The following is a 117,682-nucleotide window of genomic DNA, read 5'->3' on the forward strand; positions in this document are numbered from 1 at the left end:
AGGATGTGACTCTACAGGGCGCTAGCTTGCCAGGCAGCAATGTCTCATGTGGCCACCGCCCCAGTGCATGATAAAGTTCTGAGAGTGCTTTGACTTAGGCTGTGTCTATACTACAGAGTCACTGCCAGAAGGGGGAGTCCTGCCAGTCTAGGAACACCAACTCCTCACATGACATTAGCACTCAGCTGTTTGTAGCTGTGTCTACACTAAGGGTTCTGCTGGCATAGCTCCGGCACTAGGGGTGTGGTTTTTCACACCTTGAGAGACATAGCCAGGCTGCTATACATTTGAAGTACAGACCAAGCCTTCCTGCACTTTACAAGTAGTAGTAGCTAAAGCGACCTCTGGGACTTTTGCTGCACTGTAGCAGTATCTACATGGGACGTTGCCACATGGCAATTTAGTGGGCTGTAGATTTATACCCTGGCCAGCTGCACAGTAATGTCTCATGCAGATAAGCCCTTAATCACGCTAGTGAGGCACTTCCAGCTGTTGGATGGGCCAGAAATATCCTGAGGCTATGGCCCCTCTCCCATACTATTCCAGTGCTCCCTATTCTGATCAGGAACGACAGTGCTGCAGGAAAATAAACACTAATGGAAAACACAGTTAACCAAGCTTTTTCCCAGCCCCAGCCTCTTAATTTGAGTTGCAGTGCAAGGTTCATATTTTATCTAGGCTGGTTTGCTCAATCTCTGTCCTAGATTTATAGCTGTGAGGTTGTCCAGCTTGTGCAAGGGTGAAAAACTTTGACTTGAAACAGGACCAAGATCAAACAACTCACTCTCTAATTTCAGATCCACTCGGTGTAGTTGATTACGTAGCTCCCACCTGGCGCAATGGAAGGAATATGTGCTTTTTCTCACATGCCCGTCTCGCCTGGAGCACAGGGCCCTTGTATATCTCTAAGTGGCCTTCTCTGCTCCCACAGGTAGGCATTGTAGATCCCCAATGCCTCTGGGCCTGCCCCATGGAGCAGGTGATGGGTTGTCTCTGCAACATCTCTTGCTCCCATGAATACTTGGAGGCCCTGCAGCCATCTCCCAGCAGCTCCCTGCCTTGCCTTCCAGACTGGTAGACCCAGGAGTCTTCCTTTGCTCTTGACACCATCCGCTAAAGGTGTGTGCCAGTGTGCTCTATAAATCCATACCTGTGTGTCTATGGAATCAAATCTCTTAGCCTGGAATATTGTTAGGACGAGTCAGCACAGCAGCTACGATATTTGCTCGTGTGTACGGAGCATATCCATTGCAAATAGAGGTGGATATAATCTCTTTGCAATGGGGCTAGTGTATGATTCTGCACATGCATGTCATGGGAGAGCATGTCGGGTCCCTGAGTGTGGGATCTTTGCATCTCCAACTGGCCTAGCTCCTGGGACAGTGAGTACCTCGCTGTTGCTCGGCGGAGTCCTGCAGTAGAATAGGGACGGACTCTGAGTAGCTGCTCAGTAAAGACCAGGACTGTGCAGGGATCTCCAGAACATGAAAGGAGGATCCACAACAGGCTCTAGCTGCCCACAAATGGATGAGGCAGGCCAAGAGGGTGACCTGATGGGCTCCTTTGTCTTGCAGGGCTGCCTGTCTGGCTGCCCTCCCTATGGCACTTGTGAGCTGTCTGCATCTATCCCAGCCCTGTGCTCAGTAACTGAGCTGGCTGGCAGTAGGGTCAGCCAATTGGCATCTCCCTACTGCCCCCTGAAGGTGGGTGGCACCATCCTACCCCCTCCAAGGAATTAGGGGCACATCAGGCCTCAGCCAGCCTGCAACGAGCCTCTCTGAGGGGGAGTGACCATCCACACCACAAAAGGCCAACACGAAGGGAGGGGGCCCACTTGACCTTTGCTGAGGGGGCAGAGAGGAGTGTTCTCTGCCCGCCCCCCGGCAAATGGGCCAGTGTGGTTGAGTTGGTGAAGCTGATCTAGCAGAGCTCACAAAAGCCCAGTTCATAGGGACTATCTGAGGGCAGCAGGGGCCTCAGCCTGGCTGGGAAGGGATCGTTTCCCATCTGTCATCTGCCATAGAGGCCATGAGCAGGGGGCAGTGGGTGCTGGGACTCTGGCAGTCATGCAGAGAAAGGGCCTCTGACACACATCCACTTGGGCTCACCACGAGGTGGCACCATGCGTATGCTCCCCGAAGGCCTGGTGTGCTGGCCCCACCCTGGGGTGTCACCTTGCTTCCCACACAGCCACCTGTTTAAAGCAGTGCTGGCCCCTGGCCAGGCCAGGTTGATGCGGCCACACCTGTGCACTCTCCCAGGGCAACGCCCGGGCGCTGCCCCACCCCATGTGTGTTGTTCTGAAGATGAACCACAAGGGAGCGGCTGAGTCAGCATGTGGGGAGAGCCAGCTCTCAGTCAGGCCAGCTCCAGCCACAGCTCCCGTCCCTCTCCCTCTTGCCTCAAAGGCCTCTCCAAGTAGCAGTCGCCTGCTGGCTTCAGAAGGGCCAGAGACCCAGCCAGGGGCCTAACTACCGAGAGTGGTTTCTCTGAACGAGCTAGTGAGCAGCAGAGGAATCCAGGGCAGTAAGAGTGATGGCGGATGTTAGCATGGTCAGAACTCAGCCCCCATGTGCCTTCTGCTGGGGTCAGGCTGCACAGCACCAGGTCCTGGCTCCGGGGACGTCATCCATCCATCCAGCAGCAGCTTTCTGCTTGCTACAGGGGCTGTGCAGGTTAGAGCAGAGGTGGGTTGCAGAAGCCATCAGCTGGATCAGGACTATGCTGCATGCTTGGGAATCCCTTAGCCCTGCAGAAAGCTGTGCACATGGAAAGGGAACAGGGCCCCAGACCTGGTAATCACAGAGGCATTGTAGAACGTTTTGCTTGTGAGTGACTGATCACTGGGATGATGCTGGGAGCTGCCTCTTGCTAGGCCTTCATGTGGTGGGTAGTACAGTCTCCTCAGCCAGCTGTAGATAGAAAGAGGCATTTTTGGCACTCACTGCTCTCTGGGAGTCTAGGTGGGGAGATAAGGCTAGCAGGACCACAAATTGTGCCCCAGCAAGACCGCCAGGATCAGGTACTTTCTGCTGAGGGGATGGCTCTGGCAGTTCTTCAGAGTGCCAACCAGTGGTGCTGCTTTTTGTCATGGGTTGAGCCTGAGTCAGCTGTGACCACACGTTCCAGATATTCCAAAGAGCTTGGCAATCAGCATACACCCAACATGCACTCAATGCACACCCAACATACACCCAACACACACCTAATGCACACCCAATACAATCCAACATACACTCAATGTACACCCAACATGCACCCAGCATACACACAATGTGCACACAACTTGCCAAACACAGGGGAAAAATCTGCCCATATATTTTGGTGCCTAAACGGGCACTGAGTTTTTTTGAAAATCAAGCCTTGATTTGGCAAAGCCTTTAAACGTGCTTACTTTTAAGCATATGACTAATCCCATCTGTCGCAGGGTGACTGGCCCTTTAAGAGGGAGAAGGGACCTGTGCACCTCTGACTGGTCAGCTGCCACTCAGGTTTAAGAGAAGGCACCTGGGTTCTGTAGAAAGGGAGATTGCTAGGAAGGGGCAGGTGATAACTGCCAGAAAACAGAGGGAGAAATGGCAGCTGGGGGAAAGAAGCTGAAGGAGCAACGTACCTGTGAGTTACCAGTGATGAATGATGAGGACTGGCTAGTGCTGGGCTGAGTTGCAGGAGGGCTTGTGTAAAGGAAGGTGGGGATGAACCAGCTTGGTCACTGCAAGCAGAGCTGGAAGCAAGGGGCTGACTCTGCAGGGTAACTCTCAGGAGGGGGTGGGGTAGGGCTCACCAAGGAGACCTGGGGAGTGGGCTGCTGTGGGAAGCCCCCCTTGCAGCAGGCCTGACCCAGGAAGAAGGTGCTGGCAGGACAAAAGTTCCCCTGAGCAGGGATAGGACTTTCAGGCAAGGAGGAATCTTGGATCTCTCAGGCAGAAGGTCTAGTGAGTGGAGACTGGGAACAGGGGCTGACTGGTTAGTGACTCTCTGGAGAGTCAGCAGGGGATGGTTCCCTTTGAAAGGGATTGAAGAGCTGTTGTGTTGTCCTTGTTTTGTTTTGATGTTCCTTCATCTGGCTGGATGAAAGGGAAATGGGGTGGGTTCCCCATAACACCCTCACAGGTCAATGAAGCACATGCTTATGTTTTGTTTGGTTGTACCACAGCCTGACTGTGAAGTTGTACGGTTGGGTTCTATCAGCGTAGCTGTAGCCTTATAGCCCAGAGCACCCTTATGAACTCCTGTAGCCTCCCCAGATGTAAACCAAGAGGCAACAGGAATGAACCCTTCAGGACTGGCAGGCAAACAGTTGTATAGCAATCCTGGGTAGTGGTCATGAAAGCCATGCAGTGCAAAACCAGAGTGAGATAGCTACAGCAGGGCTAGAGCATGCCAAAGTGAGCCAGAATGTGCCCCTTCCACTGCACTAGGTCTAACCACAAGGACTTATGGGTGGGAATTGCTATTTTTGTATTTATTTCTGGGTGTGATCAGGACAAAGTGCTTCATTTCCACCAGGGGATGTGGCTTCCCGTGGCACAACAACGTGATGATCCGGTGACTGGGGCACAGATGGGGAAATTGGTGGCCCTGCATTCTACTCCTGGAATGGCCAGTGACTGACTTCTGTGACCTCACATGAGCCGTTTCCTCTCTCCCTGTGCTTGCTTCCCCATCTGTTGAGCAGGGATAATAGTACTACTTCCCCTCCTTTGCAAAGAAAGCACTTGGGTCCAGATCCTCAAAGGTATTTAGACTCCCAACTCCCATTGATTCCATTGGCAGTTAGGTGCTTAAATGTCTCTGAGGTCTGCAGTTCAGGGCAAGGCCCCTAGCCAGTGTTATCTCCACTGGTAACTTAATTGTGGACAGATGGGGGCATGTGCACATATGTATGCCAATCTTGTCTGTATAACCAAGACTTGGTGGGATGATTCCTAAGGCCTTGTACTGCAGCAGCTTCCTCCAGGCAGGCTCCCTATGAGTTTAGGGTGGGAGTGAAGGGTGTGCGTATGTGAGTGGGAAGTGTCCCAACCCATCATGTAACTCATCGGAGACCGTCTGCCCTGTGTGTCCCCTGGAATAGGGCTACACTGGGGGAAGTGGTGGTATTGTCCAGATCCACTTCCTCTTTCCCAGCCTAACCCATCTAGAGCTAGTGAGAGACATGCCCACCTTGCTGCTTGCCTCAAGGAGGCTTACGAGAGAGCTGCTCAGGACACGGGTTTTCCCATGGAAAACTTTGACTTTTTTTTCTTTTCCCAATAAACTGAAAAGCAAAAAACTAGTGGCTGAAATGGCTGCAAACCCAAATGTTTTTCAACTGAAACACCCCAAAATGGGGGCAGGGGGGCGGCATTCAACTTCTTATTTTGGAAGAAAACAGACACTGTGTGGAAAACATTCATTTTATCGAAAACCCAACTTTCTGCTGGGGAGTCAAAAAACATTTCAAGGGGAAAATGTCTGACCAGCCATTGCTCGCAACCACCGCTCCTTGGCTGCTCTATTCTCAGCAGTGCTGGGACTGTCTCTTGCCATGTGTTTGGCAAGGGGGCTGCATCCTGGTCCAGACCTTGCTGCAGTGAGATGGACCTTTACAGCAATCCTCCTCCCAGCAGACAATGCATTTGAATGGTCTCCGAGCAGAAAGCTGCAGCTTGTTTGCTTAGCAGAGTCACCTGCAAGCCACATAATGCCTGGTCTTCTTAACTGCATTGGCTTCTATTTGGTTCTGAGAGCAATTCCTTGGATTTGAATTAGGAGAGGGAACAGATTAGGGCCCAGATCCTCAAAGGTGTTTAAACACCTAACTCCCATTGTAATCAATGGGAATTAGGCAGCTAAATACTACCTAAGGATCTGGGCCTTGTAGCAGGGCATTCTGAGTTGAAAGTCCTGTTTCTGGAACTTGCTTCCTTTCTGTGCATGACTGAGAAACTTGAAGGCCAGAAGGGACCATTGTGATCATCTAGTCTGACCTCCTGCACATTGCAGGCCACAGAACCTCACCCACCCGCTCCTGCAACAGATCTATAACCTCTGGCTGTTAGTGAAATCCTCAAATCTTGTTGTTTGTTTTTAAAGACTTTGGGTTACAGAGAATCCACCCTTGGCTCTAGTTTAAACTAGAAAATGACCCATGCCCCTTACTGCAGCAGAAAGCAACTCCCCTCCCCACAATTTTTTGCCAATCTGACCTGGGTAAAATTCTTTCCTGACTCCAAATATGGCAATTGGCTGAACCCTGAGCGTGACCCATGAGCTAGCTACTTTGGGTAATGAGCGTGGTGAAGCTGCACAGAGTGTACAAACCCCTAATCCTTGGTAATTACTCAGGCAACTGAATTCCACGTTGCCATGGCTTCGCTGCTACTGGTACCTGGGCTAGCTAGATCAAAGCTAGTTCGGGATGTCCACATGCTACAATCACCCCTCCCCCCCCATTGCAATGCAGACATCTCCAGCCTCCCCTTGGGGGTCAGAGCTGGGGATTGAACCCCAGTACCATAATCACCAGCCCAGCCTATGCTTCACACACAAGACCATCCTATGCAGCTGGTTTGGTTATAGTGTAGGATACATCTGTTTGCTCAGGCTTCTGCTAAATGCAGGTTGTATGTTCTCTTTAGGTCTACTTAAGACAGGATTTCTTCCCCCCCCCCCCCCCCCCACAACCAATTTGGCCTGTAAATTGCTGGTGACTGTAGCCAGTACACAGGTATCAATTGCAGTGGAATTAGTAAGTGTGACTGTGATAGATGGACATCTGGATTCAAGCAATACAATCAGTAATGCTCTGGGGAGCCATTGGTGGGCAGGACTGGCCTTACCAGGAGGCAAACTGAGGCAGCCGCCTCAGGTGCCAGACTGTGGGGGGGCGCCACTAGGACCCAGAGTGTAGAAAATTGTGTCTGCTGCTAGTGTATATGTATTCTCTCTGCTCTAGATGCACAGAGATGGTGGAGTGCTGTGCTGGAGGAAGGAGGGCACAAGAGACAGAACAGGCAGGCAGGAGAAAAGGGGAGAGGGAATAACAGAAAGCAGCAGGAACTGCAGGGAGAGAGAGGAGGAGAAGCCTCTTATGTACCTCTCCAGCACCCCCAGGAGCCTGGACTGATTCACACCAGCTTCTCAGGGAGCTTCCTGTTCCTGCTGCTTCCTGGAACCCACTTGAGGGAAAACGGGCAGTCAACTGAAGTAGTAGGAGCCAGTTAGGCCCTTAAGACGCTGATATCTTCCCTCACTCAGGCCCTGCTACTAGCCTGCTTATTGGTTCCCTTCAACTGACTGTTGAGAGCCACTGTAGCTGGCACAGAACAGCAGTCATGAGTGAAAGAAGAAAACTCCCCTCTGGGGCAGCATTCAGAAAAGGAAAGAAAGCAAAGGAAGCTTTTCTGTCTAAGCAGGAAGGAGCTCTCCTGAGATACAGAGACACACATGTTCACACTGAGCCTTCTGGTCCCAGTGAGGATGTGAGTGGTGAGGAGGTTCCTGATCTTCCAGTTAGTCAGAGTGCAGGGGACCTGGCAGCTACTGCAGCATCCATATCTCCATCTCAAATGGATGGAACCATGCACATTCCTGAAGAAAAGTGTAGATCAGAGAAGAGTGTGGTGGAGGCACAAGAAACAGCTGCTGTGGAGTTCAGTTCCTTAAGTCTAGATGATCCAGGAGTGTGGACCCACTTGAGCAGTAGCCTGAGGGACTTCCTTGTACTGCATGGGCCATAGTAAGTGAAAAACTTCATGTTCCCCAAAGATAATGAAAATAGAAGTTTCCATCCAACACATTACTAGCATGAAATCCCCAATGGTGACTAAGTGGAGAGGCCATGGCTTATGTACTCAAAAACCCAGAATGCTGCATGCTGTTTTTGTTGCAAACTCTTCCACTCTAATGTTCCAGCCACATTGGGTTCTACAGGAACAAAGGACTGGAAAAATATGGCTAAAAATCTGGCATGCCATGAGAAGGCAGCAAATCACCAGAGACCATTCTATAGGTGGAAAGACCTTGAGATGAGACTAAGGTTAAAGGCCACCATCGATTGCATCAGCGTCTCTTTACTGGCAAAATGTTCTGAAAATGCTCATTGCCATTGTGAGAAGGCTTGTTATCCAAAACCTATCACTGCGTGGCACTTCAGATCAGCTGTATATGCTAAACAATGAAAACTTCCTTAAAATTGTGGAGCTGATGGCTGAGTTTGATGCTGTACTTCAGGAGCATCTAAGAAGCATCCAACAAATGTACACACACCATTACCTTGGAAAAACAATTCAAAATGAGATTATAGAATATCAGGGTTGGAAGGAACCTCAGGAGGTCATCTAGTCCAATCCCCTGCTCAAAAGCAGGACCAATTCCCATCTAAATCATCCCAGCCAGGGTTTTATCAAGCCTGACCTTAAAAACCTCTAAGGAAGGAGATTCCATCATCTCCCTAGGTAACCCATTCCAGTGCTTCACCACTCTGAGTGAAAATTTTTTTCCTAATATCCAACCTAAAGCTACTCCACTGCAACTTGAGACCATTACTCCTTGTTCTGTCATCAGGCACCACTGAGAACAGTCTATCCTTCTTGGAAACCCCTTTCAGGTAGTTGAAAGCAGCTATCAAATCCCCCTTCACTCTTCTCTTCTGCAAACTAAACAATCCCAGTTCCCTCAGCCTCTCCTCAAAGTCATGTGCTCCAGCCCCCTAATCATTTTTGTTGCCCTCCACTGGACTCTTTCCAATTTTGTCCTTTTCTGCACAACTGCTTTCTAGCCATTCGGTCCCTAGTCTGTAACAGTGAATGGGATTCTTCCATCCCAAGTGCAGGACTCTGCACTTGTCCTTGTTAAATCTCATCAGGTTTCTTTTGGGCCAGTCCTCTAATTTGTCTAGGTCCCTCTGTATCCTATCTCTATCATCCAGATTAGCTACCACTCCTCCCAGTTTAGTGTCATCTGCAAACTTGCTGAGAGTGCAGTCCACGCCATCCTCCAGATCATTAATGAAGTTATTGAACAAAACCGGCCTCAGGACCAACTCCACTTGAAACCAGCTGCCAACTAGCCATGGAGCCGTTGATCACTACCTGTTGAGCCCAACGATCTAGCCAGCTTTCTATCCACCTTATAGTCCAATCATCCAGCCCATACTACTTTAACTTGCTGGCAAGAATACTGTGGGAGACCATATCAAAAGCTTTGCTAAAATCAAGGAATAACATGTCCACTGCTTTCCCCTCATCCACAAACCCAGTTATCTCATCATAGAAGGCAGCTAGGTTATTCAAGCATGACTTGCCCTTGGTGAATCCATGTTGACTGTTCCTGATCACTTTCCTCTCCTCTAAGTGCTTCAGAATTGATTCCTTGAGGACCTGCTCCATGATTTTTCCAGGGACTGAGGTGAGGCTGACTGGCCTGTAGTTCCCCGGATCCTCCTTCCCTTTTTTTAAAGATGGGCACTACAGTAGCCTTTTTCCAGTCAACTGGGACCTCCCCTGAGCACCATGAGTTTTCAAAGATAATGGCCAATGGCTCTGCAATCACATCCGCCAACTCCTTTAGCACCCTTGGATGCAGCGCATATGGTCCCATGGACTTGTGCTCGTCCAGTTTGTCTAAATAGTCCCAAACCACTTCTTTCTCCACAGAGGGCTGGTCACCTTCTCCCCATGCTGTGCTGCCCAGTGCAGCAGTGTGGGAGCTTGTTTGTGAAGACAGAGGCAAAAAAATCATTGAGTAGATTAGCTTTTTCCACATCCTCTGTCACTAGGTTGCCTCCCTCATTCAGTAAGGGGCCCACACTTTCCTTGACTTTCTTCTTGTTGCTGACATACCCGAAGAAACCCTTCTTGTTACTCTTAACAACTCTTGCTAGCTGTAACTCATAGTGTGATTTGGCCTTCCTGATTTCACTCCTGCATGCCTGAGCAATATTGTTATACTCCTTTCTGGTCATTTGTCCAATCTTCCACTTCTTGTAAGCTTCTTTTTTGCGTTTAAGATCAGCAAGGATTTCACTGTTAAGCCAAGCTGGTCGCCTGCCAAATTTACTATTCTTCCTACACATTGGGATGGTTTTTTTCCCTGCAACCTCAATAAGGATTCTTTAAAATATAGCCAGCTCTCCTGGACTTCTTTCCCCCTCATGTTGTTTTCCCAAGGGATCCTGCCCATCAACTCCCTGAGGGAGTCAAAGTCTGCTTTTCTGAAGTCCAGGGTCTGTATTCTGCTGCTCTCCTTTCTTCCTTGTGTCAGGATCCTGAACTCGACCATCTCATGGTCAGTGCCTCCCAGGTTCCCATCCACTTTTGTTTCCCCTACTAACTCTTTGTTTGTTAGTAGCAGGTCAATAAAAGCTCTGCCTCTAGTTGGTTCCTCCAGCACTTGGAGCAGGAAATTGTCCTCTACACTTCCCAAAAACTTCCTGGATTGTCTGTGCATCATACAGTTACTGGCAACAAAAGTCAAACAGAAGATTGTGGCAAATCTGAAGTCAGCAAGATTTTACTCCCTCAGACTGAGACAAACACCTACACGATCTTTATCAAGCATTCTTAAAACTACAATACCCACCTGGGGAAATGAGGAAACAGATTGACAGAGTGAGATGGTTACTCAAAAATCACCTACTACAGGACAGGCCCAACAAGGAAAAATAACAGAACACCACTGGCCATCACATACAGCCCTCATCTAAAACCTCTCCAGCACATTATCAATGATCTACAACCTATCCTGGAAAACAATCCCTCACTCTCGCAGATCTTAGGAAGCAAGCCAGTCCTCACTTACAGACAGCCCCCCAACCTGAAGCAAATACTCACCAGCAACTACACATCGCACCACAGGAACACTAATCCAGGAACCAATCCCTGTAACAAGCCCCGTTGCCTGCTCTGTCAGCACATTTACTCTAGTGACACCATAATAGTACCCAACCACATCAGCCACAGCATCAAGGGCTCATTCAGCTGCATGTCTACTAATGTTATATATGCCATCATGTGCCAGAAATGCCCCTCTGTCATGTTAATTGGCCAAACCAGACAGTCCCTATGTAAAAGAACAAATGGACACAAATTGGACATCAGGAATGGTAACATACAAAACCCAGTAGGAGAACATCTGGACATTCTATAACAGATTTAGAAGCAGCTATATTTGAACAAAAAAACTTCAGAAACAGACTTCAAAGAGAAACAGCAGAACTAAAATTCATTTGGAAATTTAACACCATTAATTTGGGCTTGAATAGGAACTGGGAGTGGCTGGCTCATTACAAAAGCAGTTTTGCCTCTCCTGGAATTGACACCTCCTCATCTATTATTGGGAGTGGACTACATCCACCCCGATCAAATTGGCCCTGTCAATGCTGGTTCTCCATTTGTGAGGTAACTCCCTTCTCTTCATGTGTCAGTATATAATATCTGTATCTGTATCTGTAATTTTTACTCCATGCATCTGAAGAAGTGAGGTTTTTTTTTTTTTTACCCATGAAAGCTTTTGCCCAAATAAATCTGTTAGTTTTTAAGGTGCTATCGGACCCCTTGTTGTTTTTGAAGATATTACTCTTTCATTCTGGACTGCACACCTGACATCAGCCATATAGAACAAATGACTTTAATTATGCGTTTTGTAACAACAACAGAACCTAGTGAAAATGTCCCTGCAATGGTGACTATCAGAAAGCATTTTCTAGAATGTATTGACATTGATGATACTACAAGAGCTGGTATGACAAATGGGCTTCTTAAAAAGCTGGAAAATATTGGAATTGTGATAAGCTGACATGAGAGGTCAGGGCTACGATAATTGTGCCAACATGAGAGGAAAGAACAGAGGAGTGCAGACACTGATCCGGGAGTTAAACCCTCAAGCTTTTTTTGTCCCATGCAGTTCTTGTTAATTGAACTTGTTGGTCAGTGATGCAGCATCAGCTTCTAGTGAGGCTGCTGAATTTTTTTAATGTAATTCAAAGCAGCTGTGTATTTTTCTCTGCATCAACTCATTGATGGCAAATTTTGAAGCAACATCTGGGAACATCCTCTCTGACACTGAAACCAGTGAGGTGCCACATGATGGGAAAATCTAGTGGAGGCGATAAAGCCTATCCAACACCAAATTGGGAAGATAGATGATACCATAGTTGCCATTATGGAGGATAATGCCATGACAGGTACTGTTCGTGGGAGAACAGTGGCAGAGGGAAATGGAATCACCAGAAACATACATAACTTCAAATTTCTGTCTGGCTTATTGTTGTGGCATGAAATACTGTTTGAAATAAATGTTGTAAGCAAAAGACTCCAAGGTGTTGACCTTGATATATCTGGAGCAATGGAACAACAGGGCAAAGCAAAGTCAGACCTACAGTCTTACCCATCAGATGAGGGATTTCAAAACGTTCTGAAGAGTGCACAGAAGTTGGCAGAAGAACTTTACACTGAAGCTGTTTTCCAATCCATTCAAGAATACAAGAGTCACTGAGGAAGACATTTTGACCATGAGGCATGGAATAATCCCATAAAGACCCCAAACAACAATTCAAAGTTGAATTCTTTAACCAGGTGCTAGATTGTGCAATACAGTCAGTTGAAGAATGTTTCATGCAGCTCAAGGAACACAGCAGTATATTTGGGGTGTTTTATGATATTCCAAAACTCCTCACTATACCCGAAGATGATCTACACCAGCAATGCAGGTGTCATGGAGTGTGGGGGAGTCCGGCCCTGCACCCCTCTTCCTGGGACCCACAGTGACTCTCGGCCAGCCAGTAAAACAGAAGGTTTATTGGACAACAAGAACACAGGTTACAGCAGAGCTTGCAGGCACAGTCAGGACCCCTCCACCGAGTCCTTCTGGGCTTTCAGGGTGCTTGGATCCTAGCTAGGATACCCTGAATTCCGCCCACACAGCCCCAAGCCCAAACTCAAACTGCTTCCCTCCTGCCACTCCCTTCCTTTGTTCCCTTCCCAGGCAAAGGTGTTGACCTTTCCCCTCTCTTACCTAGCTCAGGTTACAGGCCCTGGCATCGTCCATCCCCTAAAGTCCTCCCCTGCTCTCCCACTCCCCACACAGACAGTCCCTACTGCATCACATCTCTCCCCCCTTCGAGACTGAACTGAGTGGGGTCACTCTGCCCAGTGACCTGGGGAAGTTCAGGGCCCCCTCTCCGGGACAACGCATCCGCTGTCAGGTTGGCACTTCCCTTCACATGGACCACGTCCATGTCATAGTCCTGCAGGAGCAGGCTCCACCTCAGGAGCTTGGCGTTGGCTCCTTTCATCTGGTGCAGCCAGGTCAGGGGAGAGTGGTCGGTGTACACGGTGAAGTGTCGCCCAAAGAGATATGGCTCTAGTTTCTTAAGGGCCCACACCATGGCCAGGCATTCCTTTTCGATGGCTGCGTAGCTTTGTTCCCGGGTAGCAGCTTCTTACTCAGGTACACAATGGGGTGTCTCTCCCCCTTTTCATCCTCCTGCATTAACACTGCCCCCAGTCCCGTGTCTGAGGCATCAGTGAACACCATAAAGGGTTTGTCAAAATCTGGGTTTGCCAGAACTGGGCCACTAACCAGAGCCTCCTTCAGCGCCCGGAAAGCCTCCTGGCACTGCTCAGTCCAGATCACCTTGTCTGGCTTCCCCTTTTTGCACAGTTCAGTGATGGGGACGGCTATGGCACTAAAGTGGGGCACGAACCTTCGATAGTACCCCGCCACCCCAATAAAGGCCTGGACCTGCTTTTTGGTTTGGGGAGCAGGCCAGTCTCTGATCACCTCCACCTTGGCTGGTTCCGGCTTCAAGCAGCCGCTCCCCACCCGATGGCCCAGGTAAGATACTTCAGCCATCCCCACCTTGCACTTCTCAGCCTTTACTGTTAACCCAGCCTTTCGGAGTCGGTCTAGGACTTGTTTAACCTGGGACAGGTGGTCCTCCCAGGTCTGGCTGAAGACGCAGATGTCGTCAATATACGCCACTGCAAAACTTTCCATCCCCCTCAGTAGCTGATCCACCAGGCGCTGGAAGGTGGCTGGCACTCCCTTGAGGCCGAAGGGCAGGGTCAGAAACTCATAGAGCCCCAGAGGGGTGATAAAGGCCGATTTCAGCCTGGCATCTGCGTCCAGCGGCACTTGCCAGTAGCCTTTGGTAAGATCCATAGTGGTGAGGTACCAAGCACCTCCCAGCTTGTCTAGGAGCTCGTCAGGCCTGGGCATAGGGTAGGCATCAGATACGGTGATGGCATTGAGCTTTCGATAGTCCACACAGAACCGGATGGACCCATCCTTCTTGGGGACTAGCACCACTGGCGAGGCCCAAGGGCTGGAAGACGGCTGGATCACCCCCAAAGCCAGCATGCCCCTGACCTCTCTTTCAAGATCCTGGGCAGTTTTACCAGTGACCCGAAAAGGGGAGCATCTTATAGGGGGATGTGACCCGGTCTCCACCCGGTGGACAGTCAAATTAGTGCGTCCAGGCTGGTTGGAAAACAGCTGTCGGTACAGATGCAGCACCCCTCTGATCTCAGCGTGCCGGGCCGGGGTCAGTTGCTCAGAGAGGGGAATCGCCTCCAGGGGGGAACCAGCTTTTGTCTCAGGGAATAGATCCACTAAGGGGTCATCTCCCTGCCCCTCCCAATGTCCACACACGGCCAACACCACATTCCCCCTGTCATAGTATGGTTTCATCATGTTCACATGGTATACCCGATGGTGATGTGCCCGGTTTGACAGTTCCACCACATAGTTTACCTCATTCAGTTGCTTGATAACCTTGAAGGGCCCTTCCCAGGCAGCCTGGAGTTTGTTTCTCCTCACGGGGATAAGAACCATCACCTGATCCCCGGTGGCGAAGGCACGGGCTCGTGCTGTGCGGTCATACCAGACCTTCTGCCTCCTCTGGGCTTGGGCCATTTTCTCCCTGGCCAGGCCCATGAGCTCGGCCAGTCTTTCCCGGAAGGTCAGGACGTACTCCACCACTGACTCTCCCTCGGGAGCGGCCTTCCCCTCCCATTCGTCCCTCATCAGGTCTAGGGGCCCCCTCACCCGCCTTCCATACAACAGTTCGAAAGGTGAAAACCCGGTAGATTCCTGGGGTACCTCCCTGTACGCAAACAGCAGGTGAGGTAAGTACTTGTCCCAATCTTGCGGATGCTGGTTTATAAATGTTTTTAGCATCATCTTCAGTGTCCCATTGAACCTTTCTACCAGCCCGTTGGACTGGGGGTGATACGCTGAGGCCCAGTTGTGCTGGACCCCACATTTCTGCCATAAGGACCGGAGCAGGGCCGACACGAAGTTGGACCCCTGGTCCGTTAAGACCTCCTTGGGGAACCCCACCTGGCTGAAAATTGTCAGCAGCGCATCTGCCACTGTGTCTGCTTCGATAGAGGACAAGGCCACCGCCTCGGGGTAGCGAGTGGCAAAATCCACCACCACCAGGATGTATTTCTTCCCTGACCGGGTCATCTTGCTGAGGGGTCCCACTATGTCCATGGCCACCTTCTGGAAAGGTTCTTCTATGATGGGTAAAGGCCTCAAAGCCGCTTTCCCCTTGTCCCGGGCCTTCCCCACCCTCTGGCAGGGGTCACAGGATTGGCAGTACTGTCGGACATGGGTAAAGACCCCAGGCCAGTAAAAGTTCTGTAGCAGCCTCTGCCTGGTGCGCCGGATTCCCTGGTGCCCTGCGAGAGGGATGTCATGGGCCAGGTACAACAGCTTGTGACGGAACTTCTGGGGAACCACCAGCTGCCTCCTGATCCCCCATGACTCTACTTCCCCTGGGGGAGCCCATTCTCGGTACAGGAACCCCTTCTCCCACAGGAACCTCTCCTTGCAACCTCTCCTCACGGTCTGTACCGCACTAAGGTCAGCCCCGTCCCTGTGCTTCCGCAAGGAGGGATCTTTCTGCAACTCGGCCTGGAACTCAGCAGCTGGGACAGGGATGGGGACCGGCTCTCTCTTGCGGGCTGGGTCTGAGGCTGCAGCCTCTCTGCACCGTGCCCCTGGGCGTTCCCCGCTCCCTGAGTTAGGGTCCTGCACCTCAGGTCGAGTACCTTCCCCGTTGTCGGGGAGCAGTGCCATTTGCCGACTCTGACTACGAGTCACGACCAGGGCACTCTGGGTGTTACTAGGCCAGTCCTCAAGGTCCCCTCCCATTAACACGTCAGTGGGCAAATATTGGTGTACCCCCACATCCTTGGGGCCCTCCTTGGCCCCCCATTTCAGGTGTACCCTTGCCACGGGTACCTTGAATGGGGTCCCGCCCACACCCATCAGGGTCAGGTAGGTGTCGGGCACCATCCGATCTGAGGCCACCACCTCGGGCCGGGCCAGCGTCACCTCTGCGCCCGTGTCCCAGTACCCAGTGACCTTCCTCCCATCCACTTCCAGGGAAACAATGCACTCTTTCCGGAGGGGCAGCCCCGCGCCCACCCGGTAAACCAAAAACCCGGAACCTGGAGCATCCACAGGTGGTATGTTGTCAACCCCCCTTTCCTGGGAATGTAGCCCCTCCTCCGATTGGGTTTTTACCCAGTCCACCCTCTGCGTGTTGGGTCTGCTTGGTCTGTCCCTGAGCTTGGGGCACTGGGCCCGTATGTGACCTCGTTGGCCACAGCGATAGCAGCCCATATCTCGTGGGTCCCCTTGAGTGGGTCGGAGGGACCTGCCACTGGATGTTCCCCTTTTGGGGGGGTTCTCCATAGGACCCCGCTGGGAGGTCCCATGATGACTCTCTCTCTGCGTTGAGGCAGGCCTGCTCCTTCGAGACTCCTCCTTGCCATCCCCTGCCCGACTGTCCACAAATTGGTCGGCCAGCTGGCCTGCATGCTGCGGGTTCTCCGGCTTCTGGTCCATCAACCACAGCCTCAGGTCGGACGGGCACTGCTCGTACAGGCGCTCCAGTATGAATAGGTCAAGCAGGTCCTCTTTAGTTTGGGCCCCAGCCGTCCACTTGCGGGCATACACCTGCGCCCGGTTGACCAGTTGTAGGTATGTGACCTCACGGGTTTTACGCTGGCTCCGAAACTTTCCGATACATCTCAGGAGTCAGCCCAAACTCGCGGAGCAGGGCCTGTTTGAACAGTTCGTAGTCCCCTGCCTCCGCCCCTTTCAGTCGGCTGTACACCTCCACGGCTGTGGAGTCCAGTAAGGGGGTGAGAACTGCGATCCTGTCTGCAGGGTCAACCGTGTGCAGCTCGCAGGCATTCTCAAAGGCCGTCAGGAAGGTATCTATGTCCTTCCCCTCCTTACGCCGGGGCAGCAATTGCTTATCAAAGCTCTTTGTAGGCTTGGGTCCCCCCTCACTCACTGCAGCCGGAGCCTCACTGCTCCTCAGCCGGGCCAGCTCCAGCTCATGTTTACGCTGTTTCTCCTTCTCCTCCCACTCACGCTGGCGCTGGTTCTCCTCATGTTTATGCTGGTTCTCCTCATGTTCACGCTGTTTCGCCTTCTCCTCCAGCTCTCACCTCTTTAACTCGAGCTCTTCCCGTCTCAGCTCCCTTTCATATTCCAGCCGCCTCCGCTCCACGGATGCCAAGCGTTGCCGGGAGGATCCCCTGCTGGGGGGTGTCATGGTGCCCTCGGTATACACTGGGCTCCTCCCCGCCCTTCCCCTACACCTAGGAAGGGGGGGTCTCGGGAAGCCCTCGTCTGCCGGCTGACCACTCCCAGCGGGGACAGACACTGGTGCCTGCGCTGCATCTGCACGGCTGCTTCCCTCAGAGACAGGGCTCCGTTCATTCCTGCGGTCTCCCTGCTCCAGCTGGGCAATCAGCTGGTCCTTGGTGCGTCTCCCCGGGCGCAACCCCCTCTGCTTGCACAGCTCCAGCAGGTCACACTTGCGCCGCTTGGCATACATCTTCCTGCTGGGCACTCACAGGCCGGGGTGCTCTCCGCTCCCCATGGTTTCCAGGGGGACCCCTAGTGCACCAGCCCTTCGTGAGGTCACCACCTCTCTGCCAGGGTCGAGCTGCAGACTCCTTCGCCCCTGGGACCGCTCGCTGCAATCCCCCGGGGGACCCTGTTACTGCAAAGTCCTTCTCACTGGGCACACACTCCCAGGGGTTAGTCACCCCTTCGTTTTACTGCTCCCCAGTCACTTACTGCAGGAAGCGCCGTCCACGGGGTGCAGTATATCCCACCGCTGCCACCAGTTGTCACGGAGTGTGGGGGAGTCCGGCCCTGCACCCCTCTTCCTGGGACCCACAGTGACTCTCGGCCAGCCAGTAAAACAGAAGGCTTATTGGACAACAGGAACACAGGTTACAGCAGAGCTTGCAGGCACAGTCAGGACCCCTCCACCGAGTCCTTCTGGGCTTTCAGGGTGCTTGGATCCTAGCTAGGATACCCTGAATTCTGCCCACACAGCTCCAAGCCCAAACTCAAACTGCTTCCCTCCTGCCCCTCCCTTCCTTTGTTCCCTCCCCAGGCAAAGGTGTTGACCTTTCCCCTCTCTTACCTAGCTCAGGTTACAGGCCCTGGCATCGTCCATCCCCTAAAGTCCTCCCCTGCTCTCCCACTCCCCACACAGACAGTCCCTACTGCATCACAGCAGGGTACTAGAAACAGTGTTGACACATGATGACGTGCGATATTGATGTGAGTGATTTAGGTGATGAACTGAAAGCCCTTTCAAGATACACTTCAGCGAAATCAACTCCAAAGGCTGTTCTGGAATATATGTGCATGAATAAGATGACTGCCCTCTTTCCAAATGCTTTTGTTGCTCTGTGCATACTTCTAACATTTCTTGCAACAGTTACCAGTGGAGAATGTAGCTTCTCCAAACTGAAGTTAATAAAAACACATCTATGCTCCACAATGACACAGGAGAGACTGGTTGGCCTTGCAACCATCTCAACAGAGCATGAGCTGGCCCAGACTGTGGACCTTCAGGAAGCAGCTCAAATCATTGCAACCAAGAAAGCATGGAAAGCACCACTCTGGTTATTCAAACAGATAAAAATGCCAGTGTTTACTATGCAGACAAGAAAAACTAACTTTCAAATGCCTGAACAGCAAATGTAACAGTTTTGAACAAGGCATTTTAAGTTGTTAGTTATCCTTTATTGGGGTAGGTAGCAGAGCAGGACCAGGAGAGGAGTAGAACAGGAAGAAGGCAGAATTGAGACCTTTCAAAGTTTGGCCCAAGCGAGGAGGCATGGGGGCGTCATTTGAGCTCCCTGTTTCAGGTGCCAAAATGTTGTGGGCTGACCCTGTTGGTGGTCACAACTCAGCATATACATCACACCAGGCTCTTGTCATTGTCACCCGGAGTATGGCAAGTCCAGTACCATCAGAGGCTGCTGCTAAAGCAGGCTGTGAGCAGCTGGGCTGAAAAGGAAAGGGCTCTAGCTGTAGTCTGTAAGCTGTATTTTATATGGAGAAGAGCTGGCTTCCAGCTGAGCTCTAGAGTCATGGCTTTTGCATGTGGTCTCATGCCCAGTGTTTGCATGCAGGTATCAGCTGCTAGCTGTGCTCTTCTCTTTGTTCAGTGCAGGAGTCAATGGGAGGTGCTGAGTGAGGTGCCAGGAATTATTGGCAGCCTGGAGTTTCACACCTATTGCTTGGGTCAGATCCAGAGCAGTGCCTAACTACGCACCCCTTTGGCCACTGGAAGGTGGCACTGCTAAACACACAGGGCCCGTGTAAACTAGGGCAGAGTCCCTGACCCTACTAGAGCTGTGACAGTTTAGGACCAGATCCTTGGCTTTGGAGAAACGCTGACCAGTTCTAGCTCCTGTTAGAACCCATGGGAGTAGCTGATGCTTGGCAGCCTCTCAAAATCGGGCCCTACCCAGAGCAGGTTGGGCATGTGTTTTGATGTGCTCAAATCCAGCTGGGTAGAAAGAACTGATCTGAGAAGAGGATTCAGCCAAGACACCCCCCTCATTGCTATCCTGGGGGAGAGGAGATCTGACTCCACTTCTCATTCAGGGGTGAAATTGATCCTTTATGGAGAGTAAACACAAGGCTCATAGAAGTGCACAGTCTCCTGTGCACGGGGAAGTGTCAGAGAGCATGGGGCAAAGGGCTCCTCCCTCCAGGTACCTAGACAAGAAGGGATTGCCCTAAGTCCCAAGGAAACAAGTGTGTGTCTCCACCCGCCCCCGCCCCACAACACTGACTCAGTGAATGGGGCCTGATATAACCCCACCAAAGCCAATGGTGTTTAGCCTGTGTCTGTAGATCAGGTAGTTGTAGGCAGTTTTATAGGCGTGTCAGTCCCCATAGGACAATTGGGACAAGGTGGGTGAGGTGATATCTCTTATTGGACCCTCACTCACCTTGTGTCTCTGTGCATCAGGGGTGTCCTTAGGAGAATGCAGTAAACAAAACGTGTGTGTGTGTGTGTGTGTGTGTGTGTGTGTGAGAGAGGAGGAGGAGGAGAAGAAGAAGAAGAAAAGGGGTTTGCTGGGCTCCTGGCCAAACCCTGAACTGATCCGGCATAGCACTAAGCTGGGCTTGGGTTTAGTCACTGCCCCTCCCCCAGGGCTGGATCGCTGATGACACAGATCCCCAGAGATTAGCATCTCCCTTTCATTAGGGCTCTCCTAGTCCCTTGTTGCTGAGGAAGGTGTGGCGCGAACTCAGGCACAGACTCCTCCAGAAGCCTGGGAATGTCTCTGTGGGGCCAGCCCTCTGCAAACGCCTCCAGGGCTTTGGGGTTTGTTATTATCGTTAGGTTCCTTTCTGAAATGCTGCCTTCCTCCTGGGAACGCTCCTTAACCCTACAAGTCCAGGCTCGCTGGCCGCTGATGCCCTGCAAATGAGAGTTCCCCAATCTCTCAACTACACAGAAATATCAGGTCCCCATGGTACCTACATGTGTGCGCACACATACAGCATGCACATGCCCATAATCAAACCAACCACACTCAAGGACAGGGATGTGCACTCTGTACACTCCCATACACACATGTACACTCCCATACACAGTTGTGCCTGGTGCAGCACCGGATCTGCCAGCCACCAGCTGTAATGGGCTCAAAGGGGCTGTAGTGCCAGGCTGGAGATAGGGCATGCTATCCAAGTCCCTACAGCTTGTGACAACCCCAGCTGATTTAGTAGCTCTTGTAGAATTAATAGGATCCCGCACTGGCCCCTCCTATAACCCCTCCATCCCTTCCCATAGGTGTGGTGCTAATTACCCTTCCCACAGGACCGAACAGCAATGCTGAGCTAAAACTTTGTTGGGCAGGTTTTATTGTGTGCTTGAAGAGGGGGATGACACACCAGGCCCAGGGAGGGGGAGGAAGGTGGTTGATTGAGGGTGCAGGGTGCTTTCCTTGGAACCCCACCCATGCCAATTTGCAGAGCAAATGCTTGTTGCGCATAACAATGTGCATCTGTGGTTGCTGCAAAAGTTCTGGCACCAGCTCAGAGGCCTTGGTGCATGTGAGGGCATTGTTTGGAGGGCACCAACCACCATCATCGGCATTTCGACCCACTGTTGCCCCGGCTGTAAGTGGTCTTGCTGAATGTGGGATGTACAAGCCAGGAACCAAACTCAGAATGTACAAGCAAAAGATGCATGTTGGCAAGGGTGGTGCTGTGTGAGAGGAGTGCGTATGCCGTGCAGACAAAAAATGAGAGGCTGTAACAATCCGTGGTCTTGAATCTTTCATGATGTGTTTCAACAGGATGGGTGGATTGAGCAACATGTAATGTGGCCTGGGCAGAGCACAGGGGAGGGGACTCTGCTTTTTTGTTTTTATACGTTTTCTGTTCATTTAGTTCTTTTCCTTCTTTCAGTTCCCAGCTCTGTGAATTGCAAACACACTGGGTCTGGTCACTTCAAAAAAAAAAAAAAAATCATTAGTTGGAATCCTGGCTCCACTCAAGTTGATCAATAAAACTCCCATCAAACTTAATAGCACCATGTTCCCCAGTAACTTTTAGGGCATGAAATTCACCCTCCCATGAGGCTTAGGCACCCTTTACATCTCAGTTTAGCCCTGTTTTGGGGTCTATTACAGTCAGAGGGACTTATCTACCTGCTTCAAGTTAAGCATGTGCTTAAGGGCTTTGCTGAATTGGGTCACTGGACCCAATCCAACTCCTGTTAAATTCAGTGAGGAGGCCTCTATGGCTACGTCTACTCTGCATTTGAGACTTGTTGCTGTGCCTGTTAAGAGCCCAGATCTACAGACTCAGGCTTGTGCTAAGAACTGCAGTGTAAACACTGCAGCTCAGGTTGGAGTGCAGGTTCCCAAATTCATGCCCTTTTCGGGGTTTCAGGGCCCAAGCTCCGACCTGAGCCCAAACGTCTGCACAGTTTGTCTGTTAACACTGTAGATTGAGCTTGGGTCTGTGGACTCCGGCTCTGAGACTTGCTGCTGTGGGTTTTAAATGCTGTGTAGACAGACCCCATTGGACCCATAATGTAGAATAATCTGGGCAAACATTCTGAGGACGGTTGCCAGGCATCCAGTTTTTGACTGAAATGCCTGGTTGAAAAGGGGCCCTGGAGGCTCCAGTCAGCACCACTGACCAGGACATCAAAAGTCCGGTCAGTGGCGCAATGGGGTCCCAGGGCTAAAGCAGGTTCTCTACCTGCCCTAGCTTTGTGTGGATCCTGGAAGCAGCTGCCAGGCTCCTGCAGCCCCAAGACACAGCGTGGCCAGTGAGGCTCCAGGCACTGTCCCGGTCTGAGGGCCGGCTCCGCAGCTCCCATTGGCCGGGAACCCCCATTGCAGGGTGGTGTCTGTAGGTGAGAGGGCAGTGCACAGAGCCTCCCTGGATGGCCATGCCTCCAGGGGCTGCAGGGACCTGGCGGCTGATTCCTGGGAGCCCGGGACCCCACATCTCAATCCCTTCCTGCACCCCAACCCTCTCATTCCTGTCCCCACCCCAGAGCCTGAGCCCACAACCCCAGCCAGAGCCCTTCCCCCTGCCCCAGCCCAGAACCTCTTCCTTCACCCCAAACCCCTCATTCCTGTCCCCACCCCAGAGCCCACACCCCCAGCCAGAGCCCTTCCCCCTGGACCTCAACCCCCGGCCCCATCCCATATCCCACACCTGCAGCCAGAACCCGCAGCCAACCCCCCCCCAACTCAGTGAAAGAGGGTGAAGGTGGGGGATAGAAGGAGGGAGGATGGAGCAAGTGGGGGTGGGGCCTCAGAAAAGGGGTGGGGTGGTTTTTGTGTGATTAGAAAGTTGGCAACCCTAGTTCTGAGTTATAATAAAACTAGAATTTACTACATTATGAGGGTTTTCTAATGCTCTGTCATCACTCCTGACTTCTTGTATGTAACAAACAACTTAACACAAAGCTATTGAACAGGGAAAGGGGAGACGCCATTGGCTGAGGTTCCCACATTCTCATCCTAACCCTATCATGTACTCAGTGTTAACTTGAGTAAGTCACTAAGGTGAGCATTTCCAAGAGTGACTTACAAATCGGGGTGTCTAAAGCCTGCCACCCAGAATTAGAGGCTGCTTTTGAATATGTTGCCTTAACCTTTCTGCTTCTGTCTCCTCCTGCCTGTAATAGGAATAAGTCTCTTGCCCAGGGTGCTGTGGCAATTAGCTAAGTGTGTCATGTTTGTGAAGTGCTTTTGACAATGAAAACTTCCACTGAATACATTAAATTACCCTCTGGGCTTGACAACGCAAGACCTAATAGGATTGGTAGATTCCCCGGTAGGCAATCATGGAATAAATTGCCCACAAGGGAAGTTTCTTCCTGACCCCAGGTAGTGAGTTGCTGGCTCATGCCCTGGAGCATGAGGATTTATATCCCATATAAATATGTATTTCTTCTCATACAAGTGTGGATGGCTTCATTATCCATGTTACAAAAAAAGTAACCCATGCTCACTCAGTGGAGTGCTCTATGCTTGTCTAGTGGCTGGGCCACACACAACTGACGAGAAAGCTGCTGCCTGGCTGACAGAAGTAGGCGTTCTAGTGCAAGCAGTAGAAGTTCATGGTGGGGAGCGGTTGATCCAGAGGTCTCCAGTTCAGTCCTAACTGCTGATGACCCAGCCTGGAGCACTGCGTGATGCTTTAATTTCTACTGAGCAATTAGGGTCTGATTCTGTCCTCTGCTGAGATCTGCTCTGACCCCTTCTCTCTTGCTCCACCAATATGTCACCTGGCATGAGCTGGTGCAGTCGGTACCTACAACTCCTTTTGGGGAAAATCCATCTTGCCCTTCGTGCCCATTGTGTCTTGTGGCCATGAGTTCCACAGGTGAAGTGTGCATTGTGTAAGAATATTTTTCTTACACAATATATTAAATCATCTGAAACTTCCCTTTTTCAAATTTATTGCCACTGTGCTAGCTTTTATCTCCTGAGGTGATCAAATGTAACTATATTGTGGTCACTGTTTAGTGGCTCAACTTCTTGATCCAGCTACTGTTTTGTCACTTACGCATGAGACCAGCATAGTCTGCCTCTCGTGTGCGCTAGACTAGCTAGCCTCCAAAAAACAGTCAAGGTGTCATGCAATTGCTTCTCTAACCCTTGTCCTGTTGGAATGTTTGACCGGCTTCATAGAAATATGGGACTGGAAGGGACCTCGAGGGATTGTCCAGTCCCTGTGCTGATGCAGAATTAAGCATTTACAGGGAGCTGATTTCCACCACTTGACAGAACTTTATCAGAGTTAGTCACCTCTGACTCACCTTATCCTTTTCCCAGGCTAGAGGCCGAGTAATGCAGCCCTACTTGAATATTTGTATTCCTAGCACTTGGGAATTGGTAACCACACAGACTGTACTGTGTGGTCCTTGACAACCAGAACTCATCTCACTAGGGATTCTTTTATTAGAGCTCCATTCCACCAACTGTATGACCTGAGCAGCTCTTCCAGATGGGCATCAGAGTACAGCAGGGGTTTTAGCCATTCCTCCATGTCTTCAGTGTTCACATTCCATGCCATGGACCCTTTTCCCACTGCTGCGAGCCTTGGACTCCAAAGCCAAGTGTCTGTGTAACAGGGTGTCTGGCCCCTTTAAGGGCTAGAGGTCGGGTCCAGCTCTCTTTGGTTACTAAGGAGGCACAGCAGAGCAGGGATCAGCTGATTTCCCTAGAAAGATCAGCAGAGGGTTGGGAGCTGCTCGGGGTGGAATACAGAGGATGGCGGGAGTGAGGAGGTGCCAGCAGAGACTTGGGAGTGAGGCTACAAGCAGGAAAGGCCTGGGAGTAAAGGGTAAATGGATGACTTTGAGAACTTTATTTTGAGCTGTTTTTGTTAATAAAACCAGACCCCTAGGTGGGGTAGTGTTGGGAAACCTGAGGCAGTGTGCTGCAGAGCGGCCCCTCTCCAGGAGGGGGTGCTCAGAAGGCAGCTTGAACTGTGACACTGGTGTAGCGAACAGGATTGGAGATCTCCTCCCAGCAAGGCAAGCAGTTTTGAGGGACAAGAGGGAGTCCTTGTGCTGCACCCATTGTAGTGGTGTCTGAGCGTCTCTTTTTTCCAGGGGCGAGACTGTCGGCTCCAGCTTTGGAAGCTTGTTTGCTCCTGTGGCTCTGGGGGATATCGCAGCTCCGAGTCTCCATCTCTTCTCCCAGTCAGGGGAGGAGGTGCTGAGAGCAGAGTCTGTGCCATTGCCTATGTGAGCAGGATCTTCTCATCACTGAGCAACGCTGCTCTCAGGCTGAAGAGAGAGCCACTGTCATCTTCAGAGCATAGTGGGGTGTCTCTTCGTTGTTGTGACCAGAACTGGTCCAATATGCAAAAAACAGATTTGCAAACACTGAGCTTCTCCTCCAAGTTCTTCCTTGTGATCTGCAGGTCCTAGCTCCCGAGCCTCCAGCTGGTGCTGAAAGCTGAGGTCTGCCCTCCACACATGTATAGAACAAAGAAATGGCCATGTTACTCCATTCCCAGGTAACCCCACTTGGGGCCAATTCATTTCAAGAGCCAATTCAAAATGACCCTGACTCCATTAACTTGCTCTTGGATCTTTCTCTCTAATCCTCTTCTCTAGCACCTGTCTGATCTCTGACCCTTCATGTGTTCACAACACTCTGCATGCAAGAGCCTTCCCCTCTATCTTCTGCCATCTGCAACAGCCCCCTGTCTCCTCATGCCTTGCCACCTATTTGTCCATTTTCTTATCGCTGCTAAAAGCCTCCCGTTTCTGCCTCACTCTTTCTTCTTCTTGTTGGTTTTTTTTTTTTTAAATCTGCCTCATGTGGAGCATAGCTGATGTGATGGATTCTATACAAAAAATCTGTGCTGTATTGCAGGCCAGGTTTTAAGGCATATCAGCAGAGCTGTGAAGGGATTTGTGTATATGTGCATGGCTAGTATAACAGCTGGGTGGCATTGTGGTGCATTGGAAGTGCTGGGCTGAGGGGGGCTCATGGCTGGAATAACAGCAGCTGCTTGTAGATTGGGACTGAGGTGTAATAGCAAATCTTGTTCAGTACCTGCCTACACTCCATATGGCTGTAATTAGTGCAATTCACTTGCAGTAAAAGTGTTCCTGAATTCACCCAAACATTGAAATGACAAAGGAACAGCTTAGTTAGTAAATCTTAACTATTGTTGTCTTTCTGTGGCTGCCACACAAAAGCCCCAAACATGAGCAACTAATTCCCCGTGGGAGGCACCCTGGCGTAGCACCAGTACAAATTACCAGCTGCTGCTGCCATTGCAATACGTGGAGACTAATCAAAACTTGCACTGAAGTACTTCCTCTTGGCAGAAAAAACTTTCAAGGAAAAACAAAGTGCAGAAAGAAAAGGCAGAGCTGGGTGGTGAGATTAAACCGGCATGAACTGAATGAAACTAATCGCTATGACCATAGTAACTTGAGGTCACAAGTGAGATCAGGGCTCCATTGTGCTAGGTGCTGTACAAACACCCAGACCAGACTTTTCAAGATGGCCCAGCTCCCACTCTGAAACCTGAATATGTGGCTAGATTTTCAGGAGAGCCCAGCAGATTGCATACTGACTGAGCTCTTGGAAATCTGGTTCTGAGCTTTCTTGAAAATTTGGCCTGTAATAAGGGACATCCCCCTGCCTCAAAAAACGTACACATTAGAGAGACCTCGCCAGAGAAAGTACAGTACTATTATCCCCATCTTACCAGTGTGGGGAAGTGGAAGCCTGGAGATGAGGGTCCAGTTTCTAAAATAACTCAGCATCACAATAGATGCCACGATGGGAGTTGAGCACTTCTGAAAACTTGAGGGCATCTACACTGCAAGTGAAGGCGCCTCTACAATGGGTAGCCTGCACTAGCTTTAATCAAGGTAGCATGAGTCACAGTGGTAGTGTAGAAATGGCAGCATGGACTGACAACCAGAGTACAGAGTAACTGGGGGGTCCGGGTAGGCACTTGAGTTGCTAGCCTCTGCTGAAGCCTGTGCTATCACATCTGTATTTCTATGGTTACCCATGCTAGCTAGATTAAAGCAGGCACAGCTGGGCCTACCTGTGCTACAAGTATCCCTTGATGTGGAGTGTAGCTGGACCCTGAGTGGCTTGTCCAAAGTTGCACAGTGAATGTGTGTCAGGGCTGAGGATTGATCCTGTTTCCCCAGGCCAGTGGCAAAACCTTGAGCCCATCCAGGTCAGAATGATTGGACAGCTGCAGGTGTGGGAATGGTACAGCTCTGGACACGGTACTGTGACTGAAGAATGCCCTTTGGCAAAGAGAAATCAAAGGATCAGCGCATGATATTGGGAGCAGGGCTGGATGAAAATATCCCTTTCCCATGAGGGGAGCCGACTGCTAGTTGTACTACTTCCAAGGAAAAGACAGGACTCTTTGTGCAGGTCTGTTAAATTCAGTACTTTTTTTCCTCCAGCACAGAATTCAGTCAAAAATAAATGAGTTTGGGACAATTCCATTCTGTGTGTGACTCTTTGTAAGTCAGTAACTCCAGCACTGAGGCTGGCCCTCCTTTTCAAAGTCCTGGAATAAGGTCTCCAGTTGGTGTGACCAGGCCTTCCTACGAAATTAGTTTTTAGCGGCATCTTCAAAGACCTGTTGCAGGCAGAGTGAATCATGTGGCTTCTCAGCTCTTAGTCATGTCCTTTTATGGGTAATTAATTAGCTTGTGTTTATAGAATGCTCTGAAGGTGCAAAGCACTGGAAGTGTGAAGGATCGTTCTACATGATATCCTGTGCTATAGGGAACTATGGGCCAGACTTGGTTTTGAGATGCTCTGTAAGCTAAGCAAAACCTTAATGTGCCCAATTATATTCATACTTACACCACTGGTCTACTGTAAATTCATTAAACCTGGTCCTCATTTACACTAAGAACCACTGTGGCAGAGTAAAGGGAACTTAAACTGAATGCACATGTGGTTTGGCATCACTGTGTCTTCCATTTACCCTGATGGAGCATGGTAAAGGGGCCTTAGCATAAATAAGAATCAAGGCCTTTTACTTTAATGCAGTGACTCTCTTGATTTACCCTGGAGTGAATCAGAGAACTAAGTCTTAGGGGTCAGATTCTCAGGTTCAACAGTGGAACATCAGTTGAGAATCTAGCAGCTCTAAGGTATGTGTGAAATTAAAAGTTATATATGACATGCTGTTTGCCATTGTAGGTGAGTGTCTGATGTGTCCAAAGCTTCTAAGAAAATAAACTAAAAATATCACTTTTAGTGAGACATTCATCAGACCGATGGTGAGCTCCAATGGACTGGCTATTTATCATGCATTTTTAGTGTGCCCATCACTGTGTATTGTACTTGTTAAAACTTCCTTATCTAGATCAGTTGCTCCATAGTTAGAAAACACTTGTGATCTTGCTCTGAGCCATTGCAACCTGCCTGAAGGCATTTAAGCTGCTGATCTGTAAGGTTACAGCTATTTCTAGTCAACAGTACTGAATTACAGGGAATATAAATTTGCTTAGCCATTCATTGTGAGAGGAAGTTGCTCATTGCTCATGCAACAACTGCCATCTTGGTTGCCACTGGGGATTGAACTGGGGGCTGCTGCTTCTAGATATAAAGTCTGAGCCTATGCAGGTTGAACCAAAAGACTTTTTTGGCATAGATTGCTTGCAGACATCCATTCCCTGTGGATGGGACTGACAGGAACACAACAGTGACCATGTGATGGTTGAGGTCAGGATCCTCATGAAAGGAAGAAAGGAGAGGAGCAAAATATGGACCCTGGACTTAAGAAAAGCAGACTTGGATCCCTTGGGAAGCTAATATGAGGGAGTAAGGAGTCCAGGAGAGCTGACTGTATTTTAAAAAAGCCTTACTGAGGGTGCAGGAACAAACCATCCCGATGTGCAGAAAGAATAGCAAATATGGCAGGCGACCAGCTTGGCTTAACAGTGAAATCTTCAGTGAGCTTAAACTCAAAAAGGAAACTTATAAGAAGTGGAAATTTGGACAGATGATTCAGGAGGAGTATAAAAATATTGCTAGAGCATGCTGGAGTGTACTCAGGAAGGCCAAGGCACAATTGGAGTTGTAGCTAGCAAGGGATGTGAAGGGTAACAAGGTTTCTACAGGTATGTTAGCAATAAGAAGGTCAGGGAAAGTGTGGTACCCTTACTGAATGAGGGAGGCAAGCTAGTGATAGATGATGTGGAAAAAGCTGAAGTACTCAATGCTTTCTTTGCCTCGGTCTTCAAAGACAAGGTCAGCTCCCAGATTGCTGCACTGCAGCTGGGGAGGTGGTGAGCAGCCCTCAATGGTGAAAGAACAGATTAAGGACTATTTAGAAAAGCTGGACATACACAAGTCCATGGGTCCAGATCTAATGCTTCCAAGGGTGCTGAGGGAATTGGCTGATGTGATTGCAGAGCCATTGGCCATTATCTTTGAAAATTCATGGCAATCAAGGGAGGTCCCAGATGATTGGAAAAAGGCAAATATAGAGCCCATATTTAAAAATGGGAAGAAAGAGAACCCGAGGAACTACAGACCAGTCAGCCTCACCTCAGTCCATGGAAAAATCATGGAGCAGGTCCTCAAGGAATCCATTTTAAGCACTTGGAGGAGAGGAAGGTGATCAGGAACAGTCAACATGGATTCACCAAGGGAAAGTCATGCCTGACCAACCTGATTGCCTTCTATGATGAGAAATGGCTCTGTGGATAGGGGAAAGCAGTGGATGTGATATAGCCTGACCTTTAGCAAAGCTTTTGATACAGTCTTCCACAGTATTCTTGCCAGCAAGTTAAAGTAGTATGGACTGGATGAATGGACACTAAGGTGGATAGAAAACTGGCTAGATTGTCTGACTCAGCGGTAGTGATCAATGGCTCCATGTCTAGTTGGCAGCTGGTATCAAGTGGAGTGCCCCAAGAGTCAGTCCTGGGGCCGGTTTTGTTCAACTTCTTTATTAATGATCTAGAGGATGGCGTGGATTGCACCCTCAGCAAGTTTGCAGATGACCCTAAACTGGGAGGAGTGGTAGATACGCTGGAGGGTAGGGATAGGGTCCAGAGTGACCTAGACACATTGGAGGATTGGGCCAAAAGAAATCTGATGAGGTTCAGCAAGGATAAGTGCAGGACTCTGCACTTAGGAAGGAAGAATCTCATGCACTGCTACAGGCTGGGGACGGACAGGCTAAGCAGCAGTTTTGCAGAAAAGGTCCTGGGGATTACACTGGACGAGAAGCTGGATATGAGTCAGCAGTGTGCCCTTGTTGACAAGAAGGCCAATGTCATATTGGGCTGTACTAGTAGGAGCATTGCCAGAAATCGAGGGACGTAACTATTCCCCTCTATTTGGCACTGGTGAGGCCACACCTGGAGTATTGTGTCCAGTTTTGGTACCCCTATTACAGAAAGGATGTGAACAAATTGTCGAGAGTCCTGGTGGGGGGCAATGAAAATGATTAGGGAACGGGGCACATGACTTGTGAGGAGCGTCTGAGGGAACTGGGGTTATTTAGTCTGCAGAACAGAAGAGTAAGTGGGGATTTAATTGCAGCCTTCAACTACCTAAAGGGGGTTTCCGAAGAGGATGGAACTAGACTGTTCTCAGTGGCGGCAGATGACAGAACAAGAAGCGATGGTCTCAAGTTGTAGTGGGGGAGGTCTAGGTTGGATATTAGGAAACATTATTTTACTAGGAGGGTGGTGAAGCACTGGAATGGGTTCCCTAGGAAGGTGGTGGAATCTCCATCCTTAGAGGTTTTTAAGGCCCAGCTTGACACAGTCCTGGCTGGGATGATTTAGTTGGGGATTGGTCCTGCTTTGAGCAGGTGGTTGGACTTCCAACCCTAATGTTCTATGATTCTAACACAGTGAACAATGGGTTATACTCACGATTTTATGTCTTCAGGGTGTGGTTCCCCTCACCCCCAACCATCTCCAAGTACAAATGGAAGAAATGTCTAACACCAGTTTTTCCCTCCAGTAGGAACTGGTTTCTTCTCTGCAGGGCTGGTGCAAGGATGTTTCATGCCCTAGGCAAAACTTCCACCTTGCGCCTCCCACGGCAGCTCCCCCTATCTGCCCTGAGGTGTCCCCTCCCCCCTGGCAGCTCTCCACCCTGAGGCACCCACCCTGCCCCAGCTCACCCCTGCTCCATGCACGAGCACCCCAAGCACTACCTCGCTGCTTCACTTGTCCTGCCTTCCAGGCTTGCGGCACCAATCAGCTTAGGCAACTCAAGCCTGGGAGGCGCGAGAAGTGAAGCAGCCACAGCGTGCTGGGGAGGAGGCGAAGCAAGAGGTGAGCTGAGGCAGGGCGTTCCCCTGGTGCCGCCACCACCCCCCTTACTTGCTGCAGTGGCCCTCCCCGTGCTCCCGTGCCCCAGTTCCCTCTGCCTAAATGCTGGCGGCAACAGGGGAGGCCGAAGATCCAGCAGCTGCGGTTGCTGCCAAAGAAAATGGCACCCCCCCCCCAAATCCCAGCGCCCTAGACGACCACCTAGTTAGCCTAAATGGTTGCACTGGCCCTGCCTCTCTGCCTCTTGTGCGCTTTAAATGTGATCACCTAGGGGACAGTTTCAACACTTAGGGCTGTCTGCTCTTCAGATTTTTAGGAGGATGCTCTGATCTGGAGCTTGTTTTCAATTGCGTGTGTGTGCGCGTGCTTGTGTGTATACACAGATGGTTCTGGAAGCCACTCACTTCAGAATCATGGTCCTATTGGCTTGAAGAGCCAACCCATCCTGTGTAGAGTGGTGGATCCAGCAGGATCCAGTGTTTCTCTCAGCCCTTGGAGGGGGCTGTATTATCCATGTACATACACCACAGAGCTGTTAACAGAATCAGCACTGGGTCAAAGATCATTCTTTCCTGGGCCTTCGTAGCAACTTGACGCCCCCATGATCAGTTCTGTCCTGGGGATGAGAAATCCCATGACATTAATCTCCATTGCTCACATGAGTTTCTGTGATCAGGGTCCTGTTTCCAGCCCATCCCCTCACCCATAGCTCAAGGCAACCCTAGTAACAGCCAGGCCTGGTCATCCTAGGGGCAAAATAAACCAGGTTATGAGCCCAGCTTGTGTAGTCTGCCTATCCACAATGCAGTGTTGTCAAGTCCTCCAAAAAACATAAGATTTTTTTTAAATGATAAATTGGGGGATCTTTTATTTGCCTGCTGGCTTCTGAGCCCTTAAACTTCACATATCAAGTTTCTCTCTGCAGCCAGAAAGGGTAGAAATGTACTTTATATTCAGAATCTTGGCTATTTTTCTAATCACATGACTCCAGGTGCTCACACTTTTAAAAAGAGAAACACCAAATACCACGGGACTTGCGATAAAAGTGCAAGAATTGGTAACACTGCTGTGTTACAGGACCATAAGATCTTCCTAAGCTGGCTTCATTCAGTTCTTTGGTCCCCAGCTTGTTTTGCTTGGATGTCAGGATTCCACAGAGCTGCGGGAAAAGGCCTCTCTTAGAATTCCATTGGTCTTTCCTCACATGTACAAGGGTGAGGTTATTAAAAGAAAATCAGGTCCCAGAGATGTCCCGCCACAGAAGTTTGTTCCTTGTGTGCATAATTGGAGGGATTGGTTTTATTAATATATATGCTTGGCACTTCAAAGACATGGGCTCAGATCCTCAAAGATTTAAGGCATCTCACTCCCATAGGAGTCCCTTGAGGCCCTACCCCAAAGAGCTTACACAATAAACTATCTAGGTATTCACATCATATTTATTTATTTTGCGGTAACGCCTATGGGCCCCAGCACCATTGCACTGTGTGCTGTATAAACATGTGACAAGTCTGTTCCTGGCAGTGGAGTACATGAGCACCTCACAAATGCTTAACCCTCCGGTGTGGTACAGTAAAACATTTACCCCCATTTTACGGACTAGCACATCAGGGGTCAGTTTGTTTGTTTTTTAAAGGTAGTTAGGTACTTAAAGATGCAAAGAGTTGCCTAGTGGGATTTTCAACTGTGTTTAATTCCCATGGCAGTTAGGGACCAGCTAGCTATATCTGCTGAAAAAGTGGTCATTTTGCTCAGGTGACAGTGGCAAATGAAAATCTAGGTCTAGTTTCGGCTTTGCAAATGCATGTAACTGACAACAGTTGTTACGCTTTTCAGGAGCACTTTAAATTGTATGATGGGTAAAAAGCTGTTTGTAGCAGGTGTGATCCAGAAACAGGCTGACTCCATTGGTGGCAGTAAAATCCCCTCTGGTCTCCTTTCAGTTTGGCAGCTCAGAGCCCTGTCCCTCACTTCTGTAGGATGAGGAGTGTATAAGAAACACAAAGTTCTCTGGGACCATCCTCTTTATAATCTTCTAGGACAAAATTTTAAGCCTATGGCCAAGATTTTCAAAAGCCAGTGTTGACTTTGGGGACTCAGCGTGAGTTGCTTTGAAAGAATCTGGTTCCCGGTGCGAGGGTGCTCAGCACTTTCTGACAAAGGGGTCCCTTTAAAGCTTCTCATATGGGGCACTGAAAGCATAAGGCCCCCAAAACAGCTACTCACTTGGCCCAGCAGCCTAAAAGTTAAGCACTTAAACCAATGGCCTGATTTTTCAGATATCTGAGCTCCCCCTGACGTCAGTGGGAGTTCTTGCTGTGATGCACTTTTATTTAGGTGCCGAAACGTGGTTTTTGGAGCTTAACTTTAGATAGCTGTGTTTGAAAATTGTGGCCTCTGACATCATGGGGTCAACTCTTCCAAGAACTCGGAGCCAGATTCCCAAATGCCCAGCACCAACGGTACGGCTCCCATTGTGACATGGTCATATTTTTGAATTTTCATGGTGGGGGCTGAGCTATTCTGAAAATCCAGTGTGCCTCTAAACAGGAGATGGGCTTTTTCTGAAAATCTGACCCTGTATGGGAAGTTTCACGCAGGGAGCTGATGGGATGAAAAGACAGGTCGCACCTCACCTTGTAACAGCCAGCCTGTTTACATCCAGCCCTGTGCTCTTCTGGGCAGGGCGTTTTCCTCCCTTTGGCTGAAGAACATGGAGTGCTAGTCTCAGCACCAAGCTGCACTGCCAGTTCCAACTCATTAGAAGCATAATAACCCAAATCAAAGCAACAAAACAAACGTCAGAAAGCTGAAACTTGCACTTACAAATAGCGTAGATTCACTTTGTGCTTTAGAGGGACTCTGCTGAGCTCCTGGAGATGGAACATGAAGGCTCTGGGACAAACCCATCCTTCTCAGCAGAGAAGCCTCTGGATTAGGGAAATTTTGCTGTGCTACCAGTGCAACTGGTTCTCAGCCAGGGATGCCACCATTTTCATTCTGAATGGTAGAAAAGAACTAAGGGCTTCAGAAAGGCTGAGTTTTATATGGGTGAAAATACTGGTGTTCCATGAATATCTATGAGCAGAGTCAATTGAATATTTGTGTGAGCAGGCAAATGGGACACTGAGCAGGGCATGGGATGGGAGCCTGTTGGTATCTTTCCAGATCAAATGCATTGATCAATACATCATATGCATTCAGCAACGGCTCATCTGCTGCTTCCGAACATGATCAATCAGACAGGGAATGATGATCAGTCCCTGGGCTTAATGTCTCGCCTAACATTGAGTGATGAATCCCCAACAGTGCAGCATTCTCCCGGTCCCACTGTTGCAGGGGGTATTGGCACATGTCTATCTTACACAGACTGGAATGCCCCTGTTTGAAGCCCTGGCACTCAAAAAGGCTGACCTATTGAAGGCAGTGAAAGGATTTCCATTCAGTTCTGTGGGCACCAGACCAGAATGGTAATTGCTTATTGTGCAATGGGATCTGTAAAAGTGCAGCATCCCAGTGAAGCCATAGATGGGGGCCCTAGACTGGGAGTCAGACTTTGGATGTCATTCCCAGCTTGCTGAATAATATTGTCCCCCCTCTCTGTGCCTCTTCTCTTCTCCCCCCCCCGACCCCATTAAACAAAGGTGGAAATGATCTCCCACGTGAGTAAAGTGCTGGGAGATTAGCAGATGAGAAGTGCTATTACTTTCCAGACGGCCTTTGCTCCTGGTAGCACAACCGACTTGTGTTGATTCCCGTTCTGCTGCCATGATGATGCGCTCAGCAGTAGGAGGGCCAGGGCTGCAAAGCATGAGGTGAGTGCTAGCTTAACACTGCAGTACTGTTGTACTTGGAGATGGTCGGAACTTTTCTGAATGGGAAAGGGCAATAGGGGGATGGATCACTTGTTGATTCCCTGTTCTGTTCATTCCCTCTGAAGAACCTGGCATTGGCCATTGTCCGAAGTCAGGATACTGGGCTAGATGGGCCATTAGTCTGATCCAGTATGGCCGTTCTTACATTCTGACAAAATACAGCAATCACGGAGGTGACACTGACACCAACGTCAAGATCACTGATCCCAGAGAGAAAATTTCCTCTTGAAAACACTATGTAGTGATGTTTCTGAAATGTAATGCTTTCAGAATTTCTGGTTCATGAGAGACTTACAATTCGGTTTCACTCTGAATCAGAATGAAGCCAAATTTTGAAATGCTGAAACTTCTCTCAAACTAGAAATCCTGAGTTTTTCAGCCAGCGCTAGGTGTGTCTAGGAATCTGATGGATAAATCCCCACTGTAACATTGGAGAATGTTTGTTTCTCCTTCCCACTGCTTCAAAACTCTGCCCGTACAAAGATCGTTACATTCCTGGGGTGCCACTGTTTAGCAGCGTTGTAGGAAACTGACTGTCCCTTAACCCCACCCCCATCATCCTATCAATTTCCATGCCAATGAAATCCATGTATTTGCCCAGCTACACATATGGTGGGCTTGTTGGCTCAGATCTTCAAGTGGTGTAAACTAGTGCAGCCTCACAGAAGTCTGTAGAGCTATGGTGATGTACAGCAGCTGAGAATCTGGCTGTGTGTGCATCCCTCCCTTTTTCTCATGAGCATGTTTGCCACCTGCTTAGGTAGGGGAAGGTGGGGTTCTGACTCACTTTGCATCCATGTCTCTGCTGTACAGCAGGCATCTGAGTGCTCTCTTGATTGATTTTTCCCATGATGGCTCACCCCAGCAGGAATGCTGGCATTCTATCTAAGAGCTTGTGCTGGATGAGTTTCAGGAACATGGCCACACCCATGCAGGTTTATCGCTCCATGCCATCACACATCATGGAGTCATCACTTTGAGTAAAAGAATAAATGGACACAAATCTGACCTCAGGAATCATAACATTCAAAAACCAGTAGGAGAGCACTTCAATCTCTGGTCACTCAATAACAGACCTCAAAGTGGCAATTCTTCAGCAAAAAAACTTCAAAAGCAGACTCCAACGTGAAGCTGCAAAATTGGAGTTAATTTGCAAACTAGATACCATCGGATTAGGCCTGAATAAAAACTGGAAGTGGTCAGGTCATTACAAAACCTAAACTTAATTTCCCCAATACTAACTTCTCCCTACTGTTACTCTCACCTTCTTGTCAACTGTCTATAATGGACCACTCTCTTACCACTTCAAAAGTCATTTTTCCTTGCTTGGTATCCTGCTGTTAATTGATTTATCTTGTTAGACTGACCTAACACTTGGTAAAGCAACCCCCATCCTTTCATGTATTTATACCTACTCCTGTATTTTTTACTTCATACATCTGATGAAGTGGGTTCTGGCCTATGAAAGCTTATGCCCAAATAAATTTGTTAGTCTCTAACGTGCCACAAGGACTCCTTGGTGAGTTTTTTTTTTTTTTTTTTTTTCTTTGCGGATACAGACTAACACAGCTACCACTGAAAGCTGTAAACAGCCTGGTCTGTTCATCCTGGCCTTGACTTTAACCCTCTGGTTGCTGGCCACCCCAGGCCTGCAGGAGGTTGCATCCACATCACTTTTGAGTTGAGGAATCATCGCTAGGAAAAGGCAAACTGGCCTGACCCTTCCCACAAAGCACGTCTCAAATGACCAGGTGCCACTTAGGAGGGGTTGGCTGGAGCACTGCTGTGGCCAGGACCAGCTCCAGAATTTTTGCTGCCCCAAGCGGCGGAAAAAAAAGCCACGAATTGATCAGCGGCACTTTGGCGGCAGGTCCTTCCCTCTGAGAGGGACCGAGGGACCCGCTGCCGAAGAGCTTGACATGCTGTGTCAAGCACCTGCTTGCTCAGCTGGTGCCTGGAGCCAGCCCTGGCTGTGGCACTCAGGAAACATGAGTCTTGGCTTTGCTGTTTTCCCCTGCTATGTGATACTGAGCAAGGGACTTCATTGCCCTGCTTCTTTCCCCTAATGTAAAGTGGGGACTATACTTTCCTCCTTTTGTAAAGCACGGCAAGGTCTGTGCATGAGAAGTGCTATATAGGAACGAGGTGGTATTGTGCAGTTTGAGACAACCTTTAAACTTTCAGGTAGCCCTTATGCTCTTTCCAGCCCTGCTGAAAGCTGGGCCTGGTTCTCCTGCTTGAAGCCCACAAGAATCACTCCTATCCCACAGCAGAAGTAATTGTATCCTGTGATGGAACAAGAGGGTTTTCGCAAAGAAAAAAGCAACAAGATGTGCAAACCAAATAGGCTAAGAATTTGTTCAGCTAATGTAACCCACATACCTCCTGAGTGTGGTGTTCTGTCACATCTAGTGGCACCGAGACATTTAGAGAGAGAGAGAGAGAGAGAGTAATGTGTTTGCCATGTGGCTTTTATCTCCTGCTGCAGAGGCTCATGCATTTAGCGCGGAAGGTCTCAGGTTCGATCCCACCCACCAACAACCAGGGTCTGTTGGTGTTGCACTAAACTCTGTGCAATGACACCATTGGCTGGTTTGGTTTTTTGTGGACCGAACCTCAGCCGTTGGATTAACAGCAGCAACCTCTACTGCCTGAGCAGAGGCCCCATGTCAATTAGCCCAGTGCTAGTGGCATATTTATAAAGCTTTGAGGTCATTCATAAAGAGATAGAGCTCCGCAGTGTCAGCGCAGTTACCTTTTGGAAAACTCCACATGGACCAAATCTGCAGTGGTTTTGGTTTTTCAAAAGCTTGGGTCTGACTCCTCCCCACCCATGGTGTCGTCATGCACACAAATGCAGAGTGGGTATAGCACACTGCCTTTCTGACCTGGTAGCATTATAACAAGCTTTACTCTCTGCTTGCACAAGTGTCAATGAATCCACAAGGTGTAAAGGCAGTAGAGAGCCAGGCCTCTTGTCTTTCCCTGCTGAGACTCCTTACTGGCATGCAATAGCAAAATAGACCTGTTGAACTGATTGACAACTGTGACTGTAGATGCCCTGCAGTAAACCTCTTATGCCTGTGGCTGGCAGAGGCTGCGGACTCTCAGGCCTGCTTTTTGTCTAATGCCTGCTACCACCGCGTTCTCTGCTTGTGAAGACCTCAGGCTGCTATCATGCCTGAACTAGTTCTGTTACATGCCTGTGCTGCTCTCATATTCCCAACACAATCTGCCAATGTAGAGGGACCTCTCCTTCCTTCCTTTGAGCTGCAATGTCACCAGCTAATGAGAGTGTGATATTTGGTGTCTGTCTTAAATCCCCAATTCCTGAAGTCCTGTGATTATATGAGAAGCTCAGCTTCCAGTTTAAAAAAAAAATTGCAAAGTTTGATCCAGATGCACCCTAAAGGCTCAATCCCAAATTCACTGGGTTTTTCAAAGAAAATCTCTTTTTAAAGCAGGTGTATCCTTTTTTCTTTTTTAGAACACGGAGGTATGGGAGCTGGGGGATGCTGATACTGCAGGGTTGTTATCAAAAACAGCTGTAGGAACATTTCCTCTTCCAGATTCATTTGTACAGGTTGGCTGCCCCTGGAGCACTGTAATCTCACAATATGGCTGAGTCAGGATTATAGGGGTTGTAACAATGTTTGATACTGAGGAAGGGAAGTCACGCTGTTTGGTATTAAGTGTGAGAGGGTGGCTGAGAATAGCAATTCCAGCTTCCGCAGCACTGTGTGTACTGTTTGTACAGGTTTGCTCTGCGAATTATTTCAGTCTAGATCCTCAGCTGATATAAATTGACTTCAGTGACGCAGCACCCAGTTGCACCGGCTGAGGATCTAGTGGTGTGCATGTACACACAGTATGTGGACGCATGCCTTTTGTGCACACCCTTTGTGTGAGCGTACATGGTTACTATATACTATGTGTTGGGGGTGTGTGCATATCTACCCAACATCTACCAAGAGTGGGGATAGAAACAGGTATGTGCTCACATTCTGTATGCACTAGGCATGCACATGGATTCTCTGTGTATACTGTGTTTATGCTTATGTGCATGTGCGTGCTCTGCATTCAGCCTCTAATGCGATGCTGCTTGGCTGCTCTGTGAAGAGCAGTCTTAGGAAACTCACTAAAGCTTAAGAACCATTTGTACAAACCCAAAGCTGATGTGTATCCTTTTTAATCTGCTCTTATTTGGTCTTGGAGTCATAAGAACAGAAGAATGGCCATACTGGGTCAAACCAAAGGTTGATACAGCCCAGTTTCCTGTTTACTGACAGTGGCCAGTGCCAGGTGCCCCAAAGGGAGTGACCCTAACAGGTAATGATCGAGTGATCTCTCTTGCCATCCATCTCCACTCTCTGACAAACGGAGGCTAGGGACATCATTCCTTACCTGTCCTGGCTAATAGTCATTAATGGATTTAACCTCCATGAATTTATCCAGTTCTCTTTTAAACCATGTTATAGTCCTAGCCTTCACAACTTCCTCAGGCAAGGAGTTCCACAAGTTGACTGTGTGCTGTGTGAAGAAGAACTTCCTTTTATTTGTTTTAAACCTGCTGCCCATTAATTTCATTTGGTGGCCCCTACTTGTTATATTATGGGAGCAAATAAATAACTTTTCCTTATTCACTTTCTCCACACCACTCATGATTTTATATACCTCTATCATATCCTCCATTAGTCTCCTTTTTTCCAAGATGAAAAGTCCTAGCCTCTTTAATCTCTCCTCATATGGGACCCATTCCAAACCTCTAATCATTTTAGTTGCCTTCTCTGAACCTTTTCTAATGCCAGTATATCTTTTCTGAGATGAGAAAACATCTGTACACAGTATTCAAGATGTGGGCGTACTGTGGATTTATAGAAGGGCAATAAGATACTCTGTCTTATTCTCTATCCTCTTTTTAATGATTCCTAACATCCTGTTTGCTTTTTTGACTGCCGCTACACATAATCAGATCAGTAACAGACACCCCAGAGGCTGTTTACCACTGATGAGGCTGTTAATCTCCATGTCTAATCCAGCTAGACGCCCCCAACCTTTCATTTCACCCAGCACCTACCTTTCCCCTCCCTGATTGCTTCACCCCCACCTTACACTGTAGCAGCTGAGCATGCTCATGGAGAATTTACTCCGCTCTGTGTTTAAATATGATTCTCCCCAGAAATATTGGTCCATGTCAGCCTGTAGGAATTTGATGACTCGCACCTAAGTTCTCCAAAAGGAAGCTGGCACATTTGCCAATGTGCTCATCAATGCAGATCTGCTGCCTTAATCTACTTGTCAACAAGTTGTTGTTTTTTTAAAATCGCAGTGTAGTCCCTGTTTGCATTACTATAGTAAAAAACTTACTTCCAAAGTCTTCCTGTCCTTTCTGTCCATCCATTTCTCCCTTCACATACACCACCCCCCCACCATCACCCCCCACCTCCCCACTGAAGGAAGCAACAGCCCTTTGCTTCCAGATACCTGGACAAAGAGTTTCCCTTTCTTTACTTCTGACTATTTGGTGAACTAGTCTTAAGCAAAATCCGTACCTTAGTAAGATATACAATCCTTTGTTATGCCTAAAATCTTTGGAAACATATTTTTAAAGTTGGTGAAATTTCATAAACGTGCATTGTTATGGAGATCACACACAGTAAATTAGCATCCACTTTTCTAAAAGCAATGACCATTGTTATAAACACATTAAACTTCTGTGACTGATTAATTTAAAATAATGTCTGTTTCGGTGAGTTAAATATGTAGTAAGCTGGACCGATTACTTTATGAAGGCGTGAGAGTACATTTAAAATATAAAATCAGCTTAGAAATACTGATTAAGAAAATGTAAACCAGAGAAGAGCTGCATCATGTATTCCATAATATTGAATGTTATATTCGGCGGGACGGCTGACTCACGCTTCCTATAAAGTTGCAAAGAGGACTCCGACCTGTCAGTGCTGTTCTTATGGGAAAATATTCAGTTTCCCCTAGCCTCTCTGTTTTTGGTTTTTGTTTGGTTTTTTGGTTTTTGTTGGGTTTTTTTTGTTTTTTTGTTTTTGAGACTCATCTGTTCTACTTGGCTGCAGGTGCTCTGATCTCAAAGGCAGCTATGGGTTTACAGCTCTAGCTGACCCAGGTGCCAGCACAGAATTTCTGGGGCCAAAGGGAAGTATGCAGCAGCTGGATTGAGTGAGAATATGCAGGACAACAGATATTTCTTTTTCTCCCTGAGTTCAGCAAATACTTCATTCCAGCAGAAGACCCTCTGCATCTCAGAGCACTGCGAATGTGATATAGAACGGAGGCATGAGCTTCCAGCTCACATAAAGCCAGGTCTGATAGGTGCTGATAGACTACAACCTGATAGCTGGGGAATGTCTTTCGTGGGGATGGCTTGCTGGGTCTCATTCCTCCCTGCTTTGTTTTGGAACAATGAATTTTATGGTGGGTTCTGCATGTTTGTTACTGTGACCCGTCAAAAGTGTGTCCACTTGGGTGTCTTCCTCAGGCTGAATGTCTTGGGAAAACTTAGCAGAAACAGTCCAGCTGTTTGTCCACCTGAAGCCAGGGCACAAGGAGGCTGTCTCATTTGTGTTAAAACAATTCTCAGCAGCATTTAGTTGGGAGGATCTAGTGACTCCACACTGTGGAGCAGGGCCTTGAAATTTGCCAATTGCTGTCTGGGATGAGGAGCTGGTGAGGCTGGACTGGGCACTGGCGTGAGCAACCTTTAATTCTGACAGCTCCTAATACTCTTTTTTTGGAGTGCTTGACTGAAATGTGACGCTTCTGTTAATATAGTTGAGAAGCTATGGCTGTTCTGCTGGCCCCTTCTGGCCTTAACCAGTCTGTACCATTTAACTCCATAAAAATCAGCTGGAATTCTTAACATGAAATTGTAGTGCTGTGGAGGCCAGGGCTGTACCTAGTCAGGGAGGACACTGCTATGTTGTTGGGTCATTAATGATCCTGCTGTCAGGTGGAAGAACTTGAGGGCAACGGCTTGGCTGAAATTTGGAGAAACCAGTTTCTTTTCAGGAGACAGTTGTCGTCCCATTCTCCATTTTCCAGACAGCAGAATGAAGAAACTGGTGGCAGGCCCTATAAACACACGAGACTTGTAGAGCAAGACACAGGAAGCTTTGGGCAGGAAAGAGGTCCTATTTAATTGCAGGAACAGCCAAGGGCAAGGGGCCTATTAGCAAGGGGTCCTATTTAATTGCAGGAACAGCCAAGGGCAAGGAACTGTTAGATGACCTGCAGCAGGAGAGACACTTCAGTGTCTGAAGCATCTTGGGGTATGTGTATTAAACGTTTGAAACAGCAACCTGCTCGCAAGGGGAAAGTGTTAGTGTCAGTGCAGTGTCTGGCTGACCAGCAAGGGAAGTCCTGGGTGCCTCTGGCCATTCATCGCTGTTTCCCCAATTTGTGAACAAGACAGCATTTCTGTGCAGGTGAGAGCAGGTGACAGCAAAGCTCTGCTGTGGGTTTACCCTGCTGGGGGCTGTAGCAAAGGAATTATTTCACTAGTGTACTACAGGGAGAACATCTGCAGTGAATGCTTGAGACACTACCAATGAACTAGCACTCCTGTGATCAATGTGCAGGTGAACTGCCCCACATCAGCCTTCCCCTATACTGAGAAGAACATCGAGGTAGAGGAGTGGTCGGGAATAGGTGCTTCCTTTACAAAGAATCTCACATATCTTGAGATGGTCTCCCACAGTTAGGGTGACCAGACAGGAAGTGTGAAAAATCGGGATGGGGTGGGAGATAATAGAAGCCTATATAAGAAAAAGACCCAAAAATCGGGACTGTCCCTGTAAAATCAGGACATGTGGTCACCCTACCCACAGTATTCTTGCCAGCAAGTTAAAGAAGTATGGGCTGGATGAATGGGCTATAAGGTGGATAGAAATCTGACTCAACGGGTAGTGATCAACAGCTCAATGTCTAGTTGGCAGCTGGTATCAAGCAGAGTGTCCCAGAAATCTGTTCTGGGGACGGTTTTGTTCAACATTTTAATTAATGATCTAGATGATGGGATGAATTGCAGCTTCAGCAAGTTGGTGGATGGCACTAAAGGTAGGGGGAGAGGCAGATGTGCTGAAGAGTAGGGATAGGGTCCATAGTGACCTAGACAAATTGGAGGATTGGGCCAAAAGAAATCTGATGAGAGTCATCAAAAACAAGTGCAGAGTCCTGCACTTAAGATGGAAGAATCCCGTGCACTGCTACAGGCTGGGGACTGACTGGCTAAGCAGTTCTGCAGAAAAGGACCTGGGGATTACAGTGAATGAGAAGCTGGATATGAGTCAGTAGTGTGCCCTTGTTGCCAAGAAGGCTAACGGCATATTGGGCTGCATTAGTAGGAGCATTGCCAGCAGATCGAGGGAAGTGATTATTTCCCTCTATTTGGCAGTGGTGAGGCCACATCTGGAGTAGTGTGTCCAGTTTTGGCACCCCCCCTCTACAGAAGGTATGTGGACAAATTGGAAGTGTAGTGGAGGGTAAAAAAAATTATTAGGGGACTGAGGCACATGATTTATGAGGCAAGTCTGAGGGAATTGGACTTGTTTAGTCTACAGAAGAGTGAGGGGGGATTTGGTAGCAGCCTTCAACTATCTGAAAGGGGTGGGGGGTTCCAAAGAGGATGGAGCTCGGCTGTTCTCAGTGATGGCAGATGACAGATCAAGGAGCAATGGTCTCAAGTTGCAGTGTGGGAGGTCTAGGTTGGATGTTAGGAAAAACTATTTCACTAGAAGGCTGGTGAAGCACTGGAATGTGTTATCTATGGAGGTTTTTAAGGCCTGGCTTGACAAAGCCCTGGCTGGAATGATTTAATTGGGGGTTGGTCCTGCTTTGAGCAGGGGGTTGGACTAGATGACCTCTGGAGGTCGATTCCAACCCTAATCTTCTAAGATTCTATGACTCCATAATCCTGAAGAGAAGCCATGAGCTGGAGGAGGCTTGTGCAGAGTGATGAGGAAAGGAAACGTATATGGGGTTTGCTATTTTCTATTGCTCTGTCTTTCTTGTATTATCTAAATAACTTCTTTATTGCGTGTGCAGAATTCTGTGTTTTGTGTGTCCCCCATCACGTGCAAGGGAGAGGGGAACTATAGACCCAGAACAGCCATGTTGCTGGAGTTCTGGGTGAGGAAGTGCTTAAACTGTGGAGGAGTCTGAATGGTCAGGGCTGGGCAATTGGATTGTAGGGTCTCAGCTCTGAGAAAGGGGTGCTAGACAAAGGATCTGCACCTCAAGGGCATGCCTAGAGACCCCAGAGAGGGCAGGACCTTGACTCTATTCAGACTCTGGGCTCCATGGGCATTGACCCAGTGAGATAGGCACCAAAGATAACAGTCTGAGAGTGCCCGGGGGGGGGGGGGGAGACACAGAGGCAGCGATGAGCCTACACCAGGGGTCAGCAACCTTTCAGAAGTGGTGTGCCGAGTCTTCATTTATTCACTCTGATGTAAGGTTTCGCAGGCCGGTAATACATTTTAATGTTTTTAGAAGGTCTCTTTCTATAAGTGTATAATATACAACAAAACAATTGCAGGTAAAGTAAATAAGGCTTTTAAAATATTTAAGAAACTTCACTTAAAATTAAATTAAAATGCAGATTTCCCCCCAGTCCCCCAGACTGGTGGCCAGGACCTAGACAGTGTGAGTGCCACTGAAAATTAGCTTGTGTGCCACCTTCGGCACCCCCGCCATAGGTTGCCTAAGCCATAGTATAGAGCAGGTGTGTTCCAATTGTAATGGTATCACTGAGTCTAGTGGCATTTCCTATATACAATGGGTACATTTTAAAACTTCCTTCTATCCTCATTTTATTTTGCTATCCTCCTCTACGTACATGGTAACTACTCGGTCACCTGAAGTACTTTCTGGCGTGTAATTACCCATGGAACAATCCCTCCAAGAAGAGCTTGGCTGGGCCTGACGCGGTAGTGCTGCATCATGATACATTTTTATGATGAATCACCAACCAGTCTTAGCGGTGTTGGAAAGTGCAGGGTAGAAGCAGGTATCTGGATGATAGCAGCGACATGATGATTCTTATCCCTTACGATGAGGCTTTAAAACCCAGTGGTGTCCTACACCCCCTACTGAAATAGACATCCAATGCTAAAGTGCCAAGTGTCACTGTGGCTTATAGAGAAGGTACGTGTATTTCCAAAGGGCAGCATCCCTCCCTCTCCCCACTCTTTGCCCTGCTCTTAGTGGTGTCCATGTGCTGTTATCCCCAAGCTTCAGGCCAGACAGCTTTTTTTTAAAACCCTGAGCCATTCATGCTAAGGAACACTTTTTTTTTTTTTTTTTTCCTCCTTCATGTTTTGTCACCGGCCTGCACCCTCCACACCAATGGCATTTTTGGTGCCATTCAGGGTAGCTTTATGGCCAATGGTGTGGTATAAAGCGGCTATAGGCTGGTACCAACCCTCAGAGCAAGGTAGGGAGCTGTCTGATGGCTGTTCCCATAGGTGAATTGCATGTGGGCTTAACTAAGTACATTTTATTAGCACAGGAGTGATCAGATGGCTGCTTGTTAACCATGCAGAGAACCCAAACCAAGGCTGGGGCAGACAGAGAGAAATGGGGGCTTTTCTACCCAACCCTTCCAGCTATCTAAAGTGAACTCCTAGAATTGTGTGCTGCATACAGGCCTGCAATTGTGCCGTACTCATGGCCTTGCACTGCAGAAGACATGCATCTGCAGGTTCCCAAGCCGCAGTCATGTCAGCCCAATTACCTCTCTGCTCCCCGAAGGAGAGCCTCTGGTTTCTGTAGGGCCCATTTGAAATTGAGGACACTTCATCTCTTACATCATTTGATCTCACTTGCACGTTCATTTCAGAAAGTCATGTCTTGACAAGCAGCTGGTGTCACTGAGTCAGATAAGCAAGAAAGAGCTAATTCCAAAAGATGCTAGTGCGAGCTATTTCTTATCACAGTACATCAGTTCTCCTTTTCTCACTCCCTCCTCGGCTCAGTGATTGAGGCAGGCTTTATTTCCACAGGCGCCTTTTCCTACCAGCTGCACCAGAGCCTCAAACACAAAGGTATCACACTGTAATAGAAGGTAGAGCTGGTTTTAAAGTCAGAGTGAGGAAAGGCACTTTGATCCCTTCCTTCTAAACTCCAATCTGTCCCTGTGTTTTTTCCAGGCCAATGACAGGCTCTGGCCTGTGTCCCCGGGTCAGCCACCTTTAATAAAGAATTAGTCCCCTTTAGATTTATTATCACTAAATTGGGTTACTTTAGTTGGGCCAGGCATCTTAACTTAGTGTGTGTGTGCATGCACTTTCCTAGGTGAAACATACTACATATTATATCAGACTTCCATTTTTATGGTGCTCACATGTATGTTACATGCTGCATCTGGTTGCATGGTGGATAGTCCCATGTATACCCCTAGATCCCCATCTCTCTTCCTTAACGACTTCTCTGTTTTCTGAACTGAAGCCACCCTCCAATGCACCTGTCCTGCAGGACCTGTACATGTATATGCTGACCTATACCATGGGCCCTAATCCTGCATGCTGTAGGTGCACTAAAATCATACTCAAACCAGCAGGTGTTTGGGGTGCACAGTATCGATGTAACAGGCTTTGACTAATGCGCTACATTGATTAAAAGACTAGCACTGGAACACACAGTACATGCATTGAGAACTGACTAATCTCAAGAAGTAGTTGTCAATGGGAAACAATCATGGAATGGGGGAGGTGTTGCGAATGGGGTTCCTCAGCGATCAGTACTAGGCCCTCAGCTATTCATCAGTGAGCTGGAAGTAAATATAAAATCACTGAGCTTGGGCCCATTCCAACAAAACAGATGTTAATGGAGCCAAATGCAAAGTTAGAGAGAATATAGGCCATACCTATATCCTGGGGGGCTGTAACCTGGAAAGCAGCCATTCTGAAAGGATTTAGGGGGGGTCAATTGTGGATAAGCATCTGACCATGAGCTCCCAGGATGCTGCTGTGGCAAAAAGGGCTAATGTGGTCCTGGGCTGTGTAAATAGGGGAGGAGTGAACAGATCTAAGGATGTGATGTTACCACTGAAGCTGGCTTTAGGGAGACATGTCCAGGGCTGATGCTCATGCTTGGAAAAGGATGTTGGAATATTTGAGTGTGCAGAAGAGTCACAAAAATGATTTATGGTCTGGAGAAAATGCCTGTTGGTGAGAGACCAAGTGCTCAAAAAAGATGAGTGAGAGGTCACCTGATGACCATATATAAGTAGAGGGAGAGATATCTCAGTGGTTTGAGCACTGACCTGCTCAACTCAAGATTATGAGTTCAGTCCTTGAAGGGACCATTTAGGGAGCTGGGAAAAAAGCTCTGTCTGGGGATTGGTCCTCCTCTGAGCAGGGGGTTGGACTAGAGAACCTCCTGAGGTCCCTTCTAACCCTGATATTCTGTGATCCTATCTTCAAGGAACAAAAATACTACCTAGGACAGGGCTCTGTAATTGAGCAGAGAAAGCCAGAACAAGAGCTGGAAGTCAGACAAATTCAAATTAGAAATGAAGCACAATTTTTTAAGTGTGATTAACTATTGGAACAAACTACCAAGGGACTGGATGACTTTCTGGAAGCTATACTCTAGCCAGCCACAAGTTCTGCTGTAGCCAAACATAAGCTGTTGGGTTTAATGCAGGTGTAACAGGGTGAAAGGTAATGTCCTGTGATGTGCAGGAGGCCACAGTGATGTAATGGTCACTTCTGGCCTTAAATCTATTCATGTATGAATCAATGCAGGATCGGACCCTATTAAATGCAATAACTGAACAATGAACTTTGTGGATACCAACTTGCTCCCTGTTTGTGGCATCTGTGTGGTGAGGAATGTAACCAGATAAGCCATGATTGATTGGCCAAATATTGCACATACACCGTGTGAGGAACTGAACCCAGCTGAAACCGAGAACAGCAAGAGTCTTCCCAGTTTAGTCTTCTGCTTCAGATGTCCTGAGCACTGACTTTGCAGGAGCTACTCGTGCTCAACCCATCTGAAATTCTGACCATTAAAGATATATAATGTGTAGGGTTCACCAAGTGAGGGTGCAGCTTGCTCATCTAACATGAAAGAAGAATTACCAGGAGCACCCAGTACTCTTGGTTGGTGAAATGAGGCCTCCGGAAGCCCTGTACAAAAGCAGCAGGAGACTTAGGATTTGAGTCTTTGTAGCTAGGTTCTCCATGTATAGTCCACCCCACAGTTTGCTCTCCATATCCCAGCAGTCACCTTCCTCCTAAATCTCCTCACCCTTTGCATCCAAGCCAATGCAGCCAAGAGCAGGACAAAGGGTGGAACTGAACTATAATTAGTATCAATTAAGGTGATCCCATCCCCTATTAATTCTATATACAAACATTTGTAGTCATGGTCCAAAAATGCATTCCAACTTTAATCAAGCTGGTCCATCATGTCCTATCCTACTCCTCTAGCTGGAGCTATCTCTGATGCTTCAGAGGCAGGTGTGGGGAGAGGTATTCCTTCCTGATTGCTGCAGCGTAAGATTTGGGAACATAAACTATAGGATCAGAAGGAATCCCATTGGGCCACTGAACCACAGCCCCCACCATTATGGGAACCTTGTCATAGCATTCCGCTTGTAAATGTGTCAAGATCTTATTTTACAACTAGTTAGGTTGGTTGTCCCCACTCCTCCTAGCCTGACTCCTCTGATGACTAGAAGCCTTCTACTCATTTCCAGCCTAAATCAATGACTGGCCTGTAACATCGTGTGCAAAAGTGTCCTTTATCTTAAATAGCTCTTCTCCCTTCCTGGTGTTTACTCTCTAAATACATTGGGGAGTCATTTGACCACCTCTCAGATCACATTTTGCTAGGCCCAACAAGCCAAGCTTTTTTCAGTCCCCCCTCCGAGGATCAGTTCTCCAGTCTCCTGATCACCCTAGCAGCCCTTTCCTGCACCTGGTCCAGTGACTTCATCTTTCCTGAACACGGAGGGGACCCACGTTGTGCACAATAATCCAGGTGAGGAGGTCTGACCAGTTTCAAATGGGCGTTTTATTCTTCAGTAGTTCCAACGGCAGGGAAAGCAAAAAAAAAAAAGTTCCAAGACATTTCAGCCATTTTTATTGGATTTCAGATTTTTCTAGTGAAGCAAATACATACGGTGTAGTCAAAACAACAGACATTATTTTCACATCTCTACAGCATAGACCGTACAGCTATGGATGGGTCAGTTACAAAGACAGATGATGATCTCACACTTCCCTTTACTAGGAATTTAAAATACCTAAAACACAGCACATATAGGGACCCTCTCCCCCCCCAAAGCTCACCTCAGCCTAAATTAATGGAGTTATTTACATGACTAGTGTCCTCTGGAAATATCAGGCCCTAATGTGTGGCAGGGCCAGCATTGGTGCTGGGTATGTTCCCCGCCCTGGTAATTCTCTATTCCCCTCCCACCACAAACAAGAGCACACGATATGTACACTGGGCTTGTTCTCATTGGTATTGCTTTGAGGGTATGCTAAACTCAATTTTGGCATTCAAACACCAACAAACAAAAAATCCAAGGCTCAAAATATACTTAGAATAAGTGGGGAGAATATACTGTCGAGAAGGATGTCACAGTTAAAGATATGCATTTAAAAAACAGCGTCTCTCTAAACAGTACAGTGTTACTACTGGGAAGTGAGAGTTACGCCCTTATCACATGTCAGGTGTTTTTCTGAACTCTGTTCTTCTTTGGCAAGTATGCTACTTTGAGGGGACACACCCAGCCAATTCGTTGCAGTGACTTCTGTTATCCCAATGGGCCTGATTTTCCTTACAACCGTTTTATACCAGCATTGTTCCATTGACTTCAGCAGAGTTACCCCAGATTCACACCATGGTGAGCGGGGAGAATAGAGTCTAATATCACCCTTTTCTTACAGGGAATAGTAGCCGTAAAATACCTCTGGGAGCACAGTGATGGCTGATAATGTATGATTTTGCCATATCAGATTAATGGGCTCTCTTATGTAAGTCAGTAACTAACACCACACTAATGGGACAATATTTTTGAAGCTATTTGTTAGTTTTAGATAAACTGTCTACTGAAGTAATGGAATTTATACCAGGTATGGATCTGGCCTTTTGAGTTTAGTAATTACTAATAAAATCCTATCGGCTTTAGTTAAGACACAAATAGCTGTACTTGGATACTTTATAAAGTGATATACTACATTCTACAACTGACGGTGGTGGTGCCTTAAAATAAAGGCACAGTATGTCAATTAACTGCAAAATTACACTAGGATTCCCTCAGTCTGACCCTGATGCATTTAACAGGTCAGCAGGTTGTCCCTATTAACTTTATAGCTATGGACATTCAGCTCCACAATTTCAAAGGTATGTGCCCCATTTACACATGCAACTCCATGCATGAACTGCAAGCGTACAGTTGTTGAGATTGTGCCTACAACCACCAGTAATGAGAAATGGCATGCCTACCACAACTATGCACAATGCACTTTAAAACTGAAAAGATATCTTGCACAAGAAAAGTTTGATGTTCTCCTAAGAACACTTTGAAGCACATAAATGGAGTGGTTATGTATTTGAAAGGTATGATGGCATCATGTCCCGGGGCCAAATTCCCCCTTGAGACTGGGACTATGATTTTGTTTCGCCTACTAAGTCCACAAGTCCACCCCAGGGAGGCTTTATTCTCCATCTGTTTCACTTGGCTGACATCCTTGCATAGAAAGGATATAACGTGTAGAAATAAACATGTATGGGTACAAGCAAAGAAATGTTGCTCATCAAGGTGCAAATGGTTAAAAATACTTTTTGCATCCCAAGTGAAAAATCAAGTGGCTAAGAGCTTCCACTCTACCATTTCCTTCTTGCCTTTTTACCCTGGCTGGAGACCCCAACCCCCGCATTCTACTCCACAAGGGTGCAAGTTCTGCCCCTTTGCTCAGACCTAGAGAATAGGCATAGGAGACCCAACCTAAACTCCGTGAGCCAGATCCCAGCTGCTGAAAACTGACAAAACTCCACTGCCGATAATGGAGCTATGCTGCATTGCCCCAGCTGAGGCGCTGACCCTAGACTTTTGCCTCCCAACAAAACACTAGCATTATTTTCCTTCTCTCACTCACTTCCTTAATGATTTCCTTCCGGGAGCTCCAGCAAGCCCTGGAATCCGTAGAATGACTTGCTTGTGCTAAGCAATGGTATCACATGCAGGACACCTAGCATAGACCTTCTGCAGACGTATTCCATTCACATAGCTGATCCTATCCCTTTCCCCAAACAACACATGTTCGCTCAACAGCACCGGAGATAGTGTGGACTTTTTCAAAAGAGCAAGACAGAGCCATCAGTTTCATCCTGTTAATGTCATAGAAGAAACTGACTGATTAAGAAGAAATTTAGGTCTTTTCTACCACATACAGGATGAACTGGATAGCATCTGGGACCAAAAAGTATTCCAGACTGTCCTTCCTTAAAGAACTCTCTTTAACTTCTTTAACCACTCAACTACTCCTACTACTATTTCCAACAGTGATAAAACAGCTGTTTTTCTTTGCCTTTTATCCCCCTTTAGTGTGCACTACATCCCTGAGAAACAATGTCATGTCCTTTTGTCGAGCTGAGCCTATCTAATGCCAAGCTTTTCCAGTTACAGCATTATTAGGAAAGCAATGGCGGTATTTAGTAAGATACGTGTCTTATGTTTGCTGTGGTGTCTTAAATGGTTTGTAGCCTCAGCAGCTTCCATGCTCTAGACTATCTATGACTAATGTACAGTAACATACAGCTTATGAGAAGATTTTCTGAGGCCCTGCTTCCAGTGAGATTTCTCAGACATGAATTTGCTTCTTGAGATTTAGAAATCATGTAATCTATAAGAGAAAATACCTGTCTCTGAATATGAAAGCTGACTTGACAAAGAGTTGAAAGCAGAAAGAAGCCCATGTCCACCAAGTTTAGAAATAACCAGCCATCTAAAACATTATGGTTTGTAGCTGTCTACAGTGGCCATCTACAATGAAATAAACACATAGCATATAGTTAGTAGTTTTACACATTTGCATAAGAATGGGTTATGACATGGGTTGGTACAGTTGTGTTTAGTGCATATATACATACACACACATACACATATCTATATGGTGGGATTTTCATAAGTGCCTAAGGGGGTGAAGGTGCACGACACCCATTGGCTTTCAGTGGAAATTGCGGGATTAACTGTTTTAGGTATCTCTTTGGAAAATCCCACTTTGTGTGTGTCTGTGTGTCTACACACACACACAGTTTGAAAAAAAAGTTATTGACATCTGGAAACTTTGAACTCAAATTCCTCCTCTCCCCACCCTCCCCCCCAAATGCTTTCAAATATCTGTATCAACCACAAAAAATTGTATACTTAGTTTGCTTTACAGTTAGATTAACTCTATAAACACTGCATATCTATAATGTCCTAACTAATCCCTTGAGGATTAAGTCATTCCAGACACGAACCAACAACAAACTCTGCAAGGGAAAAACAAACACTTTGATTACTCATTTCAAAATGCCTTTTTCACGTTCAGAAATGTCCTCACCCTTTGACTCGTCATAATCCCCACATCCTTTCCCTGTGCTCTTCCCCTCCCCTCCCTGAATCTGTGGTAAAGTTACAAGAATCTATCAGACCACGACTCTCAGTGGAGATGGTCAAGTTATTCATCACAGCTGAAATTCACCCCTGTGCAGGGGGACTTGATTCCATCATTTTTTCCCCACCACAGGGACATTTTGGGGGGCCCCACAGTGTTTGACCACATAGGACATACTGCAGAAGGGGGCAAATTACTAATTTTGGATGCCCCAATTTCTGGGGTGCCCAAACTCCAAATGTGAAAGGCCTGATGCGTGAGAGATGCTGAGCAGCTCTGGTTTGCTTCAGTTGGAGTTATGGGCAATCAACACCTCTGAAAATCAGGTTCTCTCAGTGGCATGTGATTGTTCATTTGCATCCAAAATGGTGTCTTCCATACAGCATGACATCACGCTCACTGTGCGTGTGAGCCCACGCTGTGCAGAGGATATCATTTTGTCCTACAAAATCGTGTCCTCTTTGTGGTGTGACCTCACATGTGGTGAATGCAGAAGATGCCATTTTGTTTGCATGTTTGGGGACTGGACAGAATCATCCCATAGGCAGAGCCAGTCCTGGGGCATGCAATACATGCTTTGCATAAAATGATGGCATGCCACTGGGCCCTACGTCTCAGATTTCTTGACCAAAAATTGAGGCAATGAATTTTAGTGAGTACTTCAAAATCCTGGCGACCTTAACTTCTCAGCCTTGGGTTCCCTAGCTGGAATATGCAAACCCTATTACACTTCTTAGCTATCTCAATGGGCTTTTCTGAGGATTAATGAGGCTCATAAAGTGCCTAGAAGCTGTTAAGTGCCATATTAAATTTGGGAATCATTCCATGCTAATCATAAGGTCTGATTAATGTGACTCGTGGTTCAAGAACTGACATGTTCCTAGAGAGAGCTGAAACAGAAGCTGCATTGCCCAGTAATTGCATTCTGCAAACTGATGTTGAACAGTTCATATTCTAGCTTGGAAGAAAAAGGACAAAGCCACTGAAGGGCTGTCCTGGTTGTAGAGAGGAGGTTTCGTGGTCACATCACATGCTCTGTTCAATGTGCTAGGCCCTGTCCAAACATAGAGAAGGTACAGTCTCTGTCCTGCCAACCTCATCTGTGTAGCTGTCACACCATGTGAGTCGGAAGGAAATGACTTCCCCACATCTAAGTCCAATGAGGCAATTTCTGCATTAGAAGCAGCAAGAACTGACGACGAATTTTTTCCTCCCCTATTGAAAATGTTGAATGTTTATTGAAAAACCAAAAATTGGAAATTTTTGTTAGCCTAAAACTACGTTTTTTGGCCAAAAAGGTTTTCGATGGAAAGTCAAAAGTTTCTTAAAAAAGCACTTTTAGTGAAAAATGTCACTGACTCAAAAAAACCACCACAAAATGGTGAAACAGGGTTTTCATGGAATATTTGCAATTGGCCCTAGAAACAGCCTCACATGCTTACCACTTAACTAAATGTAAGTGAGCGGAGCAGCATTTACATGACATGACATTGCTCCTGGTGTCAAGGCACCATCTTGTTTGTCCTTGAACACCATGTTTTTTTCCAGCAGTGACAATCCCCTTCTCACCTGCGGACTGAACCTGTGCGGAAGGTCTCTTCTTAGAATCTGGAAGACAGGGTCCTGAAAGTGCTCCCGGTTAAGGATCCCAACATGTTCTTATCGAATCCTTGCTGCAGAATGAGACATGGAAGTTATTGGAAGGCAGTTAATGCAGGTAACTTGCAAATCACTAATTATCTAACGTCATCACCCATGAGTCAAATTCCCTTGTCCTACCTCAAAGACCACTTGCAACCAGCAAGTTGGCTGTGTGCACTATATCTTTTGCAGAAACGTTAATGTTGCATGCACTTTGTGCAATCTTTTGCCTGCACAAAGCATGCAATGTGCATGCAAACTGTCATAGTTAGTGAGGGAATGAGTCTTTCCTGCATTGTCTTCTCGCTATAGATAGCAGGACCTCAACCCGCTTTGCTGAGGAAATATTGTTGCCTATACTGGAAAGACACTAAAGATCAGGTATGTACGATACACATTTGTGCAAGGACTATGTGTAAAATATGCTAGAGTGACCCTGTCTTGTCAAATTGGAGGTGGAATTGGTGTCTTAAGGAGAGCTGCCATAAGGTTAAAAACAGAAAAAAACTCTCACCATCAACCTTTGTATGGATTTGAGGCCCACAAGTTGCACCCATTTTCCACACACTGCCCCTTCCCCTCAGTCAATCCTTTTACAAACTGCTGCTGTTGGCTTTGCATGGTGTGGGGAGGAGATCCCCAGTTTAGTGAAAGAAACCAGTCTAGAGCAAAGAGGCTAGTTCCAACTCTGTAAGTTTAGGGATTCTGCTGGGGAAGGAGAAGGGACCTGACAAATGCTGGCTGCTTCTCTTGTTGGTCTAACGGATTATTCTTTCCCTGAAGTAGGGGAGGTGACCACAGGGCAGGTCTGGGGACAAAAGAGAAAGTGTGGGAATAGAGAAAAAGAACCCTTGTTGGGGACTGTCGCAATCACTTCTCCTCTAGCCACACAAGTAGGGACTCCGTGCAACTGCTTCTTCCACTTGTGCTGGCTTTGCACCAGTGGATCTGCATGGGCCTCAATGGAGTTATTTACACCAGTGTAAACAAGAGGCAAATGGGGCCCGTATGTTGGTGGGCAGCTCTAAGGGCACTCTCAAAGCCTGAGGCTTTTCTCGTAGACACTGGCAATATTTAACACTGACTTACATCCCTCGCAAATTCATTGACCTCAGTGGGTGAATCCAGTTACCTGAGAATTAGGAAAAGGCCAGCACTTGGCTTTCTCACCTGTTTGAGAATGCCCTGGAGCTCTCTGTGTGACCACAGATCACCCAGCAGGAGGCGAGCTGCTTCAGCTGCTTTTGGACAGGAGCTGGAAGGATCAAAGAAATCCAGTGAATCTTAGCTGGCCACAGCCCACCAATGCCCCTCTTGTGAACCAGCTCCACCATTGCAGAGGGTTGGCCAGCCACAATGGAGATTATTCAACTATATGCTCACAGGTTGCCTTGAAGACATCATTTGGGCAAATGCCAAGGAGGGACGGGGATTTCTGGGATGGTCCAAAAGGGAGTAACGCAGAGGAATGGGAGAAAGCTGAGCTAAAGAGACACTTCTGAACTGTTGAATCTAAACAGCTGCAAGATAGGAGGGAAATGGCATAAGTGCCATTGTGGGACTCCTTTGGAACTAGATAGCACAGATCACTCAGTAATACAATAGAAGGAACAACCTCATGCTGCTTCGTGGGGACAGCTGAGATGCAACTTGGAAGAAACAACAACAAAACAGGTTGAACCTCTCTAGTCCAGCACTCTCTGGTCCAGCACCATCCATGGTCCAGCATGATTTTATTTGGGGTTTTTTATGCTATATCTACTTTTTGCCTTGTGCAATACAGTAAGTTTGTGTAATGACACTAACACTTTGTTATGAAGAGAGACAGTAATTCTGGGCTAGGAAGCGTTGGAAGTGGTGTTCCGTTTGTTCGCCTTGGTGAAAAAAAAAATAAAAAGGAACCCGCTCGCTACAATATTGACCTCTCATGGTTTGGCAAATTCTCTGGTTCGGCACAGTCAGGTCCCAAGGGTGCCGGACCTGTACTTGTACCAACCCTGAAATCCATACTCAGCAAAAATTAATGCGAGTTTGTCCAAGTAACAACTTTGTGAACAAGACTCAGGCCTTCAGGCATTTGCTTCAGGTCTTCCTAAGATTTTGGAACATTTCAGACCCAGAACTGGATCCAAACTTCGCTGCTGGCTCTGATCGTTATAACAGATCCAATATAAACCCTGACCACCCCAGACTTTCAGAGAGTTCTGACACAGTTCATACTCTGCAACTTGGCCCCAGCTCTAGCCAAAACCTGGACAATGAAGCACTAGAAAGCAACTCATGCAGGGGCATGGTCAGTTCTAGGTGTGACGCAGCTGTGTGCACATGGCCACGCAAATAGCAGCAGCAGCTGCTGGTCAGACTATGTGAAATAAGTCAACTGACCATTGGTAAAAACTGATCCAAACACTTTAAAACAGGTATGAAAATTACAGGCAATGATTTCTGCTGAGAGAGAAGGTCAGTTAATACTAGGGCCAATGTTTAAAGTGGATGGATTTTTGACTCTAGAAATCTTTCGGCCTGTGACAAACTAGAGGCTCTACCCAGCTAATCCCCAAAGGAATGCTGCAAACCTGTAGCAGATTAAGGGTCTGATCCAATTCCTAATGAATCTTTCCATTGACTAATGGAAAGCTAGACTTGTCCTTATTCACCAGAGGTTGCAACAGTCTCTGGGAGGTGGGAGATCCCTGTTCCGGTCCCTGCGCAGATGAGAGATTGGAACTGGGATCTCCTACAGCTTGGGCAGGTAGCCAGCCATAGGGGATGGAAGAGTGATTTGCATTTTATTGAAAGGGCCCAGAGAGGGTGGATCCCTGTTCAAAATCCTTCCCCTCAGCAGGCACAGAGGGGAATTGACCAAGGAGATCCAGAATTCTAGGTGAGCGCCCTAACCACTATACTATAAACAGGGCCAGCTCCAGGCCCCAGCGAAAGAAGCAGGTGCTTCGTGCGGCCAATACAAAAGGATGGCACTCCATCCACTACAGGGGTGACACGTCCGGGTCTTCGGCGGCAAGTCCCTCTCTTCCTCTTTGAGCTGCTGCCAAAGTGCCACTGAAGAGGAAGAGAGGGAGCGAAGGACCCGCCACTGAAGAATGGAGTGGTGTGATTGAGCTACCACCGAAGTGCTGCCGATTGGCCTTGTTTTTTCCCCCGCCACTTGTGGCGGCAGAAAACCTGGAGCCGGCCCTGACTATAGAGGGATTCACATGCTTAGCAGCTGTTTGGTCCAATCAATGGTTAATTAGAATGGAACAGCTTCAACAGGACAGCCTGCGAGCGCTTGCTGTTTAAATCACTTCTCCTCAGGCCCAAACAAGACTTGAACTCAATTCTCTACCACCCTAGGGACTTACCCCAGCAAATGGACTACAGAGGACTTCTAAGGCTTAGGCCCAATTAATAGTTAATTAAAGTGGAACAGTGTCAACAGAAAAGCCAGGGCAGCTCCTTGTTCAAGTCCTTTCAAGGCAGTAGGTAGCTGGAGGACTCAAGCCCCCACCCTACTATATTATAGAAGGCTGTTTACAGCTGTTTTTTCCCCAATTCATATTTAATTAAAGAAGACTAGCTTCAGCAGGTAAGACAGAAGGAAAATGCTGTTTAAATCTCTTCTTCTCATCTGGAACAGAGAAGAATTGAGTCAGGGTCACCACCATTTCAGATGAGTCCTTAACCACTTGGCTACAGAGGATGTCCTGTTGTTGTGTCTGGCTTTGGCCCAATTAATAGTTAATTAAAGTGGAACAGCTTCAGCAGAAGAGACCAAGGGAGCCCCACCTCAGCATACGTCTAAGGCCAGCAGTTGGGACATTCTCTTGCAATGTAGGAGAGCATTGCTTAAATCCCATCTCAACAAACAGCAGGTGACTGAGCCAAACCCTCCCAGAGTCTAGGTGAGCATCCAAAACACTGGACTAAAGAGTGATTCTTAGGCTCTCTGTGGCCCAATTAATTGCTAATTATTTCATTAAAGTGAAACCACTTCAAGAAGAGATGGAGACAACCTACACTAGAGAACCCCTGGGGTCAGGGATCAGGGCACTCACCTGAAAGAAGGTAGATCCCTGTTCCCACCCCTTCCCATCAAGCACAAGGGGAAATGAAGCAGGGTCCCCACATCCCAGCTAAGGACCTAAGCCACTGAGGTAAGGGTTAGACAGGAGACAGCCACCTACTTCCCCATGTCCCTGGCTGTGCTCTGTGGGGCTGGGCAGGTACTTGACAATCTCCCACAAAATGGTGTAGGCACCTACGTCACCTTACTGTGGATCACAAGCAGAGATAGGGACCAAACTCTGTGACCGGCTGGGCTTAACATGGCTCCCCACTCCCTCGGCACCTCCCCCAGTGGCTGGCATATGTGGCTCCCTGCCTAGCATGCTGGCTTTTGTGGATCCCTTCTGAGGTGCCTGCCTCTCCCCATTCACTGATGAGGGAGCCTAAGCACCTAACTCAGACTTAGGGGGTCCCATTGTTCTTCCAGTGGTTTTCTAGGCATCTAAAAGTGAGAGCTGGTAACACGGCGTATTGCTGCACCTAAGTCCCTTTGTGCTGAGACAGTGGAAAGCTAAGACTGGATCTACTTGGCCTGTATTACAGGCAAGCAGCTCGGCGACTACGGGGACTGAGAATGGACTTGACTCAGGCAAAAAGCCCTGAGCCCAAAGAGGGGTGGTTGGGTTCATACCACAGACACACCGCTCAGTGTGGGCCTGCTTTGTGAGTGCCACAAGCACGGAGATCATTGGGGAATGTGGAATAGGCCCCATCAGTGCGTGCAAAGTTTCACCCCCAAAACCAGGGTGGAGAATTGAGAACAAGCAGTCTCACTGCATGCCCTAGACACAGAGCCCTGAGCCAGGGGTGTCCAAATGGGGGTGTGAGAGGCATTCTGGAGCTCCCCTTTCCCCCCATGCTCCTACGGGGGGAGGGGGAGGGCAGGGTGAGAAGAGCACTATACAAGCTCTAGCAAGTAATGGTGCAATGATTGGGTGCTGCTCATGAAGTCTGCCCGCCCATTCTGCACCTCCTGTCGCTTTTCCCTGTGTGCCTTCTCCACAGCTCCAAATGCTTCTCTGAATGTCTGAGCTTTCTCCAAGACAAGGCTCATTTCATCTTCTGGGAGAACCTCATTGCTCCTGCAGGTGCCAAGTGCCAGCGAGTTCAAATAATTCTCTGCCTCATTTATGAGTTTGTGGATTCTACTGCCATGGTTATATGCTTTCCTCAGATCCTGGCTGATGACTGAAGCACCAAGTGAATAGTGCACTGAACTGTGACTCCGGAGACCTGAGTTTGATTCCCGACTCTAGCATTGGCCTGCAGGTTGACCTTGCCTCAGTTTCCCCACCTGTAAAATTAGGATAATGATCCTGGCTTTCTTTGTCAAGCACTTTCTATGATTATCATTAACAACAACAATAATGCTGTGAACCCAGAGCTATAGCACCTGATTGAATAAGAGGTAGATGGGATTCATAACAACATCACTAATATTTAGGGCTGGGATTTTCAAAGGAAATTAGGTGCCCAAATTCATAGATTCATAGACTTTAAGGTCAGAAGGGACCATTATGATCATCTAGTCTGACCTCCTGCACAAGGTAGATGTAGAGGGGTCCTCCTTGAGAAGTTAGCACTTCCCATTTGTCACCACAAGATGGTATCTGAGATTCAGCTGTAATCTCTCATAACAAACCTCAGGGGCTTCTCAGCCCCTACAGTGAGATAGTACCTGGTGACCGCTGGGACTGTCACTAAACAGCATTGCATCAGGGATACAGTTGTTCCGGGCCCCATGGGCACGTGCACAAGTTGGCTGCATAGTCTCTTAATGTGCTTGCACGTGGCTTCCCAGCCTCCTCCTCGCCATCACTCACCCATTTCGGCACAGGTTTACTACATTATTTAGCATGCTGCTCGTCAAGTAAGGTTTGGCCATCTGCGGGTTGGACATGATTAGGTTCCGCATTGTGTAGCAAGCAGATGACATAATATCTCCAAAGTTGCTGTTGTTCCCGGACTGGAAGGCCAGGAGACGGGACACATCTGGAAGCACCTGGGGAGCTAAAGAGGAGGAATATTCCAATCAGGGCTGAAATAAAAACCAGTGCAGATCAATAAGATACCTGAGTAAATACTGTGTAACAGAAGGGCTGCAGAATCAGGCCCTAAATGAGGCATTAATAATCACACAATAGCCGCTATGGCCTAGATCTCAAAGGTATCTATGTGCCTAACTCAGCAGGAGTTACACACCTAAATACCTTTGAGGATCTGGCCCTATTTGATCTAAGCAATAATGATGAACATGGCTTAGTGTCACAAGCGGTGAAGTTCGGGAAACCGTATACACCACCCGAAGAAGCCAAGTCCAACGCAACCAGGGGAAACACTCCCTCTCCCAAAAAGAGGCCCAGAGAAACCAGCTGTTCTATCTTATCCATGAAGCATGCCAGGGATCAAGTGAGAAGCCCACTAATGGGGTGAGGTAGCATTTGTTAATCAGACTGCGCACTACTCCAAAAGACATCAGCTGAGGGTTCCTCATGGTGGCTATAGGTCAGGACAAATAGTATCTCTTGGCCAGCATCACAGCCCTGATGCTCACCAGCCATGGGGAGGGGATGCATGATATCAGTGCATTGGTTTGGTGACTCTATATCCGGTGGTGATGCTTGGCATAGTTCAGCTGATGGGTTTACAACAGATGGTGGGCTTGTGAAAGAAGGGGAGAGGCTAGACAACCCCTCGGAAATGGTCTTTATGGAAGCTCCTTACCCATGGTTTTGTGAAGAATAGGATGCCGAGACATGTTGCTCAACAAGGAAGCCCCAGATCGGACAACTTCACTGTTACTGGATTGGAGGAGCCGTGCTATACGAGGCAACCCCTTCTCCTTTAAGCCAATCAGCTGGCTCATTGCATTGGACATCTAGGGGACAAATTAGAATTTGTTAGTGACAGCCAACCCATGCAGGCCAGGTGTTGTCTATACAGCATTTCTGGTTATACACATTATAGACAGGAAAGTATAGCTAGGTAATACAAGAATCATCAATTTCATACTTCATTCTTCTGTAGCCTCTTGGATCCAAATCCTCAAAGTATTTAGGTGCCTAACTCCCATTTATTTCAATGAGAATTAGATGCCTAAACACCTTTGAGGATCTGAGTCTCTCCTATGCATCCCTTTCAGTCCATGAACAACTTATATTAGGGCTGGAGAGTCAGTCTCACCTCAGCCTGCTTGGCCGGGGTGGGGAACAAGCTGATGAGGTTTATGAGTTAAATCCTATCAGCATTAATCAGAGGGTTTTGAGTTTCATGCACAAACTGCCCCTCTCCTGCCACCCCTAACACCCCAGGAGGAACAAACCACTTCTTGTACAGCTAAATGATACTTTTAAAAAGACAGGCGCTTTCATGAAGTTCTGTCCTTGTTTACACCGGTGTGAATCCATTGGCTTGATGCATGCCCAGCAACTCCGAAAATCAGTCCATTTAGTTAGGTGCCTATATACGGACACAGGAGCCTTGTTTTTTTAATTCTTGACCTCAGAGACCAACAATGAACAAGCTGCTAAACAATTTTATGATGTTGCCAGACAGCTGCATTCTCTCTTCCAATAAGGGCATGTCTTATTAGCACAGGATCTTTTCTCCTTTCGGGTAATCAGCTGCAGTGCTAACATCAGTGCATTCTACTGGGTTGAGATGACAGACAGCTTGATTACCCTCCCTGATTGCAGAACAGACGTGCTGTGTTACCTATTGGTGCTAACAGGATTGAGGTAAGTATCAGGACACTGAGGAGAGAACAGATCCACTAGTCTGTAACCAAAAGGGCTAAAGGATTCCATTTTGCAAACCACCTGCATGTAGAAATCTGTCGTCTTCAAGGGAAGATCTGTCTGAGGAAAGCTTGTAGGATAAGCGTTTGCAAATTTCCTTTGCAAGTTTCCCCCTTGCAATGTTGAGCTCATTAAAATTCACATTTGCACATGAAAAGATATTCCCATGGAAAAAAAATCACATACGTCCATATCATTTATGTGCTGCCTTTTATGCTCTGCAGTTCATCTCATGGCAAACCTGCACTACTCTAGGAAAATTGGGGAGGGCAAACAGAGATCAATATAAGGAAACATGCTGGAAATCTTAGTTGAAAGGAAAACGGATCTAACACACAAGGCATTGTATGTCCCAGATTTCAGCCAAAAGACTCAGCTTAACAAAATGAAGTTTATTAATTTCATACAAATACCACATTTCAACAAATCTCTATAGAAGAGACCTGGAACCTTCATGGCAGGAAATCTGAGTATGGTGATTGTTCTGGTAACAGAATGCTGAACAGTGCAACACAGTTTAGCATTCCATTCCATCTCCTCCTTAAAGTTCTACATTCCTACCATTCATAAAACTCTACCTTCCAGAGTCAGTAACTCATCTCACCAAACTTCCTTTTCCTTTGGCCATGTCTACATCTAAAATTTTGCAGCGCTGGTTGTTACAGCTGTATTAGTACAGCTGTATAGGGCCAGCGCTGCAGAGTGGCCACACTTACAGCAACCAGCGCTGCAAGTGGTGTTAGATGTGGCCACACTGCAGCGCTGTTGGGCGGCTTCAAGGGGGGTTCGGGGAATGCGAGAGCAAACCGGGAAAGGAGACCAGCTTCGCCGCGGTTTGCTCTCGCGTTCCCAGAACCACCCTGCAAACCGCAGGGAAGGAGACCTGCTTGCTCGGGGGTTCGAGGAACGAGAGAGCAAACCGGGAAAGGAGACCAGCTTCGCTGCGGTTTGCTCTCGCGTTCCCCGAACCACCCTGCAAACCGCAGGGAAGGAGACCTGCTTGTTCGTGGAACGCGAGAGCAAACCGGGGAAGGAGACCAGCTTCGCCGCGGTTTGCTCTCGCGTTCCCCGAACCACCCTGCAAACCGCAGGGAAGGAGACCTGCTTGCTCGGGGGTTCGGGGAACGAGAGAGCAAACCGGGAAAGGAGACCAGCTTCGCCGCGGTTTGCTCTCGCGTTCCCCGAACCACCCTGCAAACCGCAGGGAAGGAGACCTGCTTGCTCGGGGGTTCGGGGAACGAGAGAGCAAACCGGGAAAGGAGACCAGCTTCGCCGCAGTTTGCTCTCGCGTTCCCGGAACCACCCAGCAAACCTCAGGAAAGGAGACCTGCTTGTTCGGGGAACGCGAGAGCAAGCCGGGGAAGGAGACCAGCTTGATTACCAGAGGCTTCCTCAGGTATGCTGGGATATCTGCTTATTCCACGGAGGTCAAGAAAAGCGCTGGTAAGTGTCTATACTTGATTACCAGTGCTGGATCACCAGCGCTGGATCCTCTACACCAGAGACAAAACGGGAGTATGGCCAGCACTGCAAACAGGGAGTTGCAGCGCTGGTGGTGCCCTGCAGATGTGTACACCTCCTAAGTTGCAGCGCTGTAACTCCCTCACCAGCGCTGCAACTTTCTGATATAGACAAGCCCTTTGTTGACAAGTTTTTTCCTAAGCTACATAACCAATCCCAGCGCAAGCCTGGGATTTTCAAAGGTGTCTAAGGGAATTAGACACCCAGCTCTAAAGGAAGAGAAAAAATCGTTTTGGGAAGGATTCTGAAAATTGGCTATATTTTGAATTGGAAATCCTCTGCAAAGGAAAATTCTGAAGAAAAAAAGGGGTTTCAGGGTAGTAGAAATGTTCATTTCCACAAAACCATTTCTCCTCAATGCCTACTTTTATAATAGTTAGTATAATCTAGTGCTTTTAAAAACTGAAACAAAACGTCATTTCAAAATGAAAAATCAAAACGTTTTGTTCCAAAAAACATCAAACCAGATGTTTCAACATTGTTTTGGAAGCAAACCACAAAAATAAAGAACTGCCAAAGTTCTAGTGAAATCAACCTGATGTCATGAAGCATTTTGATTTAGGCAGAGCTGCATATTTCAGTGGCATGTGGTTCCGTCAAAGTTTCCCAAACCAGCTCTACCCAACTCCCATTGAAAGTCAAATTCCCTATGCCCCTTTGAGGATCCTCACCCTACTGACAAAAGGGATAATTTTCTCAGATTTGAAAGAAATTAAAGCTTTTCATGTCCAAAGACTGAGCAAATCAAGGCTGGCAGTGAAGTGTCATCCTTTCACCCGCTAGACATGCAGCAGAAGACTTCCCCTGAGGCATCATCAGGTGGCCTTTGGGTGGGATGCCATAACATATGACACATCTCTGTGCTGTGTGCGCATGGGACCCCAGTAATGAGTAAATGCTGAGAGAATGTGGAATCAGTCAATGCTACACTCGGCTGATGAGGCAACTCATGGAGTCGGACACCATCAGGTGGTCAAGGGACATCTACATAGAACACATCACTGGACGTCAGCAATATCGGGGGGATGAGCTGGAGCACCGATGAGAAGCACAGTCAGGAAAGTAACAAATACTTTCCTTGTGGACTGTATTTTCTAAATGGATAACCTACCTACTTCTCAATTACTGAGGGACAATCTCCATTCATTGATATATTTTGGTTTCCACAATCAAATCTCTGTACAACTTTTCATGAGTGATGTACCTGAGTATTCGGATTCTAATATCTAAACTGTATTGTTAAATCTATTCACTTAAATTTGGGTTGTTGTTGATTATGTACTCTATGTATCATATGACTTTTAAAAATCTAACTTTGTATTTGTGGATAATCTAAGCACTATACCCAAATGTACAAACACTCTTTTTCTAACCTATGTATTACCATATATACTCGTTCATAAGTCAAATTTTTTTGGTAAAAAGGGAAACATCAGAGAAGAGAGTCAGCTTATGAACGGGTATAGAGAGGGAGAGGTGGGATGCGCTCCCCCCCAACAGAGGGGGCAAGGAGAGACAGCACAGCCAGCAGAGCCAGAAGAGAAGAGGCGGGGCCACAGTCTCTCTGCTTCTGGTCAGGCTGCTCTCCCCTCAGCCTCCGAAGCAGCTGCAGCTCCAGGGATGGCAGGCTGTGGCCATGCTGCTCGGTCCCAGCCCCTCCAGAGCAGGCTGTGGCCGTGCTGCCTGGTCCGTCGGAGCACGCTGTGGCCGCACCGCCCAGCCTGCCGGAGCAGCTCCAGCCAGGCCAGAGACATCCTCCCCGGCCCGCCCCAGCTAAGGTGGGAAAGGATGGAATGGGGAGAGTGTGGGGATCCCGGGCTAGGGGTGGGACAGGGAGTGGTCACATGGGGAGGGGTCATGTGGGGAGGTCCTGGGTTAGGGCTGGAGTCATGTGGGGAGTGGCCATAGGGGTTACTCCACTGACTCCCAGCTTCTCCCCCACAAAAATTTTCCCCACCAGTTGCTGTTTCAGCCCGTCAAGGTAAGCAGCTGGTGCACCGGGACACTTTGTTTACTTAAGTTTACCTCCGTGCCTGTGGTCGGTAGAGGTAAACAAACCATTCTGGCCCACCAGCGGCTTATCTTGATGGCCCAGGAGCCAAAGTTTGCCAACCCCTGAATTATAGGGTCAGCTTATGAATGGGTCATAAAAAAACTTTCCATTTTTACTTATCCATCTTGGGGGAGTCGGCTTATAAATGAACCATTATCTACCTAGCCATCTCACTCAAATTAAAATCAACAACGTTTAGGCAAGAACAAGACCATATATTCACCATGCCCATCCCCTATTTTGCATACAGACAGACAGTGTCTTAGGCCCAATCCTTCCTACTCTGGCACATAGACCTCAAAAGACAACACAACCAGGGTACTTCTGCTGGGTGAAGGCCACAAAGAGTGTGTGCTGTGCAGCTATGTCCATCGTTGCTAGCGGGGAGGAAGGTTTGAGGTGTCAGCCTTAGCCAGCGGAGTGTTGAGGGTGTGTCCTGCGGATCCGTGGACTAAATTCCCAGTGCACTCTGTGTCGAATGTGTGCGGGTAATGGCAGTAGAGTTTAATGCTGTAGTAGAAACCGTGGAGCAATTCTACCGGTGCTCTGCAGTTTAGAAGAGGTGTCTGTCCCCCTGCAGAGCCCATTGTGCTGTGTGTGTGTGTGTGTGTGTGTGTGTGTGTGTGTGTGTGAGAGAGAGAGAGAGAGAGAGAGAGAGAGAGAGAAGAGCAGAAGAGCGCTCACCAGTCCTCTGCTTGCAGTGAGGTTCTGCAGGGCTCCAGCACAGGCCTCGAGGGTGGCATCTTTCTTGCTCTGGTCCATCAGGTTCAGGTATGTGCGGATGGCATCAGAATGGTAGAGCCAGCTGGGCCCTCTGGGTTTGTAATCCTCATCGGGAATGGGTAGAACATACTCATCGTTCTAAGGGGAAGTAAAAGATTGACATCCAGGAGCCTGGCATTTTCTACATGAATCACACTTTGTTATCCTTGGTGGCTTGGGCAGTCGATCATGTATAAATATCTGCATGCACCCGTGCACCTATTGCATACAGACGACACATCTAGTGTGGTCTGGCATATGCTGCCAGCCTCTCAACTCGCCCAGATGTACCAACTGGAGGACACGTGACCCCTGTGTAACTCCTCAGACCCCCTTTCTGGCCCTGATAATGCAGAGGCAGGGCAGCTCTTCACTCGAACCCAGTGACTGGGGCTGAGTGAACGGTGCATTTTGCAAGCACTTGGAATCAGGAGCACGTCTTACCTCCAGCTTCCCACTTCTGTTGTTGAAGCAGCCTGTGAGGGTCTTGTCCACATAGGCATTCCTGGCCACATGGTTGAGCTGGGTGTATTTATTGGGCACCTCGGCATCCAGGCGGTAGGACAGATTGTGCAGGATACAGATGCAGTTTTCCACGGACTGAAATCAGCCCACAGAAAACAACAACAGTTTTACTGTCAGACAGGAACATGGAACAGTATGCACATTGTAACAATATTTAGTGACAATCAATGACGTTTTGCGGTATAAGGTAGATAAACCCTGCTGCCGGAACATAAATATAATGCACCAAACTCTGAGGTCCTTACTCTGATTTTACTTACGGCTCGTCTACATGGGGGCATTCCAGAAAGTTAATCTGAATTAACTTTTAAAGACGATTAGTTAAATGACATTAAATTCCTTTGTGGACACTCTTATTTGGAGTCAGAGTAGCCTTAATCTGATTTAGTTTAATTCACTTCCAATTCACTTCTAAATCAGAGCCAGATTTTCAGAAGCGTTCAGCACTCAGCAGCGACCATTGTGACATGTAGGCCATAATTTTCAAAAGAGCTTTGAATCCATTTGCGCACCAAACTCAATAGCCGGACTATCAAAAGAGCTGTGCAGGTTCAGTGCTCAGGGTGAACTACTAGGAGGCTAGGGCTAGGCACAGGCTGATGAACTGTGTGTAAGTGAGAAGCTCATATGTCTAGTACCTTGTCATCAGGCCGGCTGGCAGCCACACAATTCTGGGTATAAGTCATGACTGAGTCAATCAGGCCAGGGTAGTTTCTCATGGTGTGACGTCCAGCATCTGCAGAACTCAGGTTTCTGAAGGAAGACATTTTATAAAATGTAGGGAGATAAAGCAAGACAGATAAGCAGCTCCATTAGCTGGATATTTTCCATCAGCCACTGAGCTCCACACATAACTCTGTTTGAATTCAACCCGCTTGGAAGGATTGCCTTTATAGGGTGAAATTCACCTCTCTGCTGGAGGACGGAACAAGGCCAATGCACCACCTAAGTCCCACTTCTACTGTGACAATGAAAGTGGGACCTAGCTGGTGTGTAGGCCTTTTCATGTTACTCTCCAGAGGGGTGAATTTCATCCATGGAGATTTTCCTTTTAGGGTAAGTCCAGAGGGAAGATATCCCCTTAGAGAGAACAATCTTACCAGTACAATTTTTCCTTAGAGACAATGCATGTACAGTGAGGACATGCAAGATATCTGCTTAGAGTTATTTCCAGAGAGAGGGTTGAAAAATGAGTAGCTAGAGATTGCCATAGAGAACCAGGAGCACACCTTCAACTGGCGTAGGTCAGTGTAGCATCATTACCACACAGCTCTTTCTAAACAAGCACATTTATTCTTAAGATGAAAGCGCTACAGAGAAAACATATTAAATCAATACAACAACTTACATGCATAGTAATAAGCTTACCAGAGATCACCCCGAATTCCAACAGGGGCTTGGGCTGGTGACCAGTCCTTCAAACCTCACAGAAGGTTTTCTGTGGTTATCAGTTCATAACACCTTTTTCTTAGAACAAGAACCCCCACGTCTCTCTGAGTCCCTCCTTTCTACTGTTTGGGCCTCTGATCTTGTCCTCATGTGACAGGTGACCACCATGACCAGCACACAAATGTCCCCTCCTCAAAGCGAAGCTTCAAAAAGTACATTGTTTAAAAGTTTCCTTTGAAGCTCCTAACATTTCCCAGGGTTTACATGAGTCATGTCTCTCTCCTAGAGACACTACATACGATCTCACAACAATACGAACTCCTAAAATACTTTAACTGAATTCAGTAAGGTTTAGCTTAATCCAATAAGGCTTGTCTGGGATATTTCATGAATTTGTCATCTCTCTCACACAGGGGACACCAGGTTTTAAGAAAAAGGGGCAAAACTTAGATTGAAGTGATGATGGTCTCACTGCGCTATACTCTGGATAAGGTGTCGGCTAAGACAGCAGAGTTTTAGCAGCGGCATGAAATGATCTTGTTTCAATGAACCAGTAGCTCACAAATGAGTGATTTGCAATAGCTCGCAGACACCTGCCAGCCAGAAACTCTTAAGAAACCTGAGTGGCTAGGCTTTTGTCAATGATCAGATATTATTACAGACTCATTTTAGGCCCAAACTGACCTCAAATTTGGCATTATCTCCGTGGCATTGCTATGCATTATGGGCACAAGAAATGACAAACCAGTGCACAGAAGACTGCCCCTGCCCCCAAATGGCTATTTTCTCAGTATCCCCTGATGCTGCCATTTCTCCATTAACATGTATCCGCATATCTGAGCTCCAGTGCCTTTAGAGGGATGGAGCAGATGACAGCCCTGCTTACAAGAACCATCCTGCTGCGTAACTGCAGGGAAAGTTCTCCTCCAAGAGAGGGATAAAGGCAGTAGTGCACTGTCCTTCAGAAGTGATTTCTAGCCTCAAAAGGCTGAGACCTCGGGGGGCTGATAGTGACAGGCAGAGAAATCTGCAGGCCCTGCTGCAGTCTGCTTAGTCAGTTTCACAAGAGAGTGCAGCTCCCATTAGCTAGTGTGTCTGGTAAGGGCGCGGTCTGTTGCTACACTCCCTAAGGCAGAGCTTCAGTTCGTTAAAGTACCTAATTATACAGTTTTTTCATCTCCCTACTGAGTTGTTCCCAACATGATGGCGGAGCTGGAGGCTGGAAGAAGAAATTGCAAGTCAGGACGAAGATCTTCATGCTAAGAAGTTCTCTGACTTTTCCAAGAAAGAAATAAAACCATCCCATGCCCATATATGGGCCTCTCACTTTGACACTGACACTTATATTGGGATGGGCCAACACCCAGTGACTGTAACAGGAATGAAAGGATCTAGTATAAAAAAAGAAAATCAGCTGGAATTTGCTGGCAAGAGATAGTCATTAGAGCTGGATCGAAAATGTGGAGGTTTAGTCCCACGCAGAAAATTTTGACTTTTCATCAAATAATGGAAAACAATTTTTGTTTTCGTTTTTTGGCAATCAAAATTTAAAAAAATTCAGCTGAAACCTGAAAAATTTTGGCCCAAACCCACCGACCTCATCCCCCACCCCAAATTCCTTGTTTTGGCTAAAAATTTTCAAAAAGTTTTCTAATGAAAAATCAAAACTTTTCAAGTGAACAAGACGCTTTCTGTGAAAATGTTGTATCTTATCAAAAACCCAATTTTCTTTTGAAAAACGAGTTCAATGGAAAATGTTCATCTAGCACTAGATACCATGAAAACTTTATGAATAGGCTTTGCAGAATTTCACTTGTAACTTTTTAAAATCATGAACAGTGTGGAGAAAGTGACTAGGGAAGTGTTATTTACCCATTCACATAACACAAGAGCCAGGGGTCACCCAATGACATTAATAGGCAGCAGGTTTAAAAAAAACATAAGGAGATACTTCTTCACAACACAGAGTCGGTCTGTGGAACTCGTTGCCAGAGGATGTTGTGAAGGTCGAAAGTATAGCTGGGTTCCAAAGAGAACTAGGTAAGTTCATGGAGGATAGTCCATCAATGGCTATTAGCCAAGATAGAGAGAGACAAGTCCATGCTCTAGGTGTCCCTAAACCTCCGACTGCCAGAAGCTGGGAGTGAACAACGGGAGATGGATCACTTGACAATTGCCCTGTTTTGTTTATTCCCTCTGGGGCATCTGGCACTGACCACTGTAGGAAGACAAGATACTGGACTAGATGGACCATTGGTCTGGCCCAGTATGGCCATTCTTACGTTCTTATAATTTTGATGGATAATATCAATCATGCTTATTTTAAGCATTGTTTTTTATCAATTTAAATGTTCGCAGTTGCAGGAAATTTTGGGAGATCAGACAATAATTAATGACAATAGATGCTGAGATTCAAAAAGTTAAAGGTTTATAACTTAAAATACAAATTGTGAACATCACATGTCAAAATATACAAAGTAAATATTCTTAAATCAAACTCTAAAAAGTTCTCAAGAGGCATTTTTCTTACTTTGTTTGTCTGTAAATAGAGATTATTATTGATTGAAATATTTTTCATCAGTTTGGGTGTGTATGGTGAAATCAACGTTTACTGACATTTACCAATAAAAATCTAATCCTTCCAAGTCTATTTATGAAGGAGCGTTCGGAGGAGGATAGCATTTTTAGCAAAGATGGAAAATCTTACTTTTGTGTCTAACTGCCAGCTGTGTAGATATGGCACCAGTTTTCCCTAATCCATTTTAGACACGTCAACACAAGGGGCCCATTTTAAGCATAGCCACAAAGGGTGTGAGCGATGCTTGTCTGCTGACCTACCTCAAACAGCCTGTGGCATTGAAGAACACCTCAGGGTCAACAATTTCTCTTGTCCTATTACTGACCCCATCAGACCACCCCGAGAAAGGGATGATAACACAATCTGTCAAGACAGGGAGGGCTTCGTGTATCAAATCTTCTTTCAGCTCATCAGTGGAGGACAGGTTCCACAGCAGCCCTAGAAAGAAAATGCAAGACAAACATGACCTCAAGGTCTCGATGCAGTAAAGGCCTGAATCTCCTCTCACTAACATTGAACTAAGGAATAACTCCATGAAAGTTACATCCCTGGAAAACTTGTGCAAAGAAGCAGAGGCTCAAGCTCTAGATCTGCAACTGAGGCATTTGAGACAGCCTCCAGGTTTGGGGAGAGATGCTCTGGTCCAATCTCCCCGTCCAATCCCAGCTCTAACAGAAAAGGGAGTTTCATCTGAAACCAACCAAAATGCCACTCCATGATCAGCCTGTGTGGTGCTGTGTGTACAATTCAAACCAAGCTTCCCAGTACAGACCCAGAATGTCACCTCTTCTACCTAGTCCATGTTATCTTGAGAAGGGTCTTGAACCTAGTTCTCCCATAATGCATTGTATTAGCTCAGTGGTCTCCATCCTTTCCGGGCAACAAAAACCTCTTGTATTTCAGGCTCACTGCCTCCTATTTAACCGTGTGCCCTCTAACCCACCATGGGACTTGGGCATACTCTAAATTCTAGTTTCAGAGTATATACAGTTAAATGGGAGATGGTAGAGGCATCACAGCAGCCTAGGACAGAGGCCCCCTATTACAGTTCAGAATGGAGCCTGGTGTCCCAGCCTCATAGATCATATTTCTGCATACATTTCAGTCTGGGGCAGTGAGGGGACCGAACCATCTATCCAAGGCTCAAGTACACTATAATCAAATACAACTCGGGCTGACCCACTGTTAGCACATGCACTTGATCCCAGTAGAACTCAACTCTTCAGGAAAAGCCTAGGACGCTAAACAAACTGTGCAATACTCTCTGAAATAAACCCCCACATCTCAGCCCCTGTCAGACCAGGAAGGGGAACTAAGTGCCAGAGGATGGGACCCTCCCCTGAGAATGCCCTGGACACAGCTCTCAGATGATCATACGTAGGCCCTGATAGTTCAAAAGCCCTCAATGGTCACAGCTGTGGTGATAAACCTGGTCAGATAGGTGTCATCTCTAAGTCTCAGACCTGATTCATGGGCCAGTGGTTGGGAACCCCTGCCACCGTGTGCAAGAGCCACAAAGCTGATAAATTGGGCAATCCAGGGGCCTGATTCTGCACTGCCTCGCACTTTGTGTTGTCATTTCCATCTGGGGAAAGTGAGTGCAAAGTGTCATGCCGGTCTGGTAGTGTTGTACTTTGCACAGGTGCATATGGCAATGCAAGGTGCCAGGCAGGTGAGACTCAGGCCCCAATGTCTAGGAGCCAGATCCCCAGGCATTATAGGCTGGCGTGAAAGTCAGTGGAGCTATCCTAAGTTATACCAGCTGAGGATCTCTCATTTGCTTGCATGTACCTGTCAGCTGTTTCTGTATTTCAGTGTTCGGAGTTCTCCTCAGGAGGCTCACACACTCCCTTATCCCATTCTGCCGTCGGGTTTCTAACTTGTTGGCAGGATTTCTGAAGACCAGGTTTCTAAGAGCCCCAGCTGCAGCCTGCTGGACATTTTGGTTTGGGCTGCGGAGGAGTTCTATTAGCTTTCCAATTCCACCCAGCCGGTAGACCTGTGAAAGGGGAAGACAGACAAGGATCAGCATCCCATGAAAAGCTCATCTATTTGCTCTGGTGCATTAAAAGACCACGGCAATAGATGTTAACGCAAGAAGACAGCATAGTGTGTACTAAGTGGAACTGAAAAGATACCCTGAGTATTACAGGCTGGCTAGACCCAAAACACCCCATTCTTCACAAGGCAGTCAAACGGGTTGATAGCTGTAGTCAGGAGAGTCTGTGCTGATTGCCTTGATGACTAGGGTATCAGAGTAGTGAGGCAGTGTGTCCTAGTGGACAGAGCACTGGCCTGGGACCAACTGGGTTCTATTCTCGGCTCTGTTATTGACCTGCTTTGCTGTTGGACAAGTCACTTCATGGATCTGTGCCTCAGTTTTTCCTTCTGTAAACATAGGGATAATGAATGATACCTCTTTTTTAAAGCACTCTACGCTGTACCAAGGAAAAGAGCTAGGTATTATTACTAACAGATGTCAGCAATTAAGACTTGCAAGTAATGACCATGGGCCAGATCCTCAGCTGGAGTAAATTAGTGTTTGCTCCCACTGACTTCAGCAGTGCTACACTGATATCCGTCACCTGAGGATACGGCCTCATGAGTCTTATTACTGCAGTGAAAAACTACCTAAAGACAACCTTATAATTGTAATATAACAACATTCCCTTGTGCTTTACCTGCACCCAGAAACCATGGGCCACATTCGGAGGCAACATGTATGTTGGTGTAACACACACTCAGAATCAAGGGGCCAAATTCCAGGCTGATATGTAAGGGGAGGTGGGTGTGAATCTAAGTCTAAGGCAGCCTAGAGTTGATGTAACATACATGTTGATGAGACTGGGGGAAGGTAGCAGCCACACAAGTTTAGACTCTCTGTAGACCAGTTAACTTAATTGGTCTGAGCAATGAATTGGTCCTACTTCTTTAAAGTAACCAGAGCCCCTGTGAAAGGAATTTATTGCTGTGAGCCTAGGGGCTAGCAAAACCACCTGCTCATAAATGAATGAATGAATGAATGAAACTGTCAGCTGGGAAAAAATGCCTTGATATTTGGAAGCCTCACTTAATTAACCTTGGGACACATTTTCAGAAAGTGCTGAGCACCCAGAATTCCAGTTGAAGGCAATAGAAGATAAAGATGTTTGGCACTGCTTGAAAATCAGGCCCCAGATGTCTCACATGGACCTTCTGAAATGAAGGCACCCAGACCCAGAGCCCGCTTTTGAAAATGCAGCTGGAAACAAGTTAGTTTACCTCTTGCTTGGCAGATTCATCTTGGAAGCAGGTGTGCTGGAGATAGTACGCACCCATAGCTTGAGATTTCTCATCCGAGGCGCACAGGAGCTGTATGGCTTTCTGGATGGTCATTGCCACGCTGTCCAACTCATCATTGCATATTCTAAACAAAAAGAAGGGAAAGGAATGGATCAGTCACTACGTGGCAAAGTGCAATATGCTTTAGAGGTTGATGACTTCTTTGAAAGATGCCACCAGATTCAAGCAGTCAACAGCCCCTCAGCCTACTACTGTTAGATCTTATGGGTTTGTTTATCTAGCTAGATGTATCAATATTGCAGTATGGTCCATGCAAAGAGAGCTGCAACCGTCATGAACTCAAGAAATCTGGTGGGCTAAATATTCAGGTTATGACTCAGTTTTTTACCCAGTCCTTACTCCCACTGACATCCATAAAAATGGAATGATGCAGTTTGTTTACAAAAAGAAGGCTGGGAAACTGTGTGTAACCTCTTGTCGATTTCACAATGATAACCATGATCATATGCATCTATTTTAACATTCAGGGTGCTAAATTACAGGCTTGTTTCAAGGAAAGCCATTGTTGTTTGTGGCCATGTTATTGTCAGAAAAAGAGCCTAGAGAGGGAGGTTTGAAGTTGAGTTAAAATGGACACTGACAGTGGAATGATTGCAGATGTCTATAGAATCCCGAGGTGAGTTACAAGAGAGTATAGCCTTGGGGTGGAGGGGATGGAAAGCCTGGGGAAAAAAACCCACCCAGACCTTTGAAAATGCACCTCTCTGCTCTGGAAATGAGGGGCCTGATTATCTCCTGCCTTGCACCTATGCAGAGTGGGTAGAAAGTGCTCCCACTTCACAGTGCTAATGACAACACAAGGTGCAACACCAGGAAAAATCAAGCACTAGCAGTCCAATTGTTTGTTTAATTTTATTTAAAGAATTAACCAACTGCAAGTGGAAAATGGTAGGTCACAGGATGGGTGAGACTAAAATGTTCATGTCTTGCCATGACGTTTTCCCTTGTTTGTGCTCCCATTGACATCAATGGGGTTTTACCATTGACTTCAGTGAGGTCATGATCAGATCCTGTCAGGACATTGTGTCTTTGGGAACTGGATGTTTCTTGGTTTCAGCACATGGACGGAATATCCCTGATGGGAAAATCCAGCAGACTCTTAAAGAGAATTATATCTTTTCTACGGAATTTTTAAATTAACCTATGAAATTCCATATAGTGAGACGATCCTCCATTAAATTCTATTAAACAATCCACAGAAAAGTGTCACTCTCTATCACATTGTATAGACTGTCCAGAGTAACTTCCATGGTACCTTAATGGTTTCATCTCTATTAAGTTCTATAGGGTTTCCCCATAAAGGATAGCCCCTCTTGCTGAGATTTTGTTATTAAGTTAGAAACAAAGTCCAGTCTCATATAAAATGGGGGCAGGAACGGTTGACTTTGAACCTTCAGAACCTCAGAAGATGTTTGCTTTGGGCCATATTTTGGTGAAGGTTCAGGATGGTGTCATTTTATTTAGTCCATTCTGACTATTTCTACCAGGCTGATGGTAGCTTTGGAACTGAAGCCCTCCCTCCACAAACAGAACAGGCACAGCCTGAGCTGTGGCAGAAGTTTCTCCCTCCGCTGTATCCATGCTGACTAGGAGAAGAAAGTTCTATCTCCGGGGATCATTCAATCTTTGGCCATTCTGCTGAGCATACCAGATGATGAGTGTCAGCTGTGGTGGCGGCTCTGATGATGGCATCCAGTTCTAGAAGTTCTCAACACAGGGGCAATTTTTATAGGCAAGTTCCCCATCAGGGTCAGTTTTGCAAGGACAACTCCCCACACAGGCATTTCCCCGGGTGACAAATCTGTCCCCAACCAGAACCATAGAGGAAAATCTCTGTAACCAGGTCCAGTTCCACGTGGAAAGGGTCAGCAACCAGAATCCATTTTCTCCAGGGGAATTCATCCAAGGGAACAACTCCTTGCTCAAGTTAAGTTCTACAACCAGAGCAACTAAGCAGAATGGAAACTTTTCTTCTTTGTTATTGAGAGTCTAGGGGCCCTGGGGACAAAGGAGCAGGGAGGAGCTAGGAAAGCCACTGCTCATTGTTTATTAAAAACATTACAGAGAAGATAATATCCACAAGCCCAATGATTCCTCACATATGACTCAAAACCCCTTGCACTGAGCACCTTTCCACAACCATTAGGAACTCAAATATGGCTCAGAGTATTGTTACTCATCTTTGATCCACCCAAATAATTACTGTTGAAGCTTTGGCACCATAGGCAGCTAGCTAGGCGGATTCCCTTCCATTCTTCATAGATTTATAAATTCCAAGGCCAGATTGGACCACTGTGATCTTCCTGTCTGACCTCCTGTACAACACATGTATTTCCCCAAAATAATACATGCTTTGAACCAGAGCAGATCTTTAAGAAAAACATCCCATCTTGATTAAAAAATTGACAGTGATGGGGAATCCACCACGATGGATTCCCCATCTTTCTAAAAGATCTGCTCTGGGAATTATTTTGGGGGAAGTTCTATGGCTTGTGTCATACAGGAGGTCAGACTGGATGATCATAGTGGCCCCTTCTGGTCTTAGAATCTGTCACTGTTGGCAAGTTGTTTCAATGGTTTGAGAGCTAAAGACCTGAGAGATGAACTCCAATGTGCTATTCACAAGACACTGAAAGGAGGCAGTTTTCTTCCTGTCATGAACGACTGCAGTACGAACCCCCATCAGGCCAACTGTGATGGATGTCATAACAAACAGAGGCATCACTCTACCTTTAGGAAACAGATAAACATTTCAGGCGACTCTGGCCTCTAGTGGACCAGGCTGTGATTACTTCTGCTGACAGTCTGAACTATGATCATTTGCAGAGGCAGTTTACAGCAGGGAAGAATGACTCAGGGCTAGGCTCCACGTTTGGTATTGCCCTATGGTTCCATCAGCCTGGACAGGGAGGATAGATACATTCCCTGCTATTGACCTCTCTTCAGTCTCTCAGTCATCTCCAGAAAGGAGCTATATCAGGCACCACGACCTCCATCAGAGACTAGTCTACAATGCTGGATATAACAGATCAGTGAGGTGTTGCGCTCTAACTTTTAAGAACAATTTATATTGTTGTGGTTACAGCGGCAGTGCACCCAGTGCTTCAGGCACAACCCATGCAGGCCAGGCTAGCACAGTACAGCCCTGGCAGCATTGCCAGGATGTCTTGTGATAGCCACACATGGACAGTGATGAATGTATCAGGCTTTGTACTGGATTCTGGCCAGGCAACAAGTCCAGAGGATCCCATTCAAGTCAACAGCTTTGCTGCCTATTCCATAGCATCCAGTCTGATACCCGTGGCCCTTTCCTTTAGCTCAGGTTTCCAGTGCTCCTCTGTCCATTATTCTCTATACAACTTACGGTCATGCCCACACCTGCTGTCACTTCTGAGGTGCTGAAGCATTTACTCCATGAGATGCTGACCAATGGGGGCAAGTGGTTCACCACATGCCGTTGCCACCGACAGCCACACATTTTGAGGTGTACCCAGCAGATGTATCTTAGCCTGCCAGAGAGGGACTCCGTGTTCTTTGTAAGGACAAAAAGGTGAGTTCTGGTGCCCACAGACCCTCCCTAGCATGAGGACTGCTGGACCTGAGCTGTAGCATGCACTGAATTTTGGAAGGGGAACAGTGTCAGCCATAATGCTGGATGTCCACTGAGATCTTCTTTCAAGATGTGGTTGGCATGTTTGCTTTACCGCCACCATTCAGCTGTAGGCGGAAGAAAGAGGCTATCATGGAGCAGGTATAACTGGCCTAGCTTGGTGGGATCTGAAATGCTAAAGGCGAGAGCCTCTACAACTTCAGCTAAAGGTAGGACTCCCCTAGCTGGTGGCAGAAGTAGTTTCCTGTCCTCTTATGTGTACCAGCTGGAGAGGGACAAAAGATGCCCTTGCTCCTAGCTTGCATTATATACCGCTTGCCCTTCACTAATGGCTCATAGCGTTCACTTTGAATCTAGTGGCACTGGAGTGAAGGGAGCTTTCTCCTAACTGGGCAGAGACACTACAGATCATTGAGCCAACATGGCCAGCAATGAGTGACTGAGTGACACACCATCCGGCTGGAGGAGGAACTGACTGCAAAAAGAGTTCCACTTTTGGAACATGCAAATGGCACTACTTGGGAGCTGACTAGCTGCAACAGCCATTGGAATAAGCACAACAAAAGGCACGTTCTGAGCCCTCAAAGACTCTGAGCTGGGACATGGGGCCCCCAGTGAGTCCCACCATGCCCCAGAGCTTAGAACAAGAATATCACACTTTACACCCAGGTGAAGGGGGAAGCAGAGGTGAGCGAAGAGGTGATTGTCTGCTGTGAGTTAAACAAGCTGAAGATTTTATTCACATAACCACTGAGTCTGCCTAATAACTTCAAAGCAAACTGTCCAGCCAGAACCTGCTGTATGGGGGGGGGGGAAGCTACAGGTCTTCAAGGGGGAAAATTCTCAAACCAGACTAAGTTCTACAAGCAAATCTGAACAAGTTCTACAAGGGGTCAACTTTCCCAACAGAACCAGTTCTACAAAGCAGGGGAAAACCCACAACAAGGTTTTGTTTTACAAGAACAACAATTCCAAAATCCAAATCTATGAGAGACAATACGCTTCCAACACAGCCAGATAGGGAAGGGGGGCAATTCCCCAATCAGAACCAGTGGTACCATCAGTGGAGTCCTCCCATGCAGAAAGTACTGCACAAGAGAGAGGTCATTTTTAGAAGGGGAAAAGTTGTCTCCTAAGGAATTCAGAGAAAACACACAACCAAGAATAGTTCTAGAAATACAATAATGCCCTGACCAGATCCAGTTCTGTACGAGGGATTACTCAATACAGCTAGCTTTACAATTCTAATGCACTTAGCATCCTGGTACCAAAGTGCAAACCATAGCCATACCAAAAAGTTAAATAGACAGTATTTTCCATCTTCTCTTGCTAAGAGCCACTGTGATATGTGCTTGTAGTTCTTTTTTAATTCAACTCTCATCCCTTTCTTCTTTTTACTTCTTACTACTACTTCTCCTCCTCCTCCTCCTTTCTCTGTATCATTTACTTGTCCCCATCAAGGTAGCTTCAGAATTACTGAGGAAAAGCCCAGGTAAAAGGATGGGTTTTAATTTTCCCAGCCCGACCCTATTCCACAGCAAGACCTCTCCAACCTCAGCCAGTTCAACAATGGAGTGATGCAGCCGATGGAATTAAAACCAGATGGGTTAGCAGGATCATTCAGAACAAGACCAGCTCTACATTAGGGGTAATTCTCTGTCCAAGAATGGTTTTACAGCAGGGATAGCACCCATATCAGAACTAGCTCCACAAGGAGGACCACTCACGATTGTAAACAGTTCTCCAAAAGAGAAACACCCCAATCCAGCTCAATTTCTCAGGGGTACAATGCCTGCCTATACACTGCATCAACCTGGATCAGTTCTAAAAAGAATTCATCCAAAACAAGACCAGTAGTGCAGTGTGGTGAACCCCCAAACCAGGACTATCTCTGGAGAGGACCATCAGTCTAGAGAGATTGCTAATAGGGAGGATGCTTCCCAACCAGAACCCAGTTCTGCAAGAGGATAACTGCACAGAACCTGCTCTACATAGGAGGCAATACCTCAACCCCTCTCAGTTCTGTAGCGGGGAACCACTTATTCAACTGCATAACCATGTCCAGTTGTTCACGAGAGACAATCTGACAAGCAAGGCCAGTGTTTCATTGCAGATAACTTATTCTCTGACACAAAACGTTCCTAGTATGAGGATAACGCCCCACACAGTCCCTGTTCTGCAAGGTGAAAACTCCGCCTTAAGAACCACTAGTACATGATGGATAATGCCACAACCAGGGAAAATTCTTCAATAGTAACCATTACTCAGCCAAGCCCAGTTTCTCAAGGACAACTCCTCCTATCAATGATAGGGACAGATGCCCAAGAAAGACCTGTACTTCCAAAAGAACAAAACACCGCCTAGGTCTCCCAGGGGCAGAACTCTCCAACCAGATCTAGTTCTGCAACAAACTGCACTCAGCCCAGAAGCAGTCCTACAATGATGGCATGTCCCCAGTGAGAACAAATTCTACAGAACCTAATAAATGCACAGGTGACAACTCCACAACCAGACCCAGGGTAATAACAACCCCCATCAGAACTAGTTTTCATCTCCCCAGCCTCCAAACAAGAGTACAGTGACCAGTCAGCAAGTGTGAAAAATCGGGATGGGGGTGGGGGATAATAGGTAGCTATATAAGACAAAGTCCCAAATATTGGGACTGTCCCTATAAAATCGTGACATCTGGTTACCTTAAGCAAGAGTGGCTTTTCAAAGGGAACAACTCCCTAATCGATCTACACAGAGGAAGTGTCCTTCATCTCAATTCACTCTAGAGGGCAGCACTCACTAGGCAGAGCCACTTTTACCAGTCAGACCACTCCCCAGACTAAACTAGTTCTATGGTGGGGGACAACCCCCTCTGCCAGGTCAATTCTAAAAGAGACTAAACTCCCCATCCAGAACCAGTTCTACCAGGATGACACCTCCCAAGCCAAGTCTAACGCTTCATGATAGACAACTCCCAAGTCAGAACCAGTTCTGCAGGGTGAGCCACACCCCAAGCTGGGAGGGTTCTGCAAAGGGGACCGCTCCCTAACCAGGGGATGTTTGGCATTGGAGAGCATTTCTGATACAAGGGCAGTTCTCCCTGGAGTAAATCTTCAGAAAACCACAGCCATTCTTCAAGGAATCACATCATTCCATAATTACGAGTAACTCTACATATGAGAAAAGTTCCATGTAGACCAGCAATTTCAGTAGGGAAACAGCTACCTAGCAGAGACCAATTATTTAAAGGTAACTTTCACCTTATGCAGAAAACATCTTCATTGTTGCAACTGTTCACTGGGTGTATTTCTTCACCCTACAGCCTCTCAGCCTACTTCCCGCAACTGGAGTGAATTGCTTCTAGTTATGAAAATGGCAGCCTTCCATCCCAAAGCAATTACAGGGTTTATGAAATGAGCCAATGCACAACACCATGCTATGAGCAATGGGCCATCCAGCCACAAGGAAAGCCGTGGCTAACCTGAGTAACATTTTGCACATGCAAAAGAAGCAAAGGCTGCGCCTGCATAAAGCCAAATCGCCAACAGCCCAGCTCATCGAGTCTCAGACCCTGCTAAACATCTGTGGACAATTTTCAGTGAGGGAGATTTACAAGTGGTGTGTAAAGCTAAGAGTCAAAACTCAGCGGTGATCAAGGGGAATGAACTGGCTCCCAAAATGGAATTTTCACAACCTCTGCGTCACGCTCTCAGGCTGCACTAGGCAAGGCTTTCGGGCAGATCCTGTAGTGATCCCTGTTTTTTATTGTAATTATTAATTCTATGCAGTGAGGCAGCACCGCATAAACCAGGGCCCTATTGTGCTGGTGTTGCACAAACAGAGAAATGGCTAGTGAGACAACGCAGGTTTGAACACCACGGCTTAGAGCATCATCTCCTGATCACAAGCTAGGCTCATCGATCTCTGAATGCAGATGTTTGAGAGAAAGTGACGTTTGGGACACGAAGCACCTCTGTCACCCCTTCTATACCTACCACACTTTTAAGTGTCTGATGGGATTGCATACTGTGTATAGGGGAAGGGAATGAGCAGAGTAGAATAGATCACAGCATCATTTGGGATCAGATTGTGAAGTACTTTCACTCTGTCTTCTTTCTGGACAAACTCACAGTTGGACTAAATCCTGAGGCCCTTTCTGAGCGTCTGCTCGTCCTTACTCGCCTCCTGCAGAAATCAACCAGTGCTGTCTAAGCACAGGCTTGGTTCAGGAGTGCTGTGGGACTCAGTGGCACTCAGCAGGTACCCAGAACCTCTCAGGATCAGACCCTGGGAGCTGGCCATTTGGAAATTGGACTCGCAGTATGAAAACCGGTGCTTTTTTGCAGGGAAATGAATGCGAACCCAAAGTGGCAGGGCGAGCAGCAGAGGCACTCAACCAAGGCCCCTGCATTCCAGGGATTTCACCCTGCAGAGAAGTCCTAGGCTAATCCATTGAGCTCACAGGCACATGCGAACTCACCTGGAGCTGGACATAGAATGCCCATACACCCCATCCTGCCTGCTGCTCGTCACAGGCTGGGCGTACAATGCGTCTGGCTTGTTGCCCGAAGGGCAGGAGAGGTTGCGATCCAGGAGGGGTTTCCTAGTGGTCCCATGGTGGGTGCTGCAGCTGCTGTACATGCTCTGGCGGTTCAGGGTTGCCTTGTGCACTGCCTGGTTTCCCACTTGGTTTCTCCTGAGCGTGCCCCGGGGAGGCTCGCAGCACAGGTCAGGCTCACTCCGGCTGCTCTTGAGGCAGTAGTTGCCGCCGGGGCTGGTGGGGCTGCCGACGGCTTTGCTGTGGTGCCGGCTGCCCCAGCCCTCCATCTGACTGTAAGAGCTGAAGCGCCGGTTGTCGGTCTCTCTTTTAAGGGTCCCGTTGTACATCTGAAGGGGAAGGAAACAGGAAACACAACAATTAAAAGGGGCTTGAAGTGACTCCCAGAAGTTCACCAAATGGGGCCAGATCCTGATGGGACACTGAGCCTTGGCTTTAATGGAAGCTGTGGGCATGCCACCCATTAACTACAGTAGGACCTGTTCATGGTACTTTGATGGTCCCCATTATCTGAGTATCTGAGTACCTCACAATCTTTACCATCTCTCTCCTTCCAGGTAGGGCAGTGCTAATATCCCCATTGTACAGCTAGAAAACTGAGGCTAAAGAGACTAAGGGACTCACCCAGGGAGTCTGGAGCACTGCAGGGAATTGAACCCTGGTCTCCTTGCATCAAATTAGCGCCCTAGCCCCTGAACTACCCCACTTTCTTGTAGTTTTACTCAATACCATGCATTAATATTCATCCCAAAGGCTTCTCAGCCTCTTAACCAACTCTATATACACCTGACCCAGCTCACTTAACACCAACATGCAGCTACCTCTGGACTGGAATGTGGCAGCCTTTGAAGAGAGTGCAACGATACTGCCACCCAACAGAATTTGGCAGGTCATCAGGGCAAATGTCCCATTTCTCACAGAATGGGATCTTATATGAACTCCAGGGGTCCAGAGCTCAGGTGTATATGTCACATGAAAGGTGTGTCACCCCCCTCCCATCACAGTCGCTGACCCTAACACTATTCTATCCTTCCCATTGCTTGCTTTGTCCTTATCAACTCTTCTCATCCATCTTCCACCCTGACAGACACACTAACCCGTATGTGAGAATTCCCCAGTAGAGGCCCAAAATGGGGTCCATGTAGGGAAAATAGGATGGATTTATGCATTAAAGAAGGAGTAAATGCCTAGCTCATGCCAATGATAATGTTTGAAGTTTTGAGAACAATAAGATGAAATTTCTTAAGAAATGCCAGGGCTAAAACAGGAAAACGCCACCGTATTTAGTTCAAAGAAATGGGTCCAATTCTGATCTGTTACACTGGTGCACATCCACAGTGACTTCAGCGGAGTTACTCCAGATTTGCCTCAGTGTAACTGAGCTCAGGAACTGGCCTGAGATTCTGTTGCAACAACACCACTTCTGGATGCTAACTTTGGCATCTGCCTCTATTAGGGCCGCACTTTGCAATAGCTTGAGAACGTTGCCACCTAGGAAAGGGGGATGCTAAGGTGTTTTACTCCATGCAAAAAACAACAAACAAACCAACCTAGGCAGCAGTTAGGGCAGTTTTCCTGACAGACAACTAGCAACACTGGAAATCCTGGCCCGTTCCTCTTACAGTGCAGTGGAACCTGCGTCGTCAGGATACCCATGTGGACACAGCCTTCGGTCCCAGTTACACAGCTCTCCTGATCAGCAGAAGATGCCAGTGGGGTACTAAGGCTGCAGCTAAGGCAGCTGTATTGTGAGGCGGCCCCGCAGCCATGCTGCAAGCCAGAAAAAATGGAGTCTTTGTCCGCTGCCTGCTCAGTGCTATTATAATCTAGCCAGGTTCTTCTGCCATGCCCATCACCATTTGTGTCTGAGCCCCTGGGCAGGGAGAGCTGCAAGACACATTACCCCGATGGCCATGCCCAGTGCCTGTCTTTGACACTGGCTCCTTCTCTTAAATCCCCAACAGCAGTAGTTACAGGGCCAGGCCCTGAGCTCCTTGCTCAGCCCTACAAATGCTCATGGAAGTTGGGAAGCTACATCCTGAGATCGTTCTGTGGGATTAACGCTGCTCTCAGTTCCAGCAGTATAAATTTAGAGTGACTCCGGAGTGACTCAGCATCACTGAGGACAGAATCTAGTTTTCATGTTCACTCAGTCCTAACCCAGGCAAGCTCCCACAAAAGATGAACAGAAGTCTTCAAAATTTGGCCAACCAGCATTGAGTGGCATGAGGGTCAAACCAGTTCCTCACAGGACACCCCCATTAGGCAGGGTTCCTAATTCAACACGCCCCAGTTGAGTGCAGTGAACTGCACTCTACTGAACAAAGGGAGTGCTCCCTTTCTCTGCCTCCTCCTGTTCCTCCCTCCAGCTAAGCCAAGCATTGGCCCGATGTGCCCTGAGAGAAAAGGGGAGGGGAAGAGATGACTTACTGGTCAGCTACAGCGAAGAGGAACTGGGGATGATGAACCATTGTCATGGGCCCCCATCCAAACCCTCCCTATGAATTCTGGGATGGGATAAGCTACAGCACCCGTATAAATTAGGGCTCCTTTGGAAACTCAGGCCTTGAACTCAGTGTCTGTGGTTGAGAGTGGGGCTATAATATTGCCCTCCAGCTCAGAACAGGGCAGCTGCAGATGTTTACCTTATGAACTCTCAGCCTACCTTACATATAGGTGCTAAGCCGATTTGTTGAGAGACTCACTTCTCTGCTTTGGCCTCTGTTCTACCTGCACATAAGGCCTGATCCATAGTCAGTGGGAGTCTTTCCACTGACCTCCAAAGGCTTTGCATCAGGCCCATACCATACACAGCAACACTCAGGTAACAGCTAGGGCTGTGCCACTTGAACGAGGTCTAGAATGGGAACAGCCCAGCAGCTGGCAGCATCTGCAGTAAAACTCATGCGCTGGCTTCGGTAATGAGCTTCTCACTACACAGCAACTGTTTTCCAGGAGTGTGCAAGAGATTTCCCAACTACCCTGCCCCGCCCAGATCGGAGCTGTGCTGACTTGCTGGTGAGGGCTCATTGTCTACCAGAAAAGAGTCTTCCCAAAAAAGGCAATAAGCTGGAATTTGCCATTCCAAGGACGGTGGGGAGGAGAGAGAGTTTATCAGCTAAACAACAACCGCCTGCCAGCCATGCTAAAATGCAGGATGAAATAATTCTCCCCTGACATACACACCAAGACAAACAGCATGCATACGCCCCACATCCACACACCTCCCCTCATCTGCTCTCTCGGCAGGCCCCTGACGTGAACACATAGACAAGAAAAACAGCAGCTTCACATCAATAATATGTTAAGTCCTTAATGGAAACATAATAGATAGTTGAATGGCTGCAACAAAGGCCCCAAGGGCTCAACATCTCTGCCAAATTGCTGACAGCTCCTCAAAATGATCCTAGCAGAGTCAAACCTGACATTGACTCATAAAGGGAAACCATAGCAAGGGTGTGTGTAGGGGGGTGCTCATTCTAACAACCTGCTGCTTCTTTATTCCACCCAGCCTATAGAGATCACGTATCCTTAAGAGCTTGCACAGAGCAAAGGTGATCATGGCTAGGCAGAGAGAGAATGAGCCAAGCCACTCCTGAGATGTCAGAGCCTCACCCCACTCTAACTGCATCATTCCTAGAAGCTAGAATCTTCCCAAGGGAGGGTCCCATCTCTACATATGATGTATCCATGTAAAATGTAATACTGAGATGGCTTTGGTCAAAGGCCAGCTCCCTGGGGCCACTGACTATTGGTGCATGGGTGGCATTAGCCACTGGATCCAGCAAAGTCTTCCCCCACACGGCCACCACTGGCTGATGGAAGTTGTCACAGGGCTGCTACTCAGCGAGGCTCTCTGGTGCAATACTAACCCGATACTCCTTGCTGAAGCTGTTACCAGAGTCCGTCTTATACACCACGGGCTCTCAAACGTTTGTACCGCTGACCCCTTTCATATCACAAGTCTCTGAGTGTGACCCCCCCTTATAAATGAAAAACACTTTTTTATGTATTTAACCCCATTATAAATGCTGGAGGCAAAGCAGGGTTTGGGGGGGAGGTTGACAGCTCACGACCCCCCATGTAATAACCTCGCGACCCCCTGAGGGATTCTGACCCCCAGTTTAAGATCCCCTGTTACACACCCACTTCCCTCCCGCACGTGTATAGCACTTTCTTCATTGCACACAGAGTTCTCCTCTGAGATGCCGGGGGTCCTGTGCTGCGCATTCGAGTAGTACGTCCACAGCAGGTTTGTGTTTGTTCAAAGGCAAAGGACATTTGCATCCTGCCACCCATTCCCCAGCTTGAATTCAAACTTCTGCTGACTAGCAGGCATATTATGAGGATAATACCTCTTGCAGGCAGCTTGCTCAAACCTCCAGAGTAGCTAAGAGAGCCACTTATTATCAGGAACCGTTAGTCTAGACCCCTTAGCCCATCAGTGCTGATCCTGTAAGAGGCCTGTATTGAATCATATGATCAAAACCCTCCACCCTTACCTAGGTCCTACTATTTCTCCTTAGTGGAAGGCAACACCATAAAGAGAAAGAGCTGCTGGTTGGCGGGTTCATTACACCCTGTACTCTAACTCTGACTGAGGAATGAGCAAGTCCACCGTAAAAGCAACAGGGTCCCCTCCAAACCGAGGAATTGCTCTCGCTTCCCTGATAAACTCATAAGCTAACCAGCCCTGCCTTTGAACCACTCCAACAAGCAACAGGGGAAGGTCATCTTGCCTGCACGCCTACGTCAGTCAACTCAAGTTGCAGGGACGGAGGAGATATTTCTCCAGCTTGGATGCAGAGTGACATCCTGCTGGGGCGTTCCTTCCTCGCCTCTCAGGATGAACATGGGGGCCAAATCCCAGCTAAGTAGGCTCCAGCAGGCCTCCTTCAGCTTAGAACTGGTCTTTACAGTTGAATGGAGTTTCCTAACCAAGCAGAATGTCCTCTGCTGTCACACTGATCTGGGGCTTAGGGCTAGGTGGGGAGAATATTAAAAAATCAACAGCAGGTACAAGTGAGAGAGGGAACGCTGCTGAGTACAGGGCCTGATTCTCGACTCCCCTACACCAGATTTATGGAGAGGAGAGGACAAGTGGGCCAAAAGACTGGGTCAAATTCCCTCTCATTTACACTGGACTCTGGATCTGCCCTAGGTAGAGCTGAGCAAAGAACTGCTTTTTCGGTTTGGTGGCTGAACTGAAAAATACAAAAATTGTTTGTTTCACTCGACCGAAAATAGTTTTCTCCTCCCGTTTTTTTTTGGAGGGGGGGGTTACCCTTGGTTTGTTTAAAACAAGGCTAGCTAAATTTCTAAATGAAAGTTCATTTCAAAATGAAAGAGTTGAAACATTTCATTTAGAAAATGTCAAAACAAAACATTTTGACTTGTTCATTTTTTTCCCCCGAGACAAAAAGTATTTGCTCAATTTGATCCAAATACATGAATAGTTTCACTTGAACCAAAGCTGGATTTTTTTCAGCAAATAAACTGTTTGCCTGAAAAATTCTGGCTGGCTCTAGCACTAGGATCACAGAGCAGTCTGGATCTCTATCTAAAATAAACAGTGGTTATATACATATCTGAGCACAGTATCACCAGCTGTTTCCTGGTCATAGCAAAGAGAGGACCAAAATACATTCGTGAATTACAGTAAACGTTGATTGCACAAGGGAGATATACAATGTAATGAATGTAAAGAACATTCATGGAGCCCCCCCTGGAACCAGACCCAATAATATGGGGTGGGAGAAAAGGAGCAGGGAAGGGACACAGAGAGAGAATGTGCTGGTTATAATTACCCTGGTTCTCCTTTATCATGTGCTGTTTCTTGGTTGAGAATTCCACTGGTTTCTACAGTCACCCAAGATGACTGCTCATGTGTACACACACATACTCACATTGAATCAGACAGAGTGTACAGGTCACCAAAGAATGTGTCTGAATCAGTTTTTTCCTCTAAAATGTACCTAAATTGATCATTTAATTAACTTTAAGTGTGGGCTTGGTGCCTCACCTGCAGTGTTCTTGACTTAATATCTATCCATCCGTCCATCCGATCCAGGGTGATCATAACATATAATAAGAGAATCCAGGCACCAAAGGTAGCTCTGAGTAATGGTATTCTGCACTCTGATTCACGTTGGCCAGAAACTGCGGGCTGCCCCATGGGATCTTGTGGGGAAAGGAATGAGCAGCAGGGTAAAATTGATTAAGGATGATTTGTTTACCATCTGGACTAAGGGGAACCAACTCTGGAGCAGGAGGAGAACATGTGATTATGCAGTTTATGCACCCAAGACCCCTTTCTCTAATAGGCAGCAGGTTTAAAACAAATACAAGGAAGTTCTTCTTCACACAGCGCACAGTCAACTTGTGGAACTCCTTGCCTGAGGAGGTTGTGAAGGCTAGGACTATAACAGGGTTTAAAAGAGAACTGGATAAATTCATGGTGGTGAAGTCCATAAATGGCTATTAGCCAGGATGGGTAAGGAATGGTGTCCCTATTCTCTGTTTGTCAGAGGGTGGAGATGGATGGCAGGAGAGAGATCACTTGATCGTTGCCTGTTAGGTCCACTCCCTGGGGGGCACCTGGCATTGGCCACTGTTGCTAGACAGGATACTGGGCTGGATGGACCTTTGGTCTGACCCAGTACGGCTGTTCTTATGTTCTCCACTTAGCAAGAATCATGTTATTTTTCCTCTTTCCATTACGTTAGTGTCACCTAGGTGAAGCCAGATGTTCCAGCACTTCTTATGGGGAACAGGCTTATTTGAGGATTAACAAAGGGGAATAAATCACTACTTTCCACGCACACCTACCATAGATCCCAAGTCCATAATAATGGGATCTGAACTTCTCCAAAGCTTGTGGGTGTTTGTTTGTCCACGGTTTTACTCCAGCCTCACGTCTAGCTTTATTATTTTTTTAAGAGTGCAGAGCAGGGCTGGCAAAGCCCAGAAATTGCCCCTGAAAATGGGAAACGAGGCAGAAAATCACGACTCATTCCACACTGCAAGTTTTGCAAAGCTCCATACGAAAGCACAACCACAATCTCGCTGTGAGACTTTCTGCTTTTCCTACAGCAGCTCTGCACAGCCCTGCCCTTCCCTGAGCAGTACAGACTCACTCGGTGAATTCAGAATTTCCTACAGTCCCTACCAGCAGAGCAGAAGATCTACTGCAATACTGCCTAAACATGTAGCTCTGGAAAGCTGAGGTCCTCCTAGTCTCATTGACTCAATGGAAGTCCCTTGCATCCTGCTAGGGCCCTGAGTTTGAGTCTGAAATTCTCATCACTCCTATAAAACGAACTTAGAAATCCAAGCTTAGTCTCTAGGGGTCATTGATCCATACAAAAATACAATGAGGAAGGAGACTGAGGGGCAAAGGTAGAGGAGCTCTCAGAGTCATAATTTCCCTGACCAGCCCAGGAGTCAATCCCTTTCCTTCACAAGCAGTAAAATCCACCCACATCTAAATTAACAAGCGTGTCCAGAGCACCATTCCTCAGCCCAGGATTGCAAAGCACTTTGGGATCATTAATTAAGTCACATAAAACCCACAGGGGGTAAGTAAATATGTATCATTATCCCTATTTTACAGATGGGGAAACTGAGCCATGGTGAGTCACATAATATTCATTATTATTATGGTTAACAACATATAGTCCTGTTATTGTGCTTTTCATGCACAGACCACAAAGCACTTTACTAAAAGGGGAAGAGTCATTATCATGATCCTCACTGAGCAGATGGGGAAACTGGGGCACAGAGAGGCAAGGTGACTTGTTCAGGGTTGCACAGCAGGTCAGTGCCAGCACCAGGAATTGAACCCAGATCTCCTGATTTGCTTTTCTACTACAAAACAGCACCCACCCACACACTCCAGTGGCTGGGTGTTTCTGAATTCTGCACCTCAGAATGTACTCTCTATTACCCAGCTCTGATTTATTTTTTTTTTTTACTCACTACCAGTTTGTTTATTTCTAGAGCAGCAGACAGCAAAAAGGAAATGATGCCGTATAAACATGTCGAGACTGAGTCTCTCCCAGGCCCCAGGGGAAAGCTGTGGCAATGAAATATGACTGGGTCCCACCCTGGGTGACGGGTGGAGAACACCCTTGATCTTGCTTGTGAAATGCAGTGGTTGCTGCCTGTTAACACAGCACAGTAAGGAGAATATTTGCAAAAGCAGCAAAAATATATTGCTTCTCCAGAGACGCTCATCCCCTCCCATGCGCTTCTGGAAGCTGTTTCTCTGTCACAGGCAGAGAGGCTACTTTCATCTAGTTCTGTGATGGTTCAACTTGCATTGGCCAGGGAAGCAATTGTTAAATTCATGGCTATTCTGAAGGATGCAAAACCTTGGATCTGGACTCACGGATCCAGGTGCTCGGGCTTGTGGCTGTATGAAACAAACAAAATTCCTTTTTCTTTAAGAAATATGCCCCAAGCATCCTTTTTTCTCCACAGATGTTTCAGTAGCAACAAATAACAACCTTGATCCTGAAATCCTAACTCAGGCAAAACTCCTGATGAAGTCAGGGGGAAATTTTTGCCTGCAGAGAGAGTGCAGGATTGGGGATAATAAAACCATATTCCATGGTCTGCTAAGGCCCATTCTGCACTGCAGCTGGTGGAGAACTCAGTCTGAGCAGGGGGACTCTGCTGGAAGAGAGCTGGTAGCTGGAGCTCTGCCACCTCCTGCACCAACTGCTCCCACAAATGTAATGAGTTTGAGGGTCTCAGTACAGTTCCTACTGGAGAAGTGTCACAAAAAGGCACTTACTCATTAGTGTAATAACAGGCACTAATTTACCTCCTGTTAGCATCATCATCAGACAGACCAAAGAGTTAATGGGTCACGGACAAAACCCTGGCTGGGATTGTTTAGTTGGGGATTGGTCCTGCTTTGAGCAGGTGGTGGGACTAGATGACCTCCTGAGGTCTTTTCCAGCCCTAATATTATATGATTCTATAGACACCGACTTACGGCCTCTTTCATAGGATGGCCAGCTATCTGTCTCATTTGCAGAGACAGAGCACTCTGCTGTCTTGTATGTATCCATTCATGGATAAGCAGAGCACTCCAGCCTCTAGGACTGCCAATCCAGCACCTTGCATTCCCCAAAACATTAATGTAAAAGAAAAAACTAGGGAGGAGGACAACATTGGCAGAGAAAGGCAATCGTGGGTGTATAAGGGTCTTTTGCTCTGCTAGTTATAATATGGGGCTTCTGCTCCAAGCATTCCTTCCCCTTTCAGAATGTGGGTCAGACGCTGGTACATTGCCTATTCAGTACAACAGCTGCAGCATGGATGAGTCTCTTGCTGTCAATAGGTCTGTGGTCACCAAGCTGGGGAAGTGGTGGCAACCTCTAGGTTCAGGACTGACATGCAAGATGCCTGCAGGTGCGTACAGTATCTGCAAAGGCCTCTCGCAGGCTCCCGGTGCGTGACTCAGACCTCACTGTGTGGTGTGGCTCCATGCAGCCATCAGTGAAATGAGATCACACAATTCACCACGCCTATGGTGCGATGATGGAACATACAGAAGGGCCCACATTCATCTAAACATGGATCCTGTCTCTGTTAGAACAATCCGATATACAGCTGTTGTACCATGGGTCATCAGCAGGGATAGAACCCAGGACTTTCATCATCAAAAGCCTCTACCAAGGGAACACCAAAGGAGAGCGCCTATAGGGCCAAGTTCTGATGCCCTCACACGGGTTGAATACTACCATATTCCATGAGCGGTCCAAACAATTTCAGTGGGGCCAAGTGCAGAGCAAGGTACTACACAGCAGGAGTGAGGATATCAAAATCTGGTCTTTATTAATAAATAACATGCAGGCTTTTATCTATGTGTGCCAGCCATTAGCAGGGGACATGATCACACACACTTATCGAGAGTGCATCACGTAGTGAAATGAGATACAAGGGAAAACTCAGGAGCGACAATGCAGGTTCTCCAGGTAAAGAAAACTGCAGAGGAAAGAGAATAAATCAGTAACATGCAAACCATGGGCCTAGATAACCTCTCTTATCACCAAAGAGACACTGGTTAGAATTCAAGGTCACCTACCAACAAGAACAATATTTAGAGTGCAAATTCTTCTGGGCAGGGACCATATCTTATGGTAGAGGATAGAGAAAGATTTCCTTTAGTACTTTTCATACTCTGGGGAGAGACAATCAAGGCTTGCAAGGATTATAATGGATCACTGTCCCAACTGTCAGGACTCAGTGCAAAACCATAAGTGATGCCATGTTCTTATCACTGCCCTGCTAGCTCAAAAACTTTTTAAGACTTCACAGAAATGACAATTCCAATCAAGACATGAAAGGTGTTAAGGAAATTGCCCCTCAAAAACAAAATTAGATCTTATTATTGCCATCTTTTCCATTTCTTAAAGTAGAGGAAATGCAAATGGGAGACACACCTGCATAACAGAGTCTAGACATTTTGAATTTCAAGCAAACTTCCAGATAGAGCTCAAAGTTAGCTGAAAACAGGTGATGGTGGTGGTGGTGTTTGCATTCCTTTAATACCTCTAGGGGGCAAACAGAACGGAAAAAGAAGTTCCCCTGTCTGCATGTAGTGTGCAATCTCACGGGCCCAAGCAGATTTAGGCCTGGGATTACATTTTCAAATCACCAATGTAACCAAAGACTCAGTACCATTTTCAAAAGTGACCAAGGAACTTAGGACCCTCACTGAAAGGCTATTGGACTTGGCCACTTTGAGAAACCGTACCCCTGGTCTGCAACTGGAGAAGAGACCTTCAGGGAATGGCCAGGTCAATAGTGAAATAGTGCTCAGCTGCAATGCTAGGGGGCACTGCACTATTGCTGGTGCCATCTTTGGGAGATGTAACACGGAGGCCCTGATCATTCCCAGTCATCTCATCCGCCTTTTTCCAAGAGGACTCTATGACCCTGAACCCTAAGTCCTAACTCTAACCAGCTCTGAGTTTGGGGATAGGTTTACGTTCGGATCCGACCCGTGAGTTCATTGTTAGTCGCCACTCAGGTCAGATACACAGTCATGGTGACCACAGCTATTGTCGTTCAGCTGGTGCTGGCTAGGGGATATGGAGGATCATTCAACAAAGCAAATCAGAGAGGATATGAACTGGCATCTAAATTGTAACCAGCCTTTGGCTTTTACCAGCCAACAAAGACACAGCATTTACAGCAAACGTGCGAGAACTAGAGAAGGAGCAAGAACAAAGCTAAATGAGGGAAGATCTAAATCCCCAAACTGCCAGCCGCACCCCCAGGGTGTTTTTAAGCAATGGCCAAATCACAGAAAAGTATCACCGGGCTTTGTAGGGTGCTGAAAATACCACACAGGTGATTCTGGATTCAGTGCCGTCAGCTTTGCTAAATAGAGGGCTCTGAAATGCAGTGTTTCTTCTTCAGTCAGAGCAATTAGGCGGGGCAACAGCTTAAGTGAGACCTTCTTACCTATCCCCCACACACCTGTCGCTGAATCTTTCCCTTATTTGCAGAGATGAGCCCGAAGCAAAATACTAGAGCCAGTGTCAGAAACAAGTTTTCTTGAACCTACCCCTGTAATGGCTCCACACCATCCACCCAGCAGCAGAGGGGAGTTCTGATCCAGATTGTGGACTGTTGAGACCCAGGCTTGTTGCACTACCCAAACAAATTTGTTACCTCCGTTCTTAGGGAACAAGGTAACTTCCTCCCTCGCCTGCCTAGAACATCTGGAGGCTGTTGATGTCCATCTTACTCTTGTCTCTACGGTACCATTGGCTCTCCACATTGACCAGCAGTCCATTCCTATGGACTCTCATGCTGAGAGTTGCTCTCTGAACACCCCAACAGCAAGGCACAGAGAAAAGAACACCTTACCGGATACCCCCAGTTGCTGTTTCCTGTCTGGGCTTTGGTATAATAGCTGCCCCGGGCAGTCCCATAGTTGACGCCATCAGCCAAACCATCATACACGGAACCTGCAAGCAGAAGAACAACATTAGGAATGGAAAGCTAAGCTCCTATGTGGTTTGCATGTGGGACATGGAGTTCTTTGTTCTTTGATGGGTCAAAGTCTTCCCCACTGGCCACCAGAGAAGGACAATGGACATATCATAAATCGGGGGCAGAGAAGTCCTCTCTCAATGGACATGGCTGCATAAGGCTAGAAGCCCCTTCTGAATAGTCATTCAGAAAGGAATAAAGGGCAGGAGAGGGGTGATCCAACCTTCCAGTCACCTCTCAGGACCAGATTCTTCCACCCTTTCTTGTGCTGGGTAGTGCTTTGCTCTGAGAGCAGTCCCATGAATTTCAGCTAGTCATTGTGAATTAAGGAGACCCACTCTGGCGCTTAGCTAATGGTGGTGGAAATGGAGTTTAGAGGTTCGGTTCTGTCCTTATCAAATCTCTTAGATCAAGAGGAAACGCTGCAGGTTTTATAATCAGCCACCGCATAACCCAGCCTAGAAGCATGAACTTCTCAACAGCCTATAACTGACCAGCCCTGCTGTGTAAAACCTCTTTCCATCTACCTCCCACTGGCAAACTCTAGTAAGGGAATCCTTGCTTCATTTCTCCAATTTCCCTTTCCTTCCAAAAGCCTTTTATATGAGGTCACATTGATCATAAAGAACAAAGATTAGAAGAAGTATTAACTATCCTCCAAGCTGGAACTCCATTGCACCATGTGACAGCACAATACAGTGTGAGTTAATAAGACCTACATTTTTGAAAGTGCCCCTAATTATGGGTGCCCAAAATGAGACATCCAAGGCCTGATTTACGGAAATGTAAAGACCCACTGGCTCCAAATGATGGAATTCCATGGGAGTTCTAGGTGCTCAACACCTCTGAAAATCAAGCCCAAAACATCTCAATATGAGCACCCAAATTAGTGGGCACTTTTGAAAATGTAGCCCCTTCATCTCTTAGTAGAGATGGTCCTAAAGTGGAATTTCCCTTCAACCGGAAATTCTGGAAAAGAATTTGTTCCATTTCAGAACGAAAAAGCAGAATTTCAAAATTTCACGCGGAAGAGAAATCTGAAAACACTTCATTTTGAAAATTACAAAAGAAATTTGAGCCTGGAAGCCCAAGCTCTCTGGTCCCTGGCCCAGTCGTGGATGCCAGAGCTTCTAGGCTCTCTGCCAGTCTGGCTCATGGGGAACCAGAAGCCAAGAAACCCTGGGAGCCTTGGCTGAAGTGCTCCCAGCTCTGGGTCAGGGAGCCTGGAAGCCTTGGTGTCCACAGCCCCAGGCCAGTCTGCATGGCTGGCTGTCCCAGAGTTGCAGACTCTGGAAGACCTTGGCTCAGCATCCCTGAGCTGGTAGGAAACCTGGCGGATTTCTGATGGAAAACTGCCTACAGTTCATCTAAAGTTCACTGAACTCCATACGTTTCCATGAAACATTTTGTGTTACAGAAACAAGCATTTGTTGATAAAGCCTTGTTTCATCAGAAAATGCATCATCAGCTCTCTTTCTCCCTCTTACATCTCTGACTGTTTGGTGTGCCAACTCGGAGACACCCTGCAGTCATTCACATGGAGCTGTTCCTCCTCAAAGTGCCTTACAGCCACTAATGCCAAGATCCTCAAAGGCATTTAGGCTCCTAACTCATTAATAACACCCACACTGGGTAATGAAAGACCACGGCGCAGATGAGTGCTCCAGCCCAACCCGCCTCTGAAGGCTGGCACATTCTAGTCACCACTCCCAGCCACAGCAATAGCATGGATGATGACCATGTGATCATCCTAGACTGGAGCAATGTACCAGAGGGGGAGAAACGCTGATCCAGAAAAGGTAGGAGAAATTACCCATAATGGGCATCAGCAGGGAAATCTTCCCCCGACTCTTCTGTCCCAATGTCTAGACTGAAGATTCCACTGTCCATTAAACTCAAGAGGTTCAGAGAGTAATTTCTCTAGAACCAATTCTTAATTTGGTCCCGGGCTTGCCAGAGCTGAGCCCCAGCACCTCTAGGCTTGGTAGTTCATAGCCCCGGCACCTCTGAGCTTGGCAATTCATAGCCCCAGCACCTCTGAGCTTGGCAATTCATAGCCCCAGCACCTCTGAGCTTGGCAGTTCATACCCCTGACACCTTTGGGCTTGTTGCATCAGTTATGAAAATGAAAACAACTGCTTGAGCCCTGGCACCTCTTTCATTACAAAGCACTGTCCAGAACCCTATTAACTTCTCTATAACCCAACTCATTTAATCCTTATTCACTTCCAAAGGACTTTCCTATAAGGGCTGTATTGGCAAAGAGAATGGCAAGATGTGTGGATGGATGGATGGCACACTGGCATTGCTCCATTTGAGTACTTCCCCACTCTATGCATTCCCCTGGCACAATTCCCCGGGTTGATTTCAATAGGGCAGGCTGGTGCACAGCTGCATGGGTGGGGAACGAGTAGGGTGGGACACGAAACTATGAGTTTAACCCATGCGATTCTCCCCGGCGATATGTGTTTTCTAACAAAGCTGGCACTAGGGACAGATCCCTTGGCCCCAGTTGCCTGGGAATAAATTTCTTAGCTAACACTCTCCTGATCTCTGCTCATGTCCAGTAACACCCAGAGTGGAGCTTCTATGCCTTTCCCCCTTGCATACTTCCCATGCAGTTCAACAGCTTCCCTTTTTGTAAAAGGACCACTCACTGCAGCAAAAATCAGCCGACTTACAGAGCTGCAGGCTGGGAACTTGCTGCTTTATTCAACTTCATCACGAGGGTCAGGAGAAAACTCCATTAACTAAAAGTAAGGGAGGGGTGGAGCCCGGCTCCATCCCATAATGATCTGTGTAACCCAGCTAACCATATCACAACTACTTCACTACACACTCCTGAGTACAGGAAGGGTTTAGTGCTCAGGGCAGGTCATGGGCTTATCTGACCCTGTTTTGGGGACAATTTCCCCCTCCCCTCCTTTTTCATAAGGACCTTCTCAATTTGCCCTGAGCTGCAGCAAGACCGTTTCTTTTCCTAGCTGAGCATCACCCTGAGTCATTCATGATTGATGCTCATCAACAGACAGTGCTAAGTGCTTATTGAATCGGGTCACCAACCAGCAGAGTTGCAAGGTCACTGCCTGCCAGGCTGACAGATATTGTCTCATTGTTTCTTTGTACTCCCCGTCTGTCTGTAATACTTAGTATGTAAGCTGTTTGGGGCATGGACGGTCTTTTTGTTTGGGGTTTATACAATGCCTACACAGTGGGATCCTGTCTAAACTCCTAGGTACTCTGATAATACAATACAAATAATAAATAAGCCCCTTTGATGCACATCTTTGCCTTCATTGTGTAGCTTCATTACTATGGGCTGAAGTATCAAGGAATTTTGCATCATGAACAGTTCACCCCCTACTCCCTCTCCGGCCCATAAGATTTAATGATTGGCTTTATTACTGAGAATTTCTGTGGCATGTACAGCACCAAAGTTGCTATGCTCTTTAAAGCCTGGAGTGTGAAATCTGTCATGGAATTGTGGCCCTCAGCTGCTAGAACTGGACAGTAAATTCAGCCTCCATGCAAGAGAGCATCATTTCCAGGGGGGATCAATGTAAAACATCAGCCTCATATTGTTCGTGTCTTACTTAAGCAGTTGATGTATCGTGGGCAGGGGCTTTGATACTGGCAATCAGCGGATAGGAGAGAAGGACATTGTGGGTCTCCCATAATCTGCCTTTCCAAGTGTAGGTGCCTGTTGTGCATCCCAGATCTCAAGGCTCTGGAAGTGAAAGCCAAAGTCTCCTGGAAAATGGCATGGCGAGGGGTGGAAAAGGGAGAGTATCAAGGAAAATCCCCAAAGAAGGAGCATTTCTGGAAGTCTTCATTGCTACTCGGAAATCCACCGGTCCTGCTCACTGGGGAAGAGCCTACACTTGCCAACAGAAGTATTATGACCTAATGGTTCAGTGTGTGCTGTATACCATTTATTTTAGTCCGGCAGTTAATTAGATCTTTACAATGCATTTGGACTGAGCCGGAGTCCATGTAAGCCAGAGGGTTCCTTGTGGCAGGGAGAGACACAGCATGAAGGACCACACCCTCCACAGGTGTAAATCGGCATAGCTGCACCAGGGTACTGGAACCATTTGTATAGTGGGGGCGCTGAGAGCCACTGAACCAACAGTAAACCTGCATAGGATGAAAACCACTTCAAGCCAAGGGGTGCGGCAGCCCCTTACTTCCAGCACCTGTGAGCTGCTATGTTGATTTACACCAACTGAGAGCTGGGCCACAGCATTCTAGTTTGCAGCTGCACACACTACAGGTGATGCTGAACAGATAACATGGTGCTGGTAGGAGCAGGCTCAGGGCTGTATGGACCTCTATCGTTCCTTAGTATGTCTTTCAGGTCTGCCCCTGCAAACTCTGGGTCCTGCTGACAGGCTCTTCAGTGGGGCTGCCCATGTGACTCAGGGCTAATTGCAGTGAGTGAGTTGCAGGAATGACCTTAGTCAATGGAAGTTAATCAGATTTCTTGCAGGCAACCTTACATTAAGCAGGGCTAAAAGGACTGCTGGGGGGATAGGGGAGGAGATAGGCTATGTCAATGGAGCAGTTTTTCCATTTTCTTTGCAGATTCAGAAGGGTTCCCCCCCCCCAACCTTATCCATGCAGTAAAAATAATCTATTTAAAAAATTCAAAATGACACCACAGCAATAAACCACAGCCACGCACTGAACAACTATCAACCTAGGAACCCATACCATAGCGAGGGAATGAGTGTATATTAATCTCTTTAATTAACAGAGAGCAGCACAACACAAACCAACGGCTGGAAGTTGAAGCCAGACAAATTCAAATTAGAAATAAGGAGGGTGACTAACCATTGGAACAAACTAGCAGTGAGTAGTGGTGCATTCTCCAGCTCTTGAAGTCTTCAGCTCAAGATTGGATACCTCTCTAGAAGACATGTTTTAGTCAAACACAAGTTACTGTGCTCAATGAAGGGCTAATGGGGTGAAATTTTATGGCCCATGTTATGGCTTTAAAAAAATAAATATCAGCGTATCTTGATTCTAACAGCTCTGGAGTATGCTAAGTCCTCTATCCAGCCACAACAGAGACCGGCCACAGGCAGCAACAGAGTACGCCTCCTACACTCACTACCACAGCAATGGGAGCTGTAGGGACCCGTCCCAGGATGAGAGAGTTCATTGTCCATGGCCCACTCATTCACTGGCCTTTCTGCACAAGGTGGTCACAGAGTCACTGTTGACGAAGACACCTGCTCACTCAGAATCAGCCTGATCTGAGGTGGAATTTTCAAAAAGCACCTCATTTTAGGATCCCAAGCCCTGCTGACTTTCTACAAGCTCCTGGGTCAGGTAGGATCTTTTGAAAAATCCCACACTAATCCAATTCCTTTCAAGTTACTTTGCTTTGAGATTTCACCCCCACCCCACTCTCTGGGGAACTTTGGGATATCTGCTCTGGGTTCTGGGACCTTGTGCAATTTATGTCTCATGTGACGAACACAGCACAGGTGCCACAAAACGAAATGCTATTTAGTCACTGAACACACACAGAAGAATAAAAAAGCAGAATATGTCCCACAGTCGATGTTTCCTAAATATCTTGGCCAAGAATGTCCAAGGTGATTGCCAACAATAAGCCAAATTTTCAACAGCAGCTGGATGTGAAGTATGGATTTAGGAGTCTATGGATTTAGGAGCCAAAGGACCTGGTTTTCTAAAACACTGAGTGCTTTGCAGTTCTCATTGAGATCCATGGGAGGGTTGGGTGCTCAGCACTTTGGAAAATCAGGGTGTTTATTGGATCAAATCCTCAAGGGTGATTCTGTTTCACCATGTAAATATCTGCCCAATTTCTCCACACATTTTTTAAATGGCATCTGCTCCTGCCTGTCAGCTGTACACTGAATCTCCAGCAGAACTGTAGCAAGGTGTGGGGCAGAACTGGCACTGACGCCTGCAAAGATTTCTGCCTACAGTTGAGGTATTAGTGGTGAACAGCAACCACAGCATCACTAACTGGCAAAGTTGTCTCAGTCCCTGCCTCTTCATCCGGCACTTACTGTCAGCTGGTTCGTTTCTTATTCCACCAGGTCCTGAGACCACAAAGCCTTAATCAACAAAAGTGAGAGGAGCTAGGAACAGATTTACACATGACCACATCTTCCAGTTACCTCTGATTAGCGCCTTCAGCTGGCACAGACAAGCTTGCTTCTGCCCTCTTCAATACCAACGCCTTGGCTCCCACAATCACAGCAGCCACAGATTCATACTATGCCAGGATGGCAGTGTATGGAGTATTGCATACACACGCTCCTCCCCAGAGCTGCTACATCCCCAGTGCCGTGGGTTCGGAATGCAAAGGAAAGAGTTTGATGGGGCTTAGGAAGCCAGCTGGAACTGTATAAACATCTTGACCCCTACCCTAAACTCCACAATGCAGCCCTGCTTCTCCTCAGAAGCCAGTCCTACATTCAAAGTCAAGTGCCACTGTAACCAAGAACCTTCGGAAGAGGCACGAGGATATTTGACCTCTCTCATTATTTGAGTCCACCTAGACCTGGGATCGGCAACTATGGCACGTGTGCCTAAGGCGGCACGCAAGCAGATTTTCAGTGGCACTCTCAGTGCCCAGGTCCTGGCCACTGGTCCGGGGAGCTCTGCATTTTAATTTATGGTAATTTTAAATGAAGCTTCTTAAATATTTTTAAAACCTTGTTTAACTTTATATACAACAGTTTAGTTATATATTATAGACTTATAGAAAGAGACCTTCTAAAAACATTACAATTTATTACTCACACATAAAACCTTAAACTAGAATGAATAAATGAAGACTCAACACACCACTTCTGAAAGGCTGCCGACCTTGACCTAGAAATATCAGCCTTGAGATTCTCACAACCTTGCAAAGCCAGTCCAGATCTTCAAGGGTTGAGCAGAGACCTTTGCACGTCTCATTCAGCATCGGTATCACTCATCCTTCCTGCTAACATCTCACTATCCTTCCATCAGAGCTGGACATCTTCTCCCTAGGAGGACATGTCCCAGCTTTGCTGCCCTTTCAGCAGGAGTGAAATCCAGATCGCAAGGCCACTGGAAATCACAAGTACAACCGAGACCGGAATAACTTGGTGCAGTGGATGGTGAGAGCGGCTCAGCTGATCACTGAGGTAAGTGACTCAGTCACAGAACCCTTCCCGACACATGGACCAGGGACAGGAGCAAGGTTGGCTCTGCAGGGACAGGGACAGGGGCAGGGGCAAGGTTGGCTCTGAGGTTTTTTTGTTTTTTTCCCCTCTGCTGGAGAATTTCTACAGTTCCCCAAAGGAAGAACAGCGAAGCAAACTCTAAAAAGAAAGAACAGTCCAAGGCTCTTCAGTTCTTTGCCCATCTCTGCCACAGACTTGCTCTGTAACCACGGCTGAGTCGCTTTGCTTCTTGTACCTCACTAACTCTGTCTGTAAATTGTGAGCAATGCTGCTCACCTGCTTTTCAGTCAGGTTCAGAAAAGCACTTTGAGCTCAGGCGCAAAGTTGCAGTAGTGAGCAGGGGGAGAGATGATCTTCACCTTCCAAATGTGATGGGGATTCCTAGTCCTCCTTCATCTCCTCTTAGGTGCTAAGCAATCAACAGAGCAGCAATTGCTAGAGCAAGCCAGCCATAGACCCAGAATGTAGCCTGTGATTTACAAGGTGCTGGCTCTCCACCACTCTAAACTCCTTAGCACGCCTGAGCTGCCCTGTATAAAAACAGCACGTTTGGCTAGCTACACTGAACCTAGCAGAGACGTTACAGGAAACGTGTTGGGCTGCTCACGGTCAGCGTTCCTAAGCTTAGACTAGAGGAGGAGGAAGCCACCCACAGGGCACAAAGCTGTGAGCCCAGATACAGAGCAGGTCATAAGACATTTGGCAAATAATCCAATTGGCAGGGAAATACTCAGAGGAAAACAGATCACTGTCTGGGAAGCGAAACACTATTTAGAGTCAGGGAACAAAGAGTTAATAATGCTTTGCACCTTCCATCTGATGCTGTCAAGGCACATTGTGAAGATACACTAACTATACCTCACAGCAAGCCACGAGAAGGGGATGATGGCCACTTTACATATGGGGAAATGGCAGCACAGAGCAGGTAAAGTCACCGGCTCAGAATCACACAGCAACAGAGACAGGGATTGACCCCAGAGGTCCTGACGCCGAGTCCTGTGCTAGCCCTTCCAGATTTCCTGCCATTTCTTCTGGACAGAGAAATCCCAGCAGGCAACTCCAGAGAAACAGGCCAGCTTGTCAGTTATAGACAAAACCCAGAACCAAAATAGCCTAGATTACAAAGACCCCAAACACAAACCCACTGTGGGTTCTGAGGCAGCCCAGGGAGGGGGAATGTGAATCCCTTGCTACTTGGCACGTGGCAGCTGGGGTTTTACCTCGGTTGGAGCGCCCAAGGCTTGACGACTGAGAGGACTTTTGCTTCTGCCGTTTCACCGTCATCATCACCTGCTCCTGGACCCTCTGTTTTCCCGTGCCTCTAGTTTTCAGCTTGTGATCCGAGGGCAAGGCCAATGTAGAGCTGGCCTGGTCTTGGAAACACTCATAAGCCAGGGCTGTTTTCAGAGGAGAGTGAAGCATGGCTGCAGATAGAGCGAGTGGACTGGAACTTCACCTGACTGCACTTGAGAAAACACAATGTTAACAATTCTTGAGCTGGGGTTAAACCTCAAGAATCCCTCCTTGCCATACGTCCCTCTGCTGCTGGCTTCTCCGTGCTCCTTCCCCTGGCTCTCTGGCTGGGGTGTGAGCAGGCACGCCCTCTGTCAGACGGGATATACAGCCCCCTGCCTGCACACACCCACTCTGAGAGCACAGTGCGCTCAGCTCAGGTGCTGCAGGGCAGGCAGGTTTACTGCTGACCTCGATGCGATTGCGCTTTTTAAGCTCATTACATAAATGCACCAGACAGTAGAGAAGTGAGAGCAGGCCGATGGAGCGGGAGAGGAATAGGCTCGGGAAACTTCATCCTTGGAGTGTCAGCTTCCAGTTCCCCTTTGCAGATTCATTGCCAGCTGTGTATCTAGGTAGAAAACTACCCAGCATGACTGTTCTCCTCCCCAGCAATGGATCACTGGGCCCTTCCCCATGCAGCCTGCTCCCTCCCTGCTTTGCTTTGAGGTTTTTTTCTTTTCCCTATTGTGAACTGAATCAGAATCCAGCACCAGCACCAACAGCCTAGGGGACAGGCGGTCTCTCTGTGGGCATTTCTATGCTGCATTGTAAATCCAGGTCTGCTAGAGCATCCGTGCTGCATTGTAAACCTGGCTTTCAACTGCTGGACTCAGGTCTCTCAGCCGGGCGAACGCATCCATACTGCGCTATGCTGAACTTCTGACTCGGGTCTGCGGCTTGCAGCAGAGTCTCAGCAGGACTCAGGCTCTGACCCACCCACACAGCAGGGCCCACAGGCACAAGTCCAGAGGGGTTCTGGCCCAAGTCAGACTGATTTCTGCATGGACTGTAGCGGGGTTTGGGCTCAAACTGGAGTTTGAGCTGCCTGGGTTGACAGCGCAGCACAATTTCAGGCAGAATGCCTTTCACTATCTATGTACAGCTCCTAGCACAATAAGGCTCTGTGCTCGGCTAGGGCCTCTAGACTTTAGTACTGCTACTGGAGAACCACGGGGAGCCCTCCCCAAAGACAGACCCCTCCAGAGTCAGAACTGGTCATACTTCTGCTCTTCATTCCATGCACTTGACAGGAAAATTCAGAGGACCATCGCCCGGATCCTCAGAGGTCTGTAGGTGCCTAATTCCCATTGAAAGTAATGGGAGTTAGCCCTTTGAGGACCTGGGCTCTACTTCCACTCCCACATGAGGATGGCCTACAGCTTCTCACTAAGAAAATTAAATTCAGGTACCGGATACATGTATGATACATGCATAAGAAGCAGAGCTGGTCAGAAAATTTAGGGGTAGGGGAAGTTGATATTAAAAAATTGAAAATTTCAACCCAAAAGTACCAAAACCCATTCCCTCCCCCCCAAATTTTTCAGCTTTGAGTTTGTCAGTTTTCCAACCACAAATATAAACATTCTTGGGGAACCAGACTCTTCCTGAAACCATGTTTGTTTGGTGAAAAGCCTAATTTTCCAGCCCTAACAAATGGGTGCACCTGTAGGAAAACAAGTGTGAAACAGACAAACTCAGAAGCAGGCCGAGGCACTAATTAGGATAGGTGTAGGCACAGGTACCGCTGAGTACAGGTGCAAGGCTCAGACACGCTTCAAGAGGAACAAGCTCCTCTGCATTTCTGTACAGAGATCCTTATAATGCAGAGACCTTACATGCTACATACTGAGGCTTCTCCTTATTGGACCTCAGTGGCAGAGAGGGTCAGTGATCTGGCTTTGCATGGCTGGAGGGCGAACCTGAAGTGCTGGCTAGGGTCACACATAAGGTTGATGGGCTTTGTACAAAGACGTGAGGAAAACAAGGAGGGGACCTGGTCACCATTTCGTTCTGCCCCTGTTTCCACGCCTCCCTGAAACATTTTGTGAAAACACTAAGTTGACTAGGGTGACCATGTGTCCCATTTTGGCTGGGACAGTCCCCCTTTTCAGCTCTGTCTCAGCCGTCCCTACAGTTTTGCCAAAACTGGGCACTTCTCCCAGCTGCAAGGCAGAGTGGAGAGCAGGGGTGTCATGGTATAATTCCCCACTCTGAACCTTAGCGTCCAAAAGATGGGGTACCAGCATGAATTCCTCTAAGCTCAATTACCAGCTTAGAACTTGTAGCGCTGCCACCAACCAGGAATTCCAGTGCCTGGTACACTCTGGTCCCCCCAAAACCTTGCCCAGGGACCCCCAAGACCCAGACCCTCTGGATCTTAACACGAGGAAAGTAAACCCTTTCCCTCCGTTGCCTCTCCCAGGCTTCCCCTCCCTGGGTTACCCTGGATGATCACTGTGATTCAAACTCCTTGAATCTTAAAACAGAGAGGAAAATCCACCTTCCCCCCTCCTTCTCTCTCCCCCTTCCAGATTCTCCCTGAGAGAGAAAGTAATCCTAACACAGCGAAAATTTAGCCTCTCTCCCCCCATTCCCTCCTTTCTCCCACCAATTCCCTGGTGAATCCAGACCTCGTCCCCTGGGGTCTTACACCAGAATAAAAAGAACAATCAGGTTCTTAAACAAGAAAAGCTTTTAATTAAAGAAAGAACAAAGGTAAAAATTATCTTTGTAAATTTAAGATGGAATATGTTACAGAGTCTTTCAGCAATAGACACTGGGAATACCCTCCCAGCCTAAGTACAAAGTAAAATCCTTTCAGCAAAATACAAATTTGAACTCCTTCCAGCCAAATACACATTTGCAAATAAAGAAAACAACCATATGCCTAACTCGCTTTATCTGCCTAGGACTCACTATTCTGAACTTATAAGAGCCTGTATCAGAGAGATTGGAGAGAAACCTGGTTGCACGTCTGGTCCCTCTGAGCCCCTAGATTGAACAGCAACCAAACACTAACAGCATAACCAAAAACTTCCCTCCCTCAAGATTTGAAAGTATCCTGTCCCCTGATTGGTCCTCTGGTCAGGTGACAGCCTGGCTCACTGGTCTTGTTAACCCTTTACAGGCAAAAGAGAGATGAAGTACTTCTGTTCTATTAACTCTTATTTGTTTATGACAAGGGGTGTCAGCTGAAGGCGGCGCTGCCCACCAGCAGGAGTGGAGAAATTCATTGCTGGTGGGCAGCACTGCTTGGAGAGCTGATCCGCTCCCCCCCCCCCAGGTGGGGCGGAGCTCAGGAGATCAGCTCCAGTTGTAGGTGGCACAAGGGGTTAGCCCCAGCCATGGGCGGCACGGGGTGGGGGGGTCAGCCTCAACCTCAGGCAGCATGGGGAGGGCAATTCTGGCAATCTCGGGGGGGGGCATGGCTTGGGTGAGCCCCAGCCATCCCATTTTTACTTTAATAAATAAGGTCCCCTTAAATTTGACTGCAAAAGTGCCACAAATTTCAGGCTTTTATGACGCCAGGATCAATGTCAAAAGAGCAAGAAAACATGGCAATGTTCATACTTGGAGCACTTCAGGTGTAGCGACGAGAATTTCACCCACTTTTCTTCTCACTTTAGTCCCTAGTCGCTCACTTGTCCAGGGCACCACAAAGTTAATTACCGTTCTTCGCTAAAGAGAGGCTCAAGTCAGAACAGTAGGAGGCAGCTGCAGTAGGTTAAAATCGAGAAGGATCGGCTGTGTGTGGTCCCAGGACTGGAATAGCAGACAGTTGCACATCAGGACTAGAGAGAGGACTGGCAGAGCTGGAGGTGGGAAAAGAAAAAATAGCAGGGGGCCATGCAGTCCAGGATTGGGGTGCATTACATTACTACCTGGAGGTAGACTTCTTGTCTCATTTCCATCTAGTGCTATTTCAGTCTGTGAGCTCGCACATCCAGCTACAAAATGAAAGTGAAATGTGCTGCCCTATTTCTTGTACTGACGGAGAAGTGACAATCAATGGCAGGTAATTCTGCAATTATTATATTGATGAGAAGCTGGCGACGTCAGACAGCTTCTGAACAATGCAGTACGCTGCCCTTGCAAACCAACAAGGCCAGTTCCATGCAGGCATGGTACACTCTGTGCTTGTCACAGTGCAGAAACAGCCAAATGTTTATCAGATCAACCCAGTCCCGATCATCTGCTGCAGAGTAATGCAAATGTTACTACACGCAGGCCTCTGCTTTATTTCATAAGCTCAGCAAACTGCCAACCGGGCTGTCGAATTTAAATAGGGAAGATTTCAAAAAGTGATGGACCAGATCCTCGTACGGGGTAACCTACACTGGCGGAGCATCCGCCAACCAAACCAAAGCGTGTGGTTTTTAAGACTCTTACTGGAAAGGACCAAGGTCATCAAAATCCTTTAGCATCTTAGGCCTGGTCTACACTACGCGTTTAAACCGATTTTAACAGCGTTAAACCGATTTAACGCTGTACCCGTCCACATAACGAGGCCCTTTATATCGATATAAAGGGCTCTTTAAACCGGCTTCTGTACTCCTCCCCAACAAGAGGAGTAGCGCTAAAATTGGTATTACCATATCGGATTAGGGTTAGTGTGGCCGCAAATCAACGGTATTGGCCTCCAGGCAGTATCCCACAGTGCACCATTGTGACCGCTCTGGACAGCAATCCGAACTCGGATGCACTGGCCAGGTAAACAGGAAAAGCCCCGCAAACTTTTGAATTGCATCTCCTGTTTGCCCAGCGTGGAGCTCTGATCAGCACGGGTGGCGATGCAGTCCCAAATCCAAAAAGAGCTCCAGCATGGACCATACGGGAGATACAGGATCTGATCACTGTATGGGGAGACAAATCTGTTCTATCAGAGCTCCGTTACAGAAGACGAAATGCCAAAGTGTTTGAAAAAAAATCTCCAGGCTACACAGTGCTGTGTGACAAGCATAACGGAAAGCCAAATAATCAAATGGACGCTCATGGAGAGAGGGAGGCAGTACTGAGGACTCCAGCTATCCCACAGTCCCCAGCAGTCTCCGAAAAGTATTTGCATTCTTGGCTGAGCTCCCAAGGCCTGTAGGTTCAAACACATTGTTCGGCGTGGTTCAGGGTATAACTCGCAATTACTCCCTTCCCCCCCACGTGAAAGAAAAGGGAAAAAAATTGTTTCTTGACTTTTTTTTTTTTAATGTCACCCTATGTGTACTGAATGCTGCTGGTAGACGTGATGCTGCGGCAGTAAAGAGCAGTATCCGCTCCTCTTCTCTCCCCGGTGGCAGACAGTACAATATGCTTGATAGCTACTGAATACTCCTGGCTGGCCTCAGATGAGGCCAGCCGGGGGGCGCCTGAGTAAAAATAGGAATGATTCCTGGTCATTCCCAGTAGATGGTACAGAACGGCTGGTAACCGTCCTCATCATAGCAACTGGGGGCTGAGTTTCAATCAGCCCCCTCCCTTTCATGTGTAAAGAAAAGATTCTGTCCTGCATGGACTATCATAGCAGCAGGAGGCTGGGCTCCTCTCCCCCACTCTGCTTAATGTCCTGCCTGGACTATCATAGCATCTGGAGGCTACCTCCCCCTCATTTTATCTCACTAACAAGTCACTGTTTCTTATTCCTGCATTCTTTATAACTTCATGACACAAATGGAGGGGGGACACTGCCATGGTAGCCCAGGAAGTTTGGGGAGGAGTGAAGCAACAGTTGGGGTTGTTGCAGGGACACCCCCCATGAATGGCATGCAGCTCATCATTTCTGCGGGATCTGACACAGAGCGGCTGTGCTCTCTGGTTCTCTAGTACACTTGCCCCATATTCTAGGCAGGACTGACTATTTTTAGATACCATAAGGGAGGGACTGACCTCAGCCAGGGGCACCCATGATAGCAGCAGAAGGTACAGAATGACAGATAACCATCATCTCATTGCCATTTACACCGGCAGCAGACAGTACAGAACAACTGATAACCGTCTCTGCTATCATGCAAAAGCAAATGAATGCTGCTGTGTAGCGCCGCAGTATCGCCTCTGTCAGCGGCATCCAGTACACATAAGGTGACAGTAAAAAAATGCTGAACGGACTCCATGATTGCCGTGCTATGGCGTCTGCCAGACCAATCCAGGGAAAAAGGGCGCGAAATGATTGTCTGCCGTTGCTTTCCTGGAGGAAGGAATGACTGACGACATTTACCCAGAACCACCCGCGACAATGATTTTTGCCCCATCAGGCACTGGGATCTCAACCCAGAATTCCAAGGGGCGGGGGAGACTGCAGGAACTATGGGATAGCTACGGAATAGCTACACACAGTACAGTGCTCCAGAAATCGACGCTAGCCTCGGACCATGGACGCACACCAAATTAATGTGCTTAGCATGGCCGCGTGCACTCGACTTTATACAATCTGTTTTACAAAACCGGTTTATATAAAATCGGAATAATCCCATAGTGTAGACATACCCTTAAACAAAGGAGCATCCTTGCAGCTCAGGGAAGAATGGCAGGTCTGGCCGGCCTTAGGGGCGCCATCTGCACTGTGACACAGGAGAGACAATGCTGAAGGTGTGGAGACCTAACCCCAGACCTGCTGCAGTGTCTTGTCAACAAGCATGGTGCAAACCCAGCATCTGTAACTATCATTAAGCAAAGTGCCCATCTGCTGTACGGGGGTGGAGCACACAATTCTCTAAGGCAGCAAAGGGGGGGCAGACAGGGAGCAAGAGCTTAGGATGTGAGCGATGGAAATCTGGCGCGTGAAAAAGCAGCCACTGGCCAGCTCCAAACAAGGTGCTAGCACTGATGGATGCTTTCACACACAGCAGCAGAACATGATAATGCCATGAGTCACCGCTCCACACCCCGCAGACTAAAGGCGACACACCTTGTGTATCTGGCCTGTTCAAAGCATTTTTGTTCTGAGTTTCTGGGATTCTTGCCAAACCGCTGATTACAATCAAAGAGCTCGCTGGCCCGATACTGCTCCCAAATGCTGCAGACCTCTCTGTTGGAACTTGTCAAGCGCTCCCGAATTGACAGTGCCTACAGAGCTCACTCTTGGGTATCTTCCTGAGAAAGAACAGATGACCGGAAATCTAGCACTCCACCAGATTTCTAGCATCAGCCCCTGACCGCATGTGATGTTTCATGAAAGGCCTTTTCCTCCTTGACACAATGCTGCCATGGCATGCGGATCTGCAGAAGGAGCTGGCTGGATGGCCTCACAGCCAAGCCCAGCCCAGCAGTATATCTGGGTGGGATTTTGACTCCTAATGACATGCCACAGCACTGAAGCACATAACATTAAAATAGCCCCTCCTATGCCACTGAGATAGAGAAGGCTTGGCGGGGGGGGGGGGGGGCACTGGGAGTGTCTGAGACAGCCTCCCCAACATTGCTTCTGAGGAGCCTCCTTAAATCTCCCACCACCCCAGCCTGTTCCCTTTCACCCTCCTGTCAGCAAGGCCTTGAGGGAGCCAGCGCCTGCATCCTCCTTTCTCTGGCAACTCCAATCCCAAGCAGGGCCATTGAAAGCGGAGCAGAGACAGTTGGCTCTGCCCTCAGACCTGGTGCTATCACATCTGGGAGGAGTAACTGCAGGATAAACCCTGCTCAGGCCCTGCAGCCTGGCTGGGGGAGTGAGACAGATGCTACACGGCATGCCTAGAACAGAGCCCAGTGTGCTGGATTCAGTACAGACACCAAGTCCCTGCCCCAAGGAGCTCACACTCTAAACAGACAAGGCAGAGAGGAATGTTCTCATCCCATTTTTCAGCTGGGGAAGTGAGGCCTGGGGAGATTAAGTGTCTTGGCCAAGGTCACATAGAAAGTCCGTGGCAGAGCAGGGAATTGAACCAACGTCACCTGAGTCCTGGGCTAGCCACAGGGCAGCTCCTCCATCTGCCACTGGTATTTACAAGCTATAAAAGCTGGAGATCTTCCTGTGGCTCTGAGGTTTTGCAAAGTTTGGGTTAGTTTTTACAAATTTGCACCTTAGAAATATCAATTTTATGCCAACAGTATCTTTATGAGCCTGAGAAAAAAGTGAATGTTCACATTCTCCATAGTTATTAACCAACTGGCTACAAGTGCAACAGGTGTTTATTATCACTGGGACAAAGACTTCAGGCCTCTCAGAGGCCAGCTCCTGCCTAAACCCAGCTCAACTGGCAAGCGTCACAATTTTTTCGTGAGTGACAGGATTTCGGCTGGGCTGCGGCCCATCCTGCGATGATGCAAGAAACTTCAGCCCTTTGTGAATTCCATCCCTGCCTGGGGAAACCCCTCTCATTGGCCACTTCCCCCACTGTCCCACCCTCCTGGGGCAGAGCAGCCTATCGGGGCTCCTGCAGGAAGCAGGCAAGGCTCCCGCCTCCTTCCCACCCCATCCCCAGGGATTGACACCGTTCTCACAGAGAGAGGGAGCAGAATGTGCTCAGCAGCTCAGGGCAGTTCCCGTATCCTACACCCTCAACACCACACAGCCTGGGAAAGGGGCCCCACTGCAGCCCCATGAGCCTGAGAGAGGGGATGAAGGATACCCAGAGGAACAGAGATGAAGCTGGGAATGAGGGAGATGACAGAACGGATATGAGGACAGGATTGATTTGGAGGTTGGGAGACAGATTTAATTGCTGGGCAGGGAGCAGACAGATGTGGGGTGAGAGCTCCTGCTGCAGCACCCACAATCACTGTACCCAATACATTTGGGAGAGTGGGTGACACTGTCACTCACACACCGGGGATGGGCAGGAGAGTTCAGCAACTGAGACACACAAAAGGCAAAAAACAAAACCCCCATCTCTTTTTTTTTTTTTTTTTTTAACAACAAAAGCTGACCGTTTTGAGGGTCGATCTTGTGATTTGCTGGGCTCTGACTCATGACTTTTGAACCGCTGGGGTTGGTGGCACAACCAACTGCAGCTAAACAGAGGAGAGGATTTTTACATCTTTCTCTCTTTGTTCTTCAAACAAAGGGTGGGGAGGGATAGCTCAGTGGTTTGAGCATTGGCCTGCTAAACCCAGGGTTGAAAGTTCAATCCTTGAGGGGGCCATTTGAGGATTTAGTTGAGGATTGGTCCTGCTTTGAGCAGGGGATGGGACTAGATGACCTCCTGAGGCCCCTTCCAACCCTAATAAATCTATGATTCCTCTACTTTCAGTAGTCTATGCTCCTCTCTATGGGCTTCATTAGGGTCAGGTTCCAGTTGTTGAAGGATCCCTGTGGGTTCAAATAACTTCTTGCCCCCTGCCATTTAACTGGGCTGGGTGTGTTTCTTGCTCTCCTGCTTCCTTTCTTTCCCAGGGCAGCTCCCTAGGGGTTCTGGGACTCGTTCAGAGTTGCCTGGGTAGCCTCCATGCTGAATCGGAGGATTCTAAAGGCCTCGCTTTTGACTGGTGGGCATTTTCGAGGCACTTCCTCAGCGCCTGACTCCGAGGGGGGATTTTCCATTTCAGGCAGAAACTCAAGCCTGGATGGCAACAAACTGCCTGAGCTGGACCTCTGACCCTGCCACAGCTGGGCTGATGCTGTTTGTTTCCACAGGAGTCACCTGCGGCACTTCGTTCAGCCAGCTGAGCTGTGGAGCAAGCCTGAGGAGATGGGCTGGCTGGACAGGTCTGGATTTTCCCCCACAGCACGAGATGGTGACCTTTACGTGGCTGTAGGGCAGCATGGCTGGGTTACCACAGTGCAATCTCTATAGGGCAGCCTATGATACAGTGACAGTCTCTGCAGCTGCTACAAAGTTCAGTGCAGCAGCACAATTGCTAGTGGTGGGCAGAGGGTGTTCTGCCTAGTCCCTGCCCTGGGACCTCATCTCCCAGCCTGAGGGCTCTGCGCCACCCTGCTCCACTGAACTGCAGCTGCTGCTTCAACCTGCCTGTCAAGCATGGCCCTGCTCCCTTCTCTACTTATGCTCAGCAATGGCTGCCCACAGGTGTGTGGACTGAGTTACCAATGAGTTCTTAACTTCCCAAGCCCCATCTGAATTACCGCCTCCTCCACTCACCCTTCCCCACTCACCCAGACAGACCTGGGTTTTTAGGTTGCCTGGATCAAAACACCTGTATCCATAACCATGCCCTGCTGTCTCACGTGGAGTGGGAGTGTCCCACTGTAGCCCACTGATGAGCATGTGTCTCCCCCTCCCCTCCCCCTATGCCTGATTCACGGATGATATGACTCTTACTGACCCAACTTGGGAGCAGTGGCTCAGGCCGTAGCAGCTCATGGTTTTAGCTTTAAAGATCCCCACTTTGGTCTCAGGTGCGTCAGCTTCCTGAGTGTCTGAGGCCAACCACAGCTTAAATCCCAAATGACCCATCCCCCTACAACTTATGTGACAGCCCCCATCATGGCCAACACACTGGGGACTGAACCAGGGATCTCCAGAGCTAAGAGCACAAGCTGCTACAACTCAAGCTAAAACTCCCTCCCTGGGCCTGTAACAGAACCCCACCTCTCTCCACAGCTGAGCAGGGACACCTTTTTTAAAAGAGGCCAAACTACCTTTTCATCTGATAAAGCTTTTGACACGGCACAACAATCTGCTTGAATTATTTACCAGTTCATTGTCCCTGCTGTGTTAATAGCAGTAAGTCTCTTGCTGCGAGGCACCTAAAATGCACCAGGTGCCAGGCAGCACAATGTTCTGTTATCCTTAGATCTACCTACTGTGCTTGATGCTCTAAGAATGCTAGAAAGGCAAACCCATCCCGGAGAGTCAGCCCCCAAGAAGGTTCCATAGTGAGGAATCAGGCCTGGGATGGGGATAGCTTAGATACAGAGAATATGCTGCCTTCCTGGTCCTGAGCTAACAAGGGCACCAAACATCCTGAAGATTGCCCACTGACTGTAATCCACATAGGAACAAATTGACATCAGAAAGATCAGCTAGAAACAAGGATCACAGTAGGGACCTGGGAAGAGAACTGCAGCCAAGGTTGAATTAGGTGATCTTGGAAAATCTTCCAGTGAAGGAGAGAGAGAGAAGACTGCTACTAAAGACCAAGTCACGAGGGTGCTGAAGTCATGGAACACTGGAGGCAGGCGTGATGAGACGCTGCAGGTGTAGATGCTCTCCAGCAGGAATACCAAACAGAGCTGGCCAAGCATTTTCCATCCAACAATGCAGATTGGACAAAACCAAAGACTTTTCATGGGAACATATTAGTATTAATGAAGCTTCTGTGAAACTAGAAAATTTTTGCTAGTAAAAGTATGTAAAAGAACACTGAGAAGAGAGAATTAGTAATAATACTCACATATATCACTTTGTATCCATAGGTCTCCAATTGCTTTATAAAGGTGGATAAGACAATTATCTCCTCCTTCCGGATAGGGAAAACTGAGGCACTGAAGGCAAGTGACTTGTCCAAAATTACACAGCGAGTCTTCTTTGAAGCTTGGAACAGCACTCACCAGGCCTGATCCCAACTCTCCATTCCAATGACTGAACCATGTCAAAGAAATAGCTTCCACTGCACATGTGAATAGCAAGCAGGCATTCTCAGAACCATAGAAATGAAGGGCTAGAAGAGACCTTGTGAGGTCATCTAGTCCAGCCCACTGCACTGAGGCAGGACCAAGTAAACCTGTACCATCCTTGACACACATTTATCCAAGCAGGTCTCAACCCTTCCCACCCCCTCACCCCACAATGATGTGGGTTAGTATTCCGGGGATTCTTCCAGCTTGTGTTACCCTATTGATCAACAGACTATGAGGTCACATACCTAATATTGGTGACACAGAACACAACTCCACCTCTTCTTCCAGCATCATCAATCCATCAGGGATTTCGGGTTTCATGCAGTACTGTGCTACATCATAATCGCCATCATTTAGTATCACCTCTAGATCATCTCACCTTTTCCCCTGGCTGTTGTGCACAGCCTCTTGAATATGCTCCTTCCTCTTCTTATTTCAGAGAAAATCCATCTTCTCCCTTGGGCTGTTGGAAACACCTTCCAGAGAGAGAAAGTCCCCAGGCTAATGACACAAGTGCACAATCAGTCAAGAACAGCACATCTCTTTGCTACTGGAAGAGGGGATGAGGGCAGCTCCTCTCCTGCTTCAGGTGCAGTTTCCCTCTCTTCCCAAGGCAAGCGGACTGGCTGGAAGGAGCCACACACTTTAGGAGCTGAGTGTGGATGTGCCATACTCCCTCCCTCCCAGAACAGTAACTCTGTTATAATATTTACCAGGCTGCAACGCTACAGACAGACCATGAAGAGCACTGAGGTGAAGTTCTTTGGCTAGAATAAATTGAATGGAAAACAAAGAAATGACAGTCACTCAAAGGGGACTAAGCTAAAGCAATCCACAGCTGCTTTACTTCTGAACGAAAGCCTCTGTACAGGTGTTTAATGCACTTTAACTTCACACCTTTAGTTAATTCAGCTTAATTTGCCTGTATCCCATAACAGAAGCGTCAGGGTAAGACACAGGAGGGAATTGTCCTGCTCTGCTTGGCACTGGGGAGGCCTCAGCTGGAGTACCAAGTCCAAATCTGGGCACCATGCTTAAGGAAAGATGTGGCCACACTGGAGAGAGTCCAGGGGGAGATCAGCAAAATTGATAAAAGGTTCTGAAAACCTGACCTATGAGAAAAGGTTAAAAAAAATGGGCCTGTTTAATAAGAAAAGGCAGCCGAAGGAGGACCTTGATATGTTAAGGGGTCTTATTAAGAGGACAGTGATCGATTGTTGTCCACGTCCACTGAAGGTAGGACAAGAAATAATTGGCTTACTCTGCAACAAGGGAGATTTAGGTTAGATATTAGGGAAAAAATTGTAACTCTAAGGGTTGTTCAGGTCTGGAATAGGCTTTCAAAGGGAGGTTGCAGAATCCCCATCCCTGGGGGTTTTTAAGACCTGTTTGGACAAATACATGTCAGGGATGGTCTAGGTTCAGTTGGTCCTGCCTCAGCACATGTGGCTGGACTATATGACCCTTAAAGGTCTCTCCCAGCCCAACATTTTTATGATTCTGTGAGTGCCTGCTTGACATTCACATATGCAGTGGGTGCTATTCATTTAACATGGTTCAGTGGATAGGATAGAGGGCTGAGAACCAGGACTGGTGGCTTCTATTCCAAGCTTTGAAGCTGACTAGCTGTGTAATCTTGGGTAAATCACTTGACTTTAGTTCCTCAGTTTTCCCCATCTGGAAAGAAGAGATCTTATCTGCCTTCATAAAGTAATTTGAGACCTATGGATAAGTGATGTGTGTTGAGTATTACTAACTTTCTCTTCTCAGTATTCCGTTATATACTTTTACTAGCAAAATTCTTCCATCTGTTTTGACAGACAATTGAGTTTTTAACTATGTGAAGTTTTTCAGGAAAAGGGTCTGCTTTCCACAGAACATTTCAGCTTTCTGGGGGAAAAAGGAACACCCAAAACGGAAACAATTCGATTTAGAAATGCAGCCGTAGTGCCTCATGGGAGTTGAAGTTTTGAGTCCTTGCACTCCCATTCTCCTGTATGGAGGGACTTCCCCAGCCAGACTACATCTGCCATGATGCACCATCGCTTCCCTGTAGAGGAGAGATCTATCATAGGATATGTAGTTTACGCAGGGACCCCAGCCTATGGAGAAGAATGGGAGCATGAGGAAATTTAACTTCAGCTCTCATGAAGCCCCCTAGCAGCGTTTCCAAAATGAAAATTTCAGTCAAGAGTTCAAGTTTTAATTTTTTGCCAAAAAATTGGAAAATATTCCAGGGGAAGGAGATGTTTTCTGACCAGATCTAACTTTTAGCTTGCAAGCTCCTTCATGCCCCGTCTTCGTATATATTGGACAATGAATATCAACACCCACTAATCCCATTTGCCTGTTCTTCTTCACAGGTTGTAAGTAACTATAGTTTGCTTCTAAGTGCCAAGCCAAGAGAGCCCAGAAAGGCAGGATGCAGCAGCTCAGGTGCATGTCACAGAACACTGCCATTCTATTGGTGCTCCTGCATCACTGTGGCTTGACATGAAAAAGATCCCAGTGCATGTGTGGAGTGATATGGAACATTTCACAGAAGTCCCATTGAAAGTATAATTTGTCCTTGCACGTCAGATGGCAGGTAGACAGCAAGAGCCAAATACAGCCTGGGCATAAGCAAGCACAACTCAATTAGAGTCACTTATGCCAGGACCGAATTTGATGGTACGGCTTTAGGAAAGCCCAGCATACTTTCAGCC

The 117,682-nt window shown here is 47.6% G+C and overlaps 1 protein-coding gene across 1 annotated transcript; it reads right to left on the reverse strand.

Moving 5' to 3' along the window:
- Positions 1-49,607: 49,607 nt before the first annotated feature.
- On the reverse strand, positions 49,608-103,741 carry PKP1 (plakophilin 1). The gene is made up of 14 exons (XM_030561191.1): positions 103,399-103,741; positions 94,860-94,960; positions 82,893-83,299; positions 74,731-74,875; positions 73,261-73,468; positions 71,730-71,907; positions 68,141-68,255; positions 67,422-67,577; positions 66,900-67,076; positions 61,569-61,722; positions 60,668-60,854; positions 55,950-56,034; positions 54,708-54,811; positions 49,608-53,013 (listed from the first exon to the last, which is right to left on the reverse strand). Exons 1-13 carry the CDS (start codon positions 103,598-103,600, stop codon positions 54,740-54,742), a joined length of 2,187 nt encoding a protein of 728 aa, XP_030417051.1. The 5' UTR covers positions 103,601-103,741; the 3' UTR covers positions 49,608-53,013; positions 54,708-54,739.
- Between the last annotated feature and the right edge of the window lie 13,941 nt (positions 103,742-117,682).

This window comes from Gopherus evgoodei, chromosome 4, assembly GCF_007399415.2.
Source record: "Gopherus evgoodei ecotype Sinaloan lineage chromosome 4, rGopEvg1_v1.p, whole genome shotgun sequence".
Classification (NCBI taxonomy): domain Eukaryota; kingdom Metazoa; phylum Chordata; order Testudines; family Testudinidae; genus Gopherus; species Gopherus evgoodei.

What these genes read in the sequence shown, in the direction of transcription:
- PKP1 (XM_030561191.1), bottom strand. Translation starts at nt 103,600, where the DNA reads ATGCTTCACTCTCCTCTGAAAACAGCCCTGGCTTATGAGTGTTTCCAA. An exon ending in CCAGCCGGCCTGATGACAAG is followed by an intron (nt 67,578 to 68,140) that starts GTACTAGACATA and finishes GGCTGATTTCAG; the next exon opens with TCCGTGGAAAACTGCATCTG. An exon ending in TATTCTTCACAAAACCATGG is followed by an intron (nt 60,855 to 61,568) that starts GTAAGGAGCTTC and finishes CCTCCTCTTTAG; the next exon opens with CTCCCCAGGTGCTTCCAGAT.